This window comes from Bufo bufo, chromosome 1 (genome assembly GCF_905171765.1).
Source record: "Bufo bufo chromosome 1, aBufBuf1.1, whole genome shotgun sequence".
NCBI classification, from domain to species: domain Eukaryota; kingdom Metazoa; phylum Chordata; class Amphibia; order Anura; family Bufonidae; genus Bufo; species Bufo bufo.
The window spans coordinates 811,735,363-811,879,541 of record NC_053389.1 but is presented as its reverse complement, the minus strand read 5'-3'; the positions used below and the strand labels follow the sequence as shown (position 1 = coordinate 811,879,541).

Below are 144,179 nucleotides of genomic sequence, written 5' to 3'. Positions count from 1 at the left end.
CGCCCTAAACAGCGAAGAGCTGGACTTTCCTTATTGCTTCACCAGGTCCCCTCAACTCCCTTTCGGGTTTGCCTTCACCTTGTCCTATTTACCCCTCAACCATCAACAAGGTTTTATTTACTTAAGGATGGAATCATCTTTGTCTTTGACAGGGGCACAGCACATATATATAGTGTGGGCATGGATGTATTAAACATTTTTAAAAAACAATTTTCCTAAAACGGAGAACTATATAACAGCCTGTTAAAACCAAATTCTAAAAACACTGTAGTCGCTGAATCATTTCCTAAAACATTATTCTGGCCATGATGTGATTAATTTCAGAAGTTTTCCCGTCAGTTCATCTGATATAGTCCATCAGTTTCTTCAGATCCTTGGTGATCCTTCCATCAGGGGCAGTGTTGTCCGGAATGTAGATGCAGCAGTTCCTGTAGACCCCTCCTTCTACTGCTGTCAAGGACCAGTTGGTTCTGTAGAGTCATCACTGGAAAAGAGCTCACTTTTTCCACCATTCCCTTAACAGTATTACAGGAGTAATTTACAAAAAAAGATATATATTTTTTTTTACTAATCATGGGAGTTAGTGACTCAAATCCTGCAACTATCTGACTTTTTGCTTTAAATTAGTCAGAAACTCTACTACAGACTCCTATGGCATCCATGTATACACGTGTCAAAGGATGTAGGAGTGACCTCCTTAGTCATGACCGGACATTGTTTTTGTCTACTGATTTGATCTCACTCAGGAGGTGAGAATAGAACAAATGGCATCAGGACTTGATCAGGGTACATTGACCACTTCATTCCACCTGCATCCCGGGTCGGAGTTTCAAATCTCCACACAATCACCAGATATCTGCGTTTTGATAATTTTGGTTGATGAACCAACTGTCAGAAACTATCAGTCACTACTTGTCATCTTCAGCTGAATTAAGTAAGAACAATATCCTAGAGGGAAAACACCAAAGGGCTTTCCTGTATAAAATCCTGTCTCTGAGGCCAGTTTGTCATATTATTTTTAAATTGGCCAAATATTTAATGACAACTATAGGTAAGGATGTAGGAGCCACAGATGCAACTGAACTTTGAGGTTTTTCCCTCACCAACATTCTAAATTTGCCTAGGGGATCTTTGTCACTTACACATGCTCCTAACACATATATCCCCGAATCTTGTTGGATAGGATTTCTAATGGACAGGAACAGAGGATTACACTCATTATGTTTACAACTGTTTGGTGGTGTTCCCTTCAGGATAGTCATCTTTTTCGACAAACCTTCAGCTTTACTGACTCTAGAGGTAGTTTCCACTGGTTTATATTCCCAACACTTCAGACTAGTACTCCATTCTGTTAATCTCCAATATCCACAGTTGGTATGGTCATATCTAAACACAACAACACCAGTACCCAATCTCCTGATTGTAAAGAATGAATTGCTTCCATACAGTCTGGATTCTAGGAAACAACTAAAACTTGGAAATACACATTAGACAATTAACTTGTGCAACAGACAATGTAATTTTGGAAACCTACTATGCTGCATCTGGAGCTATTGGGGAAATAGAGACCTAATCCAGGAGCATTCCCAAAGAGTACTTCATAAGGACTTGGGCCTATCTTCAGTTTAGGTGTGTACTGGATGGAGAAAAGCCCCAGGGGTAGGTACTCTCACCTCAGTCAGTATCTTTTAGCTGTAGCCTTTGCTACAGGCCAAATCTCCGAATATCCTGGAGAGAGATCAATACAGACACAGACATGTTCACACTGTTCCACCTTTGTTCTGAATGTAGTCAATCCGCAGTCTCTGAAATGGGTAAGGTGACCTTGGCATATGCCTTCCTGGAACTCCCATAGTTCTCCCATCATTATTATAGCATTCACCTTCAACTAACCTAGTGGTAGCGTTGTTGAAGCCAGGAGCCATCCACCACAGAACCCAATCACACCTTCTCTCTCTCGATTTGCCCATGTTCTAAATCCATCCTCTTTAGGTAGAGTGCCCTCTGAAGGAAGAGCTTCTTACCAACCCTCCAGAGTCCTATCATCACTTCTACCTTTTATCCTCTGATGTTTCCTTTCAGCCTCTGTAGCCTGTATCTGAAAAAGGCTAACTTTTTGGAAGTCCACTGGCCCTAAGCCATCCTGTATCACACAGACTTCCACTTAGCGTAGACTTCAGGTAATAATTTAGCCTCTACCTTCTCAGGCAGCATCAGGGCATCATCCTACAAAAAGGCCCAGGGCCTGTCATTCATTTTGCCACCATGTCTTCAGGTACGTTCTGTATTTAGCACGGTTCCATACTGCGTGTGGGGCACCCTTGTATGTATCCACGCTGGGTCCCTTGCACTTAGGCGTATACCAGTTTTATTATTTTGGATCCCAGCCAAGTGATTTTTCATTATTATATTACCTTATTTGGCTGATTGTGACGCCTATATTATTCCGTGTATGCTAGCTACGACCTTGGGTTTATTACATTTAGTCTGTGGTGCGTTGTGTACCATACCCCTATTGAGGAGACCATTATATGTGATATTTATCTGGTTTCCCAGAGCCCTAGCTTTAGCTTTACCTCTCGATCGTACCTATCTGTGCATTACTTTGCACAGTTTCATGGTTGTTCTTTTGATTTGACTCACCCTGTGCTTCTCCGTGTACTGTATTACATCCTGTTGTTCTCCATTTTTATATTTTATAATAAATAACATTTTTTGATATAACACTCCACTTGTTTGGTTTTTAGCATCAGGGCATCAAACATCTTTCATACACTCATCATTCATTATTGATGGGCTTACCCATGGATCAAACAAAACCTCTGCTTCACCAGATTAGACCATAATAATGAGTGATACCGAAGGCATACCTGGATGTTAGCAATCTTACCCTCAGCCATCTTACAAACCTCAGCGAGTGTCTTCAGCACTAATATTGCTGGAGGGAGTGGTTCTTTCTTGACAACATCTGATTAAGTAGGAACAGCATCTCCTGTCCGAGATGATCCATCTTCCAAGAACCTGAAATTATCTATCAGAAACAAAAAAATGTGGTTATTAATTGGAGACAGGCATGTGAATTTGAATTTTTATTTTTATTTACTACTCCCAGATTTACAGAGGAGGAAAGCATTATTTTTTATTTTTTTACAGAGGTGGGAAAGTACTATTACTCCCAGAAGGCACTACTACTCCCACTAATATTCATAAATAGGCGCGAGTCGTCTGTTAATAACTCCGCCTATTTATACCTTAAATAAAGCTAACTCTGTTGCACTTACACTTTTTCCCTGAAATACGTGCGGCGGATACTATAAAAGACTATAAACTGTGTTATGAACTCCAAAAACAGAGCCTGGAAACTATAGGCCGGTAAGTTTAACATCTGTTGTGGGTAAACTGTTTGAAGGTTTTCTAAGAGATGCTATGTTAGAGCATCTTAATGGAAATAAGCAAATAACGCCATATCAGCATGGCTTCGTGAGGGATCGGTCATGTCAAACTAATTTAATCAGTTTCTATGAGGAGGTAAGTTCTAGACTTGACAGCGGCGAATCAATGGATGTCGTGTATCTGGACTTCTCCAAAGCATTTGACACTGTACCTCATAAAAGGTTAGTATATAAAATGAGAATGCTCAGACTGGGAGAAAACGTCTGTAAGTGGGTAAGTAACTGGCTGAGGGATAGAAAACAGAGGGTGGTTATTAACGGTACATACTCAGATTGGGTCACTGTCACTAGTGGAGTACCTCAGGGGTCAGTATTGGGCCCTATTCTCTTCAATATATTTATTAATGATCTTGTAGAAGGCTTGCATAGTAAAATGTCAATTTTTGCAGATGACACTAAACTGTGTAAAGTAATTAACACTGAAGAGGACAGTATACTGTATATATATACTACAGAGGACAGTATACTGTATATATACTACAGAGGACAGTATACTGTATATACATACTACAGAGGACAGTATACTGTATATATATACTACAGAGGACAGTATACTGTATATATATACTACAGAGGACAGTATACTGTATATATACTACAGAGGACAGTATACTGTATATATACTACAGAGGACAGTATACTGTATATACATACTACAGAGGACAGTATACTGTATATATATACTACAGAGGACAGTATACTGTATATATACTACAGAGGACAGTATACTGTATATATACTACAGAGGACAGTATACTGTATATATACTACAGAGGACAGTATACTGTATATATACTACAGAGGACAGTATACTGTATATACACTACACAGGACAGTATACTACTACAGAGGGATCTGGATAGATTGGAGGCTTGGGCAGAGAAGTGGCAGATGATGTTTAAAACTGACAAATGTAAAGTTATGTACATGGGAAGGAATAATGCAAGTCACCCGTACATACTAAATGGTAAAACACTCGGTAACACTGACATGGAAAAGGATCTAGGAATTTTAGTGAACAGCAAACTAAGCTGCAAAAACCAGTGTCAGGCAGCTGCTGCCAAGGCCAATAAGATAATAGGTTGCATCAAAAGGGGTATAGATGCCCGTGATAAGAACATAGTGTTGTGCCTTTTCATAGGTAAATACATTCATATCCAATTCATTATTGTCAAGATGGATGTTCATTACCTTTAAGAGCCATGCTCGACTATAGTTACAATTTTATATGTCTTGAGTAGGCCAAATTAAGGTCACACAAAGGTTTAGTGTTATTCTTCTAATGAATGTACCAGTCTGAGAAGATGCCTCCTTGTCTACTTTTAAATTTATGACGGTAGATAAGGATGAGCTCTATGCAGCTGGTGATAATTACCTATACAATTAGGCATTTATTAATGAAGCAAAATATATAATATGTGTGTATTCATTTATTGAGCCTTAGTTAGTCCTTAGCATAAGACAATCAGTAGGACATATATATATTTGTTTATATTATATTGTTATATGTTACGAAGACAACATGTATCCAGTATATTATATATATATATTTCTCATTAGGGGAATATCTGTCTCACGAAGAGTGTATGTGAAGATGTGTGTTTTGTAACAATTAATCACATCTTTGGTATGACAGAGGAGGTACTGATATCTCTGTGAGAAAACAAAGCCATTTACGATCCATAAATTAAGTGTGAAAAACGTTCAGAGAGACGCCTAGAGGTCTGTCTCTAATTGCTACAAGTGTCAGAATTAATCCCTATGGTTTTGAATTAAAGCTTCTAAGGTCAAAATGTATATTCAGACTTACATAAGTTAACCCTTTATACTATGATGCAGATAGCTTATACAGCAGTGCCACCTAGGTATCAGTAGGTGACATTACAACAGTAGCAAAAGTGCATTCTGGGTAGGGTTATGATGTCACATTTTATTAATGGTTACGCCCATCCTACAATGATTGGAAAGTTCCAAACTAGGAAGGTGGGTCTAACTGATAAGTTTGGGATCATAAGCCATACACAGGGGATGAGGAAAAAAAAAGAAAGAGAAAAGGAGAGGGGAGAAGTTGAGGTCTATCAAGATGAAAGCCATAATGAGATGCGCTATGATGGACCACCCAGCTTTCCTAGGAGCAGAAGTGAGATTCCTACTAGGACTTGGTAAGAGACACAGAAAATGATATTTAATTTTATTAAGACTAATTTGATAGTGTGGGTGAAATTATACCATCTAGATTGGCGAATAAATAAATGATTAAATTAATTGATCATCTCCATATTGAGATGTAGTCTTAGGATATTGTGAGGCTTCATTCTACCTGCAGAAGAATCTAGACTCATAATCTAGCAAAGCATTAAATGATTGCTTTTATATATATTATATTGATAGAACATTCTTCGCCAAGCTAAATGATGGATTCCCACAGGAAGGACTTATTTCAAGTCCTTCCATTTAAGATCTGGTCTAGCAAAATCCTAGATCCCTGTTATTTGTCTTAATAGTCTTACCAAAGTTATATGTGTGAAAATAGTCCAGGATGGGGCGGAAGGATACAGTTATCTCTTCTAAGTTATATCCTTGCATGGATTTGCCCATCTTGAAGTCATGTGATGTGTAGTTGGTTAGGGGGGGGGGGGGGGCAGAATGTATTTAGCATTCTATATTGATGTCTAGGATTAGACATTCCCATCCTGATATCATGAGGTTTTCTCTGAACAGAAGTGATGTATATAACTTATGTTCATATTTTGATATCCTGACCTAATAATAGCTTGGTTATAATGTGACAAGTTATTTCCACTCACATGTATTGTTAAGCTTGTAATGCTTTATATTAACGCCATATATATTCATTTGCATGTATCATTGTGTTTATTTACTTATATATATGTTTATAACCTTGTAACCAATAAATCTGCATATTTTTATAATACCTGTGTATTATTGTATAATGCAGAACTACATTTTATCATTAACGTCATCTCACATCAAAAAGAACTTATTTATCTGAGGAAATAGTCGGACTCAGATGTGAATTGTATCAATTAGGTTGTCTACAATTTACCAGGTCATGATTTTAAGAATTTATGACAATTTTTATAAATGTTATTTTTTTACTGTTAATTATTTTATGACCATAATTAATAATTCTTTATTGAATTATTACCCACCGACAATAGTCCTACCACTTTACAAATCGCTAGTCAGACCACACATGGAGGACTGTGTACAGTTCTGGGCTCCTGTAAACAAGGCAGACATAGCAGAGATGGAGAGGGTCCAGAGGAGGGCAACTAAAGAAATAACTGGAATGGGGCAACTACAGTACCCTGAAAGATTATCAAAATTAGGGTTATTCACGTTAGAAAAAAGACGACTGAGCGGAGATCTAATTACTATGTATAAATATATCAGGGGGCAGTACAGAGATCTATCCCATCATCTATTTATCCCCAGGACTGTGACTGTGACGAGGGGACATCCTCTGCGTCTGGAGGAAAGAAGGTTTGTACACAAACATAGAAGAGGATTCTTTACGGTAAGAGCAGTGAGACTATGGAGCTCTCTGCCTGAGGAGGTGGTGATGGTGAGTACAATAAAGGAATTCAAGAGGGGCCTGGATGTATTTCTGGAGTGTAATAATATTACAGGCTATAGCTACTAGAGAGGGGTCGTTGATCCAGGGAGTTATTCTGATGCCTGATTGGAGTCGGGAAGGAATTTTTTATTCCCCTAAAGTGGGGAAAATTGGCTTCTACCTCACAGGGTTTTTTTTGCCTTCCTCTGGATCAACTTGCAGGATGACAGGCCGAACTGGATGGACAAATGTCTTTTTTCAGCCTTATGTACTATGTTACTATGTAATAAAAGGAATTTATTACATACAATAACACGTCTACAATCTACTATTACACTATATCTATATATATTTATAGATCAATGGTTATAAATATACATACATATAGACGCACACCACAGTACAGTAATACAACACGGCAATATAATATTACACCTAACTACACTACACAGTACAATATCTACACAATTCCTCCCCAAATCTACCTAAAATACACTTACACACACCTAAATAGCAGCAACCCACCCAACCTGGCTATACACCATCCCTATGGGAAACAACAGGTTAACAACACAATAATGCAGGGCAAGGGAAATAGCAGGGGTTAATGCAGGGGTAGATAGGAATTGGTGGCAGGGGGTCAGGGGAATAGCAAGAGTTAATGCAGGGGTATAGGGAATGCAGGGATTGTTGGTGGAATAGGGAATGCAGAGCTTAATGTTGGGGTATAGCGTTGGTGGTATAGCAAGGGTTAATAATACTTATTCCAGTCCTGCTCGTTTCTAGGGGATGATCTTCTGCTCGTTCTCCTGGGGGATGACTCTCTTGTCCGGGCTGCACGGCTCAACTCAAAAGCACAGTGCCGCTGGACTATGTAAATATATAGTCAAGGAAAAACAGTTACAAGGTACCAGGTGTATGTGTTAAACATGTACAGATCCCTATGATCCCAGTATTGCGGAGGTGGAATACATATTATTTGGGAGGCAGGCAAACAGAATGGATACCAGGTAAGTAATAGATATAATCAGTTATATTCTCTAGTTATAGTATTGCACATATAGAAGATAAATCATAGTAATTGACCAGTGTGGCCACCCCTTTAACATTGACCTCCACAGTGGCCGTCCCTTTAACATTGACCTCCACAGTGCCCGCCCCTTTAAGAGTGAGCTCCATAGTGCCCGCCCCTTTAACAGTGACCTCCACAGTGCCCGCCCCTTTAGCAATGACCTCCATAGTGCCCGCACCTTTAACATTGACCACCCCTCTAACAGTGATGCCCCTTTAACAATGCCCACCCCTTTAACAGTGACTTTCACAGTGCCCGTCCCTTTAACAGAGACCTCAACAGTGCCCTCCCCTTTAACAGTAACCTCCACAGTGCCGCCACTTTAATAGTGACTTCCACAGTGCCCTCCCCTTTAACAGAGACCTTCACAGTGCCCGCCCCTTTAACAGTGCCCGCCCCTTTAACAGTGACCTCCACCATGTCCGCCCCTTTAACAGTGAACACCACAATGCCCGCCCCTGTTACAGTGACCTCCACAGTGCCCGCACCTTTAACATTAACCACCCCTTTAACAGTGACCTCCAGAGTGTCCACCCCTTTAACAGTGGCCTCCACAGTGACCGCCCCTTTAACAGTGATCGCCACTTTAACAGTGACCTCCACAGTGCCTGCTTCTTTAACAGTGACCTTTCACATTGCCCATCCATTTAATAGTGACAACCCTTTTAACAGGGACCTCCATAGTACTTGCCCCTTTAACAGTGACTTCCACAGCGCCCGCCCCTTTAACATTGACCACCTCTTTAACAGTGACCTCCACAGTGCCTGCCCCTTTAACCGTGAACTCCACAGCGGCCGTCCGTTTAATAGTGGCCCCTGCCCCCCATGCATGTAGCAGTGTAGTTGAGCCGTCATACGTCATATGACTGAATATTTAAGGACCTGCGAACTGCTAAAACCTGTGATCAGTTGTTATGGCAACCTGGAGCAGGACCTGCGAGCTTCTATTGGCTAATAAGGGACATGTGACCGTGTGTATGGCAGTTCAGATTTAAATGAAAGGCTTGCTGGCTTCTATTGCCTAATGCAGGTCATTGTTTGGGAATATCTCAGGAACGATAAATCCTAGAGGGCTGATGTACCTGTGTGCCAAATTTGGTGAAGATCGGTCCAGTCGTTTGGTCGCACATAAAGGACGTCCAGACAGACGTCCAGACAGACAGAAACTCAAGTTTATATATATAAGAAATATATATATACATATATATATATATATATATACATACATACATACATATACTGTATATACACACACATGCGTTACACCCATCAGGGACTTTCAGCATCATCAGAGCTTGCCAGCGTCATTGCGTCATTAAGACGCCCTTAATGTATTACAGCGCATGCCCAGTGTCGATCTTATTTACAAAGCGCCATCTTGGATACTGGAGGAATGCCCTGTACCCGTGTAACAGTATATAAAAGCATCGAACCTGTGTGAAACTAGAGTATAGCGATCAAGACAAGTAGGGACAACATGGTAAATCAGTGTGTCCACATACTATAGCCAAGTATCAACCCTTGTCACACACGGAAAACCGCAGTGTGAAAACCGGTATATAACAAGGGTGTCATACCGCAACCTTACTCAAGAGGGCTCTCCTCTTACAGGTATACAGATGCCACAGGGGGCAAATCCAACCAGCCAAAATGGAAAATCTGGGCAGCACCACCACAGGCTAATATAACAAAATATATACACACTAACCTAAAGAATTATTAGGAACACCATACTAATACGGTGTTGGACCCCCTTTTTGCCTTCAGAACTGCCTTAATTCTACGTGGCATTGATTCCACAAGGTGCTGATAGCATTCTTTAGAAATGTTGGCCCATATTGATAGGATAGCATCTTGCAGTTGATGGAGATTTGAGGGATGGACATCCAGGGCACGAAGCTCCCGTTCCACCACATCCCAAAGATGCTCTATTGGGTTGAGATCTGGTGACTGTGGGGCCATTTTAGTACAGTGAACTCATTGTCATGTTCAAGAAACCAATGTGAGATGATCGGAGCTTTGTGACATGGTGCATTATCCTGCTGGAAGTAGCCATCAGAGGATGGATACATGTTCTCATTCTGTTTACGCCAAATTCGGACTCTACCATTTGAATGTCTCAACAGAAATCGAGACTCGTCAGACCAGGCAACATTTTTCCAGTCTTCAACAGTCCAATTTTGGTGAGCTCGTGCAAATTGTAGCCTCTTTTTCCTATTTGTAGTGGAGATGAGTGGTACCCGGTGGGGTCTTCTGCTGTTGTAGCCCATCCGCCTCAAGGTTGTGCGTGTTGTGGCTTCACAAATGCTTTGCTGCATACCTTGGTTGTAACGAGTGGTTATTTCAGCCAACGTTGCTCTTCTATCAGCTTGAATCAGTCGGCCCATTCTCCTCTGACCTCTAGCATCCACAAGGCATGTTCGCCCACAGGACGGCCGCATACTGGATGTTTTTCCCTTTTCACACCATTCTTTGTAAACCCTAGAAATGGTTGTGCGTGAAAATCCCAGTAACTGAGCAGATTGTGAAATACTCAGACCGGCCCGTCTGGCACCAACAACCATGCCACGCTCAAAATTGCTTAAATCACCTTTCTTTCCCATTCTGACATTCAGTTTGGAGTTCAGGAGATTGTCTTGACCAGGAGCACCCCCCTAAATGCATTGAAGCAACTGCCATATGATTGGTTGATAATTGCATTAATGAGAAATAGAACAGGTGTTCCTAATAATTCTTTAGGTGAGTGTATATATATATATACATACATATATATACTGTATATACACACACATATATATACATATATTAGAATATATACATATGTATATATATTCAAATCTTACCCTTCCCTCTATAATCCCCCTGTTGTCGAGAACACAACAAATTCCGAGGGAAGGGTTGGGATGTATTTGCCCCCTCAACCCCACTCACTGTTGGTGACAGTTCAGGAAGGACTGAAGTATACTCTGACCCTTAGGTATCTAGACATTGCCTATCGCGCACCTCTGACCTGCCCTTCATCGTAACCAAACGTCTCCATCGACAGAATACACTGTCTTTTTTCTTTCATGGTCTGCGGTCTGTCAGTGTCGATCTTCAGGTATCAGCCACTCAGTAGTCTTTTCCTGACTCTGGAATGGCTTCACCCTCAGTCTCTAGGTCGATCCACGTAGCAACCGTGGACTCACCTCCTTTCATTTCTGCTGTCAGTGTAGATCTTCAGGTACCCGCCGCCCCCACTGTCGTCTTTTATTAGTTAGACTCTGGGATAGCTTCACCCTCACGGTCTCCAGGTGGTACGGTCAACCGTGGAATAGCCTCCTGTTAGCAACGGCGAGACTTTTCTTCCGACACTGCTTCTTCCATCTTGATTGAAGAATCTATCGCTGAGGAGGTTCTCCCATGGACAGATATGTAGATCTTTACAAGGCAGGTCAGAATTTGTGGAGTAAGAGGCGATGTCTTAGTACCTAAATTCTAACTGCAGGAAAGAACACCACACTTTCTAACATTCAATCCCTCCCTTACGAACTTCACCGTTCTTGGGGTTAAAGTGGCAAATATCTAAGTAAAGGAGGGGGCCTGTCCCTAGTGTGCCCTATTCTTGACCCCATTCACACAAAACCCATGTATACACACCCCCACCCAACACTCTTAATCCTATGGAAAACCCTACAAATAAACAAACTATAAACAATACTATGGGGTTTCAGGATGGCATTGGGTATACATCCTGAACCCTCATAAGATTAAAAAAAGAAATACAAATAAACAATATATATACACCATATTATGGGGTTTCAGGATGGCAATGGATTTACATCCAGAACCCTCATAAGAAACAGAGTATGTCCATGAGATCCCTGGCTTCAGGACAATGTTGGAGCTATGTCATGAGCCTCCTACATTAAACTTTGTGAATTTCTGTCTGGTTCTGGTTTAGTTGGTCAGCAAGTCTCTTGACCCTCCTGTAAATTGGCACAGTCCCATGTACATTATGGATAACCAGAACCAGAAGAACTATCACCGGGTGAATCAACAGGTTGAAGAATGATGTTGCCTTTAGACTGTAGCCGAACAGACTTTCCCACCAGGAAGCTGTGGAGTCCTTGTCTAAGGCGGTAGCAATCGCAGTTATTTTGTTATGTGATAGTTGAATGGTGGCCTGTTTCTCTGTCTCTCGAAGATTCCGAAGTATTTTATCCTCTTGGCTGAAGTCTAGCAGGAGATGCTTGAGTTCTTTACCAAAGCCAAGAGGAATCTTCTGGAGTCTCACGGGAACGTCGGGGCGGATGTTAAGTCTCTTCTCCGGGGAGATCGGTGTCCTTCCTTGCTGCTCTGCGACGTCTAAACCTAGGACGGGACTAAACCTAGGACGGGTGCAATACGCTCCGGGGAGGAGTTCTCCTCTCTCGGTGCAATTAGTTCCATAAATTGCAAATGACATATTTTGTCCTTGGTACCAACACCAATACCACTGTCCCAAGTATTTCAGATGGGAGGAGGTTATTGGGCTGGCCTTCATCTCACAGGACCCCTCTGTGTTCCAACACTGGTGTCTAAGCACCCGATCCCGACTACCTTAAATACCTTGACAGAGGATAGCATCCTCTTTGTCCCAACATCCCTCTGTGTCAAACAAATAAGGATGGTCTCCCTCATAGGTTAGAACGCCCGCGGAGAGCTGTGGATGAAGTACCATCCGGTTATTTATAACAATTCCTAGGTTAATGGCACTGTATCCCTGTCTAAGATGGCCAGATACAGGTGCCAATGATGAAGCAGTGCAAGTGAGATTCGGACATCCGTGCCACTGGACTTACCCACCAGTTGATGTGATTGGCTGCAAAAGGATAGATTAGGGGACCATTGATGGAGGTTGAATGGGAAGTGGCCGCCGTACAAGGAAGATACAATATGTTTAAGGTTGTCCGAGAGTTCACTTTGGACTTGCGTACACACCAGAGCAAGTTGAGCTCTATCCTGCTCCTCCAAGAGACCCACAACTAACCTTCTAAACTTCTCTCGTAGAGTAGTCGTGGCCAAAAGTTTTGAGAATTACATAAATATTGGAAATTGGAAAAGTTGCTGCTTAAGTTTTTATAATAGCAATTTGCATATACTCCAGAATGTTATGAAGAGTGATCAGATGAATTGCATAGTCCTTCTTTGCCATGAAAATTAACTTAATCCCAAAAAAACCTTTCCACTGCATTTCATTGCTGTCATTAAAGGACCTGCTGAGATCATTTCAGTAATCGTCTTGTTAACTCAGGTGAGAATGTTGACGAGCACAAGGCTGGAGATCATTATGTCAGGCTGATTGGGTTAAAATGGCAGACTTGACATGTTAAAAGGAGGGTGATGCTTGAAATCATTGTTCTTCCATTGTTAACCATGGTGACCTGCAAAGAAACGCGTGCAGCCATCATTGCGTTGCATAAAAATGGCTTCACAGGCAAGGATATTGTGGCTACTAAGATTGCACCTCAATCAACAATTTATAGGATCATCAAGAACTTCAAGGAAAGAGGTTCAATTCTTGTTAAGAAGGCTTCGGGGCGTCCAAGAAAGTCCAGCAAGCGACAGGATCGTCTCCTAAAGAGGATTCCGCTGCGGGATCGGAGTGCCACCAGTGCAGGGCTTGCTCAGGAATGGCAGCAGGCAGGTGTGAGCGCATCTGCACGCACAGTGAGGCGAAGACTTTTGGAAGATGGCCTGGTGTCAAGAAAGCCAGCAAAGAAGCCACTTCAGGGACAGATTGATCTTCTGTAGAAAGTTTGGTGAATGGACTGCTGAGGACTGGGGCAAAGTCATATTCTCCGATGAAGCCTCTTTCCGATTGTTTGGGGCATCTAGAAAAAGGCTTGTCCAGAGAAGAAATGGTGAGCGCTACCATCAGTCCTGTGTCATGCCAACAGTAAAGCATCCTGAGACCATTCATGTGTGGGGTTACTTCTCATCCATGGGAGTGGGCTCACTCACAATTTTGCCCAAAAACACAGCCATGAATAAAGAATGGTAACAAAACACCCAACTAACAGCAACTTCTTCCAACAATCCAACAACAGTTTGGTGAAGAACAATGCATTTTCCAGCACGACGAAGCACCGTGCCATAAGGCAAAAGTGATAACTATGTGGCTCGGGGACCAAAACGCTGACATTTTGGGTCCATGGCCTGGAAACTCCCCAGATCTTAATCCAATTAAGAACTTGTGGTCAATCCTCAAGAGGCGGATGGACAAACAAAAACCCACTAATTCTGACAAACTCCAAGAAGTGATTATGAAAGAATGGGTTGCTATCAGTCAGGAATTGGCCCAGAAGTTGATTGAGAGCATGCCCAGTCGAATTGCAGAGGTCCTGAAAAGAAGGGCCAACACTTCAAATACTGACTCTGTGCATAAATGTCATGTAATTGTCGATAAAAGCCTTTGAAACGTATGAAGTGCGTGTAATTATATTTCACTACATCACAGAAACAACTGAAACAAAGATCTAAAAGCAGTTTAGCAGCAAACTTTGTGAAAACTAATATTTGTGTCATTCTCAAAACTTTTGGCCACGACTGTAGAAGATAGAGAGGTAGTGGCATCTATATGCGAATGCTGCAAACCCTCTAGGACATGGTTTACATCAAGCTGGGTCTTGAATCCTTCCCCGGTGTGTCACGCAACATCCCCAAGTTTACTTCTCAGGACTTCCATATCCATAGTGGCGCCCACTCCCAAAGCACTTCCGCCTAGTCCCATGGCTATCAGATCTCTCCTCCCCCGAAATTTCCTGTGTCGAGGGTCATCTTTTCTTATCTCTTGCCCCGCCTCTATCCAACCTCTAATCATGTCAATTTGGTTCCTCACAAACTCCATATTGATGTCAAAGTTAATATCCCTGCCACTGGGGTCTTTCCAATCGGAAGACACATACCTACCCCGGTATTCCTCAGTCATAGGGGTACTGTCCATCCATACATCCATTGTAGGGGTATCCACTCCATTACACACTAAATCCCACCTCCAGGGATTAGTGTCCAACATCACCATCTGGGTATCCGGCTCCCAGTGGGCATAGGTGACGAAATAGTACCCCGTCACCTCCTGAACACAGTTGTCTCTCATGATAGTGATCATGAAAGACCGTATGGATGGAGATCGCTTTAACTGAGTGTGACGAAACCAACCTCGCCACTGGGTGCTGGAGAAGCCTGGTTACCAGCCTCTTGCCCCAGGATTATGGGCCCTCTCATCGGCCCATGCTAAACTTAAACCCCATGGCGATTTGACTGTGTTTGTGGCATCTGAGCACTGTTTGGATATATTGAGCGCTCAGATCCAAGCTATCTGGTAATATGTTAAATGTCTATGTTACTGTAATGGTTGGGACATTGTATATTTGAATAGTGATGTCTGTCCTATTGTCTCCACGTGCGTATTGGCGATTTCCCTTTGTCCTGAGCGATAATTGAATTACTCCTCGGTTGTCTCCAGGACAGAAGACATTGTGTATTCTCCTGCCTGTGATAATTACATCAACCCATTGTGTAAGGTAATTGTATCACAGGCAGAGGGGAGGATTTTGTGTGGGAGTGTTTTACTGTATTGTACGTGTTTATTGGTTGTTTTTACAAAACCCTGTGGGTGGTACTAATGTGTACCAATGTTATATAAGAACAATAAAGACACAGCTCTGGGTGTCCACTGCTTGACCCTCAACACGGAGCCTCGTCTTGTTCTTGGGGGGATTCACTGTATGCTGTTAGAGACTGATTGCTAGGAGTGTAAGCCGCTTGGGTGCGTTTCCTATTCGTCTGCTAGCAGCTATTCGTGAGGTTCCGTTCGGAGTTTGGAGCATTCCCTTGTATGCCGTAACACTGAGTATACTCAGGATCCTTGGCATCAGTCCATATGTTGCACACCTAATGAGTTGACACTGTTGTCGTTGGAGGGGGAGGGTTATATTCTTTATTTAACATCTGCAATAGTAAGGGACATGCATCAGACATGGAGATTAGTACCTCCCTTCTTCTTGTTATCTGAGGTGCACTAAAATAAGTGTCCTACCAGAAACACTCCCCTGAGGTAGATGGTCCCACTCCAGTGTCATATTACAGAACCTGTATATTGCTATTCTGGCACCTATTAACATTAAAATGTTATGGGGGTGGATCATTCTCTTTACATATCTCACACGTACCTTTAAAGTTGCTCGGTACAAGCCTTCCAGTTTTGCCGGACCACTCTGGTTATTCCATAGGGCCTAACCAGAGTTACTGCAGTTTAACTTTAACATCATTATATTGGTTCGTAAGTAATCTGTGGACACATGTCCCTGAACATAACTGGATTCCCTATTGATAATCATCTGGGAATCTCTCAACATGCAATGAGCTTTTAGGGTGCCCTTTACCGGAATGGGTCTATCAAAATATGTCCTTACCCTCAACCCATCATGGCTATCCTTCCTTATGAAGGTAGCTTTAAGGATATACCAGCCACTATACTCTGCCCCAGTGACATCTTCAGGACTCAGAACCCCTTCCTTAGTACACAACACCGTGATAGTGTTGGCTTCCACTTGCTTGTAAGAGTGCAAGTGAGGGTCCCTAGACACCATCTTATAGATTTGATAGGTGTAGAGTCTGAGTCTTGAAAATGCCTGAATTCCTTGAGACAGAGGGCATATAAGTCATGTTGTATGGCAGACACATTCTCTACCGGGGTACAATGTTGAATTACACCTTTGGCTAAACCCTCTCTCTGGAAACCATACATATACCACTGTCCTGATGTAAAGGTAAAGTTCTCGTTTGGTTCCAGGATTTTGCCATCCAAACATTCCACCATTAAAAGACCAGGTTTACTAAGTGATATGTTGGCCATACCATAATTAGTTCCCAGACCCTCCCCCGAAGAGGCTGAGCCCGCCACAATCATGCTTACCACCAGTGTCACAAGCTGGAGACGTGCCCTGTCCATAGGATCCCTATCTCTTTTCAGGCTATTTGGCACCATGGCGTGTCTCCATCCTGTGATCTGTCAAGTAGTTGAATATAATGTTGTTATTACCATGGATCCACCATCGACCCACCAAACCCCCCTCACCCAACTCTAAGTGAGTACACGTTATTGAGTTGGGGAGGCTCGGGTGGCCTTGGCCTGGTCGATGTGAGTCCAAAAAACTTCCTGTCGTCTACGGGATTTTTTCTTGGTTGAGATCGGCCTTTGTACCTTCAGCATTGTGTCACCCATTACTTCAAGGACCTGATAGGGTCCGACCCGACGGAAGATTTTCACCATCACCATTTCTCCTACAGAGGGCATCGGTGTCTCCCCCTGTAGGTACGGTTTGTGTAGCCGTATTGCAGCATGAGGCAGTAACTCCTTCAGGTTCTGCTGAACCTGTTGGAGAAACATGTCTCTAGAAATGGCGTTCTTCATGGGCTCCGACACTAGAGGTTCATTGGGCAGGCATAGGGGCATTTTGCGTCTGGTCATGATTTCAAACAGAGTGATACCGCTGCTGGAAGCTTCGGTAACTCGGATACCCATTAGCACGACTGGAAGAGAGGTTACCCATGATGAACCTCATTCCTGTAGTGCTTTGGAAAGCCATGTCTTAATGGTCCGGTTCATCCGCTCAACGATGCTCGCAGACTGAGGGTGGTAAGGCACATGAAACCTTTGTTTTATGTCTAAAAGACCACAAAGCTCTTTCATTACCTTCCCCGTGAAATGGGTTCCTCTGTCTGACTCTATCACTCTGGGGATGCCCCATCGTGACAGAATCTGCTCCCAGAGAACACGGGCAGTGGTTGCAGCCGAATCGTTGACCGTGGGGATGGCTTCTACCCATTTAGAGAAGACATCCACTGCCACCAGTGCTTAACGACAGTTACGACTTCCTGTTGGTAAAGGTCCGATAAAATCAATTTGGATTGTGGACCACGGACCATCTGCAGGAGGAACTCGCTGCAACACCGGCTTCAGGGCTGACGCCCTTGGGTTAACCTGAGTGCATACCAGGCACTGTTGAGTGACCTCTTCCACTGTATTGGACATCCCTGGCCAGTGTAATTTGTCTCTCAGAAGAGACAAGAGTTTATCCCGACCAAGGTGTCCAAACAGTTGGTGGTTCAGTCTCGTCAGTTCTGCTTGCAGATGTTGCGGGACCACTGGAGGAGGAAGTTGCTATGTACCGGTATCATAGCACAAGATCCTTTGTCGGGTTGACCAGGGATGCTGTGGTGCTGAGATGTGTCATTAGAAGAGGATCTTTGGATTGTTCCTCCTCAAATGACACTGGGCCTTCTTCCAGGTTGGTTACTCTTACTGCAATCCGGTAAGCTGGTAGCAGCTCAGTGCCTGGTTCCCGAAGGATCCCAGACACTGCTGCTAATTTGGCCAATTCATCTGCATTGTTGTTGCCTAGTGTCAAAGGCTTGTCCCCTTTTTGATGCGCAGGGATTTTAATTATGGCTGCTTCAGCCGCGTGTGCCATGCCCCATTCCCACAGTTCCTTCAGGATCGACACATGAGCCAGAGGTTTGTTTTGGCTGTCCACAAATCCTCGTCTTTTCCATGTGTCCAGGTGCAGGGTGAGGGAGCGAACTACATATGAACTGTCGCTATATATAGTTTGTTTCCGTGGGGGTTGAAGAAGCAGAGCTTTCTTAACCGCCTCCAGTTCTGCCCGCTGTGCCAACATGTGACCTGGTAACCTGACGAGACTCTGGGTACCTGTGATCTCATCCAGTACAGCAAAACCTGTCACATAAGTCCCATCCATGTAGAATCGAGAGCCATCAACAAAGATGACTCTGTCTTTTGGATGTCTACCGGTCCTGAAAATTTGTGGTGCGTTGATTTGCGCTGGTTGGCCACAGTCATGTTCGATTCCAGTCAGGTTCAGTAACTGGGACAGAACATACTTTGCTTTGTGGTTCACCTGCAGACTCCGGCCACTGAGATCCATAATCCACCTCCCGAATCTCTGTTGGGAGACTCCAGGGAGTGTATCACGGAACAAGAGGGCCAACGGAGAGTGTGGAGTCTGCAAGGTGAGGGGCCTGAAGCCTACAATATGCTCTGTGGTTTTGACAGCATAGTGTATGGCTGCCAGTTGTTTGGCACACTTATCGAACCCTCGTTCAACGGGCGAAAGTAGCCTGGAGAAGTATCCCAGCGGTCTAGTCTCGTATCCTATCCGTTGCAGAAGGACCGCTGTGATCGACTCCATCCCTGCATGCGCCTGTATGGCCATTTCCCCTTCTGGATGGGGAGTGGCCAATACAGGGCCGAGGAGAGGTCTTATTTCAAGGTAGAAAAGGCCTACTCCTGATCATCAGACCAACCTTTGAGTGAGGGCTCTTCTCCTCAGAGGAGTTCATAGAGAGGTTTTCGCTTTGGCAGCAAAATCTTGTCACTAATCAGAAATACTCTGTGGACTGGGAATACTAATCACATAAAACGAAACTTTTACTAGGTATGTTAAAAAAAAAATACACTAACCAACTGATACAGTGAATAATAAATGAGCCAGATCACTGATCACACCCCAGGATATAGTTCAATCAGTACTGATAAAAAGGCACGATCTTACCGCCTCCAAATGTATAGTTCCTGAAAAGTCTGATCAGAAGGAGTCCCTCACAGCAGTGGCATTGGCAGTTGGTGGCTGATGCTCTAGTGTCAAAGCAGTAGTGATGCAAGACCTAAAACGCCCTAATATGCCCTGATATATCGGATCCTGTCCCTAAAATGGGGCCTGTTCCCTACAAAAGCCCTCACTAAATCCCTACATGCCACGTTTCATCCCTGCCTTGGAAATCATCAGGGGAATTGAATAGTGAAGAACAAAATGTGAAGACAAGGTAAAATAATACAAAACCTGGTCACTACTAAGGTTCAAAACTACAAAAACATATTAAAGTCAAACCGCCACCATTACTTACTTCTTAGAAGGACTAAGAATGTCATACAACGCAGTGGGACAGTGGTCTGGATGCGTCCTGGGATGGGGAAGTGTCCCCTACATGCCATCACCTCACCGCTGGTAGTGTATAATGGGAGGGCGCAAGTACATGCACTGTCCCAATTTATAGAACGCGGCTGGTCGTTCCGCCCCTCTCTACTTCCTAGAGCAGTGTGCTCATGGAGCGCACGCCGTGCGCTCCATTGGGCGGAAGTGCGGATCACATGAGTGCAGAGGCCGCCTGCCGCCGGATGCGAGTCGAGCCCGGCGTCCATTGTTGCTAGGCAGCAAAATCTTCTATGAACTCCCTCATGAAGTTGGCGACTCCCAGGAATTTTCTCAAATCCTGTAGAGTGCCAGGCCTAGGTAACTTTACCATGGCTTCCACTCGGGCCGCCATGATTCCTTTGGCTCCAAAAGAAATTTGGACCCCAAGGAAAGTCACCTCTGCTTTGGCCAAATTTACCTTGTGGGGACTCAACTTGAGTCCTGACCTGGCCAGGAGTCTCAGTAGCTCTCTCAACAGAACCAAGTGTTCTTGTATGGTTTCCGTGTGCAAGAGCAAGTCGTCCACGTATTGCAGAAGACATTCTGGCCGTGAAAACACACTCAGTACGGCCGCCAATGCCTGGTGAAAATACGTGGGACTGCTGTGGAACCCCTAGGGGAGTACACCGAACATGTACTGTTTGTCCCCCACTGTAAAGGCAAATTTGTACCTGCAGTTTTCGGTGAGTTCAATGGAAAAGAACCCATTGGCAACATCTATGGTCGAGAATACGCGACTTTTGCTGCTTATTCTAGCCATGATGTCGGGAGTCTGTGCCTCCACTGGAGCGGACATTGGTGTGTACTTGTTAAGGACCCAGAGGTCTATGGTGAGCCTCCATGCATTGGTGTCCTTCTTCTTTACTGGCCAGAGGGCATTGTGGCATTTTGAATTGCCCTCTATGACCACACCCCTAGTCTTCAATTCCTGGACAGTGCCATAATTGAATGAGTGGCTTCTGGCGGAAAACGGTATTGGCATTGAGGTGGGGGTCGGGACCTTGTATGTCCAACTGAACTCCAATCAGTCTGCCACAATCATTTTTGCTCTGGGCCCACAGACCTGGATACTCATACACAATAGGCTCAAGGTCTGGATTGTGTGAGACCTCCGGCCATTTGTGTTCGAGCACGTCAGTAGAATTTTCTACTGTTGGCAAAAGTGGTCCCAGGCACTGGCGTTGGATGACAAACACCTTGGATTGTCTGGGACCCTTCCATACAATACCGTTTGCCAGATCATGGATCCACCCATTTTGTGTCATTACGTTGGTTCCAATGATGTTGTCAGAACTGGGGTAATACCACATTGGGATCCTAAGGGTCATGTAACTGGTAATCTGGACAATTACCTCTTCGATTCTCTGGGCATTCACCCCTCCCCCCCTTGTTAGTGATCAAATCCGATCACCACACACTGAGGGCTGTTGGGATGTAAATCATGTTTGACGTTGGTAATGGAGATTTCCGGACTAGTGTCAAGCATGATTTTAGCATCTTGGTTCTTTATCCTGGCTTTTATGTGGGGTCTCCCTGAAGAATCCAGTATGATGGGACATACTGGTGCCAGATCTTTAGGGACCACTGATCTTCGATCAATTTGCACCAGACTCCCAGTAGGTACCTGTGAGGTACATACTGCCACTTGTAGGTTCTTACCCTGAGCACCCCAGTTCCATCCGAGTGATTGGGGTTGAGCTGCAATACCGAGAACAGTGCTATCAAATGACAGCGCTGAGCAAAGAGGCTGCGGTGCTTACTGGAACATCGCGGTCTCCTCAAACAGCTCATCGGCTAGGGTGCCAGGAGTCGGACCCCCACCAATCTCATATTGATGACCTATCCTGAGGATAGGCCATCAATATACAGTACAGACCAAAAGTTTGGACACACCTTCTCATTCAAAGAGTTTTCTTTATTTTCATGACTATGAAAGCATCAAAACTATGAATTAACACATGTGGAATTATATACATAACAAACAAGTGTGAAACAACTGAAAATATGTCATATTCTAGGTTCTTCAAAGTAGCCACCTTTTGCTTTGATTACTGCTTTGCACACTCTTGGCATTCTCTTGATGAGCTTCAAGAGGTAGTCCCCTGAAATGGTTTTCACTTCACAGGTTTTCACTGTCAGGTTTAATAAGTGGGATTTCTTGCCTTATAAATGGGGTTGGGACCATCAGTTGCGTTGAGGAGAAGTCAGGTGGATACACAGCTGATAGTCCTACTGAATAGACTGTTAGAATTTGTATTATGGCAAGAAAAAAGCAGCTAAGTAAAGAAAAACGAGTGGCCATCATTACTTTAAGAAATAAAGGTCAGTCAGTCAGCCGAAAAATTGGGAAAACTTTGAAAGTAAGGGCTATTTGACCATGAAGGAGAGTGATGGGGTGCTGCGCCAGATGACCTGGCCTCCAAAGTCACCGGACCTGAACCCAATCGAGATGGTTTGGGGTGAGCTGGACCGCAGAGTGAAGGCAAAAGGGCCAACAAGTTCTAAGCATCTCTGGGAACTCCTTCAAGACTGTTGGAAGACCATTTCAGGGGACTACCTCTTGAAGCTCATCAAGAGAATGCCAAGAGTGTGCAAAGCAGTAATCAAAGCAAAAGGTGGCTACTTTGAAGAACCTAGAATATGACATATTTTCAGTTGTTTCACACTTGTTTGTTATGTATATAATTCCACATGTGTTAATTCATAGTTTTGATGCCTTCATAGTCATGAAAATAAAGAAAACTCTTTGAATGAGAAGGTGTGTCCAAACTTTTGGTCTGTACTGTATAAATCCCAGAGAACCCTTTTACCTTATGCTATCTGTAGTGTTACATAGGACTGCAAAAATACCCAGGAACCATTGGCTCCTGAAGTGAAAAATTTAGGAGCCAAATAAAATTTTTAGTTGCCAAATTTAAAATACATACCGTATTTTTCGCTGTATAAGACGCACCTGAATGTAAGACGCACCCCAGGTTTAAAGGAGGAAAATAATAAAAAAATATTTTCAACCAAAGGGTGGGCTAAAACATGTGCAGTACATGGGTGCATACCTATGGATGAAGGGGGTTATGGTCATATAATATAAACACTGTCCAGTGTACTGTAATTCACCTGTGTTATGACCCCCCTCCTCCATAGGAATGCAGTATATGGGTGTGTTCCTCTAGATGAGGGGGCTTATGGTCACATTTAATATACACAGGTCAATTATGGTACGATCCCTGGACAGTGTTAATATTAAATGTGACTATAACCCCCCTCATCCGTGGAAATTCACCCATGCACTGCTGCACATGGGTGTATTCCTATGAATGAGGGGGGTTATAGTCACATTTAATGCAAACACTTAGGCCAATAATAGTACAGCTCCTAGACAGTGTTTATATTAAATATGACTATAACCCCCCGTCATCCTAAAGAGTGCACCAAGTACTGCAGTACACGGGTGTATCCCTATAGATGAGGAGCGGTTATAGCCATATGTAATACGTGTTTGTCCAGGTCGGCCCTTGAGCCCCCCTTCTTTATATCCAGGCTGTCACTCACCAAGTCTCCGGTAGAGACAGCCCAGTGGTCACAGGGCAAAGCAGTGCTGACTCGGGGGGCCGGAGGTTCAGTAGTGATGAGCAGTTAGTAGTGGCGGGCGGTCATTTATCAACTGGCTTAGTAACCCCTAGCAACCAATCAGATTCCACCTTTCATTTTCAAAAGGAGCTGTCTAAAATTAAAAGTGGAATCTGGTTGCTATGGGCGACTAAACCAGTTCCACGTTACACCAGTTTGATAAATGACCCCCAAATGTCCCTATAGTGTCTAAAGCAATTATAATGCCCCCTAGAGACCCCCAGTAATAATAACATCCTATATTGTGCTCCAGGTAATAATGCCTGTATAGTGTCCCCTAATATGTCCTTGTAATAGAAATGCCCCTATAGTTCCTACCCAATAGCAACATCCCCCACACTGCCCCTATATAGTAGTTTGTCCCCACAGTATTAATTTCTCCACACTGCCCCCACAGTATTAATTCCCCCCACGGTAGTAATTTTCCCCCACACTGCCCCCACAGTATTAATTTCTCCACACTGCCCCCACAGTATTAATTCCCCTCACGATAGTAATTTTCACCCACACAGTATTAATTGTCCCCCACACTGCCCCCACAGTATTAATTTCTCCACACTGCCCCCACAGTATTAATTTCTCCACACTGCCCCCACAGTATTAATTCCCCCCACAGTAGTAATTTTCCCCCACACTGGCCCCACAGTATTAATTGTCCCCCACACAGTATTAATTGTCCCCCACACTGCCCCCACAGTATTAATTTCTCCACACTGCCCCCACAGTATTATTTCTCCACACTGCCCCCACAGTATTAATTCCCCTCACGATAGTAATTGTCCCCCACACTGGCCCCACAGTATTAATTGTCCCCCACACTGCCCCAACAGTATTAATTTCTCCATACTGCCCCCACAGTATTAATTCCCCCCACGGTAGTAATTTTCCACCACACTCCCCCCACAGTATTAATTTCTCCACACTGCCCCCACAGTATTAATTCCCCTCACGATAGTAATTTTCCCCCACACTGCCCCCACAGTATTAATTGTCCCCCACACTGCCCCCACAGTATTAATTGTCCTCCACACTGCCCCCACAGTATTAATTGTCCTCCACACTGCCCCTACAGTATTAATTGTCCTCCACACTGCCCCCACATTATTAATTTCCCCCACGTAGTAGTTTGCCCCCCCTCACTGTCCCCTCAGTAATATTCTCCTGTGCCCCCCAGTAATGTCCCCCAAAGTTGGCACACACAAAAAAATAAAATAAAAGCTAATACTTACCTGTGTCCCAGTTGGCACTCACTCGTAGATGGTAGGCAGGCGCGTCAGTGTGCTGCGTCCGGGCACATGCACGCGATGACGTCATCACGCCCGCCTGCGCCGGGATTTTACTACTGCATAGGCTTCAGGCCTACTAGGCCTGAAGCCTATAGCGGTGATCGGGGGGCTGAGAACTATGCGCTCCCATGCCCCGCCGTAATTTTTGGGTGTTTGGGTCAGCGTTGGGCCCCCCCGGCGATGCCGGGCCCGGGGCTACAGACCTAAAAGCCCCAATTATAATCCGCCACTGGTTCCAGGGTCCTATAGGGTAAGATAGGATTCTAGGTATCCGGTGTATGAACTTGCCTACCTTTGGGGCCTGTTAATACTAGTAGTCTGTCAGGACTGGAGTTAGGGTTATCTCTAGGAGATGTCCATTTACTTTCCCTGGTTTCCAGGCCTTATTCCTGTATCCTCTTTTCCCTCCTATGCTCGGTGTGGTGTTTTCCTCCCACACTAGAGCGTGACATTATAAACCACCAAAACCGTCATTTTTGCTTGTTTCAGTACTGCCAAGGATCCTATTGCTGCACTGGCAGGTCAGCTTTGAGGGCTATCTTTGGAGGTAGCTGACCTTCACACGACCGTCTCACAGATCCAGAGACCACAGGCTGCTGGTCCTAGTGGTGGTGGTGGTTACCAGGTCTGTCTCGAGCCTAAAGTTGCCCTCCCGGACAGATTCTCTGGGGGAAGTGATAATTTCATTTTGTTTAGGGAGGCGTGCAAATTGTATTTTAGGCTACATCCACACTCATCTGGGCATGAGAAACAGTAAGTCGGTGTGGTTATTTGTTGCTTAAGGGGGACATGCAGTCATGGGCTTTTTCTCTGCTGACCGGATCGCAGTCTCTCCGGTCGGTGGATGAATTTCTCAAAGCTCTGGGTCTCATCTATGATGACCCGGATCGGACCTCCCTGGCCGAGCCCAAGCTACTTGGCCTTCCTCAGGGAGAGCGTTCTGCTGAGATCTATTGCTCTGAGTTTAGGAGGTGGACTACGGATACTGAGTGGAAAGATCCGGCTCTCCGTAGTCAGTTCTGTCAGGGATTATCAGAGAGGCTGAAAGACGCTATGGCCTTTCATGAGAATCCTGAGTCTCTGGGAGCCGCTATGTCTTTTGCAGTACGCATTGATAGACGCCTGAGAGAGATCTAGGGGCCCCCACTCTCAGGACGTAATATCACATAAGGTATCGTCTTCCTCTGACACTGTGGGTGAAGATACTCCTGGTTTTATGTCTGGGGACAAACCCATGCAGTTAGGGGGAGCTACTCCCGGTTCCACTTTTAAGAATTCTGGTCGTAGGAAGGGAGTGTGTTTTTTCTGCGGACAGAAAGTACATTTTATCGGAGTATGTCCATGCATTCAACCTCAAAAAGAAAAAAAAAAGGGGACGTTTAATTCCCATCTGACTCTTGGAGGGGTGGGAGGAGAGTCAGAAAATGTGCATTTGTCTTTGTCTGGTAGTACCCGATTTCTCCTGACTGCTGAGGTGGCGCTAGAGTCCAAGACTGTGGGGATTGAGGTGTTTATCAACAGTGGGGCAGGGGTGAACCTGATTGATACTCAGTTTGTCCGTATCCGTGTCTCTAAGTGCATTAGAGAAAAACATTTCCATTTTTGCTATTGATTCTGCACCTCTAACTCAGAAGTGTTTATCTCAGATGGTGCATGACATCCGATTAAGAATGGGTGACTTATATCAGGAATTCATCACGTGTTTTGTGTTGGAGGGTCTCCCTGCTCTGTGGGTTCTGGGTTTACTGTGGTTAAGCAAGCACAATCCAACCATCGATTGGAAAGTTAGACAGATGCTGGATTGGGGTGATTATTGCATTGCCAATTGTCTGAATACATCTTTTTCTGTTTTAACTACTAAGACATTGCCTTCATTTATATCCGATTTTGTATATGCATTTTCTGAAAGTGGATGCCAGGATTTACCCCCGCATCGGGAATATGATTGTCCTATCAACCTTATTCCCGGAGTTAAGTTGCCCAAATCTAGGTTGTATAATCTTTCTGGACCTGAAAGAACAGCCATGAGAGAGTATATTACCGAGTTATGGGTAAAGGACACATAAGACCTTCCAAGTCTCCAGTGGCAGCAGGGTTTTTCTTTGTTAAAAAAAAAAGGACAACTTAGGCCATGTCTGGATTTCCGTGAGCTCAATCGGACTACTGTCCATGATCCTTACCCCCTTCCTTTGATTCCTGATTTGTTTAACCAGATTGTTGATGCCAAGGTGTTCTCCAAGTTGGACTTAAGGGGGTCATATAATCTGGTCAGGATCAAGGAAGGGAGGGGCACTTTGAGAACCTGGTCATGCCTTTTGGGTTGACCAATGCTCCTGCGGTTTTCCAGCATTTTGTGAATGACATTTTTCATCCCCTAGTGGGGAGGTTTGTTGTCGTGTATTTGAATGACATACTAATTTATTCTCCAGACGTGGAGACTCATCAGGATCACGTTAGACAGGTGTTACAGATAGAAGAGAGAATAAATTGTACGCAAAATTAGAGAAGTGTGTTGTTGCTGTACACGAGGTGCAATTCTTGGGTTACCTGCTGTCATCTTCAAGTTTTCGAATGGATCCTGAGGCAACCCTGGCACACACCTGAAACACGTTTTCAACAGCGCTGCTCCAGATGTGCAAAACGCTTATGGAGTAAATCGCGAATATCAGCAGACTTCCTCCATTATAAATTTATGCTCAAAACATATAATTCGGCTCTCAACATTGCCAAACAAAATTACTTCACCTCTCTCATCTCATCACTCTCAAATAACCCAAAACTACTCTTTGACATTTTTCATTCCCTTCTAAGCCCTAAAGTTCCAGAACCTGTCACTGACCTCTATGCTGATGGCATGGCCACTTACTTCAGAGGCAAGATTGGCAGTATCCGGCAGGAAATAATCTCCCAGTCCCCAAATAATTTCAATCCTCCTCCCTCCAAATGCTCTCTCTCCTCTTTTGACCCTATAACAGAGGAAGAAGTCTCCAGGCTTCTCTCTTCTTCTCGACCCACGACTTGTAGCAGTGATCCTATTCCATCACACCTCCTCCAGTCCCTCTCCCCGGCTGTTATCGCTCACCTAACCACAATTTTTAACCTCTCTCTCTCTTCTGGTATCTTTCCCTCCTCTTTCAAACACTCTATTATAACCCCACTACTAAAGAAACCATCTCTTGACCCGACCTGTGCTGCTAACTACAGACCTGTTTCTAACCTCCCCTTCATCTCTAAACTCCTTGAACGTCTTGTCTACTCTTGCTTAATAAGCTATCTCTCTGCAAACGCTCTTCTTGACCCCTTACAATCTGCCTTTCGCCCTCTTCACTCTACAGAAACTGCCCTTACTAAAGTGTCTAATGATCCCCTAACAGCAAAAAGAAATGGTGACTATTCTCTACTGATTCTGCTGGATCTCTCTGCAGCATTTGATACCGTAGACCATAAACTCCTCCTCACCATGCTCCACTCAGTTGGCCTTAAGGACACTGCTCTCTCTTGGTTCTCTTCCTATATCTCTGGTCGCTCCTTTAGTGTATCATTTAATGGCTCTTCTTCTTCTCCTCTTCCTCTTGATGTCGGCGTTCCTCAGGGCTCAGTACTAGGTCCTCTATTCTTCTCCCTCTATACAGCCCCCATCGGACAGACTATCAGTAGATTTGGCTTTTAATACCATCTCTACACTGACGACACCCAACTATACAATTCATCCCCCGAAATCACCCCTTCCTTTCTCCAAAACACCAGTAATTGTCTGACAGCTGTCTCTAACATCATGACCTCTCTGTATCTAAAACTGAACCTCTCAAAATCTGAACTTCTTATCTTTCCCCCATCTACTAACTCACCTAAACTTGATATTTCAATTTCGGTCTGCAGCACTATCATAACTCCTGTGCAACGTGTCCGTTGTCTTGGGGCCACATTTGACTTTCATCTTTCCTTTGTTCCCCATATTTAATCACTTACACGCTCTTGTCATTTACACCTCAAGAATATCGCCAGAATCCGCCCTTTTCTTACGGTGGAAACGGCAAAAACTCTTGTTGCCTTGATTCATTCTTGTCTTGACTTCTGCAAGGCATTGCTAATCGGTCTCCCTCTCACTAAACTCTCCCCCCTTCAGTCTGTCCTAAATGCTGCAGCCAGGCTCATCTATCCATCCAGCCGCTACACTGATGCTACTAGCCTGTGCCAGTCACTTCACTGGTTGCCCATCCACCACAGAATACAGTTCAAACTTCTCACCCTCACCCACAAAGCTCTCCACAGTTCTGCACCTCCATACATCTCCTCCCGCATCTCCATCTTCCACCCTACTCGTGCTCTCCACAGTGCTACACCTCCATACATCTCCTCCCTCATCTCCATCTACCACCCTACTCATGCTCTCCACAGTGCTGCACCTCCATACATCTCCTCCCTCATCTCCATCTACCACCCTACTTGTGCTCTCCGTTCTGTTAGCGACCTAAGATTAATAACCTCCATAATTAGAGCCTCTCACTCCCGTCTTCAAGATTTTTCTCGAGCTGCACCTACTCTCTGGAATACTCTGCCCCAGAATACTAGGTCAATCCACAACTTCTCCACCTTCAAACGTGCCTTAAAAATACAACTTTTCAGGCAGGCTTATCAAGCTACCTTTGGGGTCTGTTCATACTGGTAGTCAGTCAGGATTTTGGTTAGGGTTTTCACTAGGAGGTGTCTATTTTCCTTCCCTAGTTCTCAGGCCTGATTCCCTGTTCCCCCCTTCCCTCCCACATCGAAACGCGATATCCTGACTGTGACTGCAGCCACAGGGCACCGTCAGATCGCAACGTAACCCGACGTATAGAAACGTTACAGTTGAGCCTACCGCCAGGATGTATATGGCAGTGCGGTTGTAAGCAAGAGGTTAACATAATTTGCAGTCATTCTGATTTAATTATTCTGCAGCGGGCGCTACAAATATAGGCAACACAATTCAGGAAGCCCATACGGCTGGTCAATGAGGTGCAAACATTAACAAAGAGGTTTCATTTTTGACACCCTCTTTGGTTACGTCTATCCAAGCATTGTCCAGCATTATAACATTTCTTCCCTAAACAGCGCCACACCTGCCCACAGGTTGTGTTTGGTATTGCAGCCCAGCCCCATTCACTTCAAGCGGAGCTGTAATACCAGACATGGACACATGTGGCAGTGTTTTTGGATGACAACAGCCTATTTTTTCTAATCCTACACAACCAATCTAATGGTCAGTAGACCCTCCCGAGTCCATCGTGTTTGTAGTTACTTCCAAGATGTTATCAAGTCCATGAGTCTGGTCGATTTGAAAAAGGTGGGTTGATCCACTGGGTCAAAGATCAGAGCACCCCTAAATACTATCGGGGTCAATCTGTGCCCATTTAAAAAAAAAAAAAAAAAAAAAAAAAAAAAAAAAAAAAGGTAAACACCTTTGGAGTCAGGGACCATCTGTCTTATTGGAAATGGTGTAACTGAAGGGTTCTTCGCTAGGGCCACCATCTATTAGCCAGAGGAAGACGCCGCCTGGAAGGGAGGCCCTGCCTTTACAGCACCCCATCCGTCCCTTTGTTGTTAAAGGGCACCATGGTAGGTCTGCAAGTGGATCAAAAGATGAAAATGTGGAGGAGCACAGTGTGTCATTAGGCTTCCTACAACCTAGTTACTCATCGAAACACAGAAAATTATTCCGACACCCTACGGTCAACTGAGAAATCCAGCTCTGCTTCATCTCAGCAAGTCTGCCTCAAATTTTCTCCCAAAACATCTGTATTTCTTAGGCTACTTTCACGCTTGTGGTAGCCTTTTCCGGCAGGGGAACAGCCTGCCAGGTCCATGCTACCCCAAGTGCACCGTGCTGGCGGAAGTCCGCTCCGGCCCCATTCACTATAATGACGACGGGCCGGAGCATGGCAAACATGCCGAGAGACGCCGGACAAAACCCACAGCGTGTTGTAGCCTTATTCCGTCCGCAATGCTGTGGCCGGACCTCTGGCCCGTCCCCATTGTAGTAGATGGGTCCGGAGCGGACTTGCGGTAGCACAGATCGGGCAGGCTGTTCCCCCGCCGGAACAGACTACCACAAGTGTGAAAGTAGCCTTAGAGTTCTCTTCGGCTAAAGAATTTTTTGAGGTTTTAGAAGATATTTGTTTATTATGTAGGTTTGAAAATCTTCACCAGATTGGTTTTTGGAGTGAATGTCACCAGAAGCAGTTGGCTTCACCTCGCCCTGTGGGGCCTCACTACTCTTCCCCCGCTTCCACCAGGCTGGCCATGCACATTAGAAAACAATACAGCACCGTCCTTCATTTTCTGAGGGAATGGTCTTACCCTTTAATTGCCCCTCCCCCCCAACCAAAAAAAAAGTACAGGTGCTTATAGATCGGATAGGAAGGGGCCGTTACATTTTATTTTGCCTTTAGAGAGAACTGGAGGGACAAGAAAATATAAACATTTTGTCTCTGGACATCCCCTTGAAGAAGTAGGCGGGGCTATAGGTTCTATCACAAGTAGTCACCGACTAATCAGACATTTTTTTTTTAAAGATGTATTGTGCATAGTTCGTATCCGAGAAAGGACGTCATGGCTCAGTCTTGCAAGAAAACCACATTTTATTCAGAACTACCCCAAAATGGTGACGGGGGTTGTCACACACAGGAGAAGCCATTTTACTGGAGACTATAAGCCCCACCTTCCGACGCGACATACGGATATCTCTCTATGGATGGGGCGCGTATATTTACACCTCGGAATAAATACAAGCTCAGCGACCGATCCCGCTTAGGAGATCGCGGTCTACAGCCGTTTTGTTCATGTTATCCTAGAAGCAGCCATTTTTTTTTTAAGCGCCTGCAAGCCCGAGGCTCCTAGCACCTCATACCTCAGGTTTGCAGGCCCCGCCCACAAAAACAGCTGCTGTAAGTCTCAAAGATGGGGCGTGACACTTTCCTCATAGGTGGCGCTATTTCACCACTCACCATGCGATCACTATGGGGCGTGGCGGCACCAGTCACCGCCACAAACAAAGCAGAAAACCCTCCAACTATTAGTGTCTACAAAAAAAAAACGGAGATGGGGGGTTCGCCGCCCCCCCAAGAACTATGGCTCCTCCCCTGACCCCCAAATAAAGCGCTCTACCCAATCCCTGATGAGTTGATCGATTGCACTTAGTGTTTTCATGATAAGTAATACCCATAATCTGTAAAAGGAGTCTGCTGGGAGTTATAGTCCTCATCCAGCCTCTTAAAGCAACGGAAAACCCAAAAATGAACCAAAAACTAAACTACGGAGTCGGGACGTTCCAGATCCTGGCTACCCCAAATATTCTCTAATATAAATAAGCATCCATGAGGGGGGGGGGGGGGGGGGTAAGCAATAATACAAAAAAATAAATTTGCAAGTTTTTTTTTTTTCTTCCAAAAAAGCCATTTCCTTTACAAACCAATAAATTAAAGTGAGGCGCTTAAAGGGCAATTCCACCCAGAAACAGGACTCATATTGCACAATCCCCTGAAGGGGAGGGGCTTAAAATCCTGAGAGGAAGCCCCGCCCAGGCCAGGAGAGGTTTGTATTTGGTACTGACGGCAAAGCATCGCGGTCCATAAAAAGGATGAAGAAGGGGATTATTTTTCTACTTTGGTGTGGAGACCCCCATCTACGTATGTATAAGACTTGGGTGGAAGTGCCCTTTAAATGCATATGCACTGGTTGACCCCCCACCATACCCTGCACCTAATGATGATTTGGGGGCGGTAAGTGTTGCTCCCGGCTGGACAGTGGGTGCGGGGGACCAGGGGGGTGGGATTGGGCGACAGCTTTGGCTGCAGGTTGGAGAAAGCAGGTCCCGATGCACTCCCATCATCCGCTCAGGAAGAATTTCTTGTAGTATTTGTTCATTTGCTCCAGGAAGATAAAAGTCAAGACGGTGTGGGGCCCCAGCCGGGCGTAGTACGGGGTGAAGCCCTTCCAGAGGCTGAAGAATCCCTCGTATCTGACAACTTTAATGAGAACGTCCTGCAGCGAGAGATAAAAAAAGAAGACGACGACGGGGTTAATGTGATCCAAACTATGACAGGTTCTTATTACTGCCACAAGGGGGCGATCTGTGTGTGGTTCCTACTCAGATCACTGGACTAGCTAAATACTGCACCTAGTGGTGACAACAGAGCTCTGTAACCTGCAGAATAGTGAGTGCAGCTCTGGAGTATAATACAGGATGTAACTCAGGATCAGTACAGGATAAGTAATGTATGTACACAGTGACTGCACCAGCAGAATAGTGAGTGCAGCTCTGGAGTATAATACAGGATGTAACTCAGGATCAGTACAGGATAAGTAATGTATGTACACAGTGACTGCACCAGCAGAATAGTGAGTGCAGCTCTGGAGTATAATACAGGATGTAACTCAGGATCAGTACAGGATAAGTAATGTATGTACACAGTGATTGCACCAGCAGAATAGTGAGTGCAGCTCTGGAGTATAATACAGGATGTAACTCGGGATCAGTACAGGATAAGTAATGTATGTACACAGTGACTGCACCAGCAGAATAGTGAGTGCAGCTCTGGAGTATAATACAGGATGTAACTCAGGATCAGTACAGGATAAGTAATGTATGTACACAGTGACTGCACCAGCAGAATAGTGAGTGCAGCTCTGGAGTATAATACAGGATGTAACTCAGGATCAGTACAGGATAAGTAATGTATGTACACAGTGACTGCACCAGCAGAATAGTGAGTGCAGCTCTGGAGTATAATACAGGATATAACTCAGGATCAGTACAGGATAAGTAATGTATGTACACAGTGACTGCACCAGCAGAATAGTGAGTGCAGCTCTGGAGTATAATACAGGATATAACTCAGGATCAGTACAGGATAAGTAATGTATGTACACAGTGATTGCACCAGCAGAATAGTGAGTGCAGCTCTGGAGTATAATACAGGATGTAACTCAGGATCAGTACAGGATAAGTAATGTATGTACACAGTGACTGCACCAGCAGAATAGTGAGTGCAGCTCTGGAGTATAATACAGGATGTAACTCAGGGTCAGTACAGGATAAGTAATGTATGTACACAGTGACTGCACCAGCAGAATAGTGAGTGCAGCTCTGGAGTATAATACAGGATGTAACTCAGGATCAGTACAGGATAAGTAATGTAATGTATGTACACAGTGACTGCACCAGCAGAATAGTGAGTGCAGCTCTGGAGTATAATACAGGATGTAACTCAGGATCAGTACAGGATAAGTAATGTATGCACACAGTGACTCCACCAGCAGAATAGTGAGTGCAGCTCTGGAGTATAATACAGGATGTAACTCAGGGTCAGTACAGGATAAGTAATGTATGTACACAGTGACTCCACCAGCAGAATAGTGAGTGCAGCTCTGGAGTATAATACAGGATGTAACTCAGGGTCAGTACAGGATAAATAATGTATGTACACAGTGACTGCACCAGCAGAATAGTGAGTGCAGCTCTGGAGTATAATACAGGATGTAACTCAGTGTAGATTATTTCTGTAGATATAATGAAGCATGGTGGACATAATGTATCCTGGGAGTACATTTTCCACAGTTGATGGTCGTGTTCACACCTGCACTCGGCCACTTACCAGTCCATTCTTATACTCCGCTTTCCCATCAATCGTTCGCATGTTCTGTATCCTGCGGAGGGAAGGAAGGTGGTTCCAGGTGAGTAGTTATCAGGCTGCGGTTAATAGCCCCGTCCCGAATCTCAGGAGACCCCGGCACTATGTAATGGGTTCACTCAGATAGGGCCACAATTACTGCATCTGCAGGACACCCATAGGCTTTAACACTAGGGGGCGCTGTAACAGGGAGATCTACAACTCTACTAAACTCTTTTGATTAAGCCCTACTCCTCATGTCTACACTAGCTCGTCCACTGCACTGTCACTTTAAAAGTCAGTCCATTCAATGAATCAGGGAGCGCAGGATGAACAGAGCCAGTTACCTCCTGGTAAGAGGGAGCGACCCAGTGCAAGAACTTAAGGAAAAACTTGTGCGCTCACTTACCTGGTTTTGGCGATGTCCACAGGCATTGAGGCGGCTGTGGTGACCAGTCCGCTGATCATACTGGCACAGAAGTGGCACAGAATGCCATCCCGGAAATACCCTGCAGGAGGTCAAGGACCGAGAGTCAGAGGCTTCCTCTACCTACCTCCATCCCCCCAGGGGTGGCTGTGGCCAAACCCCATCATCTCAATCATCTCACCAGAATCCAGAAGAAACTGCTTGGACTGGGAATAAGATGCCAGCTGGGCGGCGTTGACGACTACGGCCCGCGCCATTGTTGGTACGCATCCCTGAGAGAGGAGAGAGAGGGGGGTTATGGGTAATGCTAGAACCAGGGCACCATGACGGCTCATACCGTGAATGTACAACTACACCCACCCTCCACAGCGTGGTGATGCCCTCCTCCCGGGACATCCTGACCAGGGCATTGAAGACGTTGCTGTACCCTCTCCTCTGGTCTGGAGGTAACCTGCAAGAGACACACAGAGGACACGGCCCAAAGTAGGACAAGCTCTGCCATCGTTTTTATATAACTTGTGTTTCAATTCCCCACCAATGTCAAAATATCTGCTGTCTGTCAGTGAATGGGACCCAGTACTTCTCAGAGCTGAGGGTTTGTTACATTCCTCTGCCCTGTACGGCACCAGCCTGGAGTCCAAGCGGTTCATCTTAGATGCAACTGTAACAAACCCTCAGCCGTGAGAAGTGTTAGGGCTCTCTGGATGCAAACACGAATGCTCCCAGCAAGCAGAGATCTTAGAAATGGTGACAAATTGGACACAAGATGAATAGAGATACAAGACGATGAGCGGCTGTGAGCAGTGACGACCACTAGGGGCGCTTACCTCCCATCTGCTGTCATCCTGATCAGCGCGACCTCAGCAGGGGTCCCCACAAAGGCCCCCGTGGCCCCGGCAGACATCCCGATAGCCGCCTTCATGAGGAAGTTGGGCGGAGTGCCGTCCGCCTTTGTCAGTTTTTCAAAGAGAATGGTATAAATACCGAGACGTGTGGTCGTGTAGGTCGCCTGACGCAGCAAACCGGCGGACAACCTGAGAAAGAGAGGGATGATGAAGGGGACCTCCGACTGCAGGGTGATACAGACTGAGTCGGCCCCTCCCCCTGCAGGGTGATACAGACTATGAGACGGCCCTTCCCCCTGCAGGGTGATTCAGACTATGAGTCGTCTCCTCCCCCTGCAGGGTGATACAGACTATGAGTCGGCCCCTCCCCTGTAGGGTGATACAGACTGAGTCGGCCCCTCCCCTGCAGGGTGACACAGACTATGAGTCGGCCCCTCCCCCTGCAGGGTGAGACAGACTATGAGTTGGCCCCTCCCCCTGCAGGGTGATACAGACTATGAGTCGGCCCTTCCCCCTGCAGGGTGATACAGACTGAGTCGGACCCTCCCCCTGCAGGGTGATCCAGACTATGAGTCTGCCCTTCCCCCTGCAGGGTGATACAGACTATGAGACGGCCCTTCCCCCTGCAGGGTGATTCAGACTATGAGTCGTCTCCTCCCCCTGCAGGGTGATACAGACTATGAGTCGTCTCCTCCCCCTGCAGGGTGATCCAGACTATGAGTCGGCCCCTCCCCCTGCAGGGTGATACAGACTATGAGTCGGCCCTTCCCCCTGCAGGGTGATACAGACTATGAGTCGGCCCCTCCCCCTGCAGGGTGATACAGAATATGAGTCGGCCCCTCCCCCTGCAGGGTGATTCAGACTATGAGTCGGCCCTTCCCCCTGCAGGGTGATACAGACTATGAGTCGGCCCCTCCCCTGTAGGGTGATTCAGACTATGAGTCGGCCCCTCCCCTGCAGGGTGACACAGACTATGAGTCGGCCCCTCCCCCTGCAGGGTGACTCAGACCATGAGTCGGCCCCTCACCCGGTGTAGATGCCCCCCAGCCCCTCGTTCCTCAGGATGCTGCCCACGGCGTGGAAGCTGGTCTTGTACTCCCGGGTCTTGGCGCCCTCTCCGCTCAGCTGCATGCGGTTCTTCACCAGGTCCAGCGGCTGGACGAACACGGTGGCGCCCATCCTGCAGGCAGAAGAAGCCGCTCGTTAGCGCCGGTCATTATACGGCATGATGCCCCGCCCCCAATGGACATTATCTAAAGAAAAAAAATGGCTGCTGCTGTGGCCCCGGGGCCGTGTCATTCGGTGCAGCGTCCTGGCAGCTCCCCCTCCCCCAATCCTGGGGTCTGCAGACGGCAACATGGCCCGTACAGTTCCCCTGTCTGTGATGAAGGTTTGTTACAATGTATCAGTGGACTGAGTAAACTGACACAGTGTCACAAGCCCTCAGCTGTGGAGCAGGACTAGGTCAGGAGCATTTCTCTCTAATGGTGGGGGAGGGGATGTGACAGGAATGTGCCCTTATCTTATCCAGGAGACTTTCACCTCAGTACAGTGAGCGCACACACACCTCTCCACTACACCGCAGTACAGTGAGCGCACACACACATCTCCACTACACCGCAGTACAGTGAGCGCACACACACCTCTCCACTACACCGCAGTACAGTGAGCGCACACACACACATCTCCACTACACCGCAGTACAGTGAGCGCACACACATCTCCACTACACCGCAGTACAGTGAGCGCACACACATCTCCACTACACCGCAGTACAGTGAGCGCACACACACCTCTCCACTACACCGCAGTACAGTGAGCGCACACACACATCCCCACTACACCGCAGTACAGTGAGCGCACACACACACCTCTCCACTACACCGCAGTACAGTGAGCGCACACACACATCTCCACTACACCGCAGTACAGTGAGCGCACACACCTCTCCACTACACCGCAGTACAGTGAGCGCACACACACCTCTCCACTACACCGCAGTACAGTGAGCGCACACACACATCCCCACTACACCGCAGTACAGTGAGCGCACACACACATCCCCACTACACCGCAGTACAGTGAGCGCACACACACCTCCACTACACCGCAGTACAGTGAGCGCACACACACATCTCCACTACACCGCAGTACAGTGAGCGCACACACACATCTCCACTACACCGCAGTACAGTGAGCGCACACACACATCTCCACTACACCGCAGTACAGTGAGCGCACACACACCTCTCCACTACACCGCAGTACAGTGAGCGCACACACACATCTCCACTACACCGCAGTACAGTGAGCGCACACACACATCTCCACTACACCGCAGTACAGTGAGCGCACACACACCTCTCCACTACACCGCAGTACAGTGAGCGCACACACACCTCTCCACTACACCGCAGTACAGTGAGCGCACACACACATCTCCACTACACCGCAGTACAGTGAGCGCACACACATCCTCACTACACCGCAGTACAGTGAGCGCACACACACACCTCTCCACTACACCGCAGTACAGTGAGCGCACACACACACCTCTCCACTACACCGCAGTACAGTGAGCGCACACACACCTCCACTACACCGCAGTACAGTGAGCGCACACACACACCTCTCCACTACACCGCAGTACAGTGAGCGCACACACATCTCCACTACACCGCAGTACAGTGAGCGCACACACACCTCTCCACTACACCGCAGTACAGTGAGCGCACACACACATCTCCACTACACCGCAGTACAGTGACTGATAGAATTACAGTTACAGGGGCCCCCACTACTAATGAATTACAGGGGCCCCCACTACTAATGAATTACAGGGGCCCCCACTACTAATGAATTACAGGGGCCCCCACTACTAATGAATTACAGGGGCCCCCACTACTAATGAATTACAGGGGCCCCCACTACTAATGAATTACAGGGGCCCCCACTACTGATGAATTACAGGGGCCCCCACTACTAATGAATTACAGGGGCCCCCACTACTGATGAATTACAAGGGGGCCCATTACTGATTAATTACAGGGGGGCCCCCACTAGTAATGAATTACAGGGGGCCCCATTACTGATTAATTACAGGGACCCCATTACTGATTAATCCCAGGGGCCCCGTTACCATGCTGCAAGCTAATACCGGGTGCCCCCTCCACCTTTCGCTCATTACCCGGCCAGCCCCCCGAACAGGAACTTGATGGCTTTGGGGGAGGTCCTCTCCTTGCCGCTCGCCGCTGCCATCTTGTCACCGACTGACCTGAGAGACCCCCAAGGTGACACAGGAGGTGTGTGCGCACAGCGAGGGGGTGTGGCCAGCCACGTCACTGACGGCGGGACGCCGCGGCCATATTGGAAGAGGGTAGAAGCGCGCGGGCGGCCATGTTTGATGTGGGTGAAGCCTGCTGGGCTTTTCTACAGCGGCGGCCATGTTTGATCCTGTAGACAGAGATGCTTATCTTATTTTCCTGTATGTTAATAACATTTTCATTGTTTTTATAATTATTCCTCTTGTTTATTGATTTTGCAGCTATTTTACCAGTTTTAGTTGTGTTAAGTGATCACGAGATGGTGGCGGCGGCAGAAGCGCAGTAATGTGAACAGCGGACTGACCATGGCGTGTGGGGCAACCACAAGTCCCATGTAAACGTGCCAGCGCGGGAGCTATGTCTCTATGGCAACAGGCGCCAATCTGAGACGAGGCGGTTTTCACATGGTATGAGCGTGGAAGGTTACCACACTGTATATTGTTTCCATTTGGTCCCTCCATCGCTGGGACCAGCAGCCATCTTTACTGGATTCATTGACACGTGAGGATCAGAGAAGCCGCGAGGTGGACTACAACCCCTATCATATCCAGGCTTACAACCTTTGTAGCTATTACAGAGGGCAATAAACTCATTAGCGGCGGGCGCTCCGACCCCGGGCCACGCCAACGTGTGACCATCAATGATTAACGACCATTAGGAGATAATGAATTAAATGACAGGGCAGGAACGGAACAGCGCGATAGCGGTCACATCCACCAGTGTGCGGTGTAATAGGAGGTGGTCTCCTCCACCCTCAGAGAAGTCACATGTACAGGAGGTGGTCTCCTCCACCCTCAGAGCAGTCACATGTACAGGAGGTGGTCTCCTCCACCCTCAGAGCAGTCACATGTACGGGAGGTGGTCTCCTCCACCCTCAGAGCAGTCACATGTACAGGACGTGGTCTCCTCCACCCTCAGAGCAGTCACGTGTACAGGACATGGTCTCCTCCACCCTCAGAGCAGTCACATGTACAGGACGTGGTCTCCTCCACCCTCAGAGCAGTCACGTGTACAGGACGTGGTCTCCTCCACCCTCAGAGCAGTCACATGTACGGGAGGTGGTCTCCTCCACCCTCAGAGCAGTCACATGTACAGGACGTGGTCTCCTCCACCCTCAGAGCAGTCACGTGTACAGGACGTGGTCTCCTCCACCCTCAGAGCAGTCACGTGTACAGGACGTGGTCTCCTCCACCCTCAGAGCAGTCACATGTACAGGACGTGGTCTCCTCCACCCTCAGAGCAGTCACATGTACAGGACGTGGTCTCCTCCACCCTCAGAGCAGTCACATGTACAGGACGTGGTCTCCTCCACCCTCAGAGCAGTCACATGTACAGGACGTGGTCTCCTCCACCCTCAGAGCAGTCACATGTACAGGACGTGGTCTCCTCCACTCTCAGAGCAGTCACATGTACAGGACGTGGTCTCCTCCACCCTCAGAGCAGTCACATGTACAGGACGTGGTCTCCTCCACCCTCAGAGCAGTCACATGTACAGGACGTGGTCTCCTCCACCCTCAGAGCAGTCACATGTACAGGACGTGGTCTCCTCCACCCTCAGAGCAGTCACATGTACAGGACGTGGTCTCCTCCACCCTCAGAGCAGTCACATGTACAGGACGTGGTCTCCTCCACCCTCAGAGCAGTCACATGTACAGGACGTGGTCTCCTCCACCCTCAGAGCAGTCACATGTACAGGACGTGGTCTCCTCCACCCTCAGAGCAGTCACATGTACAGGACGTGGTCTCCTCCACCCTCAGAGCAGTCACATGTACAGGACGTGGTCTCCTCCACCCTCAGAGCAGTCACATGTACAGGACGTGGTCTCCTCCACCCTCAGAGCAGTCACATGTACAGGACGTGGTCTCCTCCACCCTCAGAGCAGTCACATGTACAGGAGGTGGTCTCCTCCACCCTCAGAGCAGTCACATGTACAGGACGTGGTCTCCTCCACCCTCAGAGCAGTCACATGTATAGGATGTGGTCTCCTCCACCCTCAGAGCAGTCACATGTACGGGACATGGTCTCCTCCACTCTCAGAGCAGTCACATGTACAGGACGTGGTCTCCTCCACCCTCAGAGCAGTCACATGTACAGGACGTGGTCTCCTCCACCCTCAGAGCAGTCACATGTACAGGAGGTGGTCTCCTCCACCCTCAGAGCAGTCACGTGTACAGGACGTGGTCTCCTCCACCCTCAGAGCAGTCACACTATACAGGACGAGGTCTCCTCCACCCTCAGAGCAGTCACATGTATAGGACGAGGTCTCCTCCACCCTCAGAGCAGTCACATGTACAGGACGTGGTCTCCTCCACCCTCAGAGCAGTCACATGTACAGGACGTGGTCTCCTCCACCCTCAGAGCAGTCACATGTACAGGACGTGGTCTCCTCCACCCTCAGAGCAGTCACATGTACAGGAGGTGGTCTCCTCCACCCTCAGAGCAGTCACATGTACAGGAGGTGGTCTCCTCCACCCTCAGAGCAGTCACGTGTACAGGACGTGGTCTCCTCCACCCTCAGAGCAGTCACGTGTACAGGAGGTGGTCTCCTCCACCCTCAGAGCAGTCACTCTGTACAGGACGTGGTCTCCTCCACCCTCAGAGCAGTCACATGTACAGGACGTGGTCTCCTCCATCCTCAGAGCAGTCACATGTACAGGACGTGGTCTCCTCCACCCTCAGAGCAGTCACATGTACAGGACGTGGTCTCCTCCACCCTCAGAGCAGTCACATGTACAGGAGGTGGTCTCCTCCACCCTCAGAGCAGTCACGTGTACAGGACGTGGTCTCCTCCACCCTCAGAGCAGTCACGTGTACAGGAGGTGGTCTCCTCCACCCTCAGAGCAGTCACTCTGTACAGGACGTGGTCTCCTCCACCCTCAGAGCAGTCACATGTACAGGACGTGGTCTCCTCCATCCTCAGAGCAGTCACATGTACAGGACGTGGTCTCCTCCACCCTCAGAGCAGTCACATGTACAGGACGTGGTCTCCTCCACCCTCAGAGCAGTCACTCTGTACAGGACGTGGTCTCCTCCACCCTCAGAGCAGTCACATGTACAGGACGTGGTCTCCTCCACCCTCAGAGCAGTCACATGTACAGGAGGTGGTCTCCTCCACCCTCAGAGCAGTCCCGTGTACAGGACGTGGTCTCCTTCACCCTCAGAGCAGTCACATGTACAGGAGGTGGTCTCCTCCACCCTCAGAGCAGTCACATGTACAGGACGTGGTCTCCTCCACCCTCAGAGCAGTCACACGTACAGGACGTGGTCTCCTCCACCCTCAGAGCATTCACATGTACAGGACGTAGTCTCCTCCACCCTCAGAGCAGTCACATGTACAGGACGTGGTCTCCTCCACCCTCACAGCAGTCACTCTGTACAGGACCTGGTCTCCTCCACCCTCACAGCAGTCAATCTGTACAGGACGAGGTCTCCTCCACCCTCAGAGCATTCACATGTACAGGACGTGGTCTCCTCCACCCTCACAGCAGTCACTCTGTACAGACGTGGTCTCCTCCACGCTCAGAGCAGTCACTCTGTACAGGACGTGGTCTCCTCCACCCTCAGAGCAGTAGAGGACGTGGTCTCCTCCACCCTCACAGCAGTCAATCTGTACAGGACGTGGTCTCCTCCACCCTCAGAGCAGTCACATGTATAGGATGTGGTCTCCTCCACCCTCAGAGCAGTCACATGTACAGGACGTGGTCTCCTCTACCCTCAGAGCAGTCACATGTACAGGACGTGGTCTCCACCACTATCAGAGCAGTCACACTATACAGGACGTGGTCTCCTCCACCCTCAGAGAATTTGCATGTAGAGGACGTGGTCTCCTCCACCCTCAGAGCAGTCACACTATACAGGAAGAGGTCTCCTCCCCCCTCACAGCTGTCAGTCTGTACAGGACGTGGTCTCCTTCACCCTCAGAGCAGTACCATGTAGAGAACGTGGTCTCCTCCACCGTCAGAGCAGTCTCATTATACAGGACATAGTCTCCTCCACCCTCAGAGCAGTCACATGTACAGGATGGGGTCTCCTCCACCCTCAGAGAAGTCACATGTTCAGGACGTGGCCTCCTCCACCCTTAGAGCAGTCACATGTACAGGAGGTGGTCTCCTCCACCCTCAGAGAAGTCACATGTACAGGAGGTGGTCTCCTCCACCCTCAGAGCAGTCACATGTACAGGACGTGGTCTTCTCCACCCTCAGAGAAGTCACATGTTCAGGACGTGGTCTCCTCCAACATCAGAGAAGTCACATGTTCAGGACGTGGTCTCCTCCACCCTCAGAACAGTGACATTTTCATGACATGGTCTCCTCCACCCTCAGAGCAGTGACATGTACAGGACGTGGTCTCCTCCACCCTCAGAGCAGTCAAAACTTCATTGTAAGTTTTGGGACGCCTTCCCATCGACTCGTGCACCGCACATATCCTAGTAGTGCCGACCATTTTCTACAAAAGATGTACAGGACATGGTCTCCTCCACTCTCAGAGCAGTCACACTATACAGGACGTGGTCTCCTCCACCCTCAGAGCAGTCACACTATACAGGACGTGGTCTCCTCCACTCTCAGAGCAGTCACATGTACAGGACGTGGTCTCCTCCACCCTCAGAGCAGTCACATGTATAGGATGTGGTCTCCTCCACCCTCAGAGCAGTCACATGTACAGGACCTGGTCTCCTCCACCCTCAGAGCAGTCACACTATACAGGACGTGGTCTCCTCCACCCTCAGAGCAGTCACATGTACAGGACGTGGTCTCCTCCACCCTCAGAGCAGTCACATGTACAGGACTTGGTCTCCTCCACTCTCAGAGCAGTCACATGTACAGGACGTGGTCTCCTCCACTCTCAGAGCAGTCACATGTACAGGACGTGGTCTCCTCCACTCTCAGAGCAGTCACATGTACAGGACGTGGTCTCCTCCACCCTCAGAGCAGTCACATGTATAGGATGTGGTCTCATCCACTATCAGAGCAGTCACATGTACAGGACGTGGTCTCCTCCACCCTCAGAGCAGTCACATGTACAGGACATGGTCTCCTCCACCCTCAGAGCAGTCACATGTACAGGACGTGGTCTCCTCCACTCTCAGAGCAGTCACATGTACAGGACGTGGTCTCCTCCACTCTCAGAGCAGTCACATGTACAGGACGTGGTCTCCTCCACCCTCAGAGCAGTCACATGTACAGGACGTGGTCTCCTCCACCCTCAGAGCAGTCACATGTATAGGATGTGGTCTCCTCCACCCTCAGAGCAGTCACATGTACAGGACGTGGTCTCCTCCACCCTCAGAGCAGTCACATGTACAGGACGTGGTCTCCTCCACTCTCAGAGCAGTCACATGTACAGGACGTGGTCTCCTCCACCCTCAGAGCAGTCACATGTACAGGACGTGGTCTCCTCCACCCTCACAGCAGTCAATCTGTACAGGACGTGGTCTCCTCCACCCTCAGAGCAGTCACATGTACAGGACGTGGTCTCCTCCACCCTCACAGCAGTCAATCTGTACAGGACGTGGTCTCCTCCACCATCAGAGCAGTCACACTATACAGGATTTGGTCTCCTCCACCCTCAGAGCAGTCACATGTACAGGACGTGGTGTCCTCCACCCTCAGAGCAGTCACATGTACAGGACGTGGTCTCCTTCACCCTCACAGCAGTCAATATGTACAGGACGTGGTCTCCTCCACCCTCAGAGCAGTCACTCTGTACAGGACGTGGTCTCCTCCACCCTCACAGCAGTCAATATGTACAGGTCGTGGACTCCTCCACGCTCAGAGCAGTCACTCTGTACAGGACGTGGTCTCCTCCACCCTCAGAGCAGTCACTCTGTACAGGACGTGGTCTCCTCCACCCTCAGAGCAGTCACATGTACAGGACGTGGTCTCCTCCACCCTCACAGCAGTCAATCTGTACAGGACGTGGTCTCCTCCACCCTCAGAGCATTCACATGTACAGGACGTGATCTCCTCCACCCTCAGAGCAGTCACATGTACAGGACGTGGTCTCCTCCACCCTCACAGCAGTCACTCTGTACAGGACCTGGTCTCCTCCACGCTCAGAGCAGTCACATGTACAGGACGTGGTCTCCTCCACCCTCACAGCAGTCAATCTGTACAGGACGAGGTCTCCTCCACCCTCAGAGCATTCACATGTACAGGACGTGGTCTCCTCCACCCTCACAGCAGTCACTCTGTACAGACGTGGTCTCCTCCACGCTCAGAGCAGTCACTCTGTACAGGACGTGGTCTCCTCCACCCTCAGAGCAGTAGAGGACGTGGTCTCCTCCACCCTCACAGCAGTCAATCTGTACAGGACGTGGTCTCCTCCACCCTCAGAGCAGTCACACTATACAGGATTTGGTCTCCTCCACCCTTAGAGCAGTCACACTATACAGGACGTGGTCTCCTCCACCCTCAGAGAATTTGCATGCAGAGGACGTGGTCTCCTCCACCCTCAGAGCAGTCACACTATACAGGAAGAGGTCTCCTCCCCCCTCACAGCTGTCAGTCTGTACAGGACGTGGTCTCCTTCACCCTCAGAGCAGTACCATGTAGAGAACGTGGTCTCCTCCAACGTCAGAGCAGTCTCATTATACAGGACATAGTCTCCTCCACCCTCAGAGCAGTCACATGTACAGGATGGGGTCTCCTCCACCCTCAGAGAAGTCACATGTTCAGGACGTGGCCTCCTCCACCCTTAGAGCAGTCACATGTACAGGAGGTGGTCTCCTCCACCCTCAGAGCAGTCACATGTATAGGACGTGGTCTCCTCCACCCTCAGAGCAGTCACATGTACAGGACGTGGTCTCCTCCACCCTCAGAGCAGTCACATGTACAGGACGTGGTCTCCTCCACTCTCAGAGCAGTCACATGTACAGGACGTGGTCTCCTCCACCCTCAGAGCAGTCACATGTACAGGACGTGGTCTCCTCCACCCTCACAGCAGTCACATGTACAGGAGGTGGTCTCCTCCACCCTCAGAGCAGTCACATGTACAGGAGGTGGTCTCCTCCACCCTCAGAGCAGTCACATGTACAGGACGTGGTCTCCTCCACCCTCAGGGCAGTCACATGTACAGGAGGTGGTCTCCTCCACCCTCAGAACAGTCACATGTACAGGAGGTGGTCTCCTCCACCCTCAGGGCAGTCACATGTACAGGAGGTGGTCTCCTCCACCCTCAGAACAGTCACATGTACAGGAGGTGGTCTCCTCCACCCTCAGAACAGTCACATGTACAGGAGGTGGTCTCCTCCATCTTCAGAGCAGTCACATGTAGCTGGTGTAGGGTAAGAGACCAGCCGGTCCTTTCTGGTGCTGGTTGACAGGGACCGTCCGGCAGATTTGCAGTAAGAATGGTGGGAGTGCGGGAGCAGGCAGATGAGGGGCGGAGCAGACAGATGAGAGGTGGAGCAGTCAGATGAGGGGCGGAGCAGACAGATGAGGGGTGGAGCAGACAGATGAGGGGTGGAGCAGTCAGATGAGGGGCGGAGCAGGCTGTCCTGCCACACGTGACTGCTCCTATGTTACCAGGCATAGGGGCTGAGGAGAGGTTAGGGGGCTGATGAAAGGCTGGGGTTCTAATTAATATTAGGGGTCTGACCATGGGTCTAATGAATTTTTTTTTTTTTCTTATTGTCCTCCTCTAAAACTTAGGTGTGTCTTATAGGGCAAAAAATATTGTATATTCTTGTACATAGGAGCAGTATTATAGTAGTTATATTCTTGTATATAGGAGGCAGTATTATAGTAGTTATAGTACATAGGAGGCAGTATTATAGTAGTTATATTCCTGTACATAGGAGCAGTATTATAGTAGTTATATTCCTGTACATAGGAGCAGTATTATAGTAGTTATATTCTTGTACATAGGAGCAGTATTATAGTAGTTATATTCTTGTACATAGGAGCAGTATTATAGTAGTTATATTCTTGTACATAATAGCAATATTATAGTAGTTATATTCTTGTACATAGGAGCAGTATTATAGTAGTTATATTCTTGTACATAATAGCAATATTATAGTAGTTATATTCTTGTACATAGGAGGCAGTATTATAGTAGTTATATTCTTGTACACAGGAGGTAGTATTATAGTAGTTATATTCTTGTACATAGGAGGCAGCATTATAGTAGTTATATTCTTGTACATAGGAGCAGTATTATAGTAGTTATATTCTTGTACATAGGAGCAGTATTATAGTAGTTATATTCTTGTACATAGGAGCAGTATTATAGTAGTTATATTCTTGTACATAGGAGCAGTATTATAGTAGTTATATTCTTGTACATAGGAATAGTATTATAGTAGTTATATTCTTGTACATAGGAGGCAGCATTATAGTAGTTATATTCTTGTACATAGGAGCAGTATTATAGTAGTTATATTCTTGTACATAGGAGCAGTATTATAGTAGTTATATTCTTGTACATAGGAGCAGTATTATAGTAGTTATATTCTTGTACATAGGAGCAGTATTATAGTAGTTGTATTCTTGTACATAGGAGCAGTATTATAGTAGTTATATTCTTGTACATAGGAGGCAGTATTATAGTAGTTATATTCTTGTACATAGGAGGCAGTATTATAGTAGTTATATTCTTGTACATAGGAGCAGTATTATAGTAGTTATATTCTTGTACATAGGAGGCAGTATTATAGTAGTTATATTCTTGTACATAGGAGGCAGTATTATAGTAGTTATATTCTTGTACATAGGAGCAGTATTATAGTAGTTATATTCTTGTACATAGGAGCAGTATTATAGTAGTTATATTCTTGTATATAGGAGGCAGTATTATAGTAGTTATATTCTTGTACATAGGAGGCAGTATTATAGTAGTTATATTCTTGTACATAGGAGGCAGTATTATAGTAGTTATATTCTTGTACATAGGAGCAGTATTATAGTAGTTATATTCCTGTACATAGGAGCAGTATTATAGTAGTTATATTCCTGTACATAGTACATAGGAGGCAGTATTATAGTAGTTATATTCTTGTATATAGGAGCAGTATTATAGTAGTTATATTCTTGTACATAGGAGCAGTATTATAGTAGTTATATTCTTGTACATAGGAGGCAGTATTATAGTAGTTATATTCTTGTACATAGGAGGCAGTATTATAGTAGTTATATTCTTGTACACAGGAGGCAGTATTATAGTAGTTATATTCTTGTACACAGGAGGTAGTATTATAGTAGTTATATTCTTGTACATAGGGGCAGTATTATAGTAGTTATATTCTTGTACATAGGAGCAGTATTATAGTAGTTATATTATTGTACATAGGAGCAGTATTATAGCAGTTATATACTTGTACATAGGAGCAGTATTATAGTAGTTATATTCCTGTACATAGGAGGCAGTATTATAGTAGTTATATTCTTGTACACAGGAGGCAGTATTATAGTAGTTATATTCTTGTACATAGGAGCAGTATTATAGTAGTTATATTATTGTACATAGGAGCAGTATTATAGCAGTTATATACTTGTACATAGGAGCAGTATTATAGCAGTTATATACTTGTACATAGGAGCAGTATTATAGTTATTCTGCTCTTTGCAGGTGGAAAGCTATTGGTTGCTCACTATGTACGGCTTTGATGCATTATTTCCAGAAGTTCCGAACTTTCAGCTGCAAAAATTACAGATCGGACAGATGTTCACAATAATACAGTAAATCTAATATATTATATATAAATAGTGATTCTTTATAACAAGTCGTTGCGTTTATATGTCATACTATCACAAACGAGATCTGGAAAATGTTTTATTCTCAAAATTAATATTTCTAAATATATGTAGAATTAGTGAAAGGGTTAAACGAAACCCAGGTCCTTGGATCCACAAGATCAGTGCTATAGTCCTTCCATCCTGCACTGCAGGGAGTCAATTTTAAGAAATACGCATCGTCCTCCTATCCGACCACAGGCAGTCCAAGGTCAGAGCCAAGGAGGAAGAAAACTGGAGGGGATGACCAGCAGAGCCCACCGCGTCGTCATCGTCATCATCCATCAGACACGTCACATCAGCCAAAGATACCGGGATCATGAAGCTGAAAACTGCACAGGAGACGGTGGAAATCATCCAGAGACCAAGCAGAAGCATTTCCAGAAGTCCCAGCGTCCACATTACTACTGCTGGCCGGACTGGGAAAGGAGAAAATATAGAATTATAGGAATGTACATAGAGACCACATCGCCCTGCAGGAGGAGGGGCAGACTCATAGCTCCTTCTATATGTATCACCCTGCAGGAGGAGGAGCAGACTCATAGCTCCTTCTATATGTATCACCCTGCAGGAGGAGGGGCAGACTCATAGCTCCTTCTATATGTATCACCCTGCAGGAGGAGGAGCAGACTCATAGCTCCTTCTATATGTATCATCCTGCAGGAGGAGGAGCAGACTCATAGCTCCTTCTATATGTATCACCCTGCAGGAGGAGGAGCAGACTCATAGCTCCTTCTATATGTATCACCCTGCAGGAGGAGGGGCAGACTCATAGCTCCTTCTATATGTATCACCCTGCAGGAGGAGGAGCAGACTCATAGCTCCTTCTATATGTATCACCCTGCAGGAGGAGGGGCAGACTCATAGCTCCTTCTATATGTATCACCCTGCAGGAGGAGGGGCAAACTCATAGCTCCTTCTATATGTATCACCCTGCAGGAGGAGGGGCAGACTCATAGCTCCTTCTATATGTATCACCCTGCAGGAGGAGGAGCAGACTCATAGCTCCTTCTATATGTATCACCCTGCAGGAGGAGGAGCAGACTCATAGCTCCTTCTATATGTATCACCCTGCAGGAGGAGGAGCAGACTCATAGCTCCTTCTATATGTATAACCCTGCAGGAGGAGGAGCAGACTCATAGCTCCTTCTATATGTATCACCCTGCAGGAGGAGGAGCAGACTCATAGCTCCTTCTATATGTATCACCCTGCAGGAGGAGGAGCAGACTCATAGCTCCTTCTATATGTATCACCCTGCAGGAGGAGGAGCAGACTCATAGCTCCTTCTATATGTATCACCCTGCAGGAGGAGGGGCAGACTCATAGCTCCTTCTATATGTATCACCCTGCAGGGGGAGGGGCAGACTGATAGCTCTTTCTATATGTATCACCCTGCAGGAGGAGGAGCAGACTCATAGCTCCTTCTATATGTATCACCCTGCAGGAGGAGGGGCAGACTCATAGCTCCTTCTATATGTATCACCCTGCAGGAGGAGGGGCAGACTCATAGCTCCTTCTATATGTATAACCCTGCAGGAGGAGGAGCAGACTCATAGCTCCTTCTATATGTATCACCCTGCAGGAGGAGGAGCAGACTCATAGCTCCTTCTATATGTATCACCCTGCAGGAGGAGGAGCAGACTCATAGCTCCTTCTATATGTATCACCCTGCAGGGGGAGGGGCAGACTCATAGCTCCTTCTATATGTATCACCCTGCAGGAGGAGGAGCAGACTCATAGCTCCTTCTATATGTATCACCCTGCAGGAGGAGGAGCAGACTCATAGCTCCCTTCTATATGTATCACCCTGCAGGAGGAGGGGCAGACTCATAGCTCCTTCTATATGTATCACCCTGCAGGAGGAGGGGCAGACTCATAGCTCCTTCTATATGTATCACCCTGCAGGAGGAGGGGCAGACTCATAGCTCCTTCTATATGTATCACCCTGCAGGAGGAGGGGCAGACTCATAGCTCCTTCTATATGTATAACCCTGCAGGAGGAGGAGCAGACTCATAGCTCCTTCTATATGTATCACCCTGCAGGAGGAGGAGCAGACTCATAGCTCCTTCTATATGTATCACCCTGCAGGAGGAGGGGCAGACTCATAGCTCCTTCTATATGTATCACCCTGCAGGGGGAGGGGCAGACTGATAGCTCTTTCTATATGTATCACCCTGCAGGAGGAGGAGCAGACTCATAGCTCCTTCTATATGTATCACCCTGCAGGAGGAGGGGCAGACTCATAGCTCCTTCTATATGTATCACCCTGCAGGAGGAGGAGCAGACTCATAGCTCCTTCTATATGTATCACCCTGCAGGAGGAGGGGCAGACTCATAGCTCCTTCTATATGTATCACCCGGCAGGAGGAGGAGCAGACTCATAGCTCCTTCTATATGTATCACCCTGCAGGAGGAGGGGCAGACTCATAGCTCCTTCTATATGTATAACCCTGCAGGAGGAGGAGCAGACTCATAGCTCCTTCTATATGTATCACCCTGCAGGAGGAGGAGCAGACTCATAGCTCCTTCTATATGTATCACCCTGCAGGAGGAGGGGCAGACTCATAGCTCCTTCTATATGTATCACCCTGCAGGAGGAGGGGCAGACTCATAGCTCCTTCTATATGTATCACCCTGCAGGAGGAGGAGCAGACTCATAGCTCCTTCTATATGTATCACCCTGCAGGAGGAGGAGCAGACTCATAGCTCCTTCTATATGTATCACCCTGCAGGAGGAGGAGCAGACTCATAGCTCCTTCTATATGTATCACCCTGCAGGAGGAGGAGCAGACTCATAGCTCCTTCTATATGTATCACCCTGCAGGAGGAGGAGCAGACTCATAGCTCCTTCTATATGTATCACCCTGCAGGGGGAGGGGCAGACTCATAGCTCCTTCTATATGTATCGCCCTGCAGGAGGAGGGGCAGACTCATAGCTCCTTCTATATGTATCGCCCTGCAGGAGGAGGAGCAGACTCATAGCTCCTTCTATATGTATCGCCCTGCAGGAGGAGGAGCAGACTCATAGCTCCTTCTATATGTATCACCCTGCAGGAGGAGGAGCAGACTCATAGCTCCTTCTATATGTATCACCCTTCAGGAGGAGGAGCAGACTCATAGCTCCTTCTATATGTATCACCCTGCAGGAGGAGGAGCAGACTCATAGCTCCTTCTATATGTATCACCCTGCAGGAGGAGGAGCAGACTCATAGCTCCTTCTATATGTATCACCCTGCAGGAGGAGGAGCAGACTCATAGCTCCTTCTATATGTATCACCCTGCAGGAGGAGGGGCAGACTCATAGCTCCTTCTATATGTATCACCCTGCAGGAGGAGGGGCAGACTCATAGCTCCTTCTATATGTATCACCCTGCAGGAGGAGGGGCAGACTCATAGCTCCTTCTATATGTATCACCCTGCAGGAGGAGGAGCAGACTCATAGCTCCTTCTATATGTATCACCCTGCAGGAGGAGGGGCAGACTCATAGCTCCTTCTATATGTATCACCCTGCAGGAGGAGGGGCAGACTCATAGCTCCTTCTATATGTATCACCCTGCAGGAGGAGGGGCAGACTCATAGCTCCTTCTATATGTATCACCCTGCAGGAGGAGGAGCAGACTCATAGCTCCTTCTATATGTATCACCCTGCAGGAGGAGGGGCAGACTCATAGCTCCTTCTATATGTATCACCCTGCAGGGGGAGGGGCAGACTCATAGCTCCTTCTATATCTATCACCCTGCAGGAGGAGGAGCAGACTCATAGCTCCTTCTATATGTATCACCCTGCAGGAGGAGGGGCAGACTCATAGCTCCTTCTATATGTATCACCCTGCAGGAGGAGGGGCAGACTCATAGCTCCTTCTATATGTATCACCCTGCAGGAGGAGGAGCAGACTCATAGCTCCTTCTATATGTATCACCCTGCAGGAGGAGGAGCAGACTCATAGCTCCTTCTATATGTATCACCCTGCAGGAGGAGGAGCAGACTCATAGCTCCTTCTATATGTATCACCCTGCAGGAGGAGGGGCAGACTCATAGCTCCTTCTATATGTATCACCCCGCAGGAGGAGGAGCAGACTCATATCTTCTTCTATATGTATCACCCTGCAGGAGGAGGGGCAGACTCATAGCTCCTTCTATATGTATCACCCTGCAGGAGGAGGGGCAGACTCATAGCTCCTTCTATATGTATCACCCTGCAGGAGGAGGGGCAGACTCATAGCTCCTATATGTATCACCCTGCAGGAGGAGGAGCAGACTCATAGCTCCTTCTATATGTATCACCCTGCAGGAGGAGGAGCAGACTCATAGCTCCTTCTATATGTATCACCCTGCAGGAGGAGGAGCAGACTCATAGCTCCTTCTATATGTATCACCCTGCAGGAGGAGGAGCAGACTCATAGCTCTTTCTATATGTATCACCCTGCAGGAGGAGGGGCAGACTCATAGCTCCTTCTATATGTATCACCCGGAAGGAGGAGGGGCAGACTCATAGCTCCTTCTATATGTATCACCCTGCAGGAGGAGGGGCAGACTCATAGCTCCTTCTATATGTATCACCCTGCAGGAGGAGGGGCAGACTCATAGCTCCTTCTATATGTATCACCCTGCAGGAGGAGGGGCAGACTCATAGCTCCTTCTATATGTATCACCCTGCAGGAGGAGGAGCAGACTCATAGCTCCTTCTATATGTATCACCCTGCAGGAGGAGGAGCAGACTCATAGCTCCTTCTATATGTATCACCCTGCAGGGGGAGGAGCAGACTCATAGCTCCTTCTATATGTATCACCCTGCAGGAGGAGGGGCAGACTCATAGCTCCTTCTATATGTATCACCCTGCAGGAGGAGGGGCAGACTCATAGCTCCTTCTATATGTATCACCCTGCAGGAGGAGGGGCAGACTCATAGCTCCTTCTATATGTATCACCCTACAGGGGGAGGGGCAGACTCATAGCTCCTTCTATATGTATCACCCTGCAGGAGGAGGAGCAGACTCATGGCTCCTTCTATATGTATCACCCTGCAGGAGGAGGGGCAGACTCATGGCTCCTTCTATATGTATCACCCTGCAGGAGGAGGAGCAGACTCATGGCTCCTTCTATATGTATCACCCTGCAGGAGGAGGGGCAGACTCATAGCTCCTTCTATATGTATAACCCTGCAGGAGGAGGAGCAGACTCATAGCTCCTTCTATATGTATCACCCTGCAGTAGGAGGAGCAGACTCATAGCTCCTTCTATATGTATCACCCTGCAGGAGGAGGAGCAGACTCATAGCTCCTTCTATATGTATCACCCTGCAGGAGGAGGGGCAGACTCATAGCTCCTTCTATATGTATCACCCTGCAGTAGGAGGAGCAGACTCATAGCTCCTTCTATATGTATCACCCTGCAGGAGGAGGAGCAGACTCATAGCTCCTTCTATATGTATCACCCTGCAGGAGGAGGGGCAGACTCATAGCTCCTTCTATATGTATCACCCTGCAGGAGGAGGAGCAGACTCATAGCTCCCTTCTATATGTATCACCCTGCAGGAGGAGGGGCAGACTCATAGCTCCTTCTATATGTATCACCCTGCAGGAGGAGGGGCAGACTCATAGCTCCTTCTATATGTATCACCCTGCAGGAGGAGGGGCAGACTCATAGCTCCTTCTATATGTATAACCCTGCAGGAGGAGGAGCAGACTCATAGCTCCTTCTATATGTATCACCCTGCAGGAGGAGGAGCAGACTCATAGCTCCTTCTATATGTATCACCCTGCAGGAGGAGGGGCAGACTCATAGCTCCTTCTATATGTATCACCCTGCAGGGGGAGGGGCAGACTGATAGCTCTTTCTATATGTATCACCCTGCAGGAGGAGGAGCAGACTCATAGCTCCTTCTATATGTATCACCCTGCAGGAGGAGGGGCAGACTCATAGCTCCTTCTATATGTATCACCCTGCAGGAGGAGGAGCAGACTCATAGCTCCTTCTATATGTATCACCCTGCAGGGGGAGGGGCAGACTGATAGCTCTTTCTATATGTATCACCCTGCAGGAGGAGGAGCAGACTCATAGCTCCTTCTATATGTATCACCCTGCAGGAGGAGGGGCAGACTCATAGCTCCTTCTATATGTATCACCCTGCAGGAGGAGGGGCAGACTCATAGCTCCTTCTATATGTATCACCCTGCAGGAGGAGGGGCAGACTCATAGCTCCTATATGTATCACCCTGCAGGAGGAGGAGCAGACTCATAGCTCCTTCTATATGTATCACCCTGCAGGAGGAGGAGCAGACTCATAGCTCCTTCTATATGTATCACCCTGCAGGAGGAGGAGCAGACTCATAGCTCCTTCTATATGTATCACCCTGCAGGAGGAGGAGCAGACTCATAGCTCTTTCTATATGTATCACCCTGCAGGAGGAGGGGCAGACTCATAGCTCCTTCTATATGTATCACCCGGAAGGAGGAGGGGCAGACTCATAGCTCCTTCTATATGTATCACCCTGCAGGAGGAGGGGCAGACTCATAGCTCCTTCTATATGTATCACCCTGCAGGAGGAGGGGCAGACTCATAGCTCCTTCTATATGTATCACCCTGCAGGAGGAGGGGCAGACTCATAGCTCCTTCTATATGTATCACCCTGCAGGAGGAGGAGCAGACTCATAGCTCCTTCTATATGTATCACCCTGCAGGAGGAGGAGCAGACTCATAGCTCCTTCTATATGTATCACCCTGCAGGGGGAGGAGCAGACTCATAGCTCCTTCTATATGTATCACCCTGCAGGAGGAGGGGCAGACTCATAGCTCCTTCTATATGTATCACCCTGCAGGAGGAGGGGCAGACTCATAGCTCCTTCTATATGTATCACCCTGCAGGAGGAGGGGCAGACTCATAGCTCCTTCTATATGTATCACCCTACAGGGGGAGGGGCAGACTCATAGCTCCTTCTATATGTATCACCCTGCAGGAGGAGGGGCAGACTCATAGCTCCTTCTATATGTATCACCCTGCAGGAGGAGGGGCAGACTCATGGCTCCTTCTATATGTATCACCCTGCAGGAGGAGGGGCAGACTCATAGCTCCTTCTATATGTATCACCCTGCAGGAGGAGGGGCAGACTCATAGCTCCTTCTATATGTATCACCCTGCAGGAGGAGGGGCAGACTCATGGCTCCCATCTAGTGGTATCACTTACTGGATGGCTGCAGGGTCGTTGAAGGTGACCAGCAGGTCGGTGGCGTGCTGCTGTAGACGGAATATCGCCATATGTATAGTCACCGTATTCTGAGCCTGAATAGGAAGAGATAATATAATATAAGTGACCCTTCATTGGTCAGAAACAATGAAACTGCAATTTCCAACAGATGTCAGTGCATGCTGGGAGTTGCAGTTCCACCAGCAGCACATATAGGGTGCAGTACTTACCTGCTCATTGAACTTAGAGACTAGCTGGTGCCCTGTAAGTGCCCATGCACTGGAGCAGCTGGTGAGAGATAGCTGTGCCAGGGGCAGGGGCTCCACGCTCACAACCTCTGCTCTGCCCTCAGCATCATTGCTCGCAGCAACGTCTTCAAAGTGGTATCTGCAGCACAGAAATTCAGGATGACACTTACTTAGCATTTTTCCATGAGCCCCTGAGAGAGCGCCTCCGTCAGGACTGGACGCCCCTGTGCCGAGCTTTGAAAGGAGGGACCTTGCCCCTATAGCACCGGTTTATTGTGAGAACTCTTCCTCATCTTACTGCGGTAAAATTCTAAGAATTCTCTCTTTTTTATAAAAAAATTTTTTACTAAGAAAAACTTCATCTGACAAGAAGCCACTGTGCCTTAAGATCTCCCTCTCAAAAACCAAGCTGCTAGATGAAAGCTTTTCACTTCCGGCCCCCGAAACAAAAGGTCCCGTCTTGACGGAAGAATCCAGGGGTCTGTCAGGGACAGCTTTCTCAAGCCAAGTGACCCAGGTCCTCCTTGGCCAGAAAGGGGCAACGAGAATAAGCCTCGTCTGTTCCTGCCTCAACTTCTGTAACGCTCTCGGGAGTAGTCTTAGCGGAGGAAAAGCGGACTGCACTTGATCCGGCCACGGAAGAGAGAAAGCGCCTAGCCCTAAAGGAAGATCGAAGAGTTTAGGGAAAAGAGACGTTTGCCTTTGCTGTTCTGTCTCTATCTGGTGATGACCCCAAAGCTGGACAATTTGATGGAAGACCTCTTGATTCGGACACCGCTCTCCTTGGTCTAGGTGGTTTCTGCTTAAAAAAAATCTGCCACCTTGTTTTCTGATCCTTTTAGGTGCGTCACCTTGATAAAGGGAACAAGAGGCAAAATTAGAGAAGCTGTCCACTGTGAAGGCCATTAGATCTTCTGATTTGGTTCCTCACTGCCTGCTCAGGTAGGATACTACGGTAGTATTGTCCGAAAATATTTTTACCCCTTTTCCTGGAAGCTTGGGTAGAAACCCCCTCAGGGCTAGAGAAACAGCTCTTAATTCTCTCACATTTATGACTCCAGACTCCCCATTGACAAAACGCACTCCCCCCCCCCATCCGGTAGGACTGGCGTCGGTGGTAATCGTTATCTGTTTTTGTAGATTCCACGGAAACCCCTGAGATATATTTGCCACCAGGTTAGGGACTGTACTACCTGAGGGGTGAAGAGGTGCATCCAGAGGGGACCACGAACCCTTCCATTCCTTCAGGATTTGCCTCTGAAGCATCCTGGAATGAAAATGGGACCAACCGACTGGTGGGATTGTTGAGGTCATCCTGCCTAAGACAGACATGCCCTCTTTGATGGTTCGTCTCTTTGGGGCTACCAGAGCCTGAATGTCCTGCCCTAGGGCGAGTCATCTTGTGATGAGGGAGGATACATCGCCGTTGTACCGAGTCCAGGATTAATCCCAGGAAGACACAGTTCTGACCAGATATGACTTTGCCCAATTTAACTGCCAACCGATCCTTTGAAGAATTTTTAGCACTTCAAGAAGATTTACTGATTCTGCTACCACCAAGAGATCGTCTAAATAGGGAGTAATTAGAGAGGAGCCCCTTTGTCTTTTCCCTTATGTGGGCCATCACCTCCACTCCATTGTGAACTTTTTGTATTTGAGCTACTGATTTAATTCTCTCAAATTTATGATCATCCGAAAAGAGCCGTCTGGTTCGGGGACCAGTAAAACACACTTTTTCTAAGTCTCGAACTAAAACTTCCTTTTTTAATAAAGAAAAATCTCTTCCCTTAATGCCACTTTTTTCCCCGAATTTGCAGATAGATCTGTGATTTTTAGTCTTTTCCCGGAGGAGGGGAGAAAAACTCTAGGCGAAAACCCTCTTTTATTATTTCGTTTATCCACCGGCTTGCTGAGATCTTCTGAGGAAAAAAAAAAGAACAGGTCTTCTCCCCCACTGCCCCATAATGGTCATTGCTGACCTGACTTAGGCCCTGAACCAGACTGGGAGTTGAAGAGGAACCACTTTGTATTTTTTTTACCTCTTGATTCCCTCCGGTTATTTTGTTGTTTTCTCTCGGATCTATTGAAACCTCCCCAGTTCTTACGAGAAAAAAAAACTGCTTTCTAGGGGGCTTAAAAACAGGAAACCCCTTCTTACGGTCAGAGGATCGCCAGACCAACCTCTAGGCCAGATAGCTCTCCTAGCAGAGTCTGACATGGCTGCCGACCTGGCATCCGCTGAGGCATCAGAGATGAAATCCACCGCCTGGAAAATTGTTGGAAAAACTGCGAGAAGTTGACCTCTAGAGATTTTATTTCGGATATGAGATTCCAACTCCTGCAACCATAATTTTAGGGATCTGGCTGTAGATGTAGCGGCCATGTTAGTCTTAATGCCCTGGGTAGAGGCCTCCCACACTTAAGATAGACCTCTGCCCTTTAATGTACCAAGGTCTTCAAAAGGAAGGGCCGCTCTTTTTGAGATTTTGGCTACCGGGGCGTCTAATTTTGGAGGATTCACCATCATCAAAGGGATATTTCCTCTTTACACTTCTAAGGATAACTTTTTTTTTTTTTATCAGGCTTCTTCCACTCTTTTTGAATTAGATATTTAACCGGAAGACCCTCGGACGCTTATGTCCCAAGTCCACAAACGTAATGTCTTGGACCAACTTCTGCTCCCTGGCCTCATCATGATCGCTTTAAGTAAGGAATCCGAATCCTCTGGGAAAAATAGGGGTCTAGCGGAGGATTCTTCAGCCGAGGAAGAACTTGAATCGCCCAGGACCTCTCCCTGTCCGTTTCCATCAGAGGATTCTGAATCTGAGATCACATGCAGAGGTGGGGAGACATTTTTTTTTTTAAACGCTTTCCTAGAATTAGAGACTTCAGATTTAGGCCCCCTTCACGCGGGCGTAGCGGGTGAGGGCCGGAGGCGATGCAGGTGTGTCCAGGGAAAATCGTGCAAGTAGGCGCGCAATTTCAGTCAGTTTTGACCGTGATCGCATTCCGTTGTTCAGTTTTTTTCCGCGCGAGTGCAAAAATGTGGTCCCTGGACTTCTTCTTGAAGGACCTTTGCTGATGTCATCGTGCTCACCACATGGTGACGTCAGCACAGGTCCTGCTGAATGAAGATGGAAGGTCCTTTTGCAGGTCCTTCAAGAAGAAGAAAGAAGTGGATGGGGCGAGTAACGTGCTTATTATTTTTTAACCCTGAATTGACATTTGACTTATTTTCCCATCTAACCATGTCATAATGGAAAATAATACAGTGAATGGGGTCCTGAGTCACTCATCCCTCGTCTCCATAGCAACCATGCGTGGAAAAATCGCACCACATCCGCACTTGCTTGCGATTTTCACACAGCCCCATTCATTTCTATGGGGCCTGCGTTGCGTGAAAAACGCAGAATATAGAACATGCTGCGATTTTCACGCAACGCACAAGTGATGCGTGAAAAACATCGCTCATCTGCACAGCCCCATAGAAGTGAATGGGTCCGGATTCAGTGCGGGTGCAATGCGTTCACCTCACGCATCGCACCCGCGCGGAAAACTCGCCCGTGTGAAAGGGGCCTAAACAACGTCCCCTGAAGCAGGGACGGGGATTCATCCTCAACTACTCCGCTCACACATTGCGGACAGGGACTTGGAGGAAGCACGTTTTTTCTCGCACACTGCACACGCCTTTCCTTTAGGTCTCATGCACATGAACGTATATTCTTTCCGGGTTTTTTGTTTTGCAGACCGTATACGGAACCATTCATTTCAATGGGTCCGCAAAAAAAAAAAAAAAAAAAAAAAACAACAACTGACGTTTCTCCGTGTGTATTCCGTTTCGCAAAAAAAATATAGAACATGTCATATTATTGTCCGCATTACGGACAAGGATAGGACTGTTTTATCAGGGGCCGGCTGTTCTGTTCCGCAAAATACGGAATGCACATGGATGTCATCCGTATTTTTTGCGGACCGCAAAATATATACGTTCGTGTGCATGAGCCCTTAGTCTTAGACGTAGCTTTTCTAGGGCGCTCTTTGGTATTCTATAACATAAGAACAAGCCCCATTACACGCTCGATCTGCCATCATGACCATCCTGGACATCAGCGCGCTGATTACTCTCTTCTTCCATAACACAGGATGATGAGAGTTTTGCATTTAGGGCATCCACACCCCCCTCAGGCTGGCAGCACGCTGAGGTAAGTACAGGGTTTAAAACCCCCCGAGCCCTGGTCCCTGCCGGCGTTCCCATGCGGCCAAAACCAGAAGCAACTATCCCCAGGAAACAGCTGGTGCTATAGGGGCAAGGACCCTCCTTTGGGTGTCCTGTCCTGGATGGAGACGGTCTCTCAAGGGCGCTGTCATGGGCCTAGGGGTAAGAGGAGGTTTGGGTAACGAGGAGGCCCAGGAAATAACATACAGGAGGCCAGTAATGTCTGCAGAGGCTCCACTGACACCCGGTGGCCAATGTCAGAACTGCAAGAAGAAAACTCCCAATCTCCTCGCTCCTCACCTCGCAGCGTCCGGGTCCGACATCCCCTCCTGATACTCCAGGAGCTCCACGATGAAGCTCTGATCCGTCTGAGAGTGGACGAAGACCTCCTGGTTGTCAGGGACCTCCCGCATCTCACTGAGAGGAGACAATATATACATCACATAGAGAAACCCAGGAGCTGACAATCTAATCCTGTACCTGACCCCGCAGTATAGAGGAGACCTGTACATCACATCTACAGCCCAGGAGCTGACAATCTAATCCTGTACCTGACCCCGCAGTATAGAGGAGACCTGTACATCACATAGAGAAACCCAGGAGCTGACAATCTAATCCTGTACCTGACCCCGCAGTATAGAGGAGACCTGTACATCACATCTACAGCACAGGAGCTGACAATCTAATCCTGTACCTGACCCCGCAGTATAGAGGAGACCTGTACATCACATCTACAGCCCAGGAGCTGACAATCTAATCCTGTACCTGACCCCGCAGTATAGAGGAGACCTGTACATCACATCTACAGCCCAGGAGCTGACAATCTAATCCTGTACATCACATCTACAGCCCAGGAGCTGACAATCTAATCCAGTACCTGACCCCGCAGTATAGAGGAGACCTGTACATCACATCTACAGCCCAGGAGCTGACAATCTAATCCTGTACCTGACCTCGCAGTATAGAGGAGACCTGTACATCACATCTACAGCCCAGGAGCTGACAATCTAATCCTGTACCTGACCCCGCAGTATAGAGGAGACCTGTACATCACATCTACAGCCCAGGAGCTGACAATCTAATCCTGTACCTGACCCCGCAGTATAGAGGAGACCTGTACATCACATCTACAGCCCAGGAGCTGACAATCTAATCCTGTACCTGACCTCGCAGTATAGAGGAGACCTGTACATCACATCTACAGCACAGGAGCTGACAATCTAATCATGTACCTGACCCCGCAGTATAGAGGAGACCTGTACATCACATCTACAGCCCAGGAGCTGACAATCTAATCCTGTACCTGACCCCGCAGTATAGAGGAGACCTGTACATCACATCTACAGCCCAGGAGCTGACAATCTAATCCTGTACCTGACCTCGCAGTATAGAGGAGACCTGTACATCACATCTACAGCCCAGGAGCTGACAATCTAATCCTGTACCTGACCTCGCAGTATAGAGGAGACCTGTACATCACATCTACAGCCCAGGAGCTGACAATCTAATCCTGTACCTGACCCCGCAGTATAGAGGAGACCTGTACATCACATCTACAGCCCAGGAGCTGACAATCTAATCCTGTACCTGACCCCGCAGTATAGAGGAGACCTGTACATCACATCTACAGCCCAGGAGCTGACAATCTAATCCTGTACCTGACCCCGCAGTATAGAGGAGACCTGTACATCACATCTACAGCCCAGGAGCTGACAATCTAATCCTGTACCTGACCCCGCAGTATAGAGGAGACCTGTACATCACATCTACAGCCCAGGAGCTGACAATCTAATCCTGTACCTGACCCCGCAGTATAGAGGAGACCTGTACATCACATCTACAGCCCAGGAGCTGACAATCTAATCCTGTACCTGACCCCGCAGTATAGAGGAGACCTGTACATCACATCTACAGCCCAGGAGCTGACAATCTAATCCTGTACCTGACCCCGCAGTATAGAGGAGACCTGTACATCACATCTACAGCCCAGGAGCTGACAATCTAATCCTGTACCTGACCTCGCAGTATAGAGGAGACCTGTACATCACATCTACAGCCCAGGAGCTGACAATCTAATCCTGTACCTGACCCCGCAGTATAGAGGAGACCTGTACATCACATCTACAGCCCAGGAGCTGACAATCTAATCCTGTACCTGACCCCGCAGTATAGAGGAGACCTGTACATCACATCTACAGCCCAGGAGCTGACAATCTAATCCTGTACCTGACCCCGCAGTATAGAAGAGATCTGTACATCACATCTACAGCCCCAGGAGCTGACAATCTAATCCTGTACCTGACCCCGCAGTATAGAGGAGACCTGTACATCACATCTACAGCCCAGGAGCTGACAATCTAATCCTGTACCTGACGTCCTGGACATTGAGGGGCAAAACGGCAGAAAACGCTCCTCCGAACAGTGGACGCTGCTCTGAGTTTCCTTCCATCGCCGTTTCTATGGTTCCGCTTCCTGAACTGTTTAATTGACGCTAAAACTACATCTCCCGTCATGCACCGGGACATGAGACGTCCATTTCCGGTTCCAGGTCGTCAAGAATTCTAAAGCAAACTGGATTTTTTTTTTCCCCCCTTATTTTCTTATCGGTTCTTGTGTCGTCGTTACGTTTTTCCTTGACTTTAATTTAGTAATTTTTGTCGATTTTTTTTATTTTTTTTTTTATGGGATGGTCACGTGAGAAAGAGGTCACGTGTTGGTCAAGTCGCGCGGTCCTTGCGCACGCCAGATTAGTTCCGTGAGCTCCCGGCTGTGGAGGGAGCTGCGCATGCGCCCTTATTAATAGGCCTGTTCAGATGAAGCCTTTCTTTTCGTCTCTGGAATAGTCTCTCTTTTGCGCGGTTTATATGACGGCCATGTTTGTCATACCACTTTTAAGGAACATAGTGCAGAAAAAAATAAAAAGCAAAGACTATTTTTTATATATATATTTTTTTTTTTGCTTTGCCCAATTGTTTGTTGCTCCAGTGATATTGATAATTGTGTACAGCGCTTGATGTGAAGTAATTGTGAGGATTTACAGCAGGGGGCGCAGTAAGCTACTTCAGGCGACTTATCAAAAACGGGGTAAAGGAAAACAGTTAGGTGCTCATAGCAACCAATCAGATTGCACCTTTTATTTTTCAGAGCTCCTCTGGTAAATGAAAGGAGGAATCTGATTGGTTGCTATTTATCAAGCTGGTGTAGTCGCCCATAGCAACCAATCAGAATGCACCTTTTATTTTTCAGAGCTCCTCTGGTAAATGAAAGGAAGAATCTGATTGGTTGCTATTTATCAAGCTGGTGTAGTCGCCCAAAGCAACCAATCAGATTCCACCTTTTATTTTTCAGAGCTCCTCTGGTAAATGAAAGGAAGAATCTGATTGGTTGCTATTTATCAAGCTGGTGTAGTCGCCCATAGCAACCAATCAGATTCCACCTTTTATTTTTCAGAGCTCCTCTGGTAAATGAAAGGAGGAATCTGATTGGTTGCTATTTATCAAGCTGGTGTAGTCGTCCATAGCAACCAATCAGATTCCGCCATTAAATTTCCAAAGGAGCTTTGAAAAGTGAAAGGTGGAATATGATTGGATGCTTTGGGCGACACAGCCAGTATGCCTTTACACCAGTTTTGATAAATCTCCCCGTTGAACGTGGTCGCGCTAATAAAGCGGTTTGGACCTTGCAGGTTACAAGGCAACAACATTCCCGGTCATGAGGCGTGATGACATTGCGCTCTTTTATGTCGCCATGTAGCTCTAGTCGTACCAGGGAGCCAGATTGGACTGTTGCTTAGCAACAGACACCATGATGGATGAGGTGACCTGTCTGGTCTCCTGTCTAACGTGCAATCTGCTTGTTGTCACCAGCACTACTGGTATAGGGGCTCTTTCACACCAGCGGATGCCGTGCGGGTAATCTGCTGCGTGAAACAGAGCCAAGCCCCGTTCCAGAGAGCAGAGACTCGGAGCATTAAGGCTACTTTCACACTGGCGTTTTGGCTTTCCGTTTGTGAGATCCGTTCAGATCTCTCACCAGCGGTCCAAAACGGATCAGTTTTGCCCTAATGCATTCTGAATGGATAAGGATCCGCTCAGAATGCATCAGCTTGCCTCCATTCGGATCCGTCCTGGCACACAATGTAAGTCAATGGGGACGGATCCGTTTTCTCTGACACAATAGAAAACGGATCCGTCCCCCATCGACTTTTAATGGAGTTCATGACGGATCCGTCATGGCTATAGAAGACATAATACAACCGGATCCGTTCATGACGGATGCATGCGGTTGTATTATTGTAACGGAAGCGTTTTTGCAGATCCATGACGGATCCGCAAAAAACGCTAGTGTGAAAGTAGCCTAACATGATTGATAATGCTCCGTGCCTCTCTGATCTTTTTACTACAAAATCACAGTGAGACAAAGTTGTCACCGCGATTTTGTAGTAAAAAGATCACAGAGAGGCAAAGAGCATGGTCAGTCATGTTAGTGCTCCGTGTCTCTGCTGTCCGGAGCGGGGCTTGGCTCTCTTTTACACAGTGGATTCCACGCACGGGATCCGCTCGTATGAAAGAGCCCTTAGACTGCTATGGCGGCTTACTGATCGTACGTGACTTCCACAGGTTTCTGTTAGGGTGCGTCTGATTCACCGTCATCACAAACGATCCTACACGATAAGGTTTATGGCCGTCGAGGACACATGACATCCAGACGTACATATGCGGATCGGCTCGCCGATCACATGACTGCATCCGTTGGGCCACGGCTGCCATTGAGGCACCATGGTCGCCTTTAGGATAGGTCTACACAACGACATTTGTCGCGCGACATTTTGTTGCACCAATGTCGCGCAACAATTTTTATAATGGCAGTCTATGGTGTCGCACTGCAACATGCGACATGCTGCTACTGCAACGCAACAGTCAGAGAAAATCCATTCGAGGTGGATTTTTCTGCGACTGTTGCGTCGCAGTCGCAGCATGTCGCATGTTGCAGTGCGACACCATAGACTGCCATTATAAAAATTGTTGCGCGACATTGGTGCAACAAAATGTTGCGGTGTAGTTGTGCCATATCTGTCGTCATGTAGACCTAGCCATAGTGCAGCCGCAGAGCCACAGCCAACTGAGTGCAATTAGTGATGATTATAGCGAGCAGCTGACCCTCCAGTTATAAGAGGGCGCCTGCGACCACACCTTCATCCATCCTGGTGGTCAGTGACTGCATGAGGTGCTCACTGCTGGTCTGGTCATGTATCTTGCACTCCTCACTGGGTAGGTTGTGTTAGTACTACAAGTCTCACCAGGTTTTCTGTTTGGAAGATGCACAGTATCCCTTCTTGCATGCTTCATTCCTATCTTTTTGAATTCAATAGACTCTGCACAGTATTTCTTTCTGTAGTCTGGGCTCGTGGTGATGGGGGCACAGTATTCTCTGCGGTCTGGGCTCGTGGTGATGGGGGCACAGTATCCTCTGCGGTCTGGGCTTGTGGTGATGGGGGCACAGTATCCTCTGCGGTCTGGGCTCGTGGTGATGGGGGCACAGTATCCTCTGTGGTCTGGGCTCGTGGTGATGGGGGCACAGTATCCTCTGCGGTCTGGGCTCGTGGTGATGGGGGCACAGTATCCTCTGCGGTTTGGGCTCGTGGTGATGGGGGCACAGTATCCTCTGCGGTCTGGGCTCGTGGTGATGGGGGCACAGTATTCTCTGCGGTCTGGGCTCGTGGTGATGGGGGCACAGTATTCTCTGCGGTCTGGGCTCGTGGTGATGGGGGCACAGTATCCTCTGCGGTCTGGGCTCGTGGTGATGGGGGCACAGTATTGTCTGGGCTCGTGGTGATGGGGGCACAGTATCCTCTGCGGTCTGGGCTTGTGGTGATGGGGGCACAGTATCCTCTGCGGTCTGGGCTCGTGGTGATGGGGGCACAGTATCGTCTGGGCTCGTGGTGATGGGGGCACAGTATCCTCTGCGGTCTGGGCTCGTGGTGATGGGGGCACAGTATCCTCTGCGGTCTGGGCTCGTGGTGATGGGGGCACAGTATCCCTTGTCTAAACTTCTTTAATTCTGCTTTGATGCTATAGACCCTGCACAGTACTACTACTCTCTGTAGTTCTAAGGGTGAATTCACATGCAGCAGATATTTATACACTTGATGGTCAGTTCTATGGATCAGAATGGGGGTTGTTTCTGCAGGAATGACTTCTACAAGCTCCGTTCAGATGAATAGGGCAGCTGCTGCTGTTTTGACAACAAATCCTCTGTGAATTCACCCTAATATGTGCTGATTTATTTTGGCGCCCAGTACAACTTATTGTATCCCTTCTATAACGGATGTGTCTACAAGGGATCGTTCCTGTGCTTAATTTACAAAGCTGTTTTTTTTTTTTTGTTTTTTTTTTCAGAGTGACCCTGCTCTGTCTGGGCACCCCCTGCTTGGCACAACTTCAGACTTTCCCCCCAGGTAAGTTAGTCTTTGACCTGTAGTTTGGGTGTAGTTGTGTTGGACTGAATACAGATGGAAATGATTTGAGTCTCAATGTAAACCATATCCAAGCCAGCCATCAAAATGGTGGAAATTGCCTTCAGGTTGACTTGAAATGTGCTGCTCCCCCATAAAATGTTTGCTGCTGTGGACATCACAGCCTATTACATAGCTAACCCTGTGCTTATGGAATTCAGATCGGGGCCCACTGTTGGAGATGTATTAGAGCTTGAGATAGGTGACCTCCTATGACTGAGTTGGCTAGAGGTTTCAGCAATGGGTTTTCTAGTCTGGGAACTTAACACTTGGTTCTGCTGATCCACATTTGGTGTTTTGGGACCTTGTCTTGAACAGGTGTTTCTAGGACAGAATGTCGGGAGCGATATTTCTGGATTTGGTTGGACCAAACCTTCATCGGGTCTAGTATCTGGCAGCTGGAGGTGCTGAGTAAGTGAACAACTCATGTCATTGTGTCTGGGAGACATCTTGCTCTGTTTGCTCAAGCTTCTTTGTTACAGATAATACCAGATTTTTGGACGTGATGCATGGAAACCGGTCGGCACAATGCGGCTACACAATTACCAAAGACGTGTATGGCAACGTGGAAGTCAGGATATCCTTTCTTGGCTGCTGGGTGGAGAATAAAGTAGGTGTTCCTCATAACTATGGTGGTATCTGCATGATGTGAGTAGGGTAGTCTTCTCATTAACTACTTCTGTGTTTTTTGTTTTCAGAATGACAGGCAGTTTGATGTAAAGGTGCAGTTCAGGGTGAACCAAACCAAAATATATCCAGTGTCCATGTCCTGTATGCCTTCTCAACCCTGGGATGTGAGGGAGGTTGTTTGCGAGGAAAACTACATGGAGGTGATTCTTTAGTCTTCTTACAATTTAATAAGGTTCTAACCCAAGTTCACTGCTTCTACTTGACTCTTGGGGTAGGGCCAGATGCAGCGGCTGAGAACACTGACATTTGGTTTTACCACCAATTGTATTGACAGTAGAATATTTACATGGAAAGCTGTGGCCATTACCTAACAAATGTGAACTTCATGTATGAATGTGGTTTTTGCCTTGTGGTCTCCAGACATCTTCTGTCTGGTTAGATCTTTGGAAAGCTAAGCGTTAAGTGGAGAAAACTGTCCAGTATTTTCTTTGTCCCACTCTAAAAATAAATAGAGGCAAGATATTATATCACCCGTGACTGCATCAGAGGGAATAAGGTGCTGTCATGGGTTCTGGAGAATCAAATTACCCATAATTGACTTTTCTTTCTTAGGTGTCAGTTACTAGGATTATACCAGCTGTGATATTAAACCTCCTTTCTCTAACTGAACCTGTGGTAAGTTTTGGGACCTGGATGGAGACCAAAATGCGTAGCCTCCAATAACGCCTGTTACCTTGTGTTAAGACCAGTGGGTAACTTGGGATACTTTCACACCAGTGGCACTACTATCTGGCAGATTATGGCAGGAATTGGCTGGACTCAAACCACTGTAGTTTGTCTGGCAGACTCTCAGCCTTTTTGCTGGAATGTGGCTGAATCTTCGCTGGATGACATATGTAATGGGTCCAGTGGACATTCCAGTTGCGTCCGGCAGTGCAGGATTTGGAAAATTCCACCAGGCTGTTCTGCCAGAATTCACACCACAGACATGAAAGTGGCCTTAGTGCTGCTGTCCCAATAGAACATCTGTACAGTGCCACCCCACCATTAGTGACTGTCTGGTTAATGTGGTGATCCAAAGTGGGCAACACTTCACCATGTGTCCACCAGGGTTTCTAGCCATTATATAAAGCTAGTTGGTATAATGTGGGCTTCAGTAGTTCACCATCTGTAACGCTCAAACTGGAAACTCCATCTTGTACTAAAATCCCTTCTCTCTCGGGTATGATCTTCTAAATGTGAGTTCTTTCAATCGCAGATGGGAATCCCTCAAAGGTGGAAAGTTTGGTTCAACAGCTCTAATGTACCTATTACAGCTGACAGTGCCATCAACAGAGGCTTTGGGGTCAATGCCACAATGACCAGGGTGGTCTTCAGAGCCCCGTACAACACCTCAGAAACTCGGGTTTTGGCGGTAAGTGGCTCCCAAAGATAATGGAAGGTTTATGTAGATAGTAGTTGGTGGCCTACTGTAGGGTTTGGGGGTATGAGGTCTCCTCCTATGGGCTAATGAGCTTAACTTGTAAATTCTTCCCAGATCGGTAACTTTTCCCTTGATGTCATTGCGAGTACTATGTTGTATACTCAAACACTTCTGCGGATCATCGTGGACACAACAATTGCATGTCCAAAAGGTAAATGTTATAGAATAAGCAAACTGGGGGTGGGGTTGGTGCTTCCCTTCAGTATGTTAATGAACCTCTTCTCCATCCTGGACAGATCCTCCAGTATTTATGGACACTGCAGTCTCCTGGCTGTCTCCAGCAGTACTTAGCCCTCTAATCGGTGGAGAAGTCATCAATAACTTGTTTGCTGTAGGAATCAATGGATACCTCTTAAACTCAACTGAAGTTATGACCCACAAATACATATTAAGTTATGATGCGCAAAAAGTGAACGTTACCATTCCATATGGTGCTTCTGGGGGCTATATTGAGGTTGGTGGACATACAATGCATTATTTAAATGTTCTACCATGTTGCTAGGTTTAACATACAAAATTCTAGGGCTCATGGGTCAGAAGAGGGTTATTTCCCCCTTTTCTGTAACTTAACTAATTTCCCCCCAGCAGTGAATGTACTAGTAAACTACTCCACCCTTTTTGCTATGGAGGATGACTAGTCTCAATTGGGAAAGGAACTGATCTTGGTAACTAACTTTAGACTAGGTTTAGCTAACTCTGCACACATCTGTCATCTGAGGATAAACATTCTTCTGTCAATTTCTCCAAATTGGCCAATGTGGCAATATGCTGCCCACTTCAGACAATTTCTGGACACCCCATTGAGATTCACTTTGGCTACTGCTGCCCTGTACAGAGGCAGGTCACAATAACTAACCCAGCCAATCTGTGGCTCTTCAGCTGTTTAACTCTCAGCATGCCCTGACTGAAGTCTGAAACCATTACTTGGGCTTTACCCTATATTTCTCTTGTTTACAGAGCGATATTGTTAATAACACCTATGTGACCACATACAGTATTCACCTCCTCCTTATGCGCCAATGGGTGGGTATTGAGAATGATGACTCTACCACACATACGTCTTACAAACCAATTGTTGCACCAGCGGTTGTACACAATCCAGTCTTTCTAGACCGTAAGTATGATCCCTGTATGTTTATAGCAGATGGGGTGAAAGGTGGAAATGCTGAGAATGGTGGCAGGTGCATGGACAGTCTCTTGGAGACTGGGCTGGAAACTTGTGATTAAGTTCTCATATTGAACCTGTGATACAAAGTTTTTCTCTAACCGTCTTCCAGATACTATTAAAGAAAATCTCTACTTCAATGTGTCCCTGGGCAACTTCTACGCTGATATGGACATACAGTCCTTCATCATCCACGGTGCACCTCTTAATCTTGCTGAATTGGGGCCGAGACAGATGACAGTTATGACTGCCACAGTGTCCAACAACACTCATGCCTTCTACCTTACTGTGCCCTTCTCGGACCCTCTTGTGGAACAGACGGTAGGATCTTTGAGGGGAATAGCCTCATCTCTGGGCTGGTTGGTATTTAGTTGAATGAGTCTAGGCTACCAAACATGAGGGGAGCTAGTTCAAGGTGGGGGAGGCAAACTCTTATCTTGTAAAACGCTAAGATTTGCTTTGAAATGACCTTCTTTAAATGGTGCTTAAAAGCTTCCAGTATGTGGAATGATTATGGTATGTTCTAATATTTTTTTTTTCCCCCTCAGTATGTTGGCGGCTATAAAAGACAGTATAGACTGTACGTGACATATATACTAATCCTTGTGCCCAAAAATAAGAACTTAACACGCACTTATGTGGTGGACTGCATAATCCAGGATGCTGGTGAGTATTGTCCTATGTGGTAGACTAGATACTGCCCAAGTGGACAACCTACTAACCTGTGATATCTTCCAATTTAGTGCCACCAATAATCAATGGTTTCTGTGAGAAGGATCGGCTGGTCATTAATGTAATTAGAGGAAATATGGACTACGACTGGCTTCCATACATTCAGGACCTCCCTCTGAATGATGCCCTTATCGCTTCCCAGAATATCACTGTCCAGAATTCAGTGACTCTCCTACGCATTGAGGTGCCATCTACTGCTGTTGGCTTGATCTATGAGGTAACCTCTTAGGAAATCTGTAAGCAGCAATGTCGTTCTGGCTAGTGGTGACCTCAAACCAGGCTTCCAGTAACATGATGTTCAGATACCAAACACTTGCTTAAGAGCTGATGGGAAGCTTTTGGTGCTAGATGGAGCTCTGGGAGGGTTTACAGCCTAATGTGTTAACTCTTGTATAATGTAACTGATACTTTAAGGGTAATATGTATTTTGAAGGTTTTTATAGGTTGGCAGTAGGTCTGGAGATTTCATGGTAAAATGTAACTGCCTCATATGGCTGTTGGTACATGGTTGACTCTTGCTAACAAGTCATAACTGAAGAGGTAGCAATGGTCACTTAATGATGGCTTCCCCATAAGGCATCCTCTAAAGCTGTTACTTGGCGCTTGGTTTGAGTCCTCGGCACTGGACTTTGAGTCTTGTCTTTACTGCATGGCATTGACAACCAAACTCGGCTGTAAGGTAAATAAACAAAAATAAGGTAATATGGCCCTGCACTCTAGAATTCTGTCTTAAAGTCAAATGTTTAGACCCAGAGCACATCTCAATGGCTGTAAAATGTAAAAGTTGTGTTGCTATAAAGTAGCAGATGTCCAAAGTACAATACCCAGTAGTATTGATGTCTTTTTATTTTTAGGAAGTCAATTTGGAAAACTCAGCTGTTCGTCTAGACTTCACATTACGAAACCCCCGAACCATACAAATACAGGGCTCTTATAAACTATATTGCCAGTTCCCTACAAGGCCTCTACGTGAGTAGTCTTCTCTTATGACCACCATTGCCAATCCTGAGTCTAGATTAACTTGACTTTCTTCATCCCATAGTCTGCCTCTCCAATGGTACAATGATTGCACTCATTGACAGCACAGTCACCAAACCTGCATTTGATGCCCAGAAAGCCCACTTAAGGGATCCTACCTGCACTCCTCAGAGCGCTACTTCTAAGAAGGCCCTCTTTAACTTTGTGGCCTATACATGTGGGACCACAAGTCGGGTAAGAACTTATTGTGCCTCCTGATATTGAAGTATAATGAACCAGTTAGAGGGTTTTCTTTAGTTAATAAGTATGGATGTCCAGCTGTAACGTGGACCAACACTTTACAGGATGTCCTCCATGATGGTACCACTTGTCAGATGTCTTCCGGTCTAATGCAAGGACAAACTGAGGTTAAAAAGCCCCTCCCAACCACACCATTCCCCCCCCCCCCCCCCCCATACCAGTAGCAGACAGGTGCACAGAAGAGATCAGTTAATAAAAGATTTAAATGGCGGTGGGGGGTGCGTAGGACAGGTGTTCCTCTATCATGGATGTTAACTCTGGCCACAGAGGGCACTCCACAGAACCAGAAGATTCATACACAATTGTACAGAATGCATTAAGAGAACAACCCACTTGATCTTAGATCAATAATACAGGAAGAAGTCAATGTCCTTCCTAATGCCTTCAGAGGTGGCAGCCACCCCTAGCACTAAGATGTGGAGGTGCTACCATCTATGTCCTCTGAAGAGGGCAAATTATACTAATAGGCTTGATCAATTCAGATTCCTCTATCCAAACCAGATTTGTTTACCGTAACTTAATTTACAATATCTCCTCAGTGCACTATGTATGGGCTCTGCTGAGGCCATAAAAATGCTGTAAATAACATGGGACTTGCTTTGTCTTATGACATTACACTTTAGTTATGCACATAAATTACTGTTCCAAAGATCACATCAGCTTTGTTAATGAGATTTGGTAAGTTGTGTACACAAACAAAATGATTTTAGACACGAGACAATGCAACTTTTGCGTTATTTGCAGCAAGAGTTTCGAAGCCTCAGCAGAGTTCATACATTTTAGCGCACTACGGTGGAGATATTGTAAACTAAGTTTTATAAAACTAATCTGGTTTGGATGGAGCAAACCAAATTCGCTAACTCATTAGGAAACCAATGGACATGAAGGTCCAGCCAAAAAGATTGGTTCATGATGAAATATTTACTGGATTAAGGAAACTTTCAAACTAATTTTGAATCAGATTCATTAAAGGAATGGGAAGAGGTGGACAACTGTCTTCCCAGAGAATTTAGAAACTGCCTTGCCTTTTGATAGTGAAGAAACCAAGTTGTGGTTAGAAGGTGTATACCCTTTGAAGGTTCTTCCCAACTAATGGACCCCATGGACAAAGTTGGACTGACTTCTAGGGAAATCCTGAGGGACTTCAGCTTTGATCATCACAACTAGGTTGAGATCAATGTTATGGTTGGCTCAGTTGGAAAACCTCCTAAAAATGCCCCCCAGGGAGTTTTATATATATATATATATATATTAAAAAAATGTAATCCCTGGTAAATAAAAAAAAATGGGCACAGCATTTTATGGCTGACGCTTTAGCAGATTCGGTCAGGCTAAATTGATCAGGGATATGCTATCAAAGAACTAGGTGCAATTCCTTCAGGAGCCTAAATATTTGATATGGTCCAGGATAAGATATTGGAGAAGGCATCTGATAACAAAAAAGGGCTCCTGGAAGACCCAGGATACCCCAGGTTTCTTGTAAACCAATTATCAGGAGAATGGTGTTTAAAGACTAGGGAAAAGTTAGAAAAATGGTCATACCATAAACAAGGGAAAGGGGATTTTTACTTGACCCCTGACACCCAAAATAAACACACCAGGCCAGTCAGAAAGGTGGAAATTCTTTCAAGCTTGGTGCCACATGACTCAATCCATGGGTCCTACAAGAAGGCCTCAAGATGGAGTTTCAGTCCATCCCTTAAATGTACACTTGCTAATTATGACATGGTAAAAATTCAAGAGAATCTTGCGGGGTGTAAAATTTAGTGACTAGGAGCAGTAATACATGTACCTCAGGACCAAGAATGCAAAGGTGATTACTTAAGACTTTTCCCAATAAAGAAGCCAGATGGATCTTTCAGAACAAACCTAAAGCAAACAGATAACAATTACATACCATCCATTCAAGATGGAATCCAAGAATATCATAACTGGAATTCCTTGGAAGTCCATATGTAATGGTAACATACCAGCCAATCGGGCTGGGGAGCAAAGGGCTCAGTTCTTCCAGGGTTTCTGGGATCAAGAGAAATCCTCAACTTATTGGGAACTCGGCTATAAGACCCTAAAGTGGGGGGGCGGATCTAAAACACTTGAAGGTTTTAGCAGACAATATAACTGTCTTGGATGGCACCCTCTACACCTCACAACAGATTCTACTGGGCAGAAAACTAAGTGGGAGATTTATTAAACTGGTTTAAAGTAGAACTGGCTTAGTTGCCCATAGCAACCAATTGGATTCCACCTTTCATTTTTCACAGCTCCTTTGAAAAATGAAAGTAAGTCAGATTGGCTGCAATTGGCAACTAAGCCAGTTCTACTTTATGCCAGTTTGATAAATTGGATCCAGCATTCCTTGGTTTTCATCTAGACCAAGAAACCCTTCCATCCTTGTGCACAGATAAGAGTCTTTAACATGTTGGACACTGGGTCACTATTGGCCTACCTAGAAACCTCAACCTGAGAAAGCATAGCAATCTTGTACAACTTGCAGACCAAAACAAATGTCAGAAAGCTTCTGGCTACCCTGGCCAGATGGCTGTCAGACTTGCAAGCTTCAATAAATTGTATCCATAGGGTATTGAAGCACACTCTACTAGAAGTGGTGGCATGGTCAGAACAAGCAGAAGCCTCTAGATTAAATGTGCAAAGCCACCACTTTTTCAGAATTAACACCTTCTGTAGCAATTAGACTAGATATTGCAAATGACTAACAAAGGTTTGGGTGTAATGTTCTAAGCAGTCCCACCCTAATCCAGCTACTTATCTGGTATAGCTCCATGTGATGCTGTCATGGAGGATGTCCTGGAAAGTGGGAATTGGTCTCATCGGTAATCTGTTTTTCAGGAGTCTGACATGACGGCACCCTTATGCCTCACTCAAGTTTTTGCTTTGTTAGACTTTATTCTATTCAGTGTCCTGTTTATCCATCCTTGTGCAGTAATTTGAAGAAACACGGGGGGTATTTTAACCTGTTCCTGTCAGTGCAGTCATGTTGGACTCTGGGAAAACCATTATCTTGAGACTATGTGAGCTTAGCCTGAAGCTGGCAATATTGGTTTGGCACCAAAACCAATCAGTAAAGTCTTTTGGGATGCACTGAAAAGGGCAGTGGGGCATAACCATTTGACAGAATCCTCTGGTGCATTGGACTGGTAGAGCCCAGTCTCTATGGTAAAAGGTGGTAGGTCCACTAGTGTCTCTAGGCCTCCAGATTGTTGGTGCTGTAGCCCTTAATATCAATGGCAAGTGAAGGACCAGTTGAAGCGGTCACTACACTTGAAGCGGTCTTAATCTAACTCCCTGTTTTCAGTTTGACAATGACTACCTGGTGTATGAAAACGAAGTGACGTTTGATCGATCAGTCCTGTTACCACAGCAACCAATCATTTCCAGAGATTCTTCATACAGGTGATGTATTTTATTTGTATTTCAGTCTTAAACTTGTAGACCCAACACTAACCTTTGTCCCCTCATGTTCTAGATTGACTGTGCGCTGTAGATACCCAGTAAGAGACACCTTGTGGTTGAGTGGTCAATACAGAACAGAGGGCATCAAGTCAGGACTTCAGCAGTCTCAGGCAAGAGGTAACTAGTCTTCTCTGGTCCAGTAGTCTTCTCTGGTCCAGTTCTGGGCACCAGTCCACAAAAGGGATGCTCTGGTGCTGGAAAAAGTACAAAGACTAAGTAAACTGATAAGGGGCATGGAGGCTCTTAATTATGAGGAAAGATTCTACTCCTACAAATTGGCACTGGGTTTGTCTAAATCGTGCATATTGCCAAACATTTGCTTAACTTTCTGCCAATGCATTTGTAACCTTTTTGCCTTCTAAAACTGTACAGAAATCTTAAAGGGGGTTCTCACCTCTGCAAATGGCACTCATTATGTAGAGAAGGTTAATACAAGCCATTTACTAATGTATTATCCCATATTGCTTCCTTTGCTATCCAGATTATGCACTGCTAGTTTCCATGGTTACAACCACCCTGCAATCCATCGGCAATGGTCTCGCTTGCACGCTGTAGGAAAGCACCAGCCAATGTGTGCTCCCATGGTCCTGGCCACCAGAGGTTGGCTCTTCTTGCTACAGTGTGCAAACACAACCACCACTGATGGTTTGCAGGGTGGTCATGACATGGAAACCAGCAGTGTCTAATGTGGTGGAAAAATGCAATATGGAGAATCACAATACACTAGTAAGTGACTTGTATTAACTCTACATGATGGATGCCACTTGCTGAAGTGAGACCCCCCCCCCCCCCCCCCCCCAATACTGTACCCAAACATCCTTTCTATCAACTGATGTCTACTTGGTCAAAACAAACGTAACTGATCTTCCGGTGATGCCTTGCTTGGCCAAAGCTCAAGTACTACCTTGTGAATGTAAATCGTTGAAGAAAGCTATTATATCAAGACTTGTATTAGACTGTAAAAAAGTGATAGAAATATATCTTGAAGAGGAGTGACTCTTGCCATTTTGTCTTCCAGTGTTACGGAGGAGAGCCAGAACTCATGTAGCTGAGCTGAAACTGGCCAAGGGTAAGGTCTAGTGATAACCCAGGGACATGTGTAAGGAGGTTTATCTTGTATTGAAATCTAGTATTCCTCAGGATGGGTTGACATCTCACAACTCCCTCATGAAAGCCCTCCTTTTCCCACAGATGGAAATCTTACCGCCTTTTATCAGAATGGAGACTTCCCTGTCTCAGTGCAGTCCAACGATGTCCTTTACTTCCAAGCAGATGTGCAAAGTCCAGAGCCTATGGCTGCAATCAAAGACTGTTGGGCTACAACATTTCCTGTCCAAGATGGAATCAAATGGTGGGATCTTATTGTGGATGGGTGAGTAGACCTCAAACATGTAAAAACCTAGTTTCTGCTACAAGTCTGTGATCTATGACTGGATCTTCAGGCAAGAAACATAGATAAAATGTACCTGTGCCATGAACATGTTACTTGAGTGTAAACTTTCTCAGACCTGTAGAAAACTAGTGCCTTAGTCAAAAAGCACACAAGTTCATGGTTTTATATAGAATATACATTCACAGCACCAGGGGCATAAAGGGCTGGTTACTGGAAAAACATGGCTGCTTTCTTCCTAAATGTTGCTGCATATGTACATGGTCTGTCCATAGAGGTGGACGGATCTGAGCTGTAATACTAAACAAATCCATGAACAGGAGTGCTTCTGTCTTTGAAAGAAGGCAGCCATATTTTATTAGAAAAGATCTGAGCCCTACAGCTGTGCTCTACCACTCAATTGTGTTCATGTTATGTGCATCAGGTGGGCTCAGTTACCACTTAATTTTTTTCCTGCCCCCTAATGTATACTGGACTGGGTTGATGCCAACTTTAATTCATGGGTAGAATGGGCCAAAGATTCTGTCTTCCAATGTGGAAGGGGTCAGTATTACATGGCTCTTGTGTTCTGCCTCAGATGTGGTGCAGTAGCAGAAGCCTTCTCCACAGAGGTCCAGACCTCCCCAGACTTGTTGCCCAGATTCAAGGTGAAGATTCATGAAGCCCCATCTAGTCAGGTGAGGAAAGGATGGCTGGGGGGGAAGGGGGGGGGGGGGGGGGGGCTAATTTAATCTGAATTATAAATCACAGGTTTCCACTTTCCCTTCAGTTCTTCATCCACTGTAAGGTTATAATCTGTGATGGCTCCATACAGCCTGAGAGCTGCCCCACAACCTGCAACCAGACTGAGCGCCTCATGGGTAATAAACTTCTTCGTTTCACAAAATCTAGTAATTTAGAATCTGCACTTAATGTTATCTAAAAATTATTATTTTTTTAAGATAAAAGAGCTGTCCCTCTGCCAACTGAGCTGGTATCTGTTGGTCCTCTCCAGATCCTGACACGTTCCAGTGGTGTGGTTTATCAGCATGTTGGTAAGTGTCTTACCACACTTCATCACAGGAGGCAGAAAAGTTCTTATCTGCCTAACCCTTTCCTTCTAATTCTCTGCAGGTGGAGAGACTTCCCAGTCTACATGGCCCTGGGTGCTGCCACTTGGCCTCGCTGTTATATTTGCTTTTACTGTTGGTGCAATCTTCCTTACAATTCGCCTATTTACACAGTAAATAAAAAATAATAATTTTGTAAATGGTTTGGTTCATTCTTCCATGGAGCAATGTATAATGGAGTAAAGGCAAAGAGCTGCCATTACATGAAAAGCACACGTTTGGCCCCCTCTAGTGGTGAGGGGCTTATGAAGCTACTAAAATGACCTGTCTGGTGAAATTGAGGGGGGCAGTGTACTCAGGTTATAGGATTCTTACTGCAGCAGGAAACGAGACCCTGAATGCCATTCATTGCCTGTGAGGTCCTACCACTAGTTGGAGGACTGTACAATTCTGGGCTCATGTGAACAAGGAAGACATAGCAGAGCTGGAGAGGGTTCAGAGGGGGGCAACTAAAGTAATACCTGAAATGGGTCCTAGAAAGATTATTAAAGTTAGGGTTCAGTTTAGAAAAGACTAAGGAGATCTAATAACTGTATAAATTAGGGGTCAGTACAGAGATCTCTCCCATCTATTTATCCACGTGACTGACGAGAGGACATCCTCTGTCTAAAGGAAAGAAGGTTTGTACACAAACATAGAAGAGGATCTTTACGGTAAGAGCAGTGAGACTATGGAACTCTCTGCCTGAGGAGGTGGTGATGGTGAGTTCACAAGGGGCCTGGATGTAGATCTGGAGGGTTATACTTCAGAAGTGTGCCCTATTGTCACATCTGTTAGTTGATGGATCCATGGAAAGACACGGACTCTAGATTCTTCATGGATTGTTGCTAGGAGATGCTGTTTAAATTTTTTTTTTTCAGCCTAGCAGTGTCAATGGACCAGACACAGATCCTTCATGGATGAACCACTTTAATCTTGCCCCTGTCATGGACATGTGAACAAGCCCTAAGGTTATGCTCACATGAGGCAGGCTCTTCCAGGAGAGCAGCCTTCTGGATTCTGGCATTCACTACTGGATCCCTATTAAGGAGATTGGGATCTAGTGGTGGTTTGGAGTTTCCAGCGCTAATACTGGGCTTCAGACAGATACATACCGCTGCATGCAGAAGCCTTTGGCCGGCATTTCTGCCATAACAGGCTGCTGGCTCTGTACCACAACTGTGACCTTACCCTAAGACTAAAATGCATTAACTTTAGAAATCTGCTTGAATAACTCCTTGGTGACCAGTCATGTAGTACATGACCATCTTTCTGACAGACTTGGAACCAGTCCTCTACCTCACATGAATCCAGAGATCTCCACATTCATTGCTCGTTGGATTTAGTTCAAGCTGGCAGGATACACTCCCTACTGCAGCTGGTGGCATCTGAAGTATGGATCTGAGCATGTGCTTCCATGTCAGTGAGCAAGGACAGAAATTAAGAGTAAACTGTAGGTGGCGCTATACAGATTTCAGTGGCTATACAAAAATCTTATTACATGCAATTGCAGAAGTATTTAGATCCAGGTGCTGGTTTGAAAAACTTTTTTTGTGGAACAAGCCCTTAAATATTAAACTCATACCCAATTGACAAATGAGGTTTTCAAAATGTATTGGAGCCTAAAGTGTTCTTCTTGATCCTATGTAAACAAGGCTATTAGTCTGGGCAGGGCCTATAGTCATGGGCATAGAGCAGCGGTCACACCATATCTTCTAGAGATGTAAGAAGTTGTCGCTTAAACCAAAGCCCCCAGGGCTGAGATGGTCCTAAGGTAGCCATAAACATTTAGATAGAAGTTGGTTAATGGTTGAAGCATTCGTCTGAAGGTTCATTTCATAGACCCGGCCATAGACATTTTAGTCCAGGTTGACCATCACAGGTGTTTGAAACTGTAGTACTCGTTCAGTGTAACCCAGCGATGGACAAAAGATCTCTCAAAGCTTTCTTTAAACGCTCTGGCCTTTCCTCCAGCTATCGAGTGAAAATTTCAGTTGTTGCCAACTTCTATCACCACTTGGCTAAAACGATATTTTGTAAAATTTTCAACCAGCGAATGTTCGTTTTGGTTGAAATTGTCAGTTTTGACCAACTTTCCTGTGTAGGACCATCTTTATTCTTGTCATCCACATCTGGTTAATTAGGTTGGGTATAGACTTTAAAAAAAAAAAAACATTTTTGCGACTCAGTATCTGATTGGTGGGGTTTGACACTTGGGACCCCCGCCAATCAGCTGTTTGAGAAGGCACCATCCCTTGTTGTAGCGCCACGGTCTTCTTGCAGCTTTTCCTAGGCCAGTGATGTCATGTTCATCAATCACGTGGCCTAGGAGCAGCTCGGCGCCATAGGAGTGAACGGGGCCGAGCTCCGATATGAAACACTGCCACTATACAATGTACGGCGCTGCGCTTGGGGAGAAGGGGCAGTGGTCACAGGAGCGCAATACCTTCTCAGACCCCCACCAGTCGGAAATTTTAGAGGCGTTAGTTCAAATACATGTTCTGATCATCCTCGAGGGGGAAGAAAGGTCACCCTGGTGAAGCATTCAGAGTAACCTTCCTGCTGGAAGATGCTGCTCTCTAAGGGGCTCATGACCGTATGCATTTAGCAATCTGCAGAAAATACGGATGACACCCGCGTTGCATCTGTTTTTTGTAACCATGCCTATCCGTGTCTGCAAAACGGACACTAAGACGTTTTTGTGGGACTACGGAATGCACACTGAGTAATTTCATTTTTTTTGTGGCCCCATTGAAGTGAATGGTTCCGCAAAAAAACGGAACGGACACTAAAAATACGTCCGTGTGCATGAGCCCTGTATTTTCTTGCTCGGTCATTTAAGATGGCCTTTGCTTGGCTGTCACTTCAGCAGGTCAGTCCTGGGTGGGGTTAAAGTGCATTTCCTCAGGGTTCTGGATACTTCGTAGATGGAGAATGTACTGATCTGTAGCGGATATCAGTCAGTGGATCCTCTGTGCTGGTTTGTCATGTCCAGCAGGAAGGTTACTCTGAATACTCCACCATGGTGATTTATTTATTTTTCCTCAAGGAAGATTAGACTGCGTATTCGAACTAACTAATTTGAGCCGTGACTTGGGGTCTTTCTGGAACTTTTCTCGGGAAGAAGTTTTTACAAGCTGCGGTCCTTCCCTACAGCTTCTTTCTGTCTTCTCACTGGGGCTGTCGTGGGTGAAAGGAGAAATTACACTTATCGGTAATTTCATTTTCCAGAATCCATGACGGCACCCCCCTCTGGCTTGTGTTTTGTTATGGGGTTTCTGTCTCTGACTTCCCACAGTAACTTAAAAAACGACATCCTGACCTTAGTCTTACATCTGTAGGACTATTGTGGGTCTACTCCAGAATCCACTGAAGGCAGAAGTGGGTGATAACTTTTTTTTAATTGCTCTAGGGCTCCCTGTCCAGCTGTGGGTGGCTTCATATCACTGGTGCTGTCATGGGTTCTGGAAAATCAATTTAACAGGAAGTGTAATTATCCTTTTTGTAAGGTGAAACTTAAAAAGCCGTATGATAATAAACGTAACGCACCTCCACCGACCACCTGCTGTTCTGACACTGCTCGGCTAATTGCTGGCTTAGGTGAGTTGTCGAGCAGGGCCTTTTTGGCATGTCAAGCTGGACAAGTAGCACAGAGCAGTAGTGTGGGATCGGTGAACGTGAGAAATTGTCATATTTTACTAATGTGTTTCGGTCCTTTAAAAATGAAGAAAAACGTAATTGTGTTGAAACGTGTCTAAGGTTGAATTCATCTGAGAAATGTGTTGCAGACTTTTGTTGCTGTCCCATTTATCTGTATTTACGTAAATCCATGCGCCTTCTGCAGGAATAAGCTGTTCAGGCGTGCGGATCGGACCTGACACAAATCTGCATCTGAATAAAGCCTGCTCAGTGTTACTGACACCCTCAGACCATGTCTAGCATGAAGCAGATGACAGGCTGCTCCACCAGTGTGTGTTGGGGCCAGGCCTCCTAAGCTGGGTGTGATGATGATAATGCAGGAGGCGGAGGATGATGCTGCTGCACACAGGAGGAGAAAGGCATGGCCTCCAGTCGGAGGATGGGATGAACACTGAGCAGTGACCACAGGGGGTTAAATCTAAGCTGCTGCGCCCAGAGACCGCAACATGAACCTCAGAGTAAGTGCTGTGTACAGGAGGGGGTGATGATCTGCAGGGAGGGTGTGCAGCCAGCACAGTGATGGACCGGTGGCGGTATAATGCATACACTGTCACCAGTGTACAGAAATGACATAGCAGAGCTGGGAGGGCTCAGAGGAGGCACACCTGATCCTATAACAACCCAGTGTACAATAGAAGAGCTGTCACTATATAGCCCTCCCCCTTAACTACAGGATCCTGGAGGAAACCATATCACCACTATCCAGATGTATGTAATACCTGGAGAGTGATGTCACCTCCTGTATAATACACTACACCGAGAGTGATATCACCTCCTGTATAATAGACACTACACCTGGAGAGTGATGTCACCTTCTGTATAATACACTACACCTGGAGAGTGATGTCACCTTCTGTATAATACACTACACCTGGAGAGTGATTGTGTCACCTCCTGTATAATACACTACACCGAGAGTGATATCACCTCCTGTATAATAGACACTACACCTGGAGAGTGATGTCACCTTCTGTATAATACACTACACCTGGAGAGTGATGATGTCACCTTATGTATAATACACTACACCTGGAGAGTGATTGTCACCTCCTCCTGTATAATACACTACACCTGGAGAGTGATGTCACCTTCTGTATAATAGTCACTGTACCTGGAGAGTGATATCACCTTCTGTATAATAGTCACTGTACCTGGAGAGTGATGTCACCTCCTGTTTAATACACTACACCTGGAGAGTGATTGTGTCACCTCCTGTATAATACACTACACCGAGAGTGATATCACCTCCTGTATTATAGACACTACACCTGGAGAGTGATGTCACCTCCTCCTGTATAATACACTACACCTAGAGAGTGATGTCACCTCCTGTATAATACACTACACCGAGAGTGATATCACCTTCTGTATAATACACTACACCTAGAGAGTGATATCGCCTCCTGTATAATAGACACTATACCTGGAGAGTGATATCGCCTCCTGTATAATAGACACTACACCTAGAGAGTGATATCGCCTCCTGTATAATAGACACTATACCTGGAGAGTGATATCGCCTCCTGTATAATAGACACTACACCTAGAGAGTGATGTCACCTCCTCCTGTATAATACACTACACCGAGAGTGATATCACCTTCTGTATAATACACTACACCTGGAGAGTGATATCACCTTCTGTATAATACACTACACCTAGAGAGTGATATCGCCTCCTGTATAATAGACACTGCACCTGGAGAGTGATATCGCCTCCTGTATAATACACTACACCTAGAGAGTGATGTCACCTCCTGTATAATACACTACACCTAGAGAGTGATGTCACCTCCTGTATAATAGACACCATACCTGGAGAGTGATGTCACCTCCTGTATAATAGACACCATACCTGGAGAGTGATGTCACCTCCTGTATAATACACTACACCTGGAGAGTGATATCACCTCCTGTATAATAGACACTGCACCTAGAGAGTGATATCGCCTCCTGTATAATAGACACTATACCTGGAGAGTGATGTCACCTCCTGTATAATACACTACACCTGGAGAGTGATATCACCTCCTGTATAATACACTACACCTAGAGAGTGATATCGCCTCCTGTATAATAGACACTACACCTGGAGAGTGATGTCACCTCCTGTATAATACACTACACCTGGAGAGTGATTGTCACCTCCTGTATAATACACTACACCTGGAGAGTGATATCACCTCCTGTATAATAGACACTATACCTGGAGAGTGATGTCACCTCCTGTATAATAGACACTGCACCTAGAGAGTGATGTCACCTGTATAATACACTACACCTAGAGAGTGATATCGCCTCCTGTATAATAGACACTACACCTGGAGAGTGATGTCACCTCCTGTATAATACACTACACCTGGAGAGTGATATCACCTCTTGTATAATAGACACTGCACCTGGAGAGTGATATCACCTCCTGTATAATAGACACTGCACCTGGAGAGGAATGTCGCCTTCTGTATAATAGACACTACACCTGGAGAGTGATGTCACCTGTATAATACACTACACCTAGAGAGTGATATCGCCTCCTGTATAATAGACACTATACCTGGAGAGTGATGTCACCTCCTGTATAATACACTGCACCTGGAGAGTGATGTCACCTCCTGTATAATAGACACTGCACCTGGAGAGTGATATCACCTCCTGTATAATAGACACTGCACCTGGAGAGTGATGTCACCTGTATAATACACTACACCTAGAGAGTGATATCGCCTCCTGTATAATAGACACTACATCTGGAGAGTGATGTCACCTCCTGTATAATACACTACATCTGGAGAGTGATGTCACCTCCTGTATAATAGACACTACATCTGGAGAGTGATGTCACCTCCTGTATAATAGACACTACACCTGGAGAGTGATGTCGCCTTCTGTATAATAGACACTACATCTGGAGAGTGATGTCACCTCCTGTATAATACACTACACCTAGAGAGTGATATCACCTCCTGTATAATACACTACACCTAGAGAGTGATATCACCTCCTGTATAATACACTACACCTAGAGAGTGATATCGCCTCCTGTATAATAGACACTATACCTGGAGAGTGATGTCACCTCCTGTATAATAGACACTGCACCTAGAGAGTGATGTCACCTGTATAATACACTACACCTAGAGAGTGATATCGCCTCCTGTATAATACACTACACCTAGAGAGTGATATCGCCTCCTGTATAATAGACACTACACCTGGAGAGTGATGTCACCTCCTGTATAATACACTACACCTGGAGAGTGATATCACCTCTTGTATAATAGACACTGCACCTGGAGAGTGATATCACCTCCTGTATAATAGACACTGCACCTGGAGAGGAATGTCGCCTTCTGTATAATAGACACTACACCTGGAGAGTGATGTCACCTGTATAATACACTACACCTAGAGAGTGATATCGCCTCCTGTATAATAGACACTACATCTGGAGAGTGATGTCGCCTCCTGTATAATACACTACACCTGGAGAGTGATTGTCACCTCCTGTATAATACACTACACCTAGAGAGTGATATCGCCTCCTGTATAATAGACACTACCTGGAGAGTGATGTCATCTCCTGTATAATAGACACTACATCTGGAGAGTGATGTCGCCTTCTGTATAATACACTACACCTGGAGAGTGATATCACCTCCTGTATAATAGACACTACCTGGAGAGTGATGTCACCTCCTGTATAATAGACACTGCACCTGGAGAGTGATGTCGCCTCCTGTATAATAGACACTACACCTGGAGAGTGATGTCACCTCCTGTATAATACACTACACCTGGAGAGTGATATCACCTCCTGTATAATACACTGCACCTGGAGAGTTATGTCGCCTCCTGTATAATAGAAACTACACCTGAAGAGTGATGTCGCCTTCTGTATAATAGACACTTCACCTGGAGAGTGATGTCACCTCCTGTATAATAGACACTACATCTGGAGAGTGATGTCACCTCCTGTATAATAGACACTACCTGGAGAGTGATGTCACCTCCTGTATAATAGACACTACATCTGGAGAGTGATGTCACCTCCTGTATAATAGACACTACATCTGGAGAGTGATGTCACCTCCTGTATAATAGACACTGCACCTGGAGAGTGATGTTGCCTTCTGTATAATAGACACTGCACCTGGAGAGTGATGTTGCCTTCTGTATAATAGACACTGCACCTGGAGAGTGATGTTGCCTTCTGTATAATAGACACTGCACCTGGAGAGTGATGTTGCCTTCTGTATAATAGACACTACACCTGGAGAGTGATGTCGCCTTCTGTATAATAGACACTGCACCTGGAGAGTGATGTCGCCTTCTGTATAATAGACACTGCACCTGGAGAGTGATGTCGCCTTCTGTATAATAGACACTGCACCTGGAGAGTGATGTCGCCTTCTGTATAATAGACACTGCACCTGGAGAGTGATGTCGCCTTCTGTATAATAGACACTACATCTGGAGAGTGATGTCGCCTCCTGTATAATAGACACTACATCTGGAGAGTGATGTCACCTCCTGTATAATAGACACTACACCTGGAGAGTGATGATGTCACCTCTTGTATTATAGACACTATGTCTGGAGACTGAGGTAACCTCCCATATGATAGACACTACACCTGAGGAGTGATGTCATATCCTGTATAATAGACAATACACCTGGAGAGTGATGGTGTCACCTCCTGTATAATAGACAATATAGCTGGACACTGATGTCACCTCCTGTAGAACAGACACTACACCTGGAGAGTGATGATATCACGTCCTGTATAATAGACACTACACCTGGAGAGTGATGATGTCACCTCCTGTATAATAGACATTACACCTGGAGAGTGATGATGTCACCTCCTGTATAATAGACATTACACCTGGAGAGTGATGATGTCACCTCCTGTATAATAGACATTACACCTGGAGAGTGATGATGTCACCTCCTGTATAATAGACATTACACCTGGAGAGTGATGATGTCACCTCACGTATAATAGACACTACATTTGGAGAGTGATGTCACCTCCTGTATAATACGCTACACTTGGAGATTGATGTCACCTCCTGTATAATAGACACTGCACCTGGAAACTGATGATGTCACCTCCTGTATAATAGACACTACGGACACTGTGCCTAAAGAGTTATGTCCCCTCCCTTATGATTTGGGGGGGTGCTATCTCTCCCTGGGGAGAGAGTGCCTTAATCGGCGCAAGGAGACTCATGATATAGTGTAAGATACACAGTATACCTGGAGAGTGATGATGTCACCTTCTGTATAACAGACACTACACGTGAAGACTGATGATGTCATCTCCTGTAGAACAGACACTATACCTGGAAAGTGATGTCATCTGCTGTATAATGCACACTATGCCTCCTCCTGTATAATAGCTACTACACAATGAGACTAATTGTCACCTCCTGTGTAACAGACACTACACCTGGAGAGTGATGACATTGTAAGCCGTGTGCCGGGGTGGGCTCCCCAGGATACAGCGAAGTCACGAACGAGGAAAACAACTCCACCACCAGCTTTTGCCAAAACAGAATTTTACATAAACGTGGTAATAAACACAACCACAAATGCTGGAAACCTCCAATAGATTTACATACACCTAGCCCGAAGGCTGAGACCCTTGTGCTGCACAGCGCGGCGCCCTCCGATGGATGCAGGAGGAAAGTGTGGTGATTTACCTACTGGCAGGCATGACTAAACTGCTACACCTACCCTGTTATTACCCTAAAAGAACAAGAATCACTGTACAGGTGTATGGTAATGGCTAGCCTGCGGTGCAGCACAACAGCTTACAATCTTACAATGCTCTACAGTATTCCCCCTCCCATAACTGGTCCTGTAACACGTGCCTGAGTATTCCTTCTGAGCAAAACGCCAGCCTGGCTTGAGTTTGTGGGAAGTTTATCAGCTCTCCAATGTGAAATGTCACTTTAAGTTATGGAGTCCCTGCAATAAACAGCCAGCAACACTTGTGTCCTGACACAAACAGAGACCCTAACTACGGTAACTAACTACAGGCCTGGTCTCAGTCTCTAGGCGCCAATACTGTAATGAGGTGCGTGCACGATCTTACCGACCCGGGTCTGCTCTGCCTCCGTTGGTGACTCTGAACCAAACGAAAGCCTCTCCAACAAGCATGCAATACCGCAGTGTATGTAGCTTAGCTCCTCACCTCTCATCAGCGTTCCTGAAAGCAATACTTGTTCCTCTGGAAAGGATCAGGGTCTTGGAAATGATCAGCTTCACTTAGCTGCCGCTCTGGTCACTGAGGGATGCTCTCACACCTGGATGCCGTCAGGTCCTCTGCTGACCCAGTTCCTCAGTCTCAGCTCCGTCTAAGATGGCTGCTTCCTTTCTCTTCCACCTCTCATGAATATGGAAATATATACAGTCTGTAGCTGTGTTTAGGAAATAGCGGCATCTTGTGGCCAAACAGCAGAATGTCAGTCCAGATCATTTAATTTAATCTACACAGTGTTCAGACAAGGAGAGATGTTTCTCCATCTCACAACATCACCTTCTGTATAACACACACTATACCTGGCGTGATGTCCCTTCCTCTATAATAGACACTACGCCTGGAAAGTGATGATGTTACCCCTTGTATAACAGACCTGGACACTGATGATATCACATCCTGTATAATTATATATAACTATTATAGTACTATGATAAATATTGTTATATCTGCACATATTCCATTATTTGCTCATTGACATTACAGACACTGCTTCTCACTTTTTAGGATGAAGAAAAGCAGAAACTGGATAATTTCCTCACCGACCTGTCTTTACTAGGATCCCTACAAGTAATATGCCTAAATCATGCACAGCTGTATACTTTGATAGAAATTATATCCTTGAACATAAGGGGCAGTATTATAGTGATCATATTCTTGTATACAGGAGCAGTATTATAGTAGTTATATTCTTGTACATAGGAGCAGTATTATAGTAGTTATATTCTTGTACATAGGAGCAGTATTATAGTAGTTATATTCTTGTACATAGGAGCAGTATTATAGTAGTTATATTCTTGTACATAGGAGCAGTATTATAGTAGTTATATTCTTGTACATAGGAGCAGTATTATAGTAGTTATATTCTTGTACATAGGAGCAGTATTATAGTAGTTATATTCTTGTACATAGGAGCAGTATTATAGTAGTTATATTCTTGTACATAGGAGGCAGTATTATAGTAGTTATATTCTTGTACATAGGAGGCAGTATTATAGTAGTTATATTCTTGTACATAGGAGGCAGTATTATAGTAGTTATATTCTTGTACATAGGAGCAGTATTATAGTAGTTATATTCTTGTACATAGGAGGCAGGATTATAGTAGTTATATTCTTGTACATAGGAGGCAGTATTATAGTAGTTATATTCTTGTACATAGGAGGCAGTATTATAGTAGTTATATTCTTGTACATAGGCGCAGTATTATAGTAGTTATATTCTTGTACATAGGAGCAGAATTATAGTAGTTATATTCTTGTACATAGGAGCAGTATTATAGTAGTTATATTCTTGTACATAGGAGCAGTATTATAGTAGTTATATTCTTGTACATAGGAGCAGTATTATAGTAGTTATATTCTTGTACATAGGAGCAGTATTATAGTTGTTATATTCTTGTACATAGGAGTAGTATTATAGTAGTTATATTCTTGTACATTGGAGCAGTATTATAGTAGTTATATTCTTGTACATAGGAGCAGTATTATAGTAGTTATATTCTTGTACATAGGAGCAGTATTATAGTAGTTATATTCTTGTACATAGGGGGCAGTATTATAGTAGTTATATTCTTGTACATAGGAGCAGTATTATAGTAGTTATATTCTTGTACATAGGAGGAAGTATTATAGTAGTTATATTCTTGTACATAGGAGCAGTATTATAGTAGTTATATTCTTGTACATAGGAGGCAGTATTATAGTAGTTATATTCTTGTACGTAGGAGGCAGTATTATAGTAGTTATATTCTTGTACATAGGAGCAGTATTATAGTAGTTATATTATTGTACATAGGAGCAGTATTATAGTAGTTATATTCTTGTACATAGGAGCAGTATTATAGTAGATATATTCTTGTACATAGGAGCAGTATTATAGTAGATATATTCTTGTACCTAGGAGCAGTATTATAGTAGTTATATTCTTGTACATAGGAGCAGTATTATAGTAGTTATATTCTTGTACATAGGAGGCAGTATTATAGTAGTTATATTCTTGTACATAGGAGCAGTATTATAGTAGTTATATTCCTGTACATAGGAGCAGTATTATAGTAGTTATATTCTTGTACATAGGAGGCAGTATTATAGTAGTTATATTCTTGTACATAGGAGGCAGTATTATAGTAGTTATATTCTTGTACATAGGAGCAGTATTATAGTAGTTATATTCTTGTACATAGGAGGCAGGATTATAGTAGTTATATTCTTGTACATAGGAGGCAGTATTATAGTAGTTATATTCTTGTACATAGGAGGCAGTATTATAGTAGTTATATTCTTGTACATAGGCGCAGTATTATAGTAGTTATATTCTTGTACATAGGAGCAGAATTATAGTAGTTATATTCTTGTACATAGGAGCAGTATTATAGTAGTTATATTCTTGTACATAGGAGCAGTATTATAGTAGTTATATTCTTGTACATAGGAGCAGTATTATAGTAGTTATATTCTTGTACATAGGAGCAGTATTATAGTAGTTATATTCTTGTACATAGGAGTAGTATTATAGTAGTTATATTCTTGTACATTGGAGCAGTATTATAGTAGTTATATTCTTGTACATAGGAGCAGTATTATAGTAGTTATATTCTTGTACATAGGAGCAGTATTATAGTAGTTATATTCTTGTACATAGGGGGCAGTATTATAGTAGTTATATTCTTGTACATAGGAGCAGTATTATAGTAGTTATATTCTTGTACATAGGAGGAAGTATTATAGTAGTTATATTCTTGTACATAGGAGCAGTATTATAGTAGTTATATTCTTGTACATAGGAGGCAGTATTATAGTAGTTATATTCTTGTACGTAGGAGGCAGTATTATAGTAGTTATATTCTTGTACATAGGAGCAGTATTATAGTAGTTATATTATTGTACATAGGAGCAGTATTATAGTAGTTATATTCTTGTACATAGGAGCAGTATTATAGTAGATATATTCTTGTACATAGGAGCAGTATTATAGTAGATATATTCTTGTACCTAGGAGCAGTATTATAGTAGTTATATTCTTGTACATAGGAGCAGTATTATAGTAGTTATATTCTTGTACATAGGAGGCAGTATTATAGTAGTTATATTCTTGTACATAGGAGCAGTATTATAGTAGTTATATTCCTGTACATAGGAGCAGTATTATAGTAGTTATATTCTTGTACATAGGAGGCAGTATTATAGTAGTTATGTTCTTGTACATAGGAGCAGTATTATAGTAGTTATATTATTGTACATAGGAGCAGTATTATACACTGCGTGCAGAATTATTAGGCAAATTAGTATTTTGACCACATCATCCTCTTTATGCATGTTGTCTTACTCCAAGCTGTATAGGCTCGAAAGCCTACTACCAATTAAGCATATTAGGTGATGTGCATCTCTGTAATGAGAAGGGGTGTGGTCTAACGACATCAACACCCTATATCAGGTGTGCATAATTATTAGGCAACTTCCTTTCCTTTGGCAAAATGGGTCAAAAGAAGGACTTGACAGGCTCAGAAAAGTCAAAAATAGTGAGATATCTTGCAGAGGGATGCAGCACTCTTAAAATTGCAAAGCTTCTGAAGCGTGATCATCAAAGAATCAAGCGTTTCATTCAAAATAGTCAACAGGGTCGCAAGAAGCGTGTGGAAAAACCAAGGCGCAAAATAACTGCCCATGAACTGAGAAAAGTCAAGCGTGCAGCTGCCAAGATGCCACTTGCCACCAGTTTGGCCATATTTCAGAGCTGCAACATCACTGGAGTGCCTAAAAGCACAAGGTGTGCAATACTCAGAGACATGGCCAAGGTAAGAAAGGCTGAAAGACGACCACCACTGAACAAGACACACAAGCTGAAACGTCAAGACTGATTTTTCTAAGGTTTTATGGACTGATGAAATGAGAGTGAGTCTTGATGGGCCAGATGGATGGGCCCGTGGCTGGATTGGTAAAGGGCAGAGAGCTCCAGTCCGACTCAGACGCCAGCAAGGTGGAGGTGGAGTACTGGTTTGGGCTGGTATCATCAAAGATGAGCTTGTGGGGCCTTTTCGGGTTGAGGATGGAGTCAAGCTCAACTCCCAGTCCTACTGCCAGTTTCTGGAAGACACATTCTTCAAGCAGTGGTACAGGAAGAAGTCTGCATCCTTCAAGAAAAACATGATTTTCATGCAGGACAATGCTCCATCACACGCGTCCAAGTACTCCACAGCGTGGCTGGCAAGAAAGGGTATAAAAGAAGAAAATCTAATGACATGGCCTCCTTGTTCACCTGATCTGAACCCCATTGAGAACCTGTGGTCCATCATCAAATGTGAGATTTACAAGGGGGGAAAACAGTACACCTCTCTGAACAGTGTCTGGGAGGCTGTGGTTGCTGCTGCACGCAATGTTGATTGTGAACAGATCAAAACACTGACAGAATCCATGGATGGCAGGCTTTTGAGTGTCCTTGCAAAGAAAGGTGGCTATATTGGTCACTGATTTGTTTTTGTTTTGTTTTTGAATGTCAGAAATGTATATTTGTGAATGTTGAGATGTTATATTGGTTTCACTGGTAAAAATAAATAATTGAAATGGGTATATATTTGTTTTTTGTTAAGTTGCCTAATAATTATGCACAGTAATAGTCACCTGCACACACAGATATCCCCCTAAAATAGCTAAAACTAAAAACAAACTAAAAACTACTTCCAAAAATATTCAGCTTTGATATTAATGAGTTTTTTGGGTTCATTGAGAACATGGTTGTTGTTCAATAATAAAATTAATCCTCAAAAATACAACTTGCCTAATAATTCTGCACTCCCTGTAGTAGTTATAGTCTTGTACATAGGAGGCAGTATTATAGTAGTTATATTCTTGTACATAGGAGGCAGTATTATAGTAGTTATATTCCTGTACATAGGGGCAGTATTATAGTAGTTATATTCTTGTACATAGGAGCAGTATTATAGTAGTTATATTATTGTATATAGGAGCAGTATTATAGTAGTTATATTCTTGTACATAGGAGCAGTATTATAGTAGTTATATTCTTGTACATAGGAGGCAGTATTATAGTAGTTACATTCTTGTACATATGAGCAGTATTATAGTAGTTATATTCTTGTACATAGGAGCAGTATTATAGTAGTTATATTCTTGTACATAGGAGCAGTATTATAGTAGTTATATTCTTGTACATAGGAGCAGTATTATAGTAGTTATATTCTTGTACATAGGAGCAGTATTATAGTAGTTATATTCTTGTACATAGGAGCAGTATTATAGTAGTTATATTCCTGTACATAGGAGGCAGTATTATAGTAGTTATATTCTTGTACATAGGAGGCAGTATTATAGTAGTTATATTCTTGTACATAGGAGCAGTATTATAGTAGTTATATTCTTGTACATAGGAGCAGTATTATAGTAGTTATATTCTTGTACATAGGAGCAGTATTATAGTAGTTATATTCTTGTACATAGGAGGCAGTATTATAGTAGTTATATTCTTGTACATAGGAGGCAGTATTATAGTAGTTATATTCTTGTACACAGGAGCAGTATTATAGTAGTTATATTCTTGTACATAGGAGCAGTATTATAGTAGTTATATTCTTGTACATAGGAGCAGTATTATAGTAGTTATATTCTTGTACATAGGAGGCAGTATTATAGTAGTTATATTCTTGTACATAGGAGGCAGTATTATAGTAGTTATATTCTTGTACATAGGAGGCAGTATTATAGTAGTTATATTCTTGTACATAGGAGGCAGTATTATAGTAGTTATATTCTTGTACATAGGAGCAGTATTATAGTAGTCATATTCTTGTACATAGGAGCAGTATTATAGTAGTTATATTCTTGTACATAGGAGACAGTATTATAGTAGTTATATTCTTGTACATAGAAGGTAGTATTATAGTAGTTATATTCTTGTACATAGGAGCAGTATTATAGTAGTTATATTCTTGTACATAGGAGCAGTATTATAGTAGTTATATTCTTGTACATAGGAGGCAGTATTATAGTAGTTATATTCTTGTACATAGGAGGCAGTATTATAGTAGTTATATTCCTGTACATAGGGGCAGTATTATAGTAGTTATATTCTTGTACATAGGAGCAGTATTATAGTAGTTATATTATTGTATATAGGAGCAGTATTATAGTAGTTATATTCTTGTACATAGGAGGCAGTATTATAGTAGTTACATTCTTGTACATATGAGCAGTATTATAGTAGTTATATTCTTGTACATAGGAGCAGTATTATAGTAGTTATATTCTTGTACATAGGAGCAGTATTATAGTAGTTATATTCTTGTACATAGGAGCAGTATTATAGTAGTTATATTCTTGTACATAGGAGCAGTATTATAGTAGTTATATTCTTGCACATAGGAGCAGTATTATAGTAGTTATATTCCTGTACATAGGAGGCAGTATTATAGTAGTTATATTCTTGTACATAGGAGGCAGTATTATAGTAGTTATATTCTTGTACATAGGAGCAGTATTATAGTAGTTATATTCTTGTACATAGGAGCAGTATTATAGTAGTTATATTCTTGTACATAGGAGCAGTATTATAGTAGTTATATTCTTGTACATAGGAGGCAGTATTATAGTAGTTATATTCTTGTACACAGGAGCAGTATTATAGTAGTTATATTCTTGTACATAGGAGCAGTATTATAGTAGTTATATTCTTGTACATAGGAGCAGTATTATAGTAGTTATATTCTTGTACATAGGAGGCAGTATTATAGTAGTTATATTCTTGTACATAGGAGGCAGTATTATAGTAGTTATATTCTTGTACATAGGAGCAGTATTATAGTAGTTATATTCTTGTACATAGGAGCAGTATTATAGTAGTTATATTCTTGTACATAGGAGGCAGTATTATAGTAGTTACATTCTTGTACATATGAGCAGTATTATAGTAGTTATATTCTTGTACATAGGAGCAGTATTATAGTAGTTATATTCTTGTACATAGGAGCAGTATTATAGTAGTTATATTCTTGTACATAGGAGCAGTATTATAGTAGTTATATTCTTGTACATAGGAGCAGTATTATAGTAGTTATATTCTTGCACATAGGAGCAGTATTATAGTAGTTATATTCCTGTACATAGGAGGCAGTATTATAGTAGTTATATTCTTGTACATAGGAGGCAGTATTATAGTAGTTATATTCTTGTACATAGGAGCAGTATTATAGTAGTTATATTCTTGTACATAGGAGCAGTATTATAGTAGTTATATTCTTGTACATAGGAGCAGTATTATAGTAGTTATATTCTTGTACATAGGAGGCAGTATTATAGTAGTTATATTCTTGTACACAGGAGCAGTATTATAGTAGTTATATTCTTGTACATAGGAGCAGTATTATAGTAGTTATATTCTTGTACATAGGAGCAGTATTATAGTAGTTATATTCTTGTACATAGGAGGCAGTATTATAGTAGTTATATTCTTGTACATAGGAGGCAGTATTATAGTAGTTATATTCTTGTACATAGGAGGCAGTATTATAGTAGTTATATTCTTGTACATAGGAGCAGTATTATAGTAGTCATATTCTTGTACATAGGAGCAGTATTATAGTAGTTATATTCTTGTACATAGGAGACAGTATTATAGTAGTTATATTCTTGTACATAGAAGGTAGTATTATAGTAGTTATATTCTTGTACATAGGAGCAGTATTATAGTAGTTATATTCTTGTACATAGGAGGCAGTATTATAGTAGTTATATTCTTGTACATAGGAGCAGTATTATAGTAGTCATATTCTTGTACATAGGAGCAGTATTATAGTAGTTATATTCTTGTACATAGGAGACAGTATTATAGTAGTTATATTCTTGTACATAGAAGGTAGTATTATAGTAGTTATATTCTTGTACATAGGAGGCAGTATTATAGTAGTTATATTCTTGTACATAGGAGCAGTATTATAGTAGTTATATTCTTGTACATAGGAGGCAGTATTATAGTAGTTATATTCTTGTACATAGGAGCAGTATTATAGTAGTTATATTCTTGTACATAGGAGGCAGTATTATAGTAGTTATATTCTTGTACATAGGAGCAGTATTATAGTAGTTATATTCTTGTACATAGGAGCAGTATTATAGTAGTTATATTCTTGTACATAGGAGGCAGTATTATAGCAGTTATATTCCTGTACATAGGAGGCAGTATTATAGTAGTTATATTCTTGTACATAGGAGGCAGTATTATAGTAGTTATATTCTTGTACATAGGAGACAGTATTATAGTAGTTTTATTCTTGTACATAGAAGGTAGTATTATAGTATAATATTGCTTATGTTGTAGGGCTTCCGATATTTTCAGCCATGGCTGAGAGGAAGAGAAGAGATTTTACTGACAGTGGTGAATGATGATCTGGTGAGTTTCTAGTATTGAGCCATCTGGTGTTCATCTCCATCACTTTCCTTACCTTACACTATGTTTTCTAGAGCTGTCCACCTCCTCCGTCTCCGGGGTCTGTCAGCAGTGAGATCAGTTATCACCTTCCTACCTGCAGCAGTGACCAGTCCACACCGAGGTATCTCCAGAGCCTCCTGTTTGTTTTGGTCTCATTATTGTTTCATTGTCTCTATCAGTTTGAACATTTGTGTTTCAGCAGTTTGATGGGATCTTGGCAATCTACGATGTATTAGTCTTGGCAACTTGACTTCAGACTAATATTTTGCCTGCACTACTACACCGTAACAAACCGATCAGCGGCATGGAGCAGATTATGCAGGTTTCAGCCTCTGAATCAAGATGTTCTCATTTATTGACAACAAGCAGAGATCTTGAAGACAGTAATGAATTGAAACACGAAGTATATTAGAAAGTTGCAATTTCTTTACCAAAGTTCATCTTTCTCTTCTCCCCTCAGAGGTTCTGGCCTTCTGCCTCCTGCGTCTCCATGTGATAGAGAAATTGCTATCCCGGTAAGATTCTGCATCAGCTGATGTTGAATTCTTCTTAGATGATGATATTTAGGAGCCCAAAAAGATGCAGTGATGGATGGAGACGTATTTCTTCACAGTGGTTTGCAGAGGGCTGTGAACGTTAAATACATCCCATTTGGGTGCAACTTTCCATAAAAGCAAATTAAAAAATCTGCCCCGTGTCCATCAAATACCCAACATCCCAATATCTTCTTGTCGGAGAAGGATTATAGTTGTAGCTTCTTCACAGTGGAGGACAGGGGCGGATTGGCCTTAGACCCTACAGGGAAATTTCCCGGTAGGCCGATGCCCTGGGCGCCACCCAAGTCCTCCACTCTGCCGCTGACCGGGTACATAATGAGCTGTCAACAGTCATTAACGCTGTGAGAATCAGGTACTCATGTACCCGGCCAGCAACTGCACCTCAACTGGAGGAGGAGGACAGAAGATGGTAGCTATTGATGGCCACCACAGAGGGCCAGCTTTTGGGGCAGTATACTGTGTTATTTGGTTCTGCTGGGACGGTGTTTTGCACTATAGTATTGTTGACCCCGGCTACTTGTGTTGCCCTGCCTTCTGTTAATTTGGACCTGCTTACAAAATAGGGCCACTATTAGTTTTTTTTTCCAGGGCCACTTTAAGTTCCCAGTCCGCCCATGTTGGAGAGTGATTACAAACCTGAAGGAGACTCAAAAATAGAGAAATCTCTGACAGGTGTTTGAAATTGTGCTGGGAATTCTAGTTGGGAAAGGGAGAGAAAGAGCTGCTTTACTTACAGTGAAGACACAGAGTTGTACCCACAATTTCTAGGAAGACCACAAGACTATGAACCTGAGCTGAAAGTAGTCCTTACATATGATACCAGCAGGTTGATTTGATTATAGGTCTGAGATGAACCCTTTGGCCCCTTTCACACGGGCGTTGCGGAAAAATGTGCGGGTGCGTTGCGGGAACACCAGCGATTTTTCCGCGCGAGTGCAAAACATTGTAATGCGTTTTGCACTCGCGTGAGAAAAATCGCGCATGTTTGGTACCCAAACCCGAACTTCTTCACAGAAGTTTGGGCTTGGGTTAGGTGTTGTGTAGATGTTGATATTTTCCCTTATAACATGGTTATAAGGGAAAATAATAGCATTCTGAATACAGAATACTTAGTAGGTGATCAATTGAGGGTTAAAAAAAAAATAAACAAATTAACTCACCTTCTCCTTTTGTTCTCGTAGTTCCCGGTCTCTTCTTTACTTCTTTAATGATGAGTTGTGGGCTAAAGGACCTGTGGTGACGTCAGATCACATGCTCCAATCACATGGTCCATCACCGTGGTGATGGACCATGTGATTGGAGCATGTGATCTGACGTCACCAAAGGTCCTTTAGCCCACAACTTATTAGAAGAGACTGGGAACTACACGATCAAGAGGAGAAGGTGAGTTAATTTGTTTATTTTTTTTTAACCCCTCCAGCGCTATTTTAATAAGCATTCTGTATTCAGAATGCTATTATTTTCCCTTATAACCATGTTATAAGGGAAAATAATACAGTGAATAGACTGTCACCTAGCAACCATGCGTGAAAATCACACAAATCGCACTTGCTTGCGGATGCTTGCGATTTTCACGCAACCCCATTCACTTCTATGGGGCCTGCGTTGCGTGAAAAACGCAGAATATAGAGCATGCTGCGATTTTCACGCAACGCATAAGTGAAGCGTGAAAATCACCGCTCATCTGAACAGCCCCATAGAAATGAATGGGTCGGTATTCAGTGTGGGTGCAATGCGTTCAACTAACGCATCGCATCCGAGCGGAATACTCGCCCGTGTGAAAGGGGCCTTTCTCTGACCGAGACCACGGGGATGGTGTCAATAACCCCTTTAATGCCCTACGCCACAAGGGATGTTGACCTTAACCCTTTAAATGATCTAGACTGCCAGGGATACTGACAATAACCTCTATTATAAAACCACTGCTTCATGATCATCAAACGACTGCTTAACCTCACTATGCACACAGGATTCTTCAGTCAGTCCCTCATGTGTATCCTTTCAGAAAAAGGGCATAGGACACAAATCGTGGAACCCTAAACTGACGAGGTAGTGTCCACAAATAGAAACAGCAGAGGTGGAGGCAGAGAGAACGTAGTCCTAGCTGAGGGCATCCCAAGGCAGGTGGGCTGTAGATGACATTTGAGGAACCTCTACACCAGATTAAGAGCTTAGATTGCGGTCACACAAACATTTTCCCAAGAAATTAATTTCATCGCCAAGAAGAAACAACTGCAGATTACCGTAGAGAAGTTTCAACATCACCTTAGGGAACGCAAACATTGACAGTTCAATAAAAATTTGGCGGAATTCAAGAAGAATAAAGCCTACTTAGAGATCAAGGAGAGACCACCACCAAATGAACTAGACACAGATCTCTCCACAACTGATTCTGAAAAGGAACAAAATATTCATTGACATAAAAAATAAAATAAAAACCTAAGCAGGAAAGGTAGAGGCCGAGGTACAGTAGAGACCAAAAGTTTGGACACACCTTCTCATTCAAAGAGTTTTCTTTATTTTCATGACTATGAAGGCATCAAAACTATGAATTAACACATGTGGAATTATATACATAACAAACAAGTGTGAAACAACTGAAAATATGTCATATTCTAGGTTCTTCAAAGTAGCCACCTTTTGCTTTGATTACTGCTTTGCACACTCTTGGCATTCTCTTGATGAGCTTCAAGAGGTAGTCCCCTGAAATGGTTTTCACTTCACAGGTGTGCCCTGTCAGGTTTAATAAGTGTGATTTCTTGCCTTATAAATGGGGTTGGGACCATCAGTTGCGTTGAGGAGAAGTCAGGTGGATACACAGCTGATAGTCCTACTGAATAGACTGTTAGAATTTGTATTATGGCAAGAAAAAAGCAGCTAAGTAAAGAAAATGAAGGTGTCATGGCCGTGACCATGTCCATGGCCGTGACTCCTTGGGAGCCGCATGCGGTTGCCGCCGGTTTGGTGTTGTGTCAACCGCAGCTGGGGGCACTTTGCTGTTTGCCTCAAGTGCGGTTGCCGCGGACAACAGGTATGTGTGCGGTTGCCTTTGGTTTGTTTGGGTGTTTGTATGCACTTGGAATGTCTGGTGTGCACTCAGGGCCGATCCTAGGGTCACAGGCGCCTGGGTGCAGAAATATTTCTGGCGCCCCCCACATGGGCGTGGTTATCTTACTAACTCCTCCCCTTTACAATGTAGTGGTAATAGAGTCTCAAGGGTCTATAAAAGCAGCTACACTATTTTTACAAAGCATTGAAGCTCTATTAACACTACTATCAACATAAGGTCATCTAGAGAAACCGTAGGTTTTTATTTATTTTTTCTTTCTCTTTAGGTGTTAAAACATAACTTTAATTAGATTGCTCTAACACCTAAATGGGAAAAATAAGAATTTTAAAAACCTGCTTTTTCTAGTCTAGATGACCTTATGTTAATAGTTAATAGTAGTGTTAATAGAGTCTCAAAGGTCTGTAAAAATAGTGTAGCTGCTTTTATAGACCATTGAGACTCTATTACCACTACCATAAACATAAGGTCATCTAGAGAAACAGCAGGTTTTTAAAATAATTTGGGGGATCTGTGGATGACACATTGTTATGGGAGATCTGTGGATAACACACACTGTTATGGGGGACATTATACAGGGGTAATATAACTGAGGGGTATCAGGTAAATTATACAGGGGGTAATATAACTAAGGGGTATCAGGGTACACTATACAGGGGTAATATAAGTTATATTACCCCTGTATAATAATGTCCCCTGATACCCCTTAGTTAGGCCCCAGAATTCAGAACACAGTGTTACCTGAAGTCTGGGGCCGGATGCGGCAGTGTGGGTCAAATTCTATATACCCCTTACCCTACCGAGAAACAGATATGTGCATGGATAATATTATTACAGGAGAATGCCGCACCATACCTGTTACATCCAGTGACGTCTCCTGTGATGTAGACTTTCCTCGACGTCTTCATCCAGAGATAAGACCGCCATGATTCCTTCTTTCAGCCGCTTCTCGTCTCTGCAGAGTTTCACAGATTATTTTTTTAGGTTCCTCACTTTACTCTCATCCTCTCCTTCCTGGTGTCTCAACAACTCATCCTGCTGCCCCCCAATACTGTGCTAGAGCCATACAGATAGTCCCCCATTCCTCATAATATTATTCCCCCTGTATATTATAATGGCCCCCTCTTCATCATTAATGTAATGGCCCCCTCTTTATTATTAATATAATGGCCCCTCTTTAATAACAAAGAGGGGGCCATTACATTAATAATAAAGAGGGGGCCATTACATTAATAATAAAGAGGGGGCCATTACATTAATAATAAAGAGGGGGCCATTACATTAATAACAAAGAGGGGGCCATTACATTAATAACAAAGAGGGGGACATTATATTAATAATAAAGAGGGGGCCATTATATTAATAATAAAGAGGGGGCCATTACATTAATAATAAAGAGGGGGCCATTACATTAATAATAAAGAGGGGGCCATTATATTAATAATAAAGAGGGGGCCATTACATTAATAATAAAGAGGGGGCCATTACATTAATAATAAAGAGGGGGCCATTATATTAATAATAAAGAGGGGGACATTATATTAATAATAAAGAGGGGGCCATTACATTAATAATAAAGAGGGGGACATTATATTAATAATAAATAGGGGGCCATTATAATAATAATAATGTATTGGCCCCCTCTTTGTTATTAATATAATGGCCCCCTCTTTATTAATATAATGACCCCCTCTTTGTTATTAATGTAGTGACCCCCTCTTTATTAATATAATGGCCCCCTCTTTATTAATATAATGACCCCCTCTTTGTTATTAATGTAGTGACCCCCTCTTTATTAATATAATGGCCCCCTCTTTGTTATTAATATAATGACCCCCTCTTTGTTATTAATGTAGTGGCCCCCTCTTTATTAATATAATGGCCCCCTCTTTGTTATTAATGTAATGACCCCCTCTTTATTAATAATATAATGTCCCCCTCGTTGTTAATATAATAGCCCCCTCTTTATTATTAATATAATGGTAGTCTCTCCAGTCTCCACTCTTATTAATACTATGATGTCCACTGACTGAGTACTGTCAGTGGTCCTCCTCTCGTGCCCCCAGTGTCTCTGCAATAAGGGTAGAACGTAGGGTACATAAAAAAATAATAATAATTAATACTTACCTCTCTCTCCTTCACAGCTTGTGGCATCCTGGTACAGGCGGTCATCATGCCTCACTCACTGTGCCTTCCCGCGCCGCGTCATCTCGCGAGATCCGACGCAGGAGGTCACAGTGAGGTACGTGACTAAGTCCTGCGTCGCACCTCAATTGAAGCCGCTCCCCCGGCCCCTCCTCCTCACTTCGCCTGCCCAGCTGCCCTGCACAGTGCGCGTCACACAGGGCCTCTCCTCTCGGCCTCCGCTCCGCCCCCTGTAAATCGTATCTTAGTTATTCAGCTGCGGCTGCGTTCTCCTGGCTTGAGGGGGCCCTGTGGGCCCCCCTGACTCAGGGGCCCGGTCGCAATTGCGACCGCTGCGACCCCTATAGCTACGCCACTGCGGGCATTATAAAATAAAATTAAAAAAAAGTCAAAAAAAAAAAAGTCCCGGCGGCTCGCTCGGCGCCTTTCGGGTGACAGCGCTGGGGTGCGGGGCACCCACTGCACCCCGTGTAGGATCGGCCCTGTGTGCACTGTGTTTTATGTTGTGTGCACTCTGACATTTTCCCCTTCCCCTGTGGCTGCCCGTGGCAACGTTTGGTCTTTGTACATGTGGTGGCAGTGTCTCGGCCTTTGGCCGGTTCCCAGGACACGCTTGCCACACATGTCGTTGTCGACGGTAACAGCTACAGTGAGTGTTTGTGTGTATTCCCCTCTATGTGGTTTCACTACACTCCCTGGTTATGGAAGGGTTAACTCCCTCAGTGTGTGTGCACTGGGTGTGTCTGTGTGGGTGTGACTACTTGGGCCTATATAGTCTCTGCTTTAGCAGTAGTCAGAGGGGGTTCTTCAGCCATGCTTGCTGGAGACTTCCTCCTGTTATTCTCCATCTGCCAGTGGGGGCCACCCTTGTGGTCATAAGTTTAAGTTTATGTATGGTGTTTAGAAGATGTCTGTTTGGTCTTTATTTATTGCAGAATATGGTTTCCTGGGTTCTCGTGTGATGTCTGTGTGTGCGGTGTCCTTTGTGTTGTTTGTGGACAGCAGCACTTGCACGTGGGTTCCAGGTTGTGTGTCTGTGGCAGGTAAGTGTGGTGCTAGTCTCACTTACCTGTCACTGCCATATGTCTGTTCATGTCCCCCTTTCTATGTAGCCTGGCCACTATTAGACTCCTGTTCCTCCGTGTCCAGGAGGAACGGGCTGTCTACCCAGCTCCTAGTCAAGGGCCACCCTGAGGGCGAGCAGGAATATCAGGTTCCAGTGTATGAGCCCTCCCACCATCAGGGTCGGCTCATATGGCTAGGCCACAGGGTCAGAATTAGGGATGTGTAGGAGGTGACCTTCTCCTGGCCATGCTCTGACCATCCATCTTCTGATACCGCACGGCTGAGGGTTTTCCCTATCCTCAGCCGTGACAGAAGGTCAGTCAGTCAGCCAAAAAATTGGGAAAACTTTGAAAGTAAGGGCTATTTGACCATGAAGGAGAGTGATGGGGTGCTGCGCCAGATGACCTGGCCTCCACAGTCACCGGACCTAAACCCAATCGAGATGGCTTGGGGTGAGCTGGACCGCAGAGTGAAGGCAAAAGGGCCAACAAGTGCTAAGCATCTCTGGGAACTCCTTCAAGACTGTTAGAAGACCATTTCAGGGGACTACCTCTTGAAGCTCATCAAGAGAATGCCAAGAGTGTGCAAAGCAGTAATCAAAGCAAAAGGTGGCTACTTTGAAGAACCTAGAATATGACATATTTTCAGTTGTTTCACACTTGTTTGTTATGTATATAATTCCACATGTGTTAATTCATAGTTTTGATGCCTTCATAGTCATGAAAATAAAGAAAACTCTTTGAATGAGAAGGTGTGTCCAAACTTTTGGTCTGTACTGTATATATAGCAGGGGACGGGGAGGAGGAGCACGTTTTTTGGAACAAGGGATCAATTATCTCTTGAGGAACCGTATACAAGTAACGGAACAAAAACCCAATATATCAGGTTGTGGCAGGACAATCGGGTTCTGTATTTCCAGCTCTGGTCGGTGCCGCCGTGCACCTCATCGTGTATATTTATTATACTTCAGGGAATTATTTTGGTGTTTCATGCAATCTCTCATTTATTTTAATTATCTATATTAAAAGGTATGTTTTAACTATATTATGATTCAAACGGGCTGTCACCTTTTGAGATTAGTACATAAGCAGTCCAGAGAATTACAGAAGCAATCAAAAGATCGCCTATTAAAGACTCCTTTTGGGACTATTAAATGGTTAAAAAAGTAAAAAAAAAAAAGTTTTATTAAACAAAAGAAATTCCAAGTAAAAAATACACCTTTTTTTACTGAAAAAAATGCTTTTCATTGGAAACAAAAATTTCAAAAATAAAATCCCCTCCACATATTTGATATGGCGATGTCTGTTACTACCCGCGGTACACAATTATCATGTAATTTATCCAGTACGGTGAACGCTGTAGACAAATAACATTACTGGCATTGTTTTTGTTTTTTTTATGGGTCTTGGAAAGCGAGGATCAAAATCAAAAAGTAAAAAATAAATAAATTGCGTGGTCACTAACCCCTAAAATGCATGCAGGGGTTAAAACGGTCCAGCAGGCGATTAGCACGAATTCGTGCTAATGAACATCGTTACGCAATTTGCACGATTGTACAAGGGTCTGGTGAGACAGCAAAGGTGCAGAATTTATTAAAGAAGAAATACCGTGAGACCGCGGTGGCCAGGCAGTTCCGTAAATCCGGACATAAGGTCTGTGATTGGAGACGGTGTGTTTTGGAGGAAATCGAGGGGTCAGGCGTTCAGGAAATCCAGCTGAAATCACTTCCAGGACAGTTAGATACTAAAGGGTCTGAACTTGTAGCTTAGTAGATCGGGACCCGATCCTGGTTTCCCGAAGGAGTAGATACGTGATGGTTTAAAAACGATATTATTAAAATGGCGGTTTTATTAATTAAATGTAATGTATATATTTACCATCAGTACATATATTTGACCTTGCATAAGGAAATGTCAATTTTGACCTTTTAGAAAAATGTTTCGTTGTGCCGCTATATAAGATCGGTGATGAGTCTTTCACGCATGATTCAGAAAGGGGGCAGAGTCTCCCCGGTACACGCTCCATCCACCTCTGTGCCAACTAAGACTGCTGTTACCCGATACCTGAGAATACCGGTGAATACACTTTACATGGACATGGTATGGCCTAGGACGTGATTTGATTAACAGTTTGTGTCCTATGCACTTTTTCTGGATGGATACTGACATTAACCCCTTTACTGATCTAGACCACCAGGGATACTGACATTAACCAATTTACTGATCAAGACCACCAGGGATACTGACATTAACCCATTTACTGATCTAGACCACCAGGGATACCGACATTAACCCCTTTACTGATCTACACCACCAGGGATACCGACATTAACCCCTTTACTGATCTACACCACAAGGATACTGACATTAACCCCTTTACTGATCTACACCACCAGGGATACCGACATTAACCCCTTTACTGATCTACACCACAAGGGATACTGACATTAACCCCTTTACTGATCTACACCACCAGGGATACCGACATTAACCCCTTTACTGATCTAGACCACCAGGGATACTGACATTAACCCCTTTACTGATCTAGACCGCCAGGGATACTGACATTAACCAATTTACTGATCAAGACCACCAGGGATACCGACATTAACCCCTTTACTGATCTAGACCATAAGGGATACTGACATTAACCCCTTTACTGATCTAGACCACCAGGGATACCGACATTAACCCCTTTACTGATCTAGACCGCCAGGGATACTGACATTAACCAATTTACTGATCTAGACCACCAGGGATACCGACATTAACCCCTTTACTGATCTAGACCGCCAGGGATACTAACATTAACCAATTTACTGATCAAGACCACCAGGGATACCGACATTAACCCCTTTACTGATCTACACCACAAGGGATACTGACATTAACCCCTTTACTGATCTAGACCACCAGGGATACTGACACTAACCCCTTTACTGATCTAGACCGCCAGGGATACTGATATTAACCCCTTTATTGGTCTTGGCCACCAGGTATATTGACATTTACCGCTTTACTGCTCTCAACACAAAGGGACACTGACATTAAACTTTCACGGCCCTAAACCACTAGGGATAATCACATTAATCCCTTCACTGACCTAGACCACCAGGTATACAGACATTAACCCCTTTAAATCGATAGACCAGCGGGGTTGCAGACATTACCTGCTTAGGTCTTCACTGTACTAGACCACCTGTTACTTACTTATCTGTAGCACTTTTTCTCTTTCTGTGGGTGGGCAGGAGCTCATCAAGCACCTGCATCGCCCAAGATGCTTCCCAATTAGGTCACATTAACCGCTCCTCCTTTGCATAGAAAATTGTCCCTAACATATACAGTAGCTCTAGAGATACACAGGGAATGTAATGCCCCACAAGTTCCTTCTCCACTGTCTAGAGAGATATATTGCTAATTGTTTTCATGAATTTAGAAGTAGGGATGAGTGAATAAAAGGGGCCTGGGCCACCCAAATAAAGGATCACTAAGCCAGTACTAAGACAGCCCACCTCAGAATGCAGGACAAGGTGGACAAAAAAGAAAAAAAACCGGGGGACGCTTCCAGAGATGAAATTGTATTATGCATAAAAGACAGAACAATAGTTTCATTGCCTGCACATTGCTATAATACTTCATTTAAAATGCTCTTCATGCTTTTCATGGGATAACCCCTGTAAAGGCCCTAGACCACCAGAGGTACTGACAGTAATCCATTCAATGCCATGGACCACTAGGGATTCAGGCATTCATTCTTTCTTTGTTCTAGATCAGAATGCCCAACCTGTGGCCCTCCAGCTGTTGCAAAACTACAACTCCCAGCATGCCTGGACAACCTACAGCTATCAGGGCATGTTGAGAAGTGGTAGTTTTGTAACCGTTGGAGGGCCGTAGGTTGGGCGTTGCTCCTCTAGATTAGGGATCATCTGGCTTAGATAGAACAGTGCCGCAATCCCTAACTGACCCACCCACCAGCTACAACGGAGGGAGCAGTAGGACGCAAACCTCATGTCTTTTCCAGTCCATGCCTATGGATGATGAATCAGTAGGCTTCAGCATTTACAGGGTCCATAGTGCCATCTCCTTGTCTTCTGACCCAACGCTATGATCTCTTCCCATAAATCTGTCTTACAACTATTTTCAGGAAACGCACTGCACTCTTTTTCTGCTGGCCGCGTATGCCAAGTATGGCCGCCCCTATGTGTGGGTGAGGTCCAATCATGAGCGATTCACTGGCACAGAACTCTGCGACAAAGACTCGCCCCTGATGCTGCCATCGTACTCCGAATGGGACTCTAAGGGTAAGTTCACCCAATGCCCTTGTATCGATCTTATTAACATAGTGGCCTTGAAGGCTTTAGCAGCCAATCAGATGCCATCTTTCAGCTACATGTGACTCTGGGTATTTAGCTGTGACCCCTATGTCTTTTATACTGTAATTATCACTATCCTATAAGTAACGTCCTTATGTCTCTGTCCTCTAGATGTGGGGGTGTGGCACATTGTGTGGGATGTAGTCAGCGCCTGTGTTTCCCCGCCCCCGAGGAACCCTCTGGCTGTGGACTTTGTCTACCTGAAATCCCTCCCCCTTCCAGAGAGGTCGCTGTCATCCGGGGCTTTGGTCAGTTTTTTCCATAGTTTATTGTTGAGAGAACCTCGAGGAACCCCGCTGTTTTCTTATGGTAAGTTCATATTGGGGACCAATAATTTGATTCTTCTCAGTGTAAGAAATTATGGAAGCCAGCGATCCCATTGGTTTTAATGAGATTCATCTGTGATCCAATATTTTTGTGAGTCTGTGTCAAAAACACAAGAACGCTAATTTTAAAATGTTTCAGGGTAAAAAAAAAAGGGATAGAGCGGACCGAAATGAAAGATTCAACGTTATGAGATATAATTAAAGAAATCAGTAGCTGTATATGGACCAGTGCAGGGTCTGCGGGGGCGGAGCCTGACAAAAGGATTTGCTCACTGGTGTTCTGTGTCATGCTCCTCCCCCTCAGGCCCTGTATCAGGCAGGATACAGTGTATCATATCAGTGCTGCTTGGGGTGGCCATATTAATGATAATGACATGTAACAATGTCTCCTACCAATGATCTCCAGGTGACTAAATTATCAGTCGTGACCAATGGAAATCTGTTCCAGGATCCTGAAAGTCCTCTAAGCTGCCATATTCTCACATCATACCACTTCTGTCCCGTTCTTCTAGTCTGGGAGGAGCTAGCAGACCTCACCCGTCTCCACGCGCACACCCTGCAGGATCTAAAGGAGCAGAACCTGATCAAGAACCTGATCTGATGATGTACAGCCACAACCTGAGCACATAGGATACAGAGGACCAACAATGTCACGTCCCCAAAAATGTGTTTCCTTCCTTTATCCGAATGTTATGCAAATGTAATAAAGGAGCAAGGCAATTCTTGTTTCTAAATTGCTTTATTGGGTAGGAGGAGGTAGGGTTAAACCTGACATTAATTATCTAATCTATCTATCTTATACAGGGAGTGCAGAATTATTAGGCAAGTTGTATTTTTGAGGATTAATTTTATTATTGAACAACAACCATGTTCTCAATGAACCCAAAAAACTCATTAATATCAAAGCTGAATATTTTTGGAAGTAGTTTTTAGTTTGTTTTTAGTTTTAGCTATTTTAGGGGGATATCTGTGTGTGCAGGTGACTATTACTGTGCATAATTATTAGGCAACTTAACAAAAAACAAATATATACCCATTTCAATTATTTATTTTTACCAGTGAAACCAATATAACATCTTAACATTCACAAATATACATTTCTGACATTCAAAAACAAAACAAAAACAAATCAGTGACCAATATAGCCACCTTTCTTTGCAAGGACACTCAAAAGCCTGCCATCCATGGATTCTGTCAGTGTTTTGATCTGTTCACCATCAACATTGCGTGCAGCAGCAACCACAGCCTCCCAGACACTGTTCAGAGAGGTGTACTGTTTTCCCTCCTTGTAAATCTCACATTTGATGATGGACCACAGGTTCTCAATGGGGTTCAGATCAGGTGAACAAGGAGGCCATGTCATTAGATTTTCTTCTTTTATACCCTTTCTTGCCAGCCACGCTGTGGAGTACTTGGACGCGTGTGATGGAGCATTGTCCTGCATGAAAATCATGTTTTTCTTGAAGGATGCAGACTTCTTCCTGTACCACTGCTTGAAGAAGGTGTCTTCCAGAAACTGGCAGTAGGACTGGGAGTTGAGCTTGACTCCATCCTCAACCCGAAAAGGCCCCACAAGCTCATCTTTGATGATACCAGCCCAAACCAGTACTCCACCTCCACCTTGCTGGTGTCTGAGTCGGACTGGAGCTCTCTGCCCTTTACCAATCCAGCCACGGGCCCATCCATCTGGCCCATCAAGACTCACTCTCATTTCATCAGTCCATAAAACCTTAGAAAAATCCGTCTTGAGATATTTCTTGGCCCAGTCTTGACGTTTCAGCTTGTGTGTCTTGTTCAGTGGTGGTCGTCTTTCAGCCTTTCTTACCTTGGCCATGTCTCTGAGTATTGCACACCTTGTGCTTTTGGGCACTCCAGTGATGTTGCAGCTCTGAAATATGGCCAAACTGGTGGCAAGTGGCATCTTGGCAGCTGCACGCTTGACTTTTCTCAGTTCATGGGCAGTTATTTTGCGCCTTGGTTTTTCCACACGCTTCTTGCGACCCTGTTGACTATTTTGAATGAAACGCTTGATTGTTCGATGATCACGCTTCAGAAGCTTTGCAATTTTAAGAGTGCTGCATCCCTCTGCAAGATATCTCACTATTTTTGACTTTTCTGAGCCTGTCAAGTCCTTCTTTTGACCCATTTTGCCAAAGGAAAGGAAGTTGCCTAATAATTATGCACACCTGATATAGGGTGTTGATGTCATTAGACCACACCCCTTCTCATTACAGAGATGCACATCACCTAATATGCTTAATTGGTAGTAGGCTTTCGAGCCTATACAGCTTGGAGTAAGACAACATGCATAAAGAGGATGATGTGGTCAAAATACTCATTTGCCTAATAATTCTGCACGCAGTGTATCTATCTATCTTATATCTATCTATCTAATATCTATCTTATATCTATCTATCTAATATCTATCAATCTCATATCAAACCAAATCAGCTTTATTGGCAGGACTAAATACATTTATTAGTATTGTCAAAGCAAGTGGGAAATAATTGGGTAGGGTTGGGGGATGGGGACATATACAGGGTGGGGGTATAGGAGTCCATGGTATATCAGGCTCCTCTCAGTCCATGGCAGGCAGTAATATATTGTGCTGCTGTGGCCGCTGTGTTCTCCTCTTCCCCAGCAGTATGGAGAGTCTCTCTTCCTCCTCCATGGAGATAAAGTCTGGGCAGAGATCAGACAGTCTCCTGACGTCAGTCTCCCTCACTGCTGAGTATTTGGGGCACCCCAGCAGGAAATGAGCCTCATCCCCCCCAGCCTCCTGGTCGCACTGCTGGCACAGTCTGCTCTCCCTGGGCATGTACCTCTGTCGGTGACGCCCGGATTCGATGAGCAGGCTGTGGGCGCTCAGTCTGTACCGGCTCAGGATCTGTCAGTCTCTGGGATTGGGGAGTATCTCCAGATATGGGGCCAGTTTGTACTCCCTCTGCAGGCTCTGGTATACTGTCAGCTTCTGGGATGTTCGTATCTATCTATCTATCTATCTATCTATCTATCTATCTATCTATCTATCTATCTATCTATCTATCTATCTATCTCTCTCATATCTATCTATCTATCTATTATCTATTTATCTATCTATCTATCTATCTATCTATCTATCTATCTATCTATCTATTATCTATCTATCTATCTCATATCTATCTATCTCATATCTATTTATCTCATATCTATCTCATATCTATCTATCTGTCTATCTATCTATCTCATATCTATCTATCTCATCTTAAATTTATCTACACTATGGAAAATGAACACCTGGAAAACTTAACATGCCTGAACTAAGATTGACATAAGTATAAACTGCGGGTGATGTTTTGTGGTGCCCCATTTATTTTGGGTTCTGCAGCAGGGTACATGATGAGGTCACATTAATACTGGGTGGCATCTCCCCTTGCTGAGATGCAGACGGCCACTCTGGCATGGTGACGGCCATACAGATGGTGGATGTCCTCCTGTAGTCATTCCAGGCTCTTTCACCTTGAACCCGCAGTTCAGCCAAGGTGGTTGTTGTCTTCTCTGCATGGAAGAGCTGTCACTCCCCCCCCAGACATTATCGATGGGGGAGAGATCTAGTGATCAAGCTGACCAGGGGAGCTGCTGGATACCCTGAAGTGCACATAATGTGTGGGTGGCCATTTTGTGGTTGGAAGACCACGTCTCCTGAGTCAGAAAAGGCAGTAGAACTGGTTCAGTGATGTCCTGAACATAGTAAAGGCCGGTCAGTGTTCCCTCCACGAATACCAGATGGGAACGGGCTGGTAAGTAATGGCGCTCCTCACTATGCTCCTGGTGTTGGTCCTCTGAGTCTCCACATTATGTATGATGGCAGCAGGCGCTCTCCATCCCTCCTGTGAGCTCTGATGCGGCCATTATAATCACCAGGCAGAACCTGCTTTCATCACTGAACACTACTGTCCACCATTCCTGCCTCTCCAGGGGGCTCTGCTGGGACACCAGTGCGGGCGTCCTCGATGATGAGAGGTCGGTGGCAGTGAAGCTACTGCAGTGTGTGAATAAAGTCCTGCTTCTAGTACCAGGGATGGTCAATCTGTGGCCTTCCAGCTGTTGCAAAACTACAACTCTCAGCATTTCCTAATAGCTGTAGGCTGTCCAGGCATACTGGGAGTTGTAACTTTGCAACACCTGGAGGGCCTGAGATTGAGCCTCCCTGAAGTAGATGGTTTCTCATGGTCCATGTGGTCACTGCAGGGACTACTGCAGAAGCAACTTGTGACCCCGTGTCTGTCCTTTCAGATACAGCAGCCATCTTGACGAGCATCTGTCTGTCTTGACCGTCCAGAACCCCCTCCACATGTGTGAGCGCCCCCCTCTGACCACTGTCCGCACTATAGAGACTTCTCTTCCAACTCCTTCTGAGATTTGACATATGGACCACACAGCTTCTCGAAGTCCAACTATTTGGCTCTTTTCCGTTATTTGCACAAATGGTGGAAGGATCCATCTGGTGAACACAGAGACACTTCACCAACACCCAGTCAGCAGTCCTGTAAGAGGAAAGACAAAAAAAAACATTTTTTTCTCTGCTGTGTACCTGGTGAAGGGGAATGGTTGCACTGATAGACTCATCCTGAGCTCGCTCCACCTGGACTTGCTGTACTTAGTGGCTTCTGAATAAGTGGAGGTTAAAGAACTGGAGTGTAAGACAAGGAGCAAGAAACTAAGGTTTGAAAAATTTTCCTTGTGTAATGTTGGCTTGATTCTAACAAGTCCTCCAACTACAGCAGACAGGGTCTAATTCTAACTCATATTTACTGGTTTCCTTCTTTACTCTTCATCCCCATCTAAACGTGCTCCATGGACAATGCTACTAAGTGTGTGTCCTGTGCAATGTATGCGTGCCTTGAAGAGCCATTCGAGGGTTAATGGCCTGGAGAGAGGCTTAGACCTCACTGTGCAGGCGCTGACTGGGGTCAGTAAAATGAAGATGGGAGGAGGAGGGCAAGATCAGGACCTTAAGGTCAGCAGTTGGGTTAATGTAGGAAGAATGGGTAGAGGGAAAAGTGCCAGGGAGGCTAGTCCTGAGCTGGCACGCCCTAGTAAATATGCCCGCTTGGCTGATATTAGGGATGAAGGCCTAGGGCCAGCAACACTGCAGACGGGCATTTCTCCTAGCAACCAGGAGGATGACCGCTGCAGGAAGGATGGGAAAAGGAGTGCAGCAAAGGTCAGACAGATGCTGGTGGTAGGGGACTCTATTATTAGGCGGACAGACAGGGTCATCTGTCGCCGAGACCGTGAATGGCAAACAGTGTGTTGTCTTCCGGGGGCTCGGGTTCGGCATATTGCGGATCGGATTGACAGATTGCTGGGTGGGGCTGAGGAAGACCCGGCGGTCATTGCACACATTGGCACCAATGACAAAGTCAGGGGGAGATGGAAGGTCCTTAAAAATGATTTTAGGGAGCTAGGTGAGAAGCTCAAGTCAAGGACCTCCAAGGTAGTGTTTTCAGAAATACTACCAGTGCCACGAGCATCACCAGGTAGACAACGGGAGCTTAGGGAGTTAAATAAGTGGCTCAGAAGCTGGTGCTGGAAGGAAGGGTTTGGGTTCATGGAGAACTGGGCCGACTTCGCGGTCGGTTACAGGCTCTACAGTAGGGACGGCTGCACCTTAATGGGGAGGGTGCAACTGCTCTGGGGGAATAAGAATGGTTAGACGGCTGGAGGAGCTTTTAAACTAGGATCTGGGGGGAGTGTGTGTGGGGGGGGGGCTCATACTAATAAATGTTACAAATGTTACTGTTCGAGAAACACTAGGTAATAGTGACCACAATATTAATAAATTATATTCCCCCTAAACTATAAGAAGCAAACTCTGTCGGGCAGAGCAAAGACACTGAATTTTAAAAAGGCTAATTTCCTTGGGTTGAGGGCAGCATTTCAGGGCATAGACTGGGGGCAGCTAATGTCACAGAATAATACTGAGGACAAATGGGAGAGCTTTATATCCACATTGAGTAATTGCACTAAAAGATTTATTTATTTAGGTAACAACTAGGGATGAGCGAATTGACTTCGGATGAAACATCCAAAGTCGATTTGCATAAAACTTTGTTCTAACACTGTACGGAGCAGGAGCTCCGTAAAGTATTAGAATGTATTGGTTTATGCGTATCGACTTCGGATGTTTTATCCGAAATCGATTCACTCATCCCAAGTATGAACGGTTAAAATTAAACCCCCCGTGGCTGACAGCTACTGTAGAAAGGGCAATAAATGACAAAAAAGGGCATTAAAAAAATACAAATTTGAGGGGTCAGCTGGAGCGTTTGAAGTTTACAAAATCTGTAAAAAGGAGATAAAATTAGCAAAAATACAAAACAAACAGCAGGTGGCAAAAGAGGGCAAAACAAATCCCCAAAAATTATTTAAATATATACCGTAAATGCTAGTCACTGAATATAAGGAAAAGGCAGAGTTACTAAATGGTTTTTTTTTTATCTCTGTATATACAAAAGAAGAGAAAGGAGCTGATATCTGTGGTGCTGGGGCTGTTAGTACATCCAGTGATATACTCAACTGGCTAACTGTAGATATGGTCCAAGACAAGTTAAATAAGGGTTCGGGTCCAGATGGATTATTCCTGTGCCCCTGTTTATAATTTTTAGAGATTCGCTAGGGACTGGTACAGTGAGAAGTGATTGGTGCAAGACAAATGTGGTGCCCATATTCAAAAAAGGATCTAGGTCCTCCACAGGTAATTATAGACCAGTTAGTTTAACTTCTGTTGTGGGAAATATGTTTGAAGGACTCTTAAGGGACTATATACAGGAGTATGTGACTGTGAATAATATTATAAGTGATAACCAGCATGGGTTTACCAAGGACAGAAGTTGTCAGACTAACCTGATTTGTTTTCATGAGGAGGTAAGTAGAAGCCTGGACAGAGGGGCGGCTGTGGATGTAGTGAGGTAAGTAGAAGCCTGGACAGAGGGGCGGCTGTGGATGTAGTGTTTCTGGATTTTGCGAAGACTCTTGATACTGTCCCTCGTAGATGTTTAATAGGTAAAGTAAGGTCTATAGGCTTGGAGAGTACAGTTTGTAATTGGATTGAAAACTGGCTGAAGGACCGTGTCCAGAGCGATGTGGTCAATGATTACTATTCAGAATGGTCCCGGGTTATAAGTGGTGACCCCAAGGTTCAGTGCTGGGTCCTCTATTATTAAATTTATTTATTAGTGATATCAAGGACCGCTAGAATGTAGCGGAGGGCATTTTTGGAAGTCAAGGATGTGATGACATAGACAGGGTGCGTCACGCCCTCCTCCTCTCCTCCTGTCGCGCTCCACCGCGCCTCCCATTCCTCGTGTTGCCCGGCGCTTGGAGCTTCTCCTGGATCCTACAGACTTTGGTGCGGTTTGTGTCCCGGCTGTTGATCCTCTAACCTCGTTTGTCTTCTATGTGGACTCCCCTGACTGCTCCTCTTCCCTCCTTTCTGCTCCGTGTCTTCCTGAGCCGAGCTGCTGCACGGCTGCTGATTAGTGAGATCTTTGATTTTTGGATTTATTTTATTTATTTATTTTATTTTAAGTTTTTGTGGGGTGCTAAAGGCATCTTCTCTAACAGACTAACATATAAGCAGCATCCTCTATAACAGATTAACATCTAAGTCCATCTATTTACTTTATTTGGAAAAAAGGTAAAAGTTGAATTGAAGAAAAGGGGGGAAAGAGAAGGGAGGAGAGAGAAAGGAAAAAAAGGAAAGGAAGAAGGAGGGGAGAAGGAAAGAAAGAAAAAAAAAAGGAAAAAAAAAGTAAGAAAAGAGGAAAAAGGAAAAAAAAAGAAAAAAGAGGAGATAAGTAAAAGAGGAAAAGGAGGGGGGGGGAAATAAAAATAAATGGGCCCTAAGCAAAATCGGCGCTCAGCGGACTTCTCTGGGGTAAAAGCAGCCCAGAGACCCCTGGAATTGGGGCAAATTGATCAGTTTTTGAATTCCCCAAAGATTTCTACCAGAGCAGGACAGAAGGGGCTCCAGGATACTAACCCTAAAAGAAATAATAATTCTGCAATTGCGGTGGAGGAAACATTGAATGAATTCTCCCAAGCTGAGGAGACGCAGAAGGGGGAGGAAGGAGATTTATTCAGTGTTAAATCTTCCTCTATAAAAGAAATATTGCTGGCAATTAATACAGGACATCTCAATGCAGCTCGGGTCCATTCAGTCTGATATAGCCCTGATTAGGGGTGATGTATCTAAGATTCGTGATAGAGTTAATATTATAGATAAGTCTGCGTATGCTTTACAGAATGAATTTAAAATATCAAAAAGTGAAATTTCTTCTCTGAAGACGGACCTTGATCTGCTTAGAAAGAAAGTTGTAGATCTGGAGGACAGATCAGGGAGATGTAACGTGAGGGTTTCCGGAGGGTGCTGAGGAAAAAAAAAATTTCCATTGTTTCTAGTGGAAAGGGCACACCGGGTCCTCGGAGGTAAACCAACTCCTCGAAGGCAGCCATGGACACTCTTGGTGAAGATATTGGTCTCACGAGATAGAGATATGTTATTGAGAAGGACAAGGGAGTGCTCTCCTAAATTATACTGTGGGAATAGATTGACTTTTTTCCAGACTTTTCCAAAGAGATTCAAGGTTAAAAAATGTTTATAGGAAAAGGATATTAAGTATTCATTTGTTATCCAGCTAAACTTCGGAATTTTTTTAATGATGGAACTCATTTTTTTGATTCTTCGGACCTTGCTATGAACTGGCTTGATCAGAATAATATTTGATTAGTTTTATTTTCCTTTTCCTGACTGGTAGCAGTGGTGGGGCTGGGTGGTAGTGAGAGGGGGAGGGACGGTCTTAGTGGAGAGATCTGTTGCAGAATGTGGCGGATTGGGGGGTTAATTTTTTTTTGGGGGGTTGCGATGCATCTCATAGGTTAAGGAAAGAGGAGTTGGGGCTATTGGAAGCTCTCAGGTTTGGGACTCTTTGTTGGTCTAATGTCAGTTAGAATTTTACCTTGGAATGTTCAGGGTCTGGCTGATAAACCAAAGAGACAGGCGGTCTTTGATCTGGTACAGAGACATCTTCCACCTTCTGTTTGTTTGGTGGAGACCCATCTAACTGAGGAGACTTCCCGACATGTCAGCAGGGGCTAGGCTCCCCAGACTTACCATTCTACAGGGTGGGCCATTTATATAGATACACCTTAATAAAATGGGAATGGTTGGTGATATTAACTTCCTGTTTGTGGCACATTAGTATATGTGAGGGGGGAAACTTTTCAAGATGGGTGGTGACCATGGTGGCCATTTTGAAGTCGGCCATTTTGAATCCAACTTTTGTTTTTTCAATAGGAAGAGGGTCATGTGACACATCAAACTTATTGGGAATTTCACACGAAAAACAATTATGTGCTTGGTTTTAATGTAACTTTATTCTTTCATGAGTTATTTACAAGTTTCTCTTTGTTTACAGCCATTGACATGTCGCCGAGGTTAACACGTGAGGAGCGGATAGAAATTGTGTTGATGTCTGGTGAACGCAGTAACCGGGTCATTGCAGCAGATGTACTTTTACTAGTCTTCATACATAGGGCGATTGATTATGTCTGTGAGGCGTCCTCTGTTGACAGGCCGGGGAGATATGTTTTTTTATATGGTAAACTTGCTGGAAAATTATGTATTTTGGCTTTTGTCTATATTCCACCTCCTTTCTCCCTATATGTACTTAATTCCTTGCTTACTTTTATAGAACAATGGTCTGAATGTCTCTCGTTAGTTTTTGGGGACTTTGTGTCATTAATCCCATTACAGATAGGATCTCTATAGGAGGGGGGGGGGGGGACTGCCATATCCTTCTCCAGGGGTCGCCCTTAGCCCGCTTCTGTCAGGATTCTGGCTTTGAGGACGTTTGACGATGCTTAGGGCGAGGGAGAAGAACCTATTCTTGCGTAAGCAAATCTAGAAAATCTATGTCCGGGATAGATCTGGCCTTAATAAATGAAAAATATATGAGACATGCAAAACGGACGTCTGTGAAAACTCTTGTCGAGGGTGATTTCCAACCAAGATAAAAAAAAAAAAAAAAACAGATAGGCAACATCCATTTAATAGATGGTAGAGTTGTTGAGGATCGAGAGTCTATAGAGGGGATTTTTTTTTAACCATTTCTCAGATCTATTTAAAGCAGATACCAATATTATGGATGAAATGATGGATTCCTATTTGGATGCCATTTCTTTTCCAGTTCTTACAAACATTCAAAGGGAATCACTTGAGGTAGATTTTTCCCCTCAAGAAGTAGAGGCTGCAAGTAAAGCATGCTCCGGTAATCCATCCCATGGGTCAGATGGTTTTCCATATGAATTTTATCGTAGATATAGGGAGGTTCTTCTCCCTAGTCTACTGAAGGTATTTGTTGACTCATTAAAAGATGGGACTCTACCGGAATCAATGACAGAAGCTGTAATAATTGTAATATTGAAAAAAGGTAAAGATCCTTTGTATTTACGGTCATATAGACCTATAACCTTACTATATACCAATGTGAAGTTTCTTTCGAGGATCCTAACTACAAGACTCTCTAAGGTTATTCCTTCAATGATACACCCAGATCAGAATGGGTTTATTCCAAATAAGGGTAACCATTGTAATCTTCATTGGTTATTTACAAACATTCAGTCCCCCGGGAAGAGGGGGGGGGGGGGTCTCTCGCTCTATCCCTGTCCTTGGATGCTTCCAAGGCTTTTGACAGGGTGGAGTGGAGATTCTTCTGGAAGGTCTTAGGTAGGATGGGGTTTGGGGACAGATTTATAGACATGATTAAATTGTTGTATAGATCCTCTCTGGCAAGATTAAATATTATTGGGAGTTTGACAACGAGCTTTGCCTTGAATAGGGGCACTCTCCAAGGTTGTCCTCTCTCCCCATTGTTATTTGATATTTATATTGAGCCCTTAGCCCTGGCTGTTAGGCAAGATTCCAAGATTGAAGGGTTCGGAGTAAGGGGGGTGGAGGACCGCATTTTCTTATACTCGGATGATGTCTTATTTTTTATAGATCATACTAATACAACTCTTCTAAGACTCATCCTTATAGTTACCTCTTTTGGCAAGGTCTCAGGCCTAGATATAAACTGGTCAAAAACCTTATCTTATGCCAGTGGATAGTTTTGTACTTTCTACTGAGGGAACCTTGACTATGCTGAATGTTTCTAATTATTTTCAATATTTGGATGTGACTATATCTCCTAAGATTGAAGATTTTTACAGCTTAATTTGATTCTATTATTAACTAAGTTGAGGTCAAAAATTGGGATATGGTTCTGACTTCCTTTATCCAGAGCTGACAGAGTTTCCCTGATTAAGATGGTGATTTTGCCCCAGCTCCTCTATATCCTTAGGAATTCACCCATATGCATAGAGTATACATTTTTGAATGCTATTATTTACACTTATAACCATGTTATAAGGGAAAATACCATAATAAAGATCGGGTCCCCATCCCGATCATCTCCTAGCAACCATGCGTGAAAATCGCATCGCATCCGCACTTGCTTGCGGATGCTTGCGATTTTCACGCAGTCCCATTCACTTCTATGGGGCCTGCGTTGCGTGAAAAACGCAGAATATAGAGCATGCTGCGATTTTCACGCAACGCACAAGTGATGCGTGAAAATCACCGCTCATCTGCACAGCCCTATTGGAGTGAATGGGTCCGGATTCATTGCCGGTGCAATGTGGTCAACTCACGCATTGCAACCGCGCGGAAATCTCACCCGTGTGAAAGGGGCCTAACAGGATCCCTTCAGTGTACTCTCATCTGGTATAAATTTCAGCTACAGGCTTTAGACAAAAAGCCGGGGACCAGTATTGGCAAAAGAATAATATTTTATATGTAGCACAAGTGGTGAAGAACGGAGAGATACTTCCGTTCTCGATGTTAGCACAAACTGAGACTACGGTTGGTTTGTCTTGGTTTAGATATTTTCAAATATGTTCGGCACTTTCTAGTGTTAAAAATAAATCACTGTTGGAGATAGATATTTCTACCTCCTTAACCCTTTCATGACCAAAGGTCATTGATGCCCCAGTGTCCAGGTCAAAATTTACAAATCTGACATGCGTCACTTTAAGTGGTAATAGCTTTGGAACACTTTTACTTATCCTCGCCATTCTGAGATTGTTTTCTCGTGACACATTGTACTTCATGACAGTCATAAATTTGAGTCAATATATATCACCTTTATTTATGAAAAAATCCCAAATTTACCAAAAATAAATAAAAATTAGCAATTTTCTAAATTTCAATTTCTCTGCTTCTAAAACAGAAAGTGATACCTCATAAAATATTTATTACATAACATTCCCAATATGTCTACTTTATGTTGGCATCATTTTGGAAATGTTATTTAATTTTTTTAGGATGTTACAAGGCTTAGAAGTTTGGAAGCAATTCTTAAAATTTTTAAGAAAATTTCCAAAACCCACTTTATAAGGACTAGTTCAGGTCTGAAGTCACTTTGTGGGGCCTATATAGTAGATACCCCCATAAATGACCCCATTGTAGAAACTAGACCCCTCAAGTTACTTAAAACCAATTTTACAAACGTTATTAACCCTTTAGGTGTTCCACAAGAATTAAAGGAAAATGGAGAGGAAATTTCTAAATTTCACTTTTTTAGCAGATTTTCTATTTTATTACATTTTTTTTCTTTAACACATTAAGAATTAACAGCCAAACAAAACTCAATATTTATGACTCTGATTCTGCGGTTTACAGAAACACCCAACATGTGGTCGTAAACTGATGTAAGGGCGCAGAAGGAAAGGAACACCGTATGGTTTTTGGAAGGCAGATTTTGCTGGATTGGTTTTCTGAACGCCATATGTTTTTTATTTTTCTACCGATTGTCTTGTGCAGGGGCTCATTTTTTGAAGAAAGAGTTGAGGTTTTTATTGGTACCATTTTTGGGTACATAGGATTTTTTTATCATTCATTATTACACTTTATGGGACAAGGTGGCCAAAAAATTGGCTGTTTTGGAACCTTTTTTTTTTTTTTTTTTTACAGCGTTCATCTGAGGGGTTAGGTCATGTGACAGTTTTATAGAGCAGATCTTTACGGACGTGGCAATACCCAATATGTATACTTTTTCTTATTTATTTAAGTTTTACACAATAATGGCATTTCTGAAACCAAAAAAATGATGTTTTAGTGTCTCTATAGTCTGAGAGCCATAGCTTTTTTATTTTTTGGGCGATTGTCTTAAATATGGGCTTTTTTTGCGGGATGAGGTAACGGTTTGATTGGTACTATTTTGGGGTATATACGCCTTTTTTGATCGCTTGCTGTTGCACTTTTTGTGATGTAAGGTGACAAAAATGGCTTATTTTTTTACACCGTTTTTATTTTTTATGGTGTTTATTGGACGGGGTTGATGATGTGATATATTTATAGAGATGGTCGCTACGGACGCGGTGACACCTAATATGTGTGGTTTTTGTTAGTTTTTTTGTTTTTTTTTTATAGGAAAAGGATTTTTTTTTTTACATTTTTATTTATTTATTTTTACTTTTATTATTTTCAAATTTTTTTTTTATCAGTTCCCTCTTGGATCTTGAAGATCCAGTGGGGCTGATGGTTGTACTATACTTTGCAATGCTTTTGCATTGCAAAGTATAATACAATCAGATGTCCTGTAGGTGGCAGCACCGGACGCCTATGCCATGGCAACCGGACGCCTTTGCAAAGCGTCCGGTTGCCATGGCAACCATCGGGCGCTGCGATCGCAGCAGCCCTGATGGTTGAGAGAGAGGGAGCCCCCTCCCTCTATTAACCCCATGGATGCCGCTACTGCGGCATCTATGCGGTTACAGCAGTGTCAGCATAGAGCTGACACACGCTGCTGATGGCGGCAGCTCAGGAATGGAGCCGCCGCCATCACACACAGAAGGGGGACCGCATCGGGGGCAGCATTTTACTTATAACAAATCGGGGCAGGAGGGGGCGGACGCATCGGGGGCAGGGGGCAGCATTTTATTTGTTACAGATCGGGGCAGGAGGGGGCGGACGCATCGGGGGCAGGGTATTAGAAGAAGGACAAGAAGGGGGCACAGATCGGGGGCTTCAGGACACATTACCGATTTCAGGCTGTGATCTGCAGAGCGCAGATCAGAGCCTGAAACCGGCATTTTAACACTGCCGCGATCCGATTGGTTAGTCTGCACAGACTAACCAATCGGATCGATTGCCGGCAAGGGGCCACTCTGATTGGCCCCTTGCTGGCATTACTAGACTGTATGCTGTCCGTGACAGCAGCAGGGCTCGGGCAGAAGCTTTAATCCAAGCGCTTTGCAGCGCTTGGATTAAAGAGCTGGCTTGACGTTTATACATGTGATAGCTGCACGGGGCATGTGCAGCTATCACGTATATATACAGATTGCAGTCGTGAAGAGGTTAAATGATTTTTTAGGGAATTTAGGTCACAGGGTTAAGATTGCAAATTTTTGTACATTTATACTCACTATTTGATAAAACTCAATCACCAGGACAAAGGGCTTGGGGGGTTGATTGTCCAAGGATTCAATTAGAGGGATGGGGAAATATATTAGCGAATCTGAGTTTAATATCACATAACTTTAATCACGTAAGTGGCACAATTTAATATTTTACTTGGATTATACGTCACGCCTTTATGGCTTAATAAATGTGGGTTAAGAGATAAGTGTCCACGGTGCTGACCACCTACACATGTGCTGGTCCTGTCCGGAATTAAAAGAATACTGGTTGGTGATTAAAGGGATTCTGTCATCCAGATTTGAGCTACAGAGCTTTCCACATCATCACATCAGTCTCCTCGATTGAGTTTAAAATCTACTAGTCTTACCCCCATATATCTTGTCATTTAGGCTACAAATCGCTTCTATTCATATGCAAATGACCTCTCTTAGGAGCCCAAGGGGCTGTTGGGAGCCCAGCCGCGCCAATTATCTCGGAGTCCAGCACCGCCCCGCTGTTAATTATTCATTCCTTTCCTCGCTGACTTTTTTTTTCTAGCGTGCCGTAATCTCGCGCATGCGCCCTGGATCCACTCGTCCGGGCACGCACGGTGTCCTAGCAGCAGCCTCACCAAACCAAGCGCGCATGCGCCAGCTGTCTGCACACTTCACTCGACACTGAAAGGAAGAGCGCGAGCGGCGCGAGTTCCCTGACAGGAGGAGGACGGAGGTGCAGGAGCGGAGGCACCCCACAGAGCCAGCCACTGAGGAGACATTTTGGCAAACCTCAATTAAAAAAAGGTACATGTAACACAGTTCATCAAGTACCGAGGAGCAATCATTTTACTGGTTGATTATAGAAAGGACATAATGGGGGACATTATTACGAAATAAATAATCCAGGCCTTTGAAAAACATTCAGGTCGATGTTCATGAGCACCATAAAAGATTGGGGGCACCTGCAACAATACAAATGTTAGCTGCATATAGGCTACAGTAAAATCAATGTCACAGATCAAGGTGACATAAGGGGTGGTGCCATCTCTCACAGAGACCTGCATCAAGGTGTTCGGGGGGCAATATCACATGGTCTATGGCGGTGGCACAGAGACATGCATCAAGGTGTTCGGGGGGCAATATCACATGGGCTATGGCGGTGGCACAGAGACATGCCTCAAGGTGTTTGGGCACTGTCACATGGGCTATGGCGGTGGCACAGAGACATGTATCAAGGTGTTCGGGGGGCAATGTCACATGGGCTATGGCGGTGGCACAGAGACATGCCTCAAGGTGTTTGGGCACTGTCACATGGGCTATGGCGGTGGCACAGAGACATGTATCAAGGTGTTCGGGGGGCAATGTCACATGGGCTATGGCGGTGGCACAGAGACATGTATCAAGGTGTTTGGGCACTGTCACATGGGCTATGGCGGTGGCACAGAGACATGTATCAAGGTGTTCAAGGGGCAATGTCACATGGGCTATGGCGGTGGCACAGAGACATGCATCAAGGTGTTTGGGCACTGTCACATGGTCTATGGCGGTGGCACAGAGACATGTATCAAGGTGTTCGGGGGGCAATGTCACATGGGCTATGGCGGTGGCACAGAGACATGCATCAAGTTGTTCGGGGGGCAATGTCACATGGGCTATGGCGGTGGCACAGAGACATGCCTCAAGGTGTTTGGGCACTGTCACATGGGCTATGGCGGTGGCACAGAGACATGTATCAAGGTGTTCAAGGGGCAATGTCACATGGGCTATGGCGGTGGCACAGAGACATGTATCAAGGTGTTCGGGGGCAATGTCACATGGGCTATGGCGGTGGCACAGAGACATGCATCAAGGTGTTTGGGCACTGTCACATGGTCTATGGCGGTGGCACAGAGACATGCATCAAGGTGTTCGGGGGCAATGTCACATGGTCTATGGCGGTGGCACAGAGACATGCATCAAGGTGTTCGGGGGCAATGTCACATGGGCTATGGCGGTGGCACAGAGACATGCATCAAGGTGTTTGGGCACTGTCACATGGTCTATGGCGGTGGCACAGAGACATGCATCAAGGTGTTCGGGGGGCAATGTCACATGGTCTATGGCGGTGGCACAGAGACATGCATCAAGGTGTTCGGGGGGCAATGTCACATGGTCTGTGGCGGTGGCACAGAGACATGTATCAAGGTTTTCGGGGGGCACTGTCACATGGGCTATGGCGGTGGCACAGAGACATGCATCAAGGTGTTCGGGGGGCAATGTCAAATGGGTAATGGCGGTGGCACAGAGACATGCATCAAGGTGTTCGGGGGGCAATGTCACATGGGCTATGGCGATGGCACAAAGACATGTATCAATGTTTTCGGGGGGCACTGACACATGGTCTATGGCGGTGGCACAGAGACATGCATCAAGGTGTTCAAGGGGCAATGTCACATGGGCTATGGCGGTGGCACAGAGACATGCATCAAGGTGTTTGGGCACTGTCACATGGTCTATGGCGGTGGCACAGAGACATGTATCAAGGTGTTCGGGGGGCAATGTCACATGGGCTATGGCGGTGGCACAGAGACATGCATCAAGTTGTTCGGGGGGCAATGTCACATGGGCTATGGCGGTGGCACAGAGACATGCCTCAAGGTGTTTGGGCACTGTCACATGGGCTATGGCGGTGGCACAGAGACATGTATCAAGGTGTTCAAGGGGCAATGTCACATGGGCTATGGCGGTGGCACAGAGACATGTATCAAGGTGTTCGGGGGCAATGTCACATGGGCTATGGCGGTGGCACAGAGACATGCATCAAGGTGTTTGGGCACTGTCACATGGTCTATGGCGGTGGCACAGAGACATGCATCAAGGTGTTCGGGGGCAATGTCACATGGTCTATGGCGGTGGCACAGAGACATGCATCAAGGTGTTCGGGGGCAATGTCACATGGGCTATGGCGGTGGCACAGAGACATGCATCAAGGTGTTTGGGCACTGTCACATGGTCTATGGCGGTGGCACAGAGACATGCATCAAGGTGTTCGGGGGGCAATGTCACATGGTCTATGGCGGTGGCACAGAGACATGCATCAAGGTGTTCGGGGGGCAATGTCACATGGTCTGTGGCGGTGGCACAGAGACATGTATCAAGGTTTTCGGGGGGCACTGTCACATGGGCTATGGCGGTGGCACAGAGACATGCATCAAGGTGTTCGGGGGGCAATGTCAAATGGGTAATGGCGGTGGCACAGAGACATGCATCAAGGTGTTCGGGGGGCAATGTCACATGGGCTATGGCGATGGCACAAAGACATGTATCAATGTTTTCGGGGGGCACTGACACATGGTCTATGGCGGTGGCACAGAGACATGCATCAAGGTGTTCGGGGGGCAATGTCACATGGTCTATGGCGGTGGCACAGAGACCTGTATCAAGGTGTTTGGGCACTGTCACATGGGCTATGGCGGTGGCACAGAGACCTGTATCAAGGTGTTTGGGCACTGTCACATGGGCTATGGCGGTGGCACAGAGACCTGTATCAAGGTGTTTGGGCACTGTCACATGGGATATGGCGGTGGCACAGAGACGTGTATCAAGGTGTTTGGGCACTGTCACATGGGCTATGGCGGTGGCACAGAGACATGTATCAAGGTGTTTGGGCACTGTCACATGGGCTATGGCGGTGGCACAGAGACATGCCTCAAGGTGTTTGGGCACTGTCACATGGGTGATGGCACTGGCACAGAGACATGTATCAAGGTGTTTGGGCACTGTCACATGGGATATGGCGGTGGCACAGAGACCTGTATCAAGGTGTTTGGGCACTGTCACATGGGCTATGGCAGTGGCACAGAGACATGTATCAAGGTGTTCGGGGGGCACTGTCACATGGTCTATGGCGGTGGCACAGAGACCTGTATTAAGGTGTTTGGGCACTGTCACATGGGCTATGGCGGTGGCACAGAGACATGTATCAAGGTGTTTGGGCACTGTCACATGGGCTATGGCGGTGGCACAGAGACCTGTATTAAGGTGTTTGGGCACTGTCACATGGGCTATGGCGGTGGCACAGAGACATGTATCAAGGTGTTTGGGCACTGTCACATGGGCTATGGCGGTGGCACAGAGACCTGTATTAAGGTGTTTGGGCACTGTCACATGGGCTATGGCGGTGGCACAGAGACCTGTATTAAGGTGTTTGGGCAATGTCACATGGGCTATGGGGAGGTGGTAGTGTTGGCACAGAGACAAGGAACATATGGCAGTACACTGAAACAGAGCAAGGAGGAGCACACTTTAATTAATGGAGGGGGCCATTGATTACTTAGTGTGTGTGTGAGCAATTTTAATATACCAAAAAAGTATATAAAAGTGTATAAAAATATTATTCTTGTTTAATATATGTTCTGTATAGCCTAACTCAATGCAATCTTTATTTTTTCAGGGTTTCATGGAAAGAAACTGTCTGAGTTGGAGGACATGCTACCATCCACTTCAGTACAGTGAGTTAATTAACTGTTCAGTTATTATTCATTCTACTTTACAGCTACGGATGCTTATTTTTCTACAGTGACATTGAAACTATTGCACATTCTCGTGTCGCAGTTGCAGTAAGCCGGATTGGGGTATGCACTCTGACGCTATAATATGCAATGACTGGGTCAGGTGTAAATTATAGTTTATAGTTTTTGTTAGTGACGCCAATTGCAGTGTGCGCAGAGTACTAACACAGGGCTCTTTAAGGTGTTGTAACTCACGTACCAGGTTAGGAATGCCAGAGTGGTATGATGTCTCTGTGTGGTAATAGGTATAGTGTCAACGGTGTCTCCTACCTGGGTACGGCTGGATGCCTGGATCCTGGCTCACTTGCAATAAAATGAGTGTGTTGCTAGTAGGAGTAATTGAGGGATTTGCAGCAATACTTGAGATCCAGACTTGGAATAAAGTTCAAACTTGTCTTTACTATATGCAGCTTTTATCCAAGTGAGATACAGCAATAGTCTTGGGTCTCAGCAGGTATTGCCAATGTGTGGCAGGGATCTGTCTTCTGCTTCTATCATGTGCCTGGAGCTCTTTGCAGGATAAGTCGTCTGCTTGTGGCTCTGTATTGTGGCAGGAATTACTATCTTCTGCTGTATTGGGGACTGACTAGCTGAGGAGGAATTTAGCTTCTCCTGGTCTCTGGACGGTACTCACAGTTGTGCTCACAGGGTATGCTTCTTCCTGAAATACTGGAGGTGGCTGCTTGTGTAGTATACGGGAGTTGTAATACCCGTTACTACCAAAGTGTCACTTGGTGTGCTGTCGTCCCTCCTTAATTATGGGGAAGTTGTTATATGTCAGTTTTATAAAATGTAATGTAATGTGTGTATTTCCCTGTCACTGAAACTTGCACTTGCAGGCCTGCTAGGGGTGTCATTCCTACTTCTAGTCCATAGAGGGAGCTAGGGAGCCCTAGTTTATATAAGGCCAGTCAGGGAAGTGCAAGGAAGACGGAGTCTAGTGTCTGTATAATCTACAGTTGGAGATTAGACAATGTCTGAGACAAGTCCAGGCCTGAAGCCTGCTATTCAGGAGAAGATTCCCTCCTGAATTCCCATATGCAGAAGCAGGAGTATCTAAGACTTAAGAGCCTGAGGAACCATTCAGAAGCTGAGAGAGACAGAGGTAAAGATCAGAAGAGCCAGAGGTACTAAGAAAGACAGAGGAGGTACTGATTAAAGCTATAGCCAAGGATATAAAGCCAGAACTAGGTTAATGGGCCTTGGTGAAGAATTGCTACATTCCAGGATCAGACAGAGTTAGAGTGCAAGCTCCTTTGCTGCAAGTCCTGTGTTCAACACTCTGTAATTACCCTGCTGTACTGAATTGCCTGCATCGACCGAATTGCAAAATCGACTGTATGCTGAGGAACTGCATTTCCTTTATTGTCTCTGCTTGGAAAACCTACTAAAGTTGGAGTTCTGTTTTAAAGCTACGTTTCCTCAATTTATTCCTGCATCCGCAAACGGCGTGCCACCGTTTACTTGGCACTGGCGTCACGAACTATTCCTTACCTATACCTGCCTTTGCAGAGAGTCAGCTGTACCAGGTTAGTGTATATTGCACTACATCACCCAGAAACACCTATTGCACACAACTTGAGTACGCTGCACCTCTCTTTTGGCGTCACGAACAGGATACGCACGCTTTCTAGTGCAAGAAGCGTGAACTTTGTGCCTTATACCGTTGCCCTGTGACTAAAGTGACATTTTCCTGTTTTATTCAAGTGGACTTTGTGGACTGAAAATCGTACCCAAAGTGTACCAAAAAACTCTAAAAAGCGCTGTGCAGTGTTGCGCTGCACAGTGGAAGAAAATCGCCGCATTGGAGTGTGGTTTTGTGGACTTTTTGCAATCCTGCTTGCTGTCAGTGAATAGACAGCGTTTGTACCTAAAGATGGCCGCTGAGCTTGCTGAATTTACTGCTGCGTCACCTTCATCCCGAAAAGGCGGGAAAAGTTGGCGCCTTTCTGGGGAAAAAGCGGGAAGAAGGTCAAGGGCAGGCGCCACGGCTTATCTGGACATTTGCATGTCTGCCAGCATGGACACCGCCCTCCATATACTGGAATACCTGGGGGGCGGCTCCCCAGTGCAATGGGAGGAGCTGGCTACACTAATTGACGCGACCCTATCGCTCTCCTCAGAAGGATCGAGCATGTTGGATTGTGAGCAGAGTGTTGCTGCAGCGTCCGCACCTGTAATTGAAAAGATGACTGATATCGGTGTAGAGCCAGAAGAGGCTCCACCGGCCTACTCTCCGGGACCGGAGCAACCCGCCTGCCGCATCAGGGAGAAAGAACCCGAGCCCTGCTATGGCTCGTGGAGGGACTTTTTCCAGCCATCGTTCAAATGGTCCTCCCTGATGGCGGAGATCCGAGAGGCCGCTATCAAGCGGAACATAAAGACTAAGATCGTGTATGAGGAATTGACCAAGACCATCCACGAGAAGCATACGCACACCCAACCCCGCCTGGAAAGGAGAAAGGGAGTGGTGCTGTCGTTTGACAAATCCCGTGGCTACGGGTTTATTCAGGACTATCTAACTGGCAGAGACCTCTATGTTAATCGAAGGTCTGTCAAAAGAGACTACCTCCCTTCGTACCAGCACAGCCTCCGTGAGGGAGAGGAAGTGGAGTACACCCCTGCCGTGAGCCTGCGAGGCCCTTATGCGACTGCTGTGACCCGTCCCAAGCGAAACCCTGAGGACTGGGAGGCAGAAGAAAGAGAAGACTACTCTGGCTGCGAGCGAGAACCGGAACGCTCTCCAGAGCCGGCCCATCACGCCTTTCAGGAGCGGAGCTCCTTCATTGGGCCAAACGTCTTCTGGCAGCCAACCGTGTTGGAGAAATGGGTGAGCCCCTATCCTTCCCCCGAGCTGCCTCGTCGGGAGAAGACAATATCGGAGCTGGAGCAGTTGAAAGGACTTAGTGCTACCTTCCAGAACATCCGGATGGGACGGAGACCAGAACCTGCAGAGGCCGAGTCCGCGTCATCGGTGACTGTACCTGCGCCGGCGGCGCCAGCAGAGGACAGCGACTCCGACACAGACAGCATCGGTGAGCAGATCGTCCGGCTGGAGGAGAAGTTGCGGGAGTTGCGTAAGACCTACACCGCCAGGATCCAGACGCCGCCGAGGAAGGATGAGGTAAGGGTGCCTGTCACCACCCGTAAACCGCCTTCTGTTGCCACCGCTCCGTCAGTGCCCCAGACCGGACCCGCGATTGCCGTAAACTGCTGCACACAGAGCACCGGACCGCTTGCTGCGGCGGTGCCAAGCACGTCACACCCTGCAGTGATCATGCCAGGGCCGGCACGGTCCATCAGAGGGTTCACCCCTAGGCCTATGGGGCCAATACCTATTAGGGGCCCCTTTACCTTACAGCTGCCCCCTGATACAGTTATGTGGGCACATCCTCCTGTAGAGGAATACTACAGACGATACTTGCCAGCGGAGCCAAGTGATTACAATATGCCACTGTGATCAGCCTGCTAGGCCTTTGATTTATTTCCTAAGAAGTTGATGTTAACCCTTCCAGGACAGGAGTCCTATGTTGCTGGTCCTTTGTTGCGGCTGCCAGTTTGTCCACGGCTCAGTGGTAGGTGTTGACCACTGAAATAACAAAGCTAACAAGGCCACGTTTGTTTCCAGGACCTCCTGCCTGCTTTTGTTACCCCACACCAAGTTGTGCCTGTTCCTTTGTTGCACCTTTTACCCTTCACCCCCTTTTCAGGTTGATCAGGGGTATTACAGCACTTGTCTTTGCTGTCCGTTTGTTGTGCAACTTCATACTAAGGAACCGTGCCCGGAGACAGACTCAAGAGAACCTGAGCCTCTGAGATTCTTATTCTTTTAAAAGTAATGTGCCCAGAGATGGACTCCACCGCATGAGAGCCTCTGTGATTTAATGAGAAATAACCTGGGTACGGACTCATGTTTGTTCTTTGAGCCTCCAAGAACTTTTATACCGTTTTCTACTGTTTTATCATGGACTTATTCATTGTCATGGACTATCCTGGTTATAATGTTACGCTGTGCCAGGTCAGCGCCCCCGTTCCATTCATTATCCTGAGAGAAGAGAACGACGCCCCTTGTCACTACCCTTCACCTTTGCCAATTGGACCTGATGTAAATGTAAATGCAGATGAATTACATGTATGTATGCCTGCATGTCTCTATTTTCTATTTCAGGTAGAGATTCCAGTTGGGCGACCCATGATGGAGTACGAGGTCGTACTCAGCTTAAAGCAGTGGGGTATGTAGTGTACGGGGACTGTAATACCCGTCACTACAAAAGTGTCACTTGGTGTGCTGTCATCCCTCCTTAATTATGGGGAAGTTGTTATATGTCAGTTTTATAAAATGTAATGTAATGTGTGTATTTCCCTGTCACTGAAACTTGCACTTGCAGGCCTGCTAGGGGTGTCATTCCTACTTCTAGTCCATAGAGGGAGCTAGGGAGCCCTAGTTTATATAAGGCCAGTCAGGGAAGTGCAGGGGAGACGGAGTCTAGTTTCAGTAAGCTACAGTTGGAGATTAGACAATGTCTGAGACAAGTCCAGGCCTGAAGCCTGCTGTTCAGGAGAAGATTCCCTCCTGAATACCCATATGCAGAAGCAGGAGTATCTAAGACTTAAGAGCCTGAGGAACCATTCAGAAGCTGAGAGAGACAGAGGTAAAGATCAGAAGAGCCAGAGGTACTAAGAAAGACAGAGGAGGTACTGATTAAAGCTATAGCCAAGGATATAAAGCCAGAACTAGGTTAATGGGCCTTGGTGAAGAATTGCTACATTCCAGGATCAGACAGAGTTAGAGTGCAAGCTCCTTTGCTGCAAGTCCTGTGTTCAACACTCTGTAATTACCCTGCTGTACTGAATTGCCTGCATCGACCGAATTGCAAAATCGACTGTATGCTGAGGAACTGCATTTCCTTTATTGTCTCTGCTTGGAAAACCTACTAAAGTTTGAGTTCTGTTTTAAAGCTACATTTCCTCAATTTATTCCTGCATCCGCAAACGGCGTGCCACCGTTTACTTGGCACTGGCGTCACGAACTTTTCCTTACCTATACCTGCCTTTGCAGAGAGTCAGCTGTACCAGGTTAGTGTATATTGCACTACATCACCCAGAAACACCTATTGCACACAACTTGAGTACGCTGCACCTGTTTTCTACCAGCTAAGGCTGCAAGGCTCAGACTGGGAATGATGATCTTTTGTCTCAGCCGAGACAAGATTCTGGCTTGGATCCCTAGAACTGGGAGCTCCTACACACACAGCCTTCCTCTAGCCGGGGTGGCTGGCACACTCACTGAACTTCCTTCTCTCCCCATGAGGCAGGACATGGGCCAGCCCACTTCTTCTCATAGAGGGGGAGCTAAACTGGAATGTACTATTCCAGTTTAGAAACACTAAACTGACACTAATTCCCTGATAACACATTGCTGCCACCTGCTGGTGAACATGAAAATTACAGCAAAGTATATTTAACAAGGATTCCAATACACATTTGAGAGAATTACATGAAATTAAACAAGATGACAATATAAATACACTTAACAGGTTGTAGCAGGGTAAAAGAGTTTCGTAACATAACTCTGGGATGTTACATTCCCCCTTACTTCGAGTTAAGCCGACCTCGGCTTATGCTTAGGAGGGAAGAGGAACCAGCTCTGTGGTACCCAAATAAAGTACAGAGTGCTGCATGTATTACATATAAAGACATACAAAGACAAAACCTATAACGGCTATCCCAAGGTTCCTGCCCGCATGAGTAGGGTGTCCTATTTAACAGTTTCCCTCTCTCGGTATAACCAGTGAACCAAATACTGCACTAAACAAACATTACTGACTGACTTTGAAGTGTTCCGGATCCTTTAAACACCAAAGAAAGCATGGGGATGTCCTTACTCCGTAATTCCACCATGGTGTAATGAAATACTGGCAAATGGAAGGGTGGCGTTATCCTGTATTCCCTTCCCTGCACCAAAGTCTGAAAAATATGGCTTATAGCACGATCACTATGGTGACTATGGGTAGCTAAAAGACTCTAAGGCTTGAGGTACCATACCTTAGGCAAAGGCTCAGAAGGGGAGGTATTTAGCGTCTACATGCACTTCTGGCAATGTCACAGGAGGAGGGTAGTATAATCCCATGGAACTTCTGGAAGTAAAACACCTCAGGATGGGAGCAATCCTGAACAGATAACAAGCGGGAAGAAGGGGTCTATGACTACTAACCATTATCGAAGCAGCGGGGTTACCCGTGTAGTTACTGGACCTGCCAGGACTTACCACTTGGTCCTACCTGGATATCTAGGATATATAACTCCAGATGTAGGCCATTAGTATTAAGCGTCCGCATAAAGGCAGTCCGTATAAAGAGAGGAGAGAACATGAGGTGTCAAATATGGCATACTGAGTAAGTTGCTACATTTTATGGCTTTAGCGCTGTGTAATCCAAGTGAAAGCTGAATTCTGTTCTATGGACTGACTGCTATCATATCATAACCGCTGAATTGCACAGGTAACATATTAGGGCAGGTTTACACTAGGGTTACAGTATTCCGATATAGATGATGTTTATAACGGAATATAATGATTTTCCTGATGGAATGCAAAACGGAAGCCTTTTTCAGACATTCCGTTTGGATCAAACATAACAGTAGTCTATTGGCCAGCAAAATGGATCCTTCTGTTTCACCTTATACTAGCGGGAAAACAGATTCCCATCGGCATAAACCAGAATGATCCATTATGCTGCCCATATACTTTTTTTTAGACGGAACAAAATGGAATTCCTCCTGAAGGAATCCTTTGGACATTGTGTTTTTTGAATTTAGTTATAAACAGAACCGATAATCGATGACTGCAAGTACAAACTACACCTGTATTTATTTTGATAGATGATTTACGTTGTCCTCGGATGGGTTCCCGAACGATTTATCATCTACGTTTTTTCATGAACACCTGTGAACCTCCAGATGCACACGCTAAACATATGAATAGAGATTCATTTGTGTGATGGAGTACAAAATAGTATCCTTTTGCCCTCTATCGGGCTGGTGTAAACCAGTATGGAATAGTGTAGTAGACGTTAGTATTCCATCCTGCTGTGTCTCGTAAAATATAAAAAATCTGTTGAACGGAGGCTGTAGTAAGGCAACCGTCGCTTGCCTCTGTTCAACGCTTGCCTCTGAGAGCTCCCATGACATCACTGGCCATATATGGAGAGTTGTCACAGGATGTGGCGGAGGCAGAGAGCAGAGGGGAGGGAGCGCGGTACAGTCCTGCTGGCAAGAAAAGTATCCATCTGATATTTCCTGATGGCATGGCTGTGCAGGAGTCTGCTAGTCTGTGCGTCTGGTAAGATGGTCAGATCATGTCTGGCATTGTTTGCAAGGAAATTGGAAAAGGACTGGGGGTGCAGTTACTGGGTAAAGGCAGTTCATCAGCTCGTGAGCTACAGAAAAGCCTTGGGAAAGGGTTAAAGCGGACACACGGTGTAGGTTGGAGGTACCCTGTGAAGTGTTTTTGCTTGGTGCTGATGGGACCCTGCTAGTAGCTGTTATAAAGGGTAAGGGGAGTGTAACGGACCGTTTCAGCAGACAAGGGGTTAAAATCTGTTTAGGCGATAAGCCCCTTTCTGAGAGACAGGCACAGCTACTGCAGGATACACCAAACTCCCGAACTGGATACAAAATAGCACTCCAAACTGGAACCTCACGAATAGCTGCTAGCAGACGAACAGGAATCAGCTTACACTTCTGGCAATCGGTCTTCTAACAGCATACAGTGAATCCCCCCAATAACGAGACAAGGCTCCGTGTTGAGCGTCAAGCAGTGGTCTGACTGTACTTCACGTACAGCCTCTTTTATTCATAAACCACAAACATAGTACTGCCCACAGGGGTTTGAAATACAACCAATCAGTAATTTACAACACATACAATGTAACTACAGCAACCAATCGTTCACACCCCCAGAGGACCAGAATGAAGACTGTGACATAGGACAGATACAACATATCCCCACAATGCATCATGGTCTCCTCCTCTCTGTCCCGGAGACAACCTGAGGAGCAATCCAATTATCTCTGAGGACAAAGGGAGATCGCCAATACACATGTGAGGACAACAGAACAGACATCACCATTTAAACACACAATGGGACAATGGCACAATAGAAACACACCCAGCATTTCCCTCCCAAGCTGACAAGTTACACTTATTATAAATTGTTACAACTTTGTGAGTTTACATTGGCCATACATATAACTTACATCAATTTAAACAGTATAACTTGGGGACAAACCTATCCAAAATTCACTTGAATAGGTTCAGGGGTTTAAAAGTTAGTATATGGCCCATAATCCAGGGGCAAGAGGCCAGCAGCCAGTCCTCTCCAAAACCCAGTGGCGAGGTTGGTTTCGTCACAGGGAGTTATGCTTCTTTAAAAATAAATCATTATGATTCCAAATGACATTTTATAATGGTCATAGTGGTGTCAACATCCCTCCTTCGTTTTGTGGATTCCACAAACAATATTCTTTTATCTTTTTTTTCACAGACTTCAAAAAAAGGCAACGTACAGGTCATTCACTGCCCGGGTACATGGATACTTGGGGACTGGCACCCGGCGTCCAATTCCATCATGCGTTGTGAAAACAGTACGGAATTCTTTTCCAGACCCTGACCATGAATACTTGGGCTACAAACCACATCCTGATAGCCCTGCCGAGTTCACGGCCTTTGAACGAGATGAAACCTTTTCTATTGCTTTATTGCATTTTCTGCTCTTTCAATTGAGCAGATCACTTGCATGAATCCTGCACCATGTGTATGATGCCAGGGTATGGAAGGGTAGAGCCAAAGGCAGTTTCTGTGCTTGACCTTCACTATACCAAGTCATGAAAGTCGAGAAGAAAAATAAGAGTTGTGGTGGCATTGCTTGCTTACCTATGCAATGTACTATATCGCGGTTGCGGGCCTCCTATCACACTACTCAGGTTGCTAATGCACATGGAAAAAGTCGTAATAATTGTAAATAGAAAACAAGGAGGGGCTCTACATCATAGTGAAAAATCTTCGATGAATCCTTCAGAAATATACTTACTGGATGACAAGGCTGTGGTCGACAAACCTACATAAAAATCAGACAGCTGGAGCATGTGTTATATGGACGTTCGTCCGCCCCTGCCTTGTTATTCATTTGCTATGGAATAAACGAGGAGTGTTCACTACGATGCTGAGTGCCTCCTTGTATTTCATCTAAGAATACACAGAATAATATTGGGAAAAAAAGTTGTTAATTTGATGCTATAGAGGTAAGCTCATGCAGAGGCACTCCAAACTCGAAATCATGAAAATGGCTTTTGCTCTTTCTATACGAGCATCATGGTCATGCCCGTCTCCAGATGTCACCGCCAGTTCTGTGAGAAGGTCTGTTAGACGTTCTTCTCTACCTCTTGCATGAGGTTCTTTGTTTTGGTTTCACTTTGTCATCTCCTTTCCTTCTCCCAGCTGTCACCTATTTACACTAATTGTTTCCCCTTTATATTCCCTCCCATACTGCCTCACTTTGCGGTTTATACTTCTTCCTGGATGAGTTCTTCACTGCTGGAGGCTGCAACTGCTGATTCCTCAGATAAGTCCTTTTCCTTTATTTGTGTTTCCTTGCTGGCTTGATTCTAGGTGACCCTGACTCTGTCCGTATTAAGTGCAGAGATCCGGTGGTCAGGTCCCCTCACTATTATAGGGGTTTCAGGTGTCACACAGTATAAGGTACGTGGGCATGCAATCGTCTACCATAAAGACCTTTGCATGGGCATAGCAGTCAGGGAGAGCTCTAGGGGTTTTATAGGGCTCACCCATATGCTCCTTAGTTTGTGATCAAGCCAGTCGGATGTTTATTTATAAGTTCCAGCTTTCTGCAACACCATCCGTGACACCTGATTCCCAAAAGGGAACTTTTCTTTGAAATACGTTAAAAGCCCTTCTTCATTTGTTGTTATTATGATTGTCTTTTACTCGTGGTGTTTTTGCAAACATAATGATAAACTGAATCGGTCAGCAACCAACAAAATTTTGTTCAAGCAGCACCTAAGCCACGTCAACATACTTAGATATGACGTAGAAATAGCAGATCCAAAGTCGGCTTTATTGGATTTTGCATGTATTTAGGGTCCATTCACACGTCCGTTTTTTCTTTCCTGATCTGTTCCGTTTTTTCAGGAACAGATCTGGACCAGATCTGGACCCATTCATTTTCAATGGGTCCTGAAAAAAATCAGACATTGAGCTGTCCGTTTTTTTCCAGGACCCATTGAAAATGAATGGGTCCAGATCTGGTCCAGATCTGTTCCTGAAAAAACGGAACAGATCAGGAAAGAAAAAACGGACGTGTGAATGGACCCTTAATTTCAAAGTATGAAAACAGACATTTTGCGTAACGGATGTTGTCCGTGTTCAGAGCTGAACACAGACATACCCATATTTTAACCAAAAGCCCACGACTAACATGAGCATTGGAGCATTTCATGCTTCACTGCTCTCCATTGTCTTGCACTGAATTGCCTAGGACAAAGCCATTTTTTTGAATTACGGAGAGGTACTTGGCTGCCGGACGGAGAAGTCCACCCAGCAATGTATTTAGTGACGTCTTTAGCTCTGATGGCCGGGCTTTAGCGCTTAAATACTCTGTAGCATTGTTTGATTGTATATATTTAAGCTACAATGGTAAAATCAGTGTGGCTGCATGGGTGAACAAAATGTGTATGTCCGGGTTCAGCTCTAAACCCCCAAAAAAAATTTTATTTGGTATTAGGCGGAGCAAATTCTGCCAGTAAACTTTTTATGACGTGTAAAACATTAAAGAAATATATACTTTAAAAACTAAACTAGCACATCATCAATTTAACCTGTTTGGGACACATGACGTACCGATACGGCATGTTGTCCCGGTACTTAAGGACACATGATGTACCGGTACGTCATGTGTATTTCCGATCACCACCGCCCGGAACAAGGTGCCTGCTCAAATCATTGAGCAGGCACCTTGGCTAAATGCACGGGGGGTCTGTCAATTCAGACCTGCATTTTGCGGCCTTTCAATGTTGCGACGGCGGCTGGCGGCGGTGCCATCGGGTCCCCGTGGGGCTGTAGGGGGGACCCGATGGCATGGAAGGCAGCACGATGCCTCCCGGTGACGAGCCTGTGAGATCTAGCTCCCTGGATCTCACAGGCCGGAAGCTGTATGAGTAATACTCACTGTATTACTCATACAGCCAATGCATTCTAATACAGAAGTATTGGAATGCATTGTAAAGGGTTAGACCCCCAAAAGTTGAAGTCCCAAAGTGGGACAAAAAATAAACTGAAAAAAAAGTTGAAAAAATAAAGTTTTCCCCCCACAAAATTTAAGTTTCAAGTAAAAATAAACAAAAATCACAAAAAGTACAACAGCAAGCGATCAAAAAGGTGTATGCCCACCAAAATAGTACCAATAACCGTCACCTCATCCCGCAAAAAATCAGCCCCTACATGAGACAATCGCCCAAAAAAAAAAAAAAAAACTATGGCTCTCAGACTATGGAGACACTAAAACATCATTTTTTTTGTTTTAAAAAAGCTGGTATTGTGTAAAACTTACATAAATAAAAAAAAGTTGACATATTAGGTATCGCCGCTTCCGTAACAACTTGCTCTATAAAAATATCACATGACCTAGCCCCTCAGGTGAATACCGTAAAAAAACAAACGGTGTAAAAAAAAGCTATTTTTGGTCACCTTACATCACAAAAAGTGTAATAGCAAGCGATCAAAAATTCACACGCACCCCAAAATAGTGCCAATCAAACCGTCATCTCATCCCGCAAAAATCATACCCTACCCAAGATAATCGCCCAAAAACTGAAAAAAATATGGCTCTCAGACTATGGAAACACTAAAACATGATTTTCTTGGTTTCAAAAATTAAATCATTGTGTAAAACTTACATAAATAAAAAAAGTATACATATTAGGTATCGCCACGTCCGTGACAACCTGTTCTATAAAAATACCACATGATGTAACCTTTCAGATGAATGTTGTAAATAACAAAAAATAAAAACGGTGCCAAAACAGCTATTTCTTGTTACCTTGCCTCACAAAAAGTGTAATATAGAACAACCAAAAATCATATGTACCCTAAAATAGTACCAACAATACTGCCACCTTATCCCATAGTTTCTACTCTAGGGGTGCATCATGGGGGCTTCAATGGGGACATGGTGTCAAAAAAACAGTCCAGCAAAATCTGCCTTACAAAAACCATGTGGCATTCCTTTCCTTCTGCTCCCTGCCGTGTGCCCATACAGCGGTTTACGACCACATATGGGGTGTTTCTGTAAACTACAGAATCAGAGCCATAAATATTAAATTTTGTTTGGCTGTTAACCCTTGCTTTGTAACTGGAAAAAAAATATTAAAATGGAAAATCTGCCAAAAAAGTGAAATTTTTAAATTGTATCTCTATTTTCCATTAATTCTTGTGGAACACCTAAAGGGTTAACAAAGTTTGTAAAATCAGTTTTGAATACCTTGAGGGGTGTAGTTTCTAGAATGGGGTCACTTTTTTGGAGTTTCTACTCTAGGGGTGCATCAGGGGGGCTTCAAATGGGACATGGTGTCAAAAAACCAGTCCAGCAAAATCTGCCTTCCAAAAACCGTATGGCATTCCTTTCCTTCTGCGCACTGCCGTGTGCCCGTACAGCAGTTTACGACCACATATGGGGTGTTTCTGTAAACTACAGAATCAGAGCCATAAATATTGAGTTTTGTTTGGCTGTTAACCCTTGCTTTTTAACAGGAAAAAAATTATTAAAATGGAAAATCTGCCAATTTTTTTTAAAATTGTATCTCTATTTTCCATTAATTCTTGTGGAACACCTAAAGGGTTAAAAAAGTTTGTAAAATCAGTTTTGAATACCTTGAGAGGTGTAGTTTCTATAATGGGGTCATTTTTGGGTGGTTTCTATTATGTAAGCCTCACAAAGTGACCTCAGACCTGAACTGGTCCTTGAAAAATGGGTTTTTGAAAATTTCTGAAAGATTTCAAGATTTGCTTCTAAACTTCTAAGCCTTGTAACATCCCCAAAATATAAAATTACATTCCCAAAATGATCCAAACATGAAGTAGACATATGGGGAATGTAAAGTAATAACTATTTTTGTAGGTATTACTATGTATTATAGATGTAGAGAAATTGAAACTTGGAAATTTGCTAATTTTTTAAATTTTTGGGCAATTTGGGTATTTTTTATAAATAAAAATGAATTTTCTTGACTCCATTTTACCAGTGTCATGAAGTACAATATGTGACGAAAATACAATCTCAGAATGGCCTGGATAAGTCAAATCGTTTTAAAGTTATCACCACATAAAGCGACACTGGTCAGATATAGTTAAAAAAAAACACAATCTCCAGTTGTTTTTCTTTTTAACCCTACCCCGGATTTGTCACATATTTATTCAGGGTAACCAATAAAAAATACACATCGATATATGGTCTACTCAAATCTGCTAGCCTGCAATACTTTTCCATTACTTACTTAGAATTGACATTTTTTTGTATTGTACAAAAAATACAGGAATTTAGCAGGTTTTCGTTATATTAAAAAAATTAAATTAAACATTACAAATATGAAAATATCCCTTTATAAATTTGGAAACATTTCTGTAAAACGGCAAAACCACCAAAAATAAAAATGAAACTAAAACTAAGGTAGGTTAATTAAATATCTTGTATAAATCGAATACATTTACATATATTAGCTAATCTAATGTTGTTAGACTTTAGAAAATATCAGTTAATGCGGTACAGTATTAGATTATATCTTTCTATTGATCGTTATTTATATTTTTGGATATTTTGTTAACAGAAATAAAAGTCGTTAAACTGAGTAAAATTTAAGTTTAGGAACCAAAATAAACAGTCTGGTAAATAAATCTCAGAAGATCATTAGAAATGATCTGGACCTCTTGCGCCGTCCTGTTAAAAGAAACAAATATATATATTTATACACAACGAAATAATCATTTCTTCCACTTTTCAGAAAAAATATCTTTCAATTTTTTCCTAATACTGTCTGGTTTGCAGAGTATCAGCATAAAATAACTGTTAGTGTTCTTCAGCTAAACGTTTTGGCAAAAAAAATAAAAACACATAACATGGTAAACTAACGATTAGAACATTAAAAACTGATCGATGAAATGGATTATACCTATCTTAAAAGTCACACCGTTGGGGTTGCAGTCGCTCGATATCGACTAACTTGTTGCCTCTTTACGTCTTCCTTGGTCGGTTTTTCCATGTTTGCTATATTGTGTGGGAGGTTGGGAGCTCTTGACTTCCAATCAGATTGCAAGGATCCTTTGCAGATTTTAAGCACATCCACACAAATGCCTTCCATAAATTTCACAGACACCTTTTCATATATGTTTCGAATGATCCACCGGGAGTTTCCTTTGGGAAGAATGACTCTAGTATGCTTTGCTCCCACTATTTCTGTATCTGTACGGGGCACATGCACAATTGCTTGCTGTCCTCCAACATTGTGGTTATGAGATATTGCGGCAAGTTTAGTTCGGGCCTCCGTTGCATCAATTCCAAAATGCATGCGCTTTGAACGGAATTTCAGTGCCAGACTATGGAAATTTTCGAATAGACCGGTGTGGCAGTTGTGAAATAAATGAGGCAAGTCCTTTAGTAGAACATCACTGGAAACTATCTTTATTATATTTTTATATGATGTTTTTTCTTTTGACAGCCAGATGATTTTGTCTTCATCCTTTTCTTCGAGGGGACCGTGCTTGCGCTCACTATAAAGTCTTCCATCCCACTGGTGCAGGTCAACGATGTGATGTAGCAGGGAGAGCCATTTTTCTTGCAGTAAATCAGGATTGTTGTCGCAGGTCTTCACACACCACCAAAAGTGTCATGCGATCTTATCCACCCATGGTGTGATCTCTTCCCAGAACTTCAGTTTGCTGGCATTATGAAGCTTCTTCTTGATGGATTTAGCAAAGTGGCAGACATCAAATTGATGGTTTATCGTTGAGTAGTCTGTACGCATCTTCTTTCTTATACTCACATGACGGTCCGAAGCAAAGATCTTTATTTTGGAACCTGAGGCGATGATTCTGTCCATTACAGTCTCTAATCCCAATTTTTCCATTGCAACAGAAGAGGCACACTGTGTTCTTTGAAACCCTGTCGTTAAGTGTGTTCGTTATGGTGTAAACACAATACTTTGCGCAGTGACCGGGGCTGTCACACTGTCCGTCTCCTGCAACACACAATGGTCTGCTTAGCATGGATGCTTGCATTTCTTCTTTTTCAGCTTTCCAAGCCTTATGAATAGCTGGAAAAAGGAATAGACTTTGATATATGTAGTATGTTTTTTTCACTGAAAATTACCATGCCCAATATATTTAAAAATTCTTTAGTTTTCATAAAATTTTGGCCACTGAAAACAATTGCTGCTGCGGTTAGAACATTACCGGCACAATACCTACCAACTCTTGGCTGAGTCTCGAATATAGTAAATGTGTGGCCTTGATAACATTTTCCGGTAATTTTACAGTATGTACCTTCTATTCTTTTCTTGAAGCTGTCAACCATGTAATTGCAATCTTCTTTATGTTGACACTTAACTTTTAGGATGAGATTGTCCAAACACGACTCGAAAACAAGGAATTTTCTATCATTGACAATGGTGAGTTCCTCGTTTGTTTCGAAAGATAACGGTGGAAGCTTCCTGAGGTCAGGAAAAAGTGAAGCACATTCATGGAGGTCCGAAGTAACCAAACTAAGCATTTCTGGAGCGTAGCTTTCATCATCTTTAGCAGTTAGAATTTCAGAAACATTTTTGGTTGAATCTTCACAATTATTTTCTTCTACGACTTGGTTATAAGGGATTGGAGAAAGTGGCTCAATTCCTTCTATAGTAATTTCTTCTTCATGAGTAATTTCTTCTACAATATTCAGATTTGGTCTTTTCTTGAGTGGAGAATCCAAAAAGTTCTTGGTAGTTGCACTGGTTGGTATCATCATTTCCAGTGGGGTTGATTGCATAGGTTCTTTATAGTACTTACCAGGGGTTTCAAATTGTTCACTAAGATCATGAAGGATTACTGCTCCATCGGTCATGGCAACAACTACATTCAGTAGTGACAACTCTGTTTGGGGACCTGTATCCGCAAACTGTGTAATTTGGGTATTCTGTTCACAAATGTCTTCAGCCACACTAGGAACATTTTCCTCTAAGTCCATTATTGTTGTGTTTTTATTAAATGGACGCTTACGAGTTAAGGGTTGAATTTTTTGTAAGTTTTCCTGTATTTTTTCTTTCTCCTTCCACTTCAACCAGTGGAAATATAGTTGGAACAGCTTCAGGCCTCAGAGTTCGGCCGCCCACATTGATAATATAAGATTCTGTGGTAAAGTGTTTCGAGCAAATACAATATTTGTTTTGCTGGCTTCCTTCAAATATCCTCTGTGCCAAACCAGGATGATCTTCAAACGTCTGATTCATACTTTGTAACCACAAAGTTATCCTTGTGAGATCTTTTGGGAAACGGTGTAATTGGATATCTTCATTTTGACCTTTTTTTCCAGATTTGCTAAGACGCCTATGTATTATGTACGACGGCATTTTTGAAATAGAGAAAAGAAAAATATAATTAAATTAGAAGAAATTCCGTAAACGTGAAATACACTATATTGTAGACTTTACCTTCCAATTATGGCAAATATATGGCCGAAATAGTCTTTTCCATTA

At 44.8% G+C, this 144,179-nt stretch overlaps 4 protein-coding genes across 5 annotated transcripts; 2 read left to right on the top strand and 2 right to left on the bottom strand.

Annotated features, from left to right (window-relative positions):
- Positions 1-31,738: 31,738 nt before the first annotated feature.
- Positions 31,739-39,281, bottom strand: SLC25A11 (solute carrier family 25 member 11). 2 transcript variants are annotated; one of them, XR_005775701.1, is made up of 9 exons: positions 39,144-39,281; positions 36,984-37,136; positions 35,939-36,145; positions 35,472-35,562; positions 35,293-35,383; positions 35,094-35,193; positions 34,670-34,721; positions 32,359-33,056; positions 31,739-32,325 (listed from the first exon to the last, which is right to left on the bottom strand). XR_005775701.1 is itself a non-coding variant. In XM_040415229.1 (8 exons), exons 1-8 carry the CDS (start codon positions 39,212-39,214, stop codon positions 32,901-32,903), a joined length of 921 nt encoding a protein of 306 aa, XP_040271163.1. In that variant the 5' UTR covers positions 39,215-39,281; the 3' UTR covers positions 31,739-32,900. The 2 variants fall into 2 exon arrangements, 1 of the variants encoding a protein (XP_040271163.1); XM_040415229.1 differs by having other exon boundaries at positions 31,739-33,056.
- A 9,760-nt stretch (positions 39,282-49,041) lies between these two features.
- RANGRF (RAN guanine nucleotide release factor) lies at positions 49,042-63,152 on the bottom strand. Its single transcript, XM_040415228.1, has 5 exons — positions 63,037-63,152; positions 60,968-61,084; positions 56,434-56,590; positions 56,204-56,298; positions 49,042-49,433 (listed from the first exon to the last, which is right to left on the bottom strand). The coding sequence occupies exons 1-5, from the start codon at positions 63,114-63,116 to the stop codon at positions 49,313-49,315; spliced, it is 570 nt and encodes a 189-aa protein (XP_040271162.1). The 5' UTR covers positions 63,117-63,152; the 3' UTR covers positions 49,042-49,312.
- Positions 63,153-65,914: 2,762 nt separating this feature from the next.
- On the top strand, positions 65,915-78,556 carry LOC120988964. Its single transcript, XM_040416782.1, has 23 exons — positions 65,915-65,937; positions 67,066-67,124; positions 67,500-67,592; positions 67,664-67,791; positions 67,880-68,011; positions 68,424-68,486; positions 69,070-69,225; positions 69,349-69,445; positions 69,531-69,748; positions 70,252-70,408; positions 70,572-70,780; positions 71,008-71,125; positions 71,203-71,408; positions 72,046-72,160; positions 72,234-72,403; positions 75,783-75,880; positions 75,954-76,057; positions 76,959-77,009; positions 77,132-77,312; positions 77,908-78,007; positions 78,100-78,190; positions 78,272-78,364; positions 78,444-78,556. The coding sequence occupies exons 1-23, from the start codon at positions 65,915-65,917 to the stop codon at positions 78,554-78,556; spliced, it is 2,775 nt and encodes a 924-aa protein (XP_040272716.1).
- A 3,889-nt stretch (positions 78,557-82,445) lies between these two features.
- On the top strand, positions 82,446-109,063 carry LOC120986573. Its single transcript, XM_040415227.1, has 8 exons — positions 82,446-82,575; positions 88,889-88,951; positions 96,710-96,781; positions 96,853-96,941; positions 97,281-97,335; positions 107,798-107,954; positions 108,138-108,335; positions 108,865-109,063. Exons 1-8 carry the CDS (start codon positions 82,564-82,566, stop codon positions 108,951-108,953), a joined length of 735 nt encoding a protein of 244 aa, XP_040271161.1. The 5' UTR covers positions 82,446-82,563; the 3' UTR covers positions 108,954-109,063.
- The last annotated feature ends 35,116 nt before the right edge of the window (positions 109,064-144,179 follow it).

Bases quoted from the DNA above. Each gene is read 5' to 3' on its own strand.
- SLC25A11 (XM_040415229.1), bottom strand. From the start codon at position 39,214: ATGGCAGCGGCGAGCGGCAAGGAGAGGACCTCCCCCAAAGCCATCAAG. The intron at 35,563-35,938 runs GTAAGCGCCCCT...TGTCTCTTGCAG, and splicing joins AGGATGACAGCAGATGGGAG to GTTACCTCCAGACCAGAGGA. The intron at 35,384-35,471 runs GTGGGTGTAGTT...CTCCTCTCTCAG, and splicing joins GCATCACCACGCTGTGGAGG to GGATGCGTACCAACAATGGC.
- RANGRF (XM_040415228.1), bottom strand. From the start codon at position 63,116: ATGGAAGGAAACTCAGAGCAGCGTCCACTGTTCGGAGGAGCGTTTTCT. The intron at 61,085-63,036 runs GTACAGGATTAG...GTCTCCTCTCAG, and splicing joins CTCAATGTCCAGGACGTCAG to TGAGATGCGGGAGGTCCCTG. The intron at 49,434-56,203 runs GTAAGTGATACC...CTCCTTTCCCAG, and splicing joins AACGACCCTGCAGCCATCCA to TCCGGCCAGCAGTAGTAATG.
- LOC120988964 (XM_040416782.1), top strand. From the start codon at position 65,915: ATGTATCTTGCACTCCTCACTGG. The intron at 67,593-67,663 runs GTAAGTGAACAA...TCTTTGTTACAG, and splicing joins CTGGCAGCTGGAGGTGCTGA to ATAATACCAGATTTTTGGAC. The intron at 70,781-71,007 runs GTAGGATCTTTG...TTTCCCCCTCAG, and splicing joins ACCCTCTTGTGGAACAGACG to TATGTTGGCGGCTATAAAAG.
- LOC120986573 (XM_040415227.1), top strand. The intron at 88,952-96,709 runs GTAATATGCCTA...CTTATGTTGTAG, and splicing joins CTTTACTAGGATCCCTACAA to GGCTTCCGATATTTTCAGCC. The intron at 96,782-96,852 runs GTGAGTTTCTAG...TATGTTTTCTAG, and splicing joins CAGTGGTGAATGATGATCTG to AGCTGTCCACCTCCTCCGTC.